Source organism: Microcaecilia unicolor, chromosome 6 (genome assembly GCF_901765095.1).
Source record: "Microcaecilia unicolor chromosome 6, aMicUni1.1, whole genome shotgun sequence".
NCBI classification, from domain to species: Eukaryota; Metazoa; Chordata; class Amphibia; order Gymnophiona; family Siphonopidae; genus Microcaecilia; species Microcaecilia unicolor.
Genome location: NC_044036.1, coordinates 274,479,837 through 274,624,015, shown reverse-complemented (window position 1 = coordinate 274,624,015; position 144,179 = coordinate 274,479,837). Strand labels below are relative to the sequence as shown.

The 144,179-nt window shown below is 43.1% G+C and overlaps 1 protein-coding gene and 1 long non-coding RNA gene across 2 annotated transcripts; both read right to left on the bottom strand.

Moving 5' to 3' along the window:
* Nucleotides 1-60,091: 60,091 nt before the first annotated feature.
* ZBTB43 (zinc finger and BTB domain containing 43) lies at nt 60,092-116,762 on the bottom strand. The gene is made up of 3 exons (XM_030207491.1): nt 116,677-116,762; nt 96,226-96,359; nt 60,092-61,898 (listed from the first exon to the last, which is right to left on the bottom strand). Exon 3 carries the CDS (start codon nt 61,874-61,876, stop codon nt 60,485-60,487), a length of 1,392 nt encoding a protein of 463 aa, XP_030063351.1. The 5' UTR covers nt 61,877-61,898; nt 96,226-96,359; nt 116,677-116,762; the 3' UTR covers nt 60,092-60,484.
* Nucleotides 116,763-118,559: 1,797 nt separating this feature from the next.
* LOC115472949 lies at nt 118,560-133,132 on the bottom strand. The gene is made up of 3 exons (XR_003942582.1): nt 133,122-133,132; nt 124,052-124,055; nt 118,560-118,653 (listed from the first exon to the last, which is right to left on the bottom strand). It is a non-coding gene; the product is annotated as an uncharacterized LOC115472949 (long non-coding RNA).
* Nucleotides 133,133-144,179: the final 11,047 nt, after the last annotated feature.

Here is a 144,179-nt window from a genome sequence, read left to right as displayed (position 1 = left end):
CCTCGGTCTTCCAGGCTCCTCCCATCACTGTGGATTGTACACTCTCCAATCCCTTTTTGTTTTGCATTCCTTTCCTAATAATGTCTAACATTCTATTTTCCTTCTTAGCTGCCGCTGCACACTGAACATATGGTTTCAGCGTATCATCAATGATGACACCTAAATCCTTTTCCTGGGCGGTAACTCCTAATGTGGAACCTTACTATCATGTAACTATAGTTTGGGTTCTTCTTTCCCACATGCATCACTTTGCACTTGCTCACATTAGTTTTGTTTAGTTTATTAGAGCTTGATATAATGGCCCTTCACAAAGCAATCAGAGTGGTGTACTTATAAACAATCATAAAATGCAAGGAACTCTATAAAATTTTTAAAGGATAGAACAGAATGAATATCAGCTAGAGTACAAGTGCTCCAGGGCAGGCACTGTGGCTGGATCAGGTGAGGGATGAGGAAAGGAAGGGGAAAGACTGAATAAACAGATAGGTTTTAAATATCATCTGTTATTTGGATGCTCAGTCTCGTAAGGTCCTCTTGCAATTCTTCACAAACTTCCTGTGTTTTAACTTTAAATAATGTGTCATCAACAAATTTAGTTACCTCACTAGGTATTACCCTCTCTAGGTCATTTATAAATAAGTTATCAATAGAAATAAAACATGGAAAATAAAATAAAATGATACCTTTTTTATTGGACATAGCTTAATACATTTCTTGACTAGCTTTCAAAGGTTGCCCTTCTTCGTCAGAATGGAAATAAGCAAATGTGGTAGCAGATAGTATACTATCTGCTACCAGGGCAACCTTCGAAAGCTAATCAAGAAATGTATTAAGTTATGTCCAATAAAAAAGGTATCATCTTATTTTCTTTTCCATGTTTTATTTTTATTGATAACCTTAAGAGTGGACTAACACGGCTATCACACCTCTCTATAAATAAGTTAAAAAGCAGCGGTCCCAGCACAGACCCCTATCTTCCCTTTCTCACTGAATACTGACCATTTAACTCTACTCTCTGTTTTAGCTAGTTTTTAATCCACAGTAGGACATTACCTCCTATCTCATGACTTTCTAATTTCCTCAGGAGTCTTTTGAAAATCCAGATATGAACTGGCTCATCTTTAACCATGATTATTTACCCCCTTCAAAGAAATGTAGATTGGTGAGGCAAGATTTCTCTTGACTAAATCCATGTTGGCATTGTCTCATTAATCCATGCTTATGTATATGTTCAGTAATTCTTTATAATGGTTTCTAACCGTTTGCCCAGCACTGACATCAGGCTCAGTGGTCTATAATTTCCCAGATCACCTCTGGAACACTTCTAAAAAATTAAATTTGTGTTACATTGGCCACCTTCAATCTTCCAGTACTATGTGTAATTTTAAAGATAAATTACATATTACTAATAGCCCTACGAGTTCAATTTTTTAAATTCTACTAGTACGCTGGGATGTATACCATCCTGTCCAGGTGATTTGCTACTCCTTACGCTGAAGACGTCTATGCTGAACAACCATTTTACAAACTAAAACATTGAAAATATAAAAAAAGGGGAAAACAAGGTACAAAGGCAGACATCCTTGTAGAACAGAGGAGTAGCCTAGTGATTAGTGCAGTGGACTATAAACCAAGAGACACGTTTCAAATCTCATTATAATTCTTTTCTTTGTAAATGTGATCCCTCCAGCACCTGAAATATACCTACTGTGCCTGACTATACATCACTTCATAGCCTTTGGGCTTACAGGTATTCTATATTCTTAGGTACAGTATTTTTCTGTTTCTGGAGACAGCACCAGAAAAAAATGAATAGAGTTACAGTGGGACTGTAGCACTCGGGTTTACAAATCCACTGCACTTATCACTAGGTTACTTCTCTGACCTGGTTGCTGCTTTCTTCAGAATGGCTTTAATACCTGCAGAGCCTATTTTTCATTTCTGGTTTCACTTTCGGGGGGGGGGGGGGGGGGGGGGGGAGAGAGATAGCAACCACTGGAGGCTGAAAGAGGTGTCATGCCTTAATCCCTCCAGTGGTCAGGTGCTCAATCAGAGCAGCTTTTTGTAACTTGGATGTGACTGAAACTGGTCTACATAAAAACATCCTTCTTTTTAGACATGGACATTTCTTCCCATTCAAAAATCAGGCCCTCTCTAGTCTCACCCAAAACAATCCCCTTGCTAGTTAGATGAACTGCAGTGAGAAATGTCCAAATTCAAACTTTACAGTCAGGATTTGGACATTTTTAGCAGACAGACTTTCTTTTAAAGGTATTTTAAGGTGTCCATCTGCTTTTAAAATAAGCACCTTAGTCTTGGTCTTCATTCCTCAATTTTTCAAATGGCCACTCCTAAATGGTGGAATACTCTACCTTTGTCTTTTGGAAAAAAAATGTCTTTAATTGTTTTCTAAACAACAAAAGCAAATCAATTTTTGAAGCTCCAATTTAGTGACACATTTAGTCTTTGAGACTGAATGCATAAATTGATTTTTAATGAGCCTTCATTTAGACAAGGACATTTTGTTATGTTTGTCTGTTGCTTTATGTTTATAATGATAGCTTTTAAAATATGTATCTTTACTTTCATAATGTGTATTTTTACTTTCATATCTGCCTAGAATCAAGGATTTTGCAGAATAAATTTTTAAAAATAAATAAAAATAAGAGCAGATTTGACTAACTGGACTGAAAGATAACCCTTCCTAGACAGTGGCATTTGATAATATGCTTCACTTTCATTTCCACATATTATGAACTGCAGTTTTGAATTTTGAGAATAATTACCAAAGATGACATACAGCTGATATAAGGGGCTAACCATGTTGCATCACTTCTTATTGTCATATCCTGATGAAATTTATCACTGTATTTTGCAGAGGTTCATGCATAGTAAAACTAACAAAACCAAGAAACTGTTTTTAAAGTAATGACATCTTAAGCGAAGCTTACATTATCCTGCATAATATTTTTGTGCATGGGGAAAATAATTGTCAAAGTTTTTAACACTGGGGTGTCAAACTGCAGTCCTAAAGGGCAGCAAAATGGTTCAAATTTTCAGGATCTCATTTCACTAATGAGGTGGTATATGTAAATCTCTCTGCTGCATATTCCTTAAGGCTAATTTTAAGGCCTTGAGGATTAAAATCCTATTCTCTCCTGGTCTGCCGTGTTTGGCAACATTCATGAGTGTAATCTTGCAGCATTTACTCTCAAGTTTTAAATAACATTGGAAGCCAGAAAGGGACTATCTAATGGAAAAGGATCTATAAAGCATCTCATACAAGCATTTTTCCACTTTCTGGCACACATTTTAAGCATATAATAATCTGCAGTATTTCTAAGATCAAGTATTAATATGACCATGAGTTTTGGGGAAAACCTGCAATCCAACATGTATCCATGAGGACTGTGAATAGGGGATGCTTGTGATTTTTTATTTATTTATTTTTTTTAAATTTAGTTCAAACCTTTTCAGTAGCAGCTCAAGGCAAGTTACATTTTGGTAATGTAGGTATTTTCCTGGCCCTGGACATCTTAAAATTATCAAGCAGCAGCAAAAAGTGGCCTGTGCTGGCATCGGCACATCGGATTGGCACCATGCTGAGACTACCTTTTACCACTGTGGGTATTTTTTTTAAGGATTCAGTAAATTACCATGTGCTAATTACATGGTAATTTACTGGCTAACTACTTCCACGACAAGGTGCAAAAGATCAACCTTGAGTTCATCACCAAGCCATCACCACCACCCCCCCTCTTCACCCATTAACCCTCTCCCTCAACCAACCAACCCAGGCCTCCTTCTCCTCCTTTCCTGAGATCACCAAGGATGAAACCTCCCGCCTTCTTTCCTCCTCGAAATGCACCACCTGCTCCTCTGATCCCATCCCCACCAACCTACTTAACACCATCGCTCATACTGTCAACCCCTCCATCTGTCGCATCCTTAACCTCTCTCTCTCCACTGCAACTGTCCCTGACACCTTCAAGCACGCCGTAGTCACACCTCTCCTCAAAAAACCATCACTTGACCCTACCTGCCCCTCCAACTATCGCCCCATCTCTCTCCTACCCTTCCTCTCCAAAATACTTGAGCGCACTGTTCACAGCCGCTGTCTTGATTTTCTCTCCTCTCATGCCATCCTCGACCCACTCCAGTCTGGTTTCCGCCCTCTCCACTCGACAGAAACAGCACTCTCTAAAGTCTGTAATGACCTGCTCCTGGCCAAATCCAAAGGCCACTACTCCATCCTCATCCTCCTCGATCTTTCTGCCGCTTTTGACACTGTCAATCACAATTTACTTCTCGCCACACTGGCCTCATTTGGGTTCCAGGGCTCTGTCCTCTCCTGGTTCTCCTCCTATCTCTCCCACCGCACATTCAGGGTACACTCTCATGGATCTTCCTCCACTCCCATCCCGCTATCTGTTGGAGTTCCCCAGGGATCTGTCCTAGGACCCCTTCTCTTCTCTATCTACACCTCTTCCCTAGGCTCACTGATCTCATCTCATGGCTTCCAGTATCATCTCTACGCTGATGACACCCAGCTCTATCTCTCCACACCAGACATCACCGCAGAGACCCAGGCCAAGGTATCGGCCTGCCTATCCGACATTGCTGCCTGGATGTCCAACCGCCACCTGAAGCTGAACATGTCCAAGACCGAGCTCCTCATCTTTCCACCTAAACCCACTTCTCCTCTTCCTCCACTCTCTATCTCAGTTGATAACACCCTCATCCTCCCCATCTCATCTGCCCGCAACCTCGGAGTCATCTTCGACTCCTCCCTCTCCTTCTCTGCACATATCCAGCAGACCGCCAAAACCTGTCGCTTCTTCCTTTTCAACATCAACAAAATTCGCCCTTTCCTCACTGAGCACACCACCCGAACTCTCGTCCACGCTCTCATTACCTCTCGCCTTGACTACTGCAACTTACTCCTCACTGGCCTCCCACTCAGCCATCTATCCCCCCTTCAATCCATTCAGAACTCTGCCGCACGTCTTATATTCCGCCAGAACCGATATACTCATATCACCCCTCTCCTCAAGTCACTTCACTGGCTTCCGATCAGATACCGCATACAATTCAAGCTTCTCCTCCTTACTTACAAATGCACTCAATCTGCTGCTCCTCACTACCTCTCTACCCTCATCTCCCCCTACGTTCCTGCCCGTAATCTCCGCTCACATGACAAATCCCTCCTCTCAGTACCCTTCTCCACCACTGCCAACTCCAGGCTCCGCTCATTTTGCCTTGCCTCACTCTATGCCTGAAACAACCTTCCCCAATCCCTACGCCAAGCCCCCTCCCTACCCATCTTCAAATCCTTGCTTAAAGCTCACCTCTTCAATGCTGCATTTGGAACCTAACCTTTCGAACATATAGGTTGCCCCAATCTGTCTGACCTATCAGATTAACTGTACATTTGTCTCTTAGATTGTAAGCTCGTCGAGCAGGGACTGTCCTTCCATGTTAAATTGTACAGCGCTGCGTAACCCTAGTAGCGCTTTATAAATGTTAAGTAGTAGTAGTAGTAATTAAAAGGGGAAAGGGAAATAGGACTTGATATACTGCCTTTCTGAGGTTTTTGCAACTACATTCAAAGCGGTTTACATATATTCAGCTACTTATTTTGTACCTGGGGCAATGGAGGGTTAAGTGACTTTCCCAGAATCACAAGGAGCTGGGGAATTGAACTCAGTTCCCCAGGATCAAAGTCCACTGCATTAACCACTAGGCTACTCCTCCACTCTCTACAAAGTATAATAAGAATTGCCACATGGCCATTTAGTGCTGGCGCCCTTACTGCCTCCTCAGTGGCATAGCTAGGTGGGGTGCCAGGGGAGTGGCCGGTTCCCCAAATGGAGTTCTGCCGGTGTCAGTGCCTATTTTTTTTTGTCCTGTTGCACTGAAAATGTGCATCGGCGGAAGTCTGCTCTCGCTCCCCCCACGCCGTCAACCTGCCTCATCCTGGCTCCGCTTCTGCGCCTCCTATTTAGGAGACAGTGAGGATGCTGGCAGTAATTGGGCAGATTACTGCTGGCCATGTCCACTTCCCGCCCACCGGTACTAGAAAATAAAAAATATTTTCTAGTGCCGGAAATGGTGCACAGCCGAGCCGGAACTACCGCCGGGCTCTTGAGCAAGCCCTACAGTAGGACCAATTTGCTGCATGTAAACCCAGCGATAGTTCTACCGCTGGGTGATTTAAGGTCCCCTAAGTTTGGACCTGAGGCAGTAGAAGTTATAAGAGGGATTTGAAACTGTGTCCCTTGTTTCTCTGCCTGCTACTGGAACCAGTTTCTCCACTGTACTACTACTACTTAACATTTCTAAAGCGCTACTAGGGTTACGCAGCGCTGTACAATTTAACATAAAAGGACAGGCCCTGCTCAAAGAGCTTACAATCTAAAGGACAAGTGAGTAGACGATACGATGGGGGCAGTCAATTTGGGGCAGTCCGGATATCCTGAAGGTAAGAGTTAGGTGCCGAAGGCAGCATTGAAGAGGTGGGCTTTAAGCAGAGACTTGAAGATGGGCAGGGAGGGGGCTTGACGTAGGGGCTCAGGAAGGTTGTTCCAGGCATAGGGTGAGGCGAGGCAGAATGGGCAGAGCCTGGAGTTGGCAGTGGTGGAGAAGGGTACTGAGAGGAGGGATTTGTCCTGTGAACGGAGGTTTCGGGTGGGAACATAAGGGGAGATGAGGGTAGAGAGGTAGTGAGGGGCAGCAGATTGAGTACATTTGTAGGTAAGAAGGAGGAGCTTGAACTGAATGCGGTATCAGATTGGAAGCCAGTGAAGTGACCTAGAAGAGGGGTGATATGAGTATATCGGTTCTGGTGGAATATAAGACGTGCAGCAGAGTTCTGAACAGATTGAAGGGGGGATAGATGGCTAAGTGGGAGTCCGGTGAGGAGTAAGTTGCAGTAGTCAAGTCGGGAGGTAATGAGAGCGTGGATGAGAGTTCGGGTGGTGTGTTCAGAGAGGAAAGGGCGAATTTTGCTGATGTTGAAGAGGAAGAAGCGACAGGTCTTGGCTATCTGCTGGATGTGTGCCGAGAAGGAGAGGGAGGAGTCGAAGATGACTCCGAGGTTGCGGGCAGATGAGACGGGGAGGATGAGGGTGTTATCCACTGAGATAGAAAGTGGAGGAGGAGGAGAAGTGGGTTTTGGTGGAAAGACGATGAGCTCAGTCTTGGACATGTTCAGTTTCAGGTGGCGGTTGGACATCCATGTAGCAATGTCGGTTAAGCAGGCCGATACCTTTGCCTGGTTCTCCGCGGTGATGTCTGGTGTGGAGAGATACAGCTGGGTGTCGTCCGCATAGAGATGATACTGGAAGCCATGAGATGAGGGAGCCCAGGGAAGAGGTGTAGATTGAGAAGGGGTCCAAGGACAGATCCCTGGGGAACACCAACAGATAGCGGGATGGGGGTGGAGGAGGATCCATGGGAGTGAACTCTGAAGGTGCGGTGGGAGAGATAGGAGGAGAACCAGGAGAGGACAGAGCCCTGGAACCCGAATGAGGACAGTGTGGCAAGGAGTAGATCATGATTGACAGTGTCAAAAGCGGCGGATAGATCGAGGAGGATGAGGATGGAGTAGTGGCCTCTGGATTTGGCAAGGAACAGGTCATTACAGACTTTAGAGAGTGCTGTTTCTGTCGAGTGTAGAGGGCGAAAACCGGATTGAAGTGGATCGAGGATGGCATGAGAGGAAAGAAAATCAAGGCAGCGGCTGTGAACGGCATGCTCAAGTATTTTGGAGAGGAAGGGTAGGAGGGAAATGGGGCGGTAGTTGGAGGGACAGGTAGGGTCAAGTGATGGTTTTTTGAGGAGAGGTGTGACTACGGCGTGCTTGAAGGTGTCAGGGACAGTTGCAGTGGAGAGAGAGAGATTGAGGATATGACAGATGGAGGGGGTGACAGTATGAGAGATGGTGTTAAGTAAGTTGGTGGGGATGGGATCAGAGGAACAGGTGGTACTTTTCGAGCAGGAAAGAAGGCGAGCGGTTTCCTCCTCGATGATGTCCGGAAAGGAGGAGAAAGAGGCCTGGGTTGGTTGGTCGAGGGTTGAAGGGTGAAAAGGAGGAGATGGTTTGGTAGGGAACTCAAGGTTGATCTTTTGCACCTTGTCATGGAAGTAATCGGCCAGTGATTGAGGGGAGAGTGAGGGGGGGGGTAGGAGCGGAGGGCACTTTGAGGAGGGTGTTAAGGGTGGCGAAGAGACGACGGGGGTTGGAGCTGAGAGAATTGGTCAGTTGGGTGTAATAGTCCTGTTTGGCAAGGAATAGGGAGGAGTGGAGGGAGGATAGCATGAATTTGTAGTGAAGGAAATCTGAATGGGTGCGAGATTTCCTACAGAGGCGTTCGGCAGATCGGGTGCAGGAATGAAGGTAGTGGATGCAAGGGGTCAGCCAAGGCTGGGGATTAGTACGCTTTGTGGGACGGGAGGTGGATGGAGCGAGGGTGTCCAGAGCAGAGGAGAGAGTGGCATTGTATGTGGAGACAGCCTTGTCGACAGACTCGGAGGACAAGATGGAGGGGAGGAGATTGGAGATACAAGAGGATAAGGTGGGAGGGTCAATAGCCTGGAGATTCCTGGAGGTAGTGGTTAGAGTTGGACGGGGCTGAGGTGGGGTGTGAAGAAGTGTGAAGGTGATCAGGTGATGATCCGAGATAGGAAGAGCTGAAGTGTGGAAATTGGAAGGGGAGCCGGAGGAGGAGAGGACGAGGTCAAGACAGTGGCCGTCTCGGTGAGTCGAGGCGGTGGAGCATAGCTGGAGGTTGAAGGAGGATGTTAGAGTGAGGAACTGAGACGCGTGAGGGTCGGATTGGTCATCAACATGTATGTTAAAGTCTCCGAGAATGAGTGACGGAGATGAGGGTTCAAGAAAAACGGAAAGCCAGGCACCGAAATCGGTGAGGAAGGAAGAGAGGGATTTATTAGGGGGCGGTAAATGACTGCCACTCTGAGTGGCAATGGGTAGAATAGCCAGATGGAGTGTGCTTCAAAGGATAAGAAGCAGTGAGACTGCGGTAGGAGGAGGGGTTGGAAACTACAGGAGGGCGAAAGTAGTAGCCCGACGCCTCCACCGCGGCCAACTGGGCGGGGAGTGTGGGAGAAGAGATACCCTCCATGGCAAAGGGCTGCGACTGAGGCCGAGTCGTCCGGGAAGAGCCAGGTTTCAGTTAGGCGAGCAGTTGAAGGGAACGAGAGATGAAGAGATCGTGGGTGAAGGGCAGTTTGTTGCAGACCGAGTGGGCATTCCAGAGGGCACAAGAGAAGGGGAGGGAAGAGGGGGGGAGGAGGGGGATAGAGACGAGATTGGAGACATCATGGAATCGTTTGCATGGATAGGAGGAGGACAGGTGAGGGGGGCCTGGATTAGGATTAATGTCTCCAGCGGATAGCAAGAGGAGGAGCAAGAGAGTGCGGAGGAGGGTGGGGGAGGGTGGGGGAGGTCGGGCGACGAAGACGACGAAGACGGGGTGCACTTAGGAGGCATGGTGATGGGTTAATGGCAGGAAGGAGGTGATGAAGGTCAAGAGCTAGGAGGGAGGAGGGGGACAAGAGAGATGGTGAGGTGGTGGGGGAAGGGGTGAGTAGGGTATTGCCGTAGCGGGCAGGATGGGAGGGGACCTGGGTGGGCAATGAGTTCCAGCGGTAGGCAGCGGTGGGGGGTGGGGGAAAAGATTAGGAAGGGACAGGGCAAGGAAGAGAATGTGGACAGGGGCCATAAGTAGAGATTGAGGTGTAACAGGTGTATGTGTAGTGACTGAGATGTGGAGCAGATAGAAGGAGCTGAAAAGCTGGAGGCTTGGAGTTGATGGACTGGAGAGCGGGTAAGCCAGTGGTTGACAAGCTGGCAGGCAAGTACGTCAATGGCTGAGAAGCTGGCAGGCAGGTTGGTGGGTTAGCAGGGGAGCAGGCAGGCAGGAGCAGGACTTGAGTCAGCAGGACAAGTTGGCAGGCAAGTAAGCCAATGGCTGACAAGCTAGCAAGCAGGCAGGCAGGTTGGTGGGTTAACAGGGAGGCAGGCAGGCAGGAGCAGGACTGGAGTCAGCTGGAGCAGACGGAATGAAGTAAACTGGAACGGATGGGCTGGAACATGAGCAGGCGACAGGACTGGAGCAGGCTGTTGCACTTTGGAGGTTGGTTTGATTGGCTAGCAGGCAAGCAGGCAGGCAGGCAGGAACAAGCTGGAGCAGACGCACTGATTAGGCGGATGAGACAGGCAGGATCAACGGGCTGGAGAAGCTGGTGAAGCTGGATCAGATGGGCAGGAGAAGCTGGATCAGGCGGGCTGGAGAAGCCGGATCGGAGCAGATGGACTGGAGCAAACAGGGAGAAGCTGGATCGGTGGACTGGAACATGCAGGGAGAAGCCGGATCAGCGGACTGGACTGGAGGAACAGGCTGGAATCGGCAGACAGGAACAAGCTGGAGAAGCTGGATCAGGAACAGGCTGGAGTCGGCTGACAGGAACAAGCTGGAAAAGCTGGATCAGGCGGGCTGGTACACGCTGGAGCAGATGGACTGGTGCAATCTGGAGCAGATGGACTTTGACAGACAGGGAGAAGCTGGATTGGTTGAGTGGAACATGCAGGGAGAAGCCGGATCAGCGGACTGGAACATGCAGGGAGAAGCCGGATCAGCAGACTGGACTGGAGGAACAGGCTGGAGTCGGCAGACAGGAACAAGCTGGAGAAGCTGGATCAGGAACAGGCTGGAGTTGGCTGACAGGAACAAGCTGGAGACACCCATTGTATGCTATCCTGTGCAGTTACTTCCCCTTTCAACTTGGAAAAAATGGGCCCATTCTTTGCTGATAAGTAATGCTTGTAGTAGTACAACTGGAACAGCAGAAAGAGGGAGCTTGCCAGGGTAAGAATGGCCAAAACCACATTCTGGTTCATTCGGAGCATGAGTCTCAGACTGGGACTTGCTGCTTGAGCACTCCACAGGTCAGCTTCTCATCTTAGTGTGCACCAGCCAAAAGTACAGAAGTTGACCTGGAGGAGGTGCTCTGTAAACAGAAGCAATTGTTGAGCAATTCTGCTTTCCCCTCAGTATCTCTGGAATCTGTTAATTTCACCTCTGGCCTTCTTCCTTTCACTGTACCTCTTTCTCCCTCTTCATCCCGCCTTGCCGGAAACAGGAAGTTGTCTGGTCGCTCATATTGGGGCCCTTTTACTAAGGCGCGTTGGTGCCTACACATGTCAAATTGGAACTACCACCCGGCTACCATGTGCCCCAGGCAGTAATTAAATTTTTGATGCACATCTAAAACATGTGGCAGAAAATATTTTCTATTGCGTGACTCTTACTCGGCGGAAATCGGCAGTTTACGCACACTGACAAATTACTGCCTGGTTAGCATGTGAGACCTTAGCGCTAACTCAATGGGTAGCAATAAGGTCTCAGGCAAAAAATGGACACGTGCTGGTTTTAATTTTGCTACACATCCATTTTTGGCCACAAAAAAGGCCATTTTTTTCCAGGTGCGCTGAAAAATGAACCTGCACGCGTACAAAACATGTGCCTATACTAGCACAGGCCATTTTTTGGCACGCCTTAGTAAAAAGGTCCCATTGTTTCTCTGTCAGTACCTTGAATTCTCTTTCCTTTCTAGGAAAGTCCCAGATAGAATCAGGCAATAGAAAGACAGCTGCCTGCTCCCATTTTATTACAAGGGAGAAAGCATTCACTTTGCAGAGTACCAGAGACTGCACAGGCATCCAGCTTTGGTTTGACTGCTTATATGACTCCATAAGTCATCCTTGGATTAATGGCAATAGAAATGAAATACTGAAGGGGGTGCTAGTGAGTGTGACTGAAGATGGCAACCTAATTCTGTTGCAATTTAATCCTCATGGCGATTTGTCTAATAAGCCCCTTAATTGACTCCTCTTCATCATGCCACTTAAACATCTTAAGTCTAAAGCTAAACAACTGGCATCAAAAAATCCTCACCAGGACTTGACTCCTCAGAATATGACCCAGAGGACATCTCTCTACAAAGTATAATGAGAGAGCTAATTTCCCACAGAGGCATGTTGCAAGATAATAACTACTCCCTCAACCAATTAAGAGAAGAAATCTCCAATTTGAAAACACAACTCTCACAGACTCTGACCCATAAGGAAACTCTGTCAGTAAAATGAGGCAAAGTTCCAGAAAATCTCCAGCCTATGTGCAAAGATGAAAGAAATCTCCATCTTGAAAAAAGATCTAGAAGATCTAAGGGGTCTTTATATTAAGGTGCGCCGAAAGTGGCCTGCGCTGGTATAGACGTGTATATTGGATGCGCGCAGGCTAATTTTTCAGCGCACCTGTAAAAAAGACCCTTTTTTGGCCAAAAATGGACGTGTGGCAAAATGAAAATTGGCATGCATCCATTTTGGGCCTAAGACCTTACTGCCACCCAATGACTTAGCGATAAAGTCTCACGCGTTAACCAGGCGTTAATTGTCAGCGAGTGTAGAATGCCAATTATTGTATGGTTAGTGCCGCAGGCCAAAAATTTTCCAGTGCGCCTACTGGACATGCGTACAAAATGAAATTACCACCCGGGCCATGTGGTAGTCGGTCGGTAGTTCCAAATTGGCACATGTTGGCACCTACGCGGCTTAGTAAAAGGGCCCCTTAATAATCAGGCCAGATGTAGTAATATTAGAGTCCTGGGGATCCATGAAGGCACTGAGGGCTCTGACTTGTTCAAATTTATGGGAAACTTCTTACCTAGGTTGCTGGATCTTAAATTTGAGCATCTGTTTGAGATCGAACATGCTCACTGGATTGCCTCAGGAAAGCCCGTGAGACAGCAACCACTGTGCCAAATTATCATCAAACATCTCTGCTATCAACAGGCATTGGCAATCCTGCAACAGGCAAAACTCAAATTGCCTTTACATCATGAAGACTCGAAGATTCTGATCTTTCCAGACTTGAGTAATCCACGGTTCAGCGGAGAAAACAACTTCTTGCTCATCATAACTGCCTGAAGTCTCTCGGTGCTCAATTTGGCCTCATGTACCCTGCTCACATGCGGGTTTACTGTGCACAATATGATCCACTCCTTCAAAGACCCCGAGGGGCTAAAACAGTTTCTGAACACTTTGGGCTCCTTTTACTAAACGGCACTAAGCCCAACGCGAGCTTACCACTTGCTCTAAAGGAAGTACTGCTGGGCTACTGCAGCAGCCCGGTGGTACATCCCACCCCTAGTACGCTGTCATTTCCGGCACTATAAAAATGTATTTATTTTTGTAGTGCAGGAGTGTACCTGGCGGTAATCGGGCAGTGCCGGGTGCTGCTCGGTTACTGCCGAGTTAACGTGGGAGCCCTTACCGCCACCTCAATGGGTGGCAGTAAGGGCTCCCTCCTGAAATGCCCATGCAGCAAGTGCTTTACTTGCCGCCCGGCCATTTCCTGTAGGAAAGCGAGACTTCCTTTTATCAGCTGCGGTAAAAGGGGGCCTTGGCGTGCATGTAAAACACACACAGACACCAGCGCTGGTCCCCTTTTTCCACAGCTTAGTATAAGGGGCCCTTTCTGACTTACCTGGCTGCAGCTCTACTGGGTTGGAGTGGAGGAGTAGCCTAGTGGTTATTGCAGTGGACTTTGATCCTGGGGAACTGAGTTCAATTCCCACTGCAGCTCCTTGTGACTCTGGGCAAGTCACTTAACCCTCCACTACCCCTGGTACAAAATAAGTACCTGAATATTGTGAGCACTCTGGAGGGCTGGTGCAAGGGAAAGGGGATAGTGGGTCTTTCAGCCGGCATCACCCCCGTTCATTCAGCCCAGCTAGGAGAACAGGGCGCCCTCTAGGGATCAAACTGCCAGGGAAAGCTGTAATGCAGGAGAAAAACTACACTTCCCAGAAGCCAGTGCAGGGTCAGCTGAACTCCCAGGAGGGGGAGGGTGGAGTGACTGATTGGGAGATGAGGTCTGATCCTGGAGATGGGGAACAGCTGGTGGAGCTTGGGGAGGAGGAGATGGAGTGGAATAAAGAGGTGGTAGAAGGAGAAGGTAAAGGGGAGTACATGGAGGTTGGAGGGTTTGCTCAAACTTCCTCAGGAAAGGTAAAGGCTTTGGTGGCGGGAGTGTGGCCCAAGCTGTGCATACTTGGAGAGGATAAAATAATCCAGTGGGGAAGCCACTGGTGGAAGAAGCTAACCCATAAACTATCTAAGGGTAGAAGATAGTGCTGATGAGGGGAGGCTACAATTGGGAGCAAGACAAAGGTTTACTGGGTGTGATATTCTGAGTTAAGATTGGACTGTGTTAATAAGCTGAATGTGGAAAAACTGAACTGACTCTTGCATTCTTGATGAAGAAACTGCTTGAAGATTAAAGCTGTATTAAAAGATGCTGAGAGAATAAAGACCTGTGGTTTTCAAGAACTATAAGACTGCTGGAGTTTGTGTGTCCCAGTCGTGAGCTGATCCTGGGCGTAGGTCAGCTGGGCAGCAGTTAAACTAGGCCAAGCAGTGCAGCAAGGCGGTGGTTGCAGCTCGTACCGGGGAAAAGCTAGCCAAGCTAAGCAGGGTCGACCCCAGCTCTCACCTGGAAGGGTGACCTGGTTACAATATATGTAAACCACTTTGAATGTAGTTGCAAAAACAAACCTCAGAAAGGCAGTATATCAAGTCCCATTTCCCTTTCCCCTTATACCCCTACAACTTGCTCAAGTCTTGTTTCAGGTTTGAAATTGCTGCTAACATTTTCACATGCTCATCTTTCATTAGCAAACAGTTCAGACAATTAATATAGTTAATTGATTATTCATATCAGTTATTGCAATCTGCTCTGAATTATTAACAGGTATGGTGCTTGCTTATCTCCTTTCAGCCTCTCTAGACCCAGGTTTATAGAGACACCAATGGCAGCACTTTCTTTTGTTGTTGCTACTGTTTCATTCATTGTTTTAATTTCTTGACTATTTATGCGCTCAGCTGTGGATTGTTCATATATGTACTCTTTGGAGATGAGAGGTATTATATGATTTTTCCTTTGTCAATATTTTCACTGTATGTCAATGAGACTTGTCTATAAATACTAAAGTGTTAAATGACCCAGTTAAAAGAAAGAAATTCTTACGCTACAGAACCAAATTGAAAGCAGACCTAATTTTTGTTCAGAAGATGCACTTATCAGAGACCGACTCCAAAAAAATTTGGACAAAAGTTATGTACTACTGGCATACTCAGCTGCAATAAATTATATGTATAAAAAATGGGGTAGCTATACTATGTCACAAATCCATCCAGCTTAAAATTAGTATGCAAGCTAATGACACTGAAGGTAGATGGATTTAAGTCGATACTACCCCTGACACAATACTAGGTGACTTTAATCAGGCAAGTCAAGCTATTTTATCTTTTAAAAAATTCAATGGAATTAGAAGATGCATGCAGACTCTTTCACCCTACTGAAAATATTTTCTTTCTTCTCCAACCCACATTTAAGTTACTCCAGAATTTTGATTATTTTTGTGTCCAAATCTCTACTTCCTTGTATTCACTGCAGAATTATATCTGATCACTCAGCTATTTCACTCACTCTCTCTGGTGTCTCTCCCCCACCCATAAGTATCCTCAAGATTTAACTCTGAATTACTTATTGATGAAAACTTTTCTTTCATTATTAAAATGGTCCACAGTGAACTATTTCAATGATAACCATATCTAAAACTACCCAGTAAGGGCCAGATTCTATATATGGTGACTAGAAAATCTGTGCAGAAAACATTTCCACCTAAATGTATTCTATAAGCAGTGTCTAGATTTAGGCATGGTATATAGATTACGCTTACTACATATCTTAGTGTCTAAAAGTACACACCTCCATTTACAGCAATAAAAACATGGTGTAAATCCTGTGTGTAGATTTAGATGCATGTAAATTTTGGAATGCCCCACAAAAAGCTCATTTCTCTGCCTAGAACCATGCCCTTTTTCACCTGCATGCATTAAAATGTAGGCACAGTGCATTACAGAATATGCTTAGGAAGTTGTGAAAGTAATTCTAATCATTGCCAAATAGTGCTCATTATTGCTTCTTAAGTGCTGTTAACAATGCTGATTGGCTTGTTAAGTCAATTAAGTTATGCGCATTGTTATAGAATATGCTTGGATTTCAGCGCGGAACGCTAGGCATGCTATATGGAATCCAGGGGTAAATATTTGGTGGGATACTTATAAAGCCACTATTCATGGAGTCATTATTAATTATTCAGTTGGCTTACAAAAGAAAAAAAAGGACCGATTACACAGGAAATTAAAAATTTGGAAAATGAATATTTAACTTCTCAAAATCATAACCTATACCAAAAACTCTTTCTGCTAAATATAGATTTAATAAGATCCTTAGTAAAAAGAAAAAAAAAGCTATTTCATCCATTTTGTGTTGCAAAAATCTACTTACTATGCAGAAAATAATAAAGCAGATCATATGTTATCTTAATTTTTTAAATCGAAACAAAATAGAACAAGAGAACTCTGGTATCTCCCACTATTCTGACCCTTATTGCTATGCAATTTTTTCAATACTACCAAAAACTCTGAGATTTTTCCTTCGGAAGCACAGTTTCAAGATTTCCTGTATGCGCTCCAGTACCAATCTGGTTCTGCTTCCCAGTCAACTGATTTAAATGCTATTATTACTTTATCAGAAATATTTGCTGCTATAAAAGAACTGCCCAAGAATAAAGCACCAGGTAATGATGGGTTAACAAATGAGTTTTATGCTGCATTATCAGATTTATTAGGCCCACACCTCTTCATGCTATATAATCATACGTTGTGACATAATGGTGATAATGGTACCTTCCTAGAATCTACTATTATTTTTATTCCTAAGCCCGGCAGGGACCCTACTAATGAATCAAAAAGGCTAATCTCCTTAATAAACATAGCTCTCCCATGGCTTTGTAAAAGGGCCACTAACGTATGGGTAGCACACGCCAAATCAGCACTACCACCAGGGTAGTGTGTGCATCCTGCGATAATTCAGAGTTTGGTATGCGCCAAATCTCATGATAGAAAATATTTTCCCATTTTCTACTGCAGGGATGTTCCCAGCAGTAATTGGCAGCACAGCCACACTGGCGCATGCTGCATGGTTACCGTGCGGGTAGCATGTGAGCCCTTACCGCTAAGTCAATGGCTGGAGGTAAGGGCTCAGGCCATAAATAGGCACCTGCTAATTTTAATTTTTGTGCACGCCCATTTCCCGGCCCTTTAAAAATGGCCCTTTTCCCAGCCATGGTAAAAAGGGGTCCAGCGTGCATCCAAAAGATGCACCCACAATACCACAGGCCACTTTTTACTGCGGCTTTGTAAAAGGACCCCATAGATAACAAAATCTATGCAAAAATACAGGCTAATAAAAAAAGTAATTTCCTCCCTAATTCACCATGATCAAAAAGGCTTCACACCAAGAAGATTACCCAGTGACAATTCAAGGCTTTGCTGGAACAAACTTGCCCATACTCAAAATACGGAATCACTCCTTATTACATTATCCCTCGCTGCAGAAAAGACATTTGACAGAATTGAGTGGCCTTATTTATTTAAAATACTCCATTGGTTTGGCTTTAGCTCTAAATGTATAAATATGGTTTGCCTACTATATAACTCAGCACAAGCTTTTATTTATGCAAACAATATCTCCACTTCTAAATCTAAACTAAAAAGAGGCATCAAACAGGGCTGTCCTTTATCCCCATTACTGTTTAACTTAGTGCCTGAACCCCTTGCTATCTCCATCTGTAATAATCAAAATATCTCTGGAGTTAAGACCCTCAATGAACACTTAAAAAATGACATTTTATTATATCTATCAGTAGACTCCATTCCATACCTCCTCTCATGCATTAACTTCTTTTCAGCTATATCAGGTTAAATTGGAGTGGAGTACTGGCCTAGTGGTTAGAGCACTGGTCTTACAATCCAGAGGTGGCTACTTCAAATCCCACTACTGCTCCTTGTGATCTTGGGCAAGTCACTTAACCTTCCATTCCCTCAGGTACAAACTTAGATTGTGAGCCCTCCTGTAACAGAGAAATATCCAGTGTACCTCAATGTAACTCACCTTGAGCTACTACTGAAAAAGGTGTGAGCAAAATCTAAATAAATAAATAGTTAATTGGTCAAAATCAGCTATCATGCCCATATCTAAATTTGTATCAACATATCCTTTTATCAATTTCAAAGCCCAGACTTTAATCCACAAGATAATACACGGAGAATCTCCGAACTATATGATAAATCTGGTCGACAGAATCTCCGAACTATATGATAAATCTGGTCAACCTTCCAGCAAGAAACATGTCTGTATCCTCACAAAAGTACCTCAACCTGCACTACCTCAGCTGTAAAGGTCTCAAATACAAAACTTATTATTTTATTTTTTATATTTTTGTTACATTTGTACCCCACACTTTCCCACTCATGGCAGGCTCAATGTGGCTTACATGGGGCAATGGAGGGCTAAGTGACTTGCCCAGAGTCACAAGGAGCTGCCTGTGCCTGAAGTGGGAATCAAACTCAGTTCCTCAGTTTCCCAGGACCAAAGTCCACCACCCTAACCACTAGGCCACTCCTCCACTCCAATGGAGCCAATTTCTCCTTCCTGGGCAGCCGTCTATGGAATGCTCTCCCTAGACCTATCCGAGCAATCCATAACCACCTATCATTCAGAAAAGCACTAAAAACCCATCTATTCAAACAAGCCTACCCAAAAGACCCAGATTAATCTCATGAACCCATCTACCTTACATATATTGAAGAGAAAACGACATTGACCCAGAATCTATCTCTCACCTTACCCTCCTCTCTCTATCACTTGTCTCTACCTACCTACCCATCCATTTACTACCCATCCATCCTTCTATTATGTTATACTTAATTTCCTACTTTACATAACAAAATTCTGTGTTACCTATTACTATGTAAGCCGCATTGAGCCTGCTTTTAGTGGGAAAGTGCGGGATACAAATATAATAAATAAATTTTATCTGGGAATCTCATAAACTGACATATCCTCTACAGTAACTCTCCAGAAGATACTTTAAAAATCAACACCACTACTATGAGTGACATTAAACTCCTGGTCGACACTCTTTCTGTCATGGTGGGGAAGAATTGAAGCTTTGAAAATGGTTCTAGCACCAAAACTAAATTACTTTTTCAGCATAATCCCAGACCTTTTCAGTTTTCTTCTATAAAAAAAACTTAAATCCTTAATTACTGCCTTTATTTGGAAATCAGCTAAACCACGTATATATTTTACAAATTTTTTAAAACTCCCTCGCAATATGGGTGGTGTCTACCTTCCTCATTTCAAAACAATACCATACAGCTTTTCAAATTTCACAAGCAAAACACTGGTATCACTCCACTCCTTCCACTGATGTTCCTAGATGGATGATTTTTGAAAAAGAAACATTTCTCCCCCTTCCATTACATCTCCTACCCACTATGAATAAGTACCTCCCACATTATCAAAAACGTATTGAAAACACTAAACCCTCAAATGGTCAGATTCCACTGATCTAACTTTGTGGTTTAACTCCTCTTTCCCTTGTGCTTCCTCCTCCAAAATAAGGAATATTTGGTTTTCAGCTGGTATTTGGAATCAGTCTCAATTATTTATACAATCTAACTTAATTTATTTTCAAGATTTGAAGTCTACATATAATATCCCCGATAACTACCTGGACTTTTGGACAACATTATCTAACTCTCTGATTCAATACTATTCTTCAGCAGATACAAGACTAAAGACATCATCATTTTTCACTTTTGTCAATTTCTTCTGCTTCTAAATCAGCCTCTAAAGTTTACAAATCACTGCAAACTCTCAAGCCTCATCATTGTTCTAACTTACCTTCTGATTGGGAAAAAGATTTAGAGATTTCATTAACCAAAAAGGAATGGGAGCTTTTCTAGATCAGGACAATCCACCCAACTTTATCAGCAGCCCTATTTCAATCTTCCTTTTTTTTTTTTTTTACTCCACAATGCTTACTGGACTCCAATGAAACTGGTTAAGTTCCCTCTCAAACCTTCAGACAAATGTTGGTCATGTCAAAAGGAACCAGGGTATCTCACATATATGCTATTTAATTGTTCCAAAATGTCTTCATATTGGTCTTCAATGTGGAACAAAATCTCTCTGATACTTTTCATTTAAGATTGTGCTATTGAAATCCTTTACTCCCCGTCACTCACTTTAGACCTGATAATGTTAAATTGTTTAATCTAATGCTTACACCTTGGCTAATCATATTATAGTTGCTAACTGGAAAAACATGAATGCTACTTATTATGAATGGTGGAGTTTTCTCTGCACCTTTCATAGATATGAAGAGGTGGCTGCATTGAAAAGGGGTTATCTACAGTCTTGTCATAAAACCCACTTCTCCTCTCCCTCCACTCTCTATCTCAGTTGATAACACCCTCATCATTCCAGTCTCATCTGCCCGCAACCTCGGAGTCATCTTTGACTCCTCCCTCTCCTTCTCTGCGCATATCCAGCAGATTGCCAAGACCTGTCGCTTCTTCCTCTATAACATTAGCAAAATTCGCACTTTCTTCTCTGAGCACACCACCCGAACCCTCATCCACTCTCTCATTACCTCTCGCCTTGACTACTGCAACCTACTCCTCACTGGCCTCCCACTTTGCCATCTATCCCCCCTTCAGTCCATTCAGAACTCTGCTGCACGTCTTATCTTCCGCCTGGACCGATATACTCATATCACCCCTCTCCTCAAGTCACTTCACTGGCTTCTGATCAAGTACCGAATACAATTCAACCTTCTCCTATTAACCTACAAATGCACTCGATCTGCAGCCCCTCCTTACCTCTCTACCCTCATCTCCCCTTACGTTCCTACCCGTAACCTCCGCTCTCAAGACAAATCCCTCCTCTCAGTACCCTTCTCCACCACCGCCAACTCCAGGCTTCGCCCTTTCTGCCTCGCCTCACCCCATGCCTGGAATAAACTCCCTGAACCCACACGCCAGGCCCCTTCCCATCTTCAAAGCCTTGCTCAAAGCCCACCTCTTCAATGTCGCCGTCAGCACCTAACCACCATACCTCTATTCAGGAAATCTAGACTGCCCCTACTTGACATTTCGCCCTTTAGATTGTAAGCTCTTTTGAGCAGGGACTGTCCTTTTTTGTTAAACTGTACAGCGCTGCGTAACCCTAGTAGCGCTCTAGAAATGTTAAGTAGTAGTAGTTGTCATAAAACATGGTCTGTATTAGACAAATTTTACTCCCCACTTTTATATACCTCCTCTTCCATATTACTTCCTTACACCCCTTCACACCTGTCTCTCCAGTTCACTTGTAGTTGAATCGTATCTAACATCTCATTCTATACTTGCTATTTCATCTGGCATTATTGATTATCTGCTATCCACAACATTAGTTTCGTATGTTTTTTTATTATGGTTATTTTTATAACTTTGCCATACGTTTTGTTAAATGTTTGATAAATAAAAATTTAAAAAGAAATGAAATACCAAAGGCCTGGAGAACATAGCTCATGCTGGTTTAGAGCAAAGTTCCATTAAGCTCAGCAATCTGTATTTGGTACAGGCCAATCCAGGTAACAGGTATCCAAGAAGATCCCAGAGTAGACCCATTCTTTGTTGCTCATGCGCAGAGATCAGTGGTGGGTTTCTCAAGCTTACCTGGCTCATAATGGTTTGTGAACTTCTTTTCACTCAGGTTTCTTAGCTAAATCACATTTAAACCAGTTGGGTTAACAGCATTGATTATGTCCTCAGGTACCACATTCCACATGGGACCTCAGAACAGCAACAAAACAAAAGATTCTCGCCCCCATTCCTGTTTGGCTCTTATCCTTTTGATTTTTCATTTACACAACCTCCTCTGATGTTCTCAGTCTTATTATAAATATAAAAATGCATACTTATAAGCATTAACATATAAGCTAGACAGTTGTAGATAAATCAAGATATTTTTATAGTTTTAGCATATAGATCAAAAATCCATAAACATAATGAATGCACATTTACTTTTTTTTTTTTTTTAATTTGGATGGACAACAGGTAGAAACAAACAATCTCTCAAAAGGTAGTGGAACATAATATGGAGTAATCTGAGACAGATCAAAACAAAAATTTAACTGAAAGCAGTCATAGTGGCTATGGGTTTGAATGTTGATTTTCTGAGGATTGGCCAAGTGACTGGTCTTCAAGTTGAAGTCAGTTCGCTTTCTTGTTTTGAAAGCAAACATTGACTCCCGATCTTGTGCAAGAAAGGTCAGTTATGAGACGTGTCCAAGATGGCGGCTCAGCTTTGAGTGTGTGCGCTCGAGCTCTCTGGACCTATACTTAAAATTTGTTTTCCTTTTTCAAAAATGCCTCATACAAAGAGGAAAGCTTTGGTAAAGAGCCATCCGTCATTGGTTCTTACCTCGTCGCCGGTTCAGACGACGCTGGATCGCTTCACAACAAAGCCCACATTTAATCCCGGCGAGAGTTCGCCTGCTGTGAGCGCCGACGAAGGAGCGACGGCTCACTTGGGCCCAGAGATCTTTTTATCCCCGCCGGATATTAATCAACCACCTTGTCCAGCTCGCAGTCGGCAGTGGATGTCGGATCTCGCCGCTTCGGAAGTCGAACGCGGCGGATTTGTAAGTGGCGGCTCCACTCCAAAGCGGACCGAGGAAACAACTGTGGAACAGAATGCTCCCCAGGTGGTTACACTGGAGTTGATTTGGACCGCTATCCAAGAACTGACTCAAACTGTAGCGAACACGGTAAAAGAGACTTCCATGCTTGTAAGTAAAGTTGATCTCTTAACAGAATCTATGGATAACTTTAAAGTAGATACTACTTCAAAAATAGATTTGATTCAAACAGAAATAACGACGCTGAAACAGACTAACAGTGCTTTGATTAAAGACAAGTTGATCACTTTGAGAAAGATTGAACAACTCGAAAATTTTAATAAGCGCTTGAACTTAAGGATATTAAGTTTTCCTGTTATAATAGGCTTGAGTCCGATGGAACTGTTTCGTAAATATTTGATTGAAAATCTACAATATTCTCCCTCTCATATTCCTCCAGTAAATAGAATTTTCTATCTTCCTTTGCCTAAAAATAAAGAGGGAGAATCGAAGCAGATAGACAATCAAACTAAACCACAAGAGAAAAACCAGGAAATACAAGATCTTTCGGCGTTTCTGGAACAGTCTTTTTCAGCAGTTTCAAATCGACAGACTTTATTGATATCATTAGTCTTTGAGCAAGACCTTAACGCAATTCTAAAAATGTACTTTAAAAACTCTATGAAACCTTTTTGTGGATCCAGGATCTGGATTTATCCAGACGTAACTAAAACCACTCAAGACAGGAGAAAGTTATTCTTAGCGTTGAGAGATGAGACAAGGGCAATTGGAGCCTCTTTTTTGTTATCCTATCCTTGTAAATGCATAGTGAAGTATCTTAATGTAAAATATGTCTTTTTTGAGTCGGATCAGTTAAAGTTTTTTCTGGAACAAAAGCGGGTCCTTAATGTATCCCCAGTGTAATAATTTAATAACGGATTAATCTTTATTATAGTGGATTAATGAGCCAGGCCATTTTCTTTAGTATTTCTTACTGTATAAGATTATGTTGTTTCTTTATTTTATTACTAGACACGTCTCCCATGCTCTTATTGTGGTCTAAGGAAGAATATGAAAATTTATTCAGTGTTTCTTTTTCCTATGTATTTTTTTTTTTGCTTTTCTGTGTTTCTAAATACAAGATGTAATGCTTGTTAATTATAAATAAATGATTTATAAATAAAAAAAAAAAAAAAAAAGAAAGGTCAGTTATGACAGCTGTGGCAATGCCAAGGTATGTTGTGATAAAATAAGTAATACATTCTCACTAGAAAACAAAACAGTCACGTCAGACTACAATGAAAAAATAAGAAAACTTTATCACTCACATGTGCAATTACAAAATTATTCAGCCTTTTGCACTCTGATAATGAATCTGAAACATGGCCCATTGCGCACTTGATGTACCAGATAAGAACATAAGCATTGCCATACTGGGTCAGACCAAAGGTCCATAAGCCCAGTATCCTGTTTCCAACAGTGGCCAATCCAGGTCACAACAACCTGGCAAGATTCCAAAGTAGCTGAAGGCGAGTTACACTAGGTATTTCCCTGTCCCTGGAGGGCTCACGATCTTATCTTGTACCTGAGGTAAGATTAAGGGACTTGCCTACAATCATAAAGAGCACAAGTGGAATTTGATTTCAGCACCCCTGGATGTCAAGCCCAGTGCTCTAACCACTAGGTTACTCCTCAACAAAATATAATTCTATTAACACTTCTTGCCTTCTCTTCCTTACGGATGGAACTTCAAATCATACCAAAAGATAAAGATTCAGGTTTGGGATGGTAGAAGCTGATGAGTTTTTATATTTGAAATTTTAAAACATTTAAAATAATTACATAAAGAAATTAGAAACACTGGGTACATTAAATACATAAAAAGAAGAAAAACATAATTACACTTTCCAAAAAGCCCACATCACAGGGAGAATGCAGATATACAACTAGAAAGAGTAAACAGAACAGAGATCCCTTTACCAGCCCAGAAATAAATGCTGGAAACTCATCTACCCCTAATTGCTCACTTAGCTAAAAGAGATTTGGCAAAATGTCAGGGTCAGGGAAGGAAAATGCCTTCCATTTATGACACAAAACATCTACAGGGGAACTTCAAGGAAACAATTGCCTCTGTAACCAGTGTATGTGCCATCAATACAAGAAACTCTTACCTGTGTGCTTAGGTTGCACATGCCACACTAAGAAATATCTTAATTTACTTATCACAGAACAGCAAATCTTTACTTTTAAAGTATGATTTCAATACCATTAATTTATGCTTCTCAGAAGAGAACACTACCAACAGGGTGGCCAGCCTCATTAGATCATCTTGGACATCCTCAAATAAGACAATCAAAACCAGCCCACCCCCTGAAGGATCTCACTATAGTCTCCCCCTTGATGGTCCCACCACCTCAAAAGGATCTGGATACATAAGAAAATAGTAACAGTAAATGATGGCAGATAAAGATCAATATGGTTCATCTTGTTTGTCCAGTAATGTGGCTAGGGCTGTACCCACCACTTTGTGCAGGTTACATCACTCTATGCCCTTGATCTATTCTGGGTCACATCAATGGATCCGGTGAGCAGAGCACCCTGCCTACAGCAGCAGCCAATCTAGATTAGTTAGCATTATCTGGCAGACCCGTTCCTCATTCCTAGACTAAAGGTAGCACACATCCGTGCCTGGCTAATAATTCTTAATGTACTAAACCTCCAGAAACCCATCAAAGCTCTTTTTTTTTTTTTTAAAACAGTGGCCTATACTTGAGGTCAACCGAATTTCAGTTTCGCTTATGGTGCCGATATCAGCCCAAATGTTTTAGCTGCAAAAGTTACTTTTCAGCCATGTTTGCGGTCTTGGCTGGAAATGACTTTGTGCTTTGTCCCTTTTGTCTCCCCCTCCTTCTCCCCTCCAAAAAGGAAGTTGTCCTTCCTCCTGGGTTTCCTCCTCCCCCCTGGGCCAATCTTATAATCCTGAGTGGTCTAGAGGTGTAGCTGGGACAGGAGCAATCCCCAGTTACTCCTGCCCATTCTGCCTCTGCTCTCAAAATGGTTGCCAGAACTGGGGGATCGCTCCTGCCCCGACTCCACTACTAGACCACCGGGGGGGGGGGGGGGGGGGGGGGGAGAGAGGCTATTATTGGAACTTTATTTTTGTTACTGCAATTGCAAGTAATGAAGTTATGATTTTGCACAATAGTTTATATGATAGAGTGCTCCAAATAGATGTTTTTCATACAAACTTTTAGCAGAAATTTGAGTCTATAAAATTGGGATGATAAACTCCTTAGCCTCTGTGGAGTTATGACATCAACTGTCACTCCAAGTGTGACACAAAATCACCATGGCCTTTAGTTTTATCTTTCATTAACGGCAGTCCATGTGAGTGGATTCTATTTTGCTTAGAGGTAAAATACATTCTTTCATTATTTAAATTATATTCTGGCTTGAATACTGTGGGTTTAGTAGAGGAGTGCAGACTGCAAGCTCTGACAACCCCCAGGGGCCCTCACTGATTCATATTCACACAAATTTTCAGTTTTGCTTTCAGCCAAAACCAGGTGATGATTCAAACAGTAAATGACAGCAGATAAAGACTCTCACAGTCCATCCAGTCTGCCCAACAAGGTGGCCACAGTCGCACTCACCACTCTGTGCAGGTCCCAGTCACCCATGCTTCAATGCTGGTTGTCAAGTCTCCACCTTGCCAACTACACACGCAGCCAAACATGATGGGGATAAAGCGAATGCTACATACCTGTAGAAGGTATTCTCTGAGGACAGCAGGCTGATTGTTCTCACTGATAGGGTGACGTCCTCGGCAGCCCCTCCAATCGGAATCTTCCTAGCAAAGTCCTTTGCTAGCTCTCGCGCGCCCACGCGCACCGCGCATGCGCGGCCGTCTTCCCGCCCGAAACCGGCTCGAGCCGGCCAGTCCAGTATGTAGCAAGACAATACACTTCAAGGGAAGACACAACTCCAAAGGGGAGGCGGGCGGGTTTGTGAGAACAATCAGCCTGCTGTCCTCGGAGAATACCTTCTACAGGTATGTAGCATTCGCTTTCTCCGAGGACAAGCAGGCTGCTTGTTCTCACTGATGGGGTATCCCTAGCCCCCAGGCTCACTCAAAACAACAACCATGGTCAATTGGGCCTCGCAACGGCGAGGACATAACTGAGATTGACCTAAAAAATTTACCAACTAACTGAGAGTGCAGCCTGGAACAGAACAAACAGGGCCCTCGGGGGGTGGAGTTGGATCCTAAAGCCCAAACAGGTTCTGAAGAACTGACTGCCCGAACCGACTGTCGCGTCGGGTATCCTGCTGCAGGCAGTAATGAGATGTGAATGTGTGGACAGATGACCACGTCGCAGCTTTGCAAATTTCTTCAATGGAGGCTGACTTCAAGTGGGCTACCGACGCAGCTATGGCTCTGACATTATGAGCCGTGACATGACCCTCAAGAGCCAGCCCCGCCTGGGCGTAAGTGAAGGAAATGCAATCTGCTAGCCAATTGGATATGGTGCGTTTCCCTACAGCCACTCCCCTCCTATTGGGGTCAAAAGAAACAAACAATTGGGCGGACTGTCTGTGGGGCTGTGTCCGCTCCAGGTAGAAGGCCAATGCTCTCTTGCAGTCCAATGTGTGCAGCTGACGTTCAGCAGGGCAGGAATGAGGACGGGGAAAGAATGTTGGCAAGACAATTGACTGGTTCAGATGGAACTCCGACACAACCTTTGGCAAGAACTTAGGGTGAGTGCGGAGGACTACTCTGTTATGATGAAATTTGGTGTAAGGGGCCTGGGCTACCAGGGCCTGAAGCTCACTGACTCTACGAGCTGAAGTAACTGCCACCAAGAAAATGACCTTCCAGGTCAAGTACCTCAGATGGCATGAATTCAGTGGCTCAAAAGGAGGTTTCATCAGCTGGGTGAGAACGACATTGAGATCCCATGACACTGTAGGAGGCTTGACGGGGGGCTTTGACAAAAGCAAACCTCTCATGAAGCGAACAACTAAAGGCTGTCCTGAGATCGGCTTACCTTCCACATGGTAATGGTATGCACTGATTGCGCTAAGGTGAACTCTTACAGAGTTGGTCTTGAGACCAGACTCAGACAAATGCAGAAGGTATTCAAGCAGGGTCTGTGTAGGACAAGAGCGAGGAGCTAGGGCCTTGCTGTCACACCAGACGGCAAACCTCCTCCACAGAAAGAAGTAACTCCTCTTAGTGGAATCTTTCCTGGAAGCAAGCAAGACGCGGGAGACACCCTCTGACAGACCCAAAGAGGCAAAGTCTACGCTCTCAACATCCAGGCCGTGAGAGCCAGGGACCGGAGGCTGGGATGCAGAAGAGCCCCTTCGTCCTGCGTGATGAGGGTCGGAAAACACTCCAATCTCCACGGTTCTTCGGAGGATAACTCCAGAAGAAGAGGGAACCAGATTTGACGCGGCCAAAAAGGAGCAATCAGAATCATGGTGCCTCGGTCTTGCTTGAGTTTCAACAAAGTCTTCCCCACCAGAGGAATGGGAGGATAAGCATACAGCAGGCCCTCCCCCCAATCCAGGAGGAAGGCATCCGATGCCAGTCTGCCGTGGGCCTGAAGCCTGGAACAGAACTGAGGGACTTTGTGGTTCACTCGAGATGCGAAGAGATCCACCAAGGGGGTGCCCCACGCTTGGAAGATCTGGCGCACCACTCTGGAGTTGAGCGACCACTCGTGAGGTTGCATAATCCTGCTCAGTCTGTCGGCCAGACTGTTGTTTACGCCTGCCAGATATGTGGCTTGGAGCACCATGCCGAGACGGCGATCCCAGAGCCACATGCTGACGGCTTCCTGACACAGGGGGCAGGATCCGGTGCCCCCCTGCTTGTTGACATAGTACATGGCAACCTGGTTGTCTGTCTGAATTTGGATAATTTGATGGGACAGCCGATCTCTGAAAGCCTTCAGAGCGTTCCAGATCGCTCGTAACTCCAGGAGGTTGATCTGTAGACCGCGTTCCTGGAGGGACCAGCTTCCTTGGGTGTGAAGCCCATCGACATGAGCTCCCCATCCCAGGAGAGACGCATCCGTTGTCAGCACTTTTTGTGGCTGAGGAATTTGGAAAGGACGTCCCAGAGTCAAATTGGACCAGATTGTCCACCAATAGAGGGATTCGAGAAAACTCGTGGACAGGTGGATCACGTCTTCTAGACCCCCAGCAGCCTGATACCACTGGGAGGCTAGGGTCCATTGAGCAGATCTCATGTGAAGACGGGCCATGGGAGTCACATGAACTGTGGAGGCCATGTGGCCCAGCAATCTCAACATCTGCCGAGCTGTGATCTGCTGGGACGCTCGCACCCGCGAGACGAGGGACAACAAGTTGTTGGCCCTCGCCTCTGGGAGATAGGCGCGAGCCGTCCGAGAATCCAGCAGAGCTCCTATGAATTCGAGTTTCTGCACTGGGAGAAGATGGGACTTTGGATAATTTATCACAAACCCCAGTAGCTCCAGGAGGCGAATAGTCATCTGCATGGACTGCAGGGCTCCTGCCTCGGATGTGTTCTTCACCAGCCAATCGTCGAGATATGGGAACACATGCACCCCCAGCCTGCGAAGTGCCGCTGCTACTACAGCTAGGCACTTTGTGAACACCCTGGGCGCAGAGGCGAGCCCAAAGGGTAGCACACAGTACTGGAAGTGGCGTGTGCCCAACTGAAATCGCAGATACTGTCTGTGAGCTGGCAGTATCGGGATGTGTGTGTAGGCATCCTTCAAGTCCAGAGAGCATAGCCAATCGTTTTGCTGAATCATGGGGAGAAGGGTGCCCAGGGAAAGCATCCTGAACTTTTCTTTTACGAGATATTTGTTCAGGGCCCTTAGGTCTAGGATGGGACGCATCCCCCCTGTTTTCTTTTCCACAAGGAAGTACCTGGAATAGAATCCCAGCCCTTCTTGCCCGGATGGCACGGGCTCGACCGCATTGGCGCTGAGAAGGGCGGAGAGTTCCTCTGCAAGTACCTGCTTGTGCTGGAAGCTGTAAGACTGAGCTCCCGGCGGACAATTTGGAGGCCAAATTGAGGGTGTATCCTTGCCGGACTATTTGCAGAACCCACTGATCGGAGGTTATGAGAGGCCACCTTTGGTGAAAAGCTTTCAACCTCCCTCCGACTGGCAGGTCGCCCGGCACTGACACTTGGATGTCGGCTATGCTCTGCTGGAGCCAGTCAAAAGCTCGCCCCTTGCTTTTGCTTGGGAGCCGCGGGGCCTTGCTGAGTCGCACGCTGCTGACGAGAGCGAGCGCACTGGGGCTCAGCCTGGGCCGCAGGCTGTCGGGAAGGAGGATTGTACCTACGCTTACCAGAAGTATAGGGAACAGTCTTCCTTCCCCCGAAAAATCGTCTACCTGTAGAGGTAGAAGCTGAAGGCTGCCGGCGGGAGAACTTGTCGAATGCGGTGTCCCGCTGGTGGAGAGACTCTACCACCTGTTCGACTTTCTCTCCAAAAATATTGTCCGCACGGCAAGGCGAGTCTGCAATCCGCTGCTGGAGTCTATTCTCCAGGTCGGCGGCACGCAGCCATGAGAGCCTGCGCATCACCACACCTTGAGCAGCGGCCCTGGACGCAACATCAAAAGTGTCATACACTCCTCTGGCCAGGAATTTTCTGCACGCCTTCAGCTGCCTGACCACCTCCTGAAAAGGCTTGGCTTGCTCGGGGGGAAGAGCATCAACCAAGCCCGCCAACTGCCGCACATTATTCCGCATGTGTATGCTCGTGTAGAGCTGGTAAGACTGAATCTTGGCCACGAGCATAGAGGAATGGTAGGCCTTCCTCCCAAAGGAGTCTAAGGTTCTAGAGTCTTTGCCCGGGGGCGCCGAAGCATGCTCCCTAGAACTCTTAGCCTTCTTTAGGGCCAGATCCACAACTCCAGAGTCGTGAGGCAACTGGGTGCGCATCAGCTCTGGGTCCCCATGGATCCGGTACTGGGACTCGATCTTCTTGGGGATGTGGGGATTACTTAGTGGCTTGGTCCAGTTCGCAAGCAATGTCTTTTTCAGGACATGGTGCAAGGGAACAGTGGACGCTTCCTTAGGTGGAGAAGGATAGTCCAGGAGCTCAAACATTTCAGCCCTGGGCTCGTCCTCCACAACCACCGGGAAGGGGATGGCCGTAGACATCTCCCGGACAAAGGAAGCAAAAGACAGACTCTCGGGAGGAGAAAGCTGTCTTTCAGGAGAGGGAGTGGGATCAGAAGGAAGACCCTCAGACTCCTCGTCAGAGAAATATCTGGGGTCTTCTTCTTCTTCCCACGAGGCCTCACCCTCGGTGTCAGACACAAGTTCACGGACCTGCGTCTGCAACCGCGCCCGGCTCGACTCTGTGGAGCCACGTCCACGATGGGGGCGTCGAGAGGTAGACTCCCTCGCCCGCATCGGCGAAGCTCCCTCCGCCGACGTAGTCGGGGAGCCCTCCTGGGAGGTGGCCGCAGTCGGCACCGCACGCGGTACCGACGTCGGGGACCTCACCCCGGGCGATGGGCCAGCCGGCGCCACGCTCGACGGTACCGGAGGCGCAAGCACCACCGGTACCGGAGGGGTAGGGCGCAACAGCTCTCCCAGAATCTCTGGGAGAACGGCCCGGAGGCTCTCGTTCAGAGCGGCTGCAGAGAAAGGCATGGAGGTCGATGCAGGCGTCGACGTCAGAACCTGTTCCGGGCGTGGAGGCTGTTCCGGGCTGTCCAGAGTGGAGCGCATCGACACCTCCTGAACAGAGGGTGAGCGGTCCTCTCGGTGCCGATGCCTGCTGGGTGCCGACTCCCTCAGCGACCCAGAGCTCTCGGTGCCGACACGGGGAGGGGACCGGGGTCGATGCTTCTTCGACTTCTTCCGAAGCATGTCACCGGAGCTCCCCGGCACCGACGAGAAGGACGTAGAATCCATCCGTCGCTTCCTCGGGGCCGAGACCGAAGAGGGTCGATCTCGGGGGGGCTGTACCGCAGGAGCCCTCAGGGTAGGAGGAGACCCACCCGAGGGCTCACCGCCACCAGCAGGGGAATGGACAGCCCTCACCTGCACTCCACTCGATGCACCACCGTCCGACGACATCAGGAGACGAGGTCCCGGTACCACCGACGTCGATGCAGCTATCCGATGTCTCGGCGCCGATGCAGAGGGCCGATGCCTCGATGCACTCGATGCACTGGCAGCCAAGGGTGAAGGTCTGGACGCTGATGACGTCGATGCACATGATGACCCCGGTGCCGATGCCGATGAAGAGCCCGAGAACAAAACGTTCCACTGGGCTAATCTCGCTACTTGAGTCTGCCTTTGTAACAGGGAACACAGACTACAGTTCTGGGGACGGTGCTCGGCCCCCAGACACTGAAGACACGAAGAGTGCCTATCAGTGAGCGAGATTACCCGGGCGCACTGGGTGCACTTCTTGAAGCCGCTGGAAGGCTTCGATGTCATGGGCGGAAAAATCACGCCGGCGAAGTCAAAATCCGAAATGACGAATTTGGAGCACCAAAACTTTAAGGGAGAAAAAATCTCGACCGAGGCCGAAAGAAGGCCTACCCCGACGACGAAAGAAAACTTACCGGGGCAAAAACTGGAAATACGGGAAGGGAAAACGAGACCCAAGGGGGTTTTCGGAGCACTTCCCGACAAATTCACAGAACTTTTCCGAAGAAAAACACGTCAATATAAAACGGACGCGCGAGGTCGACTCTCCGGGGCTCGACATGACAAAAAACACAGCCGTACCGAGTGCGGACGAAAGAAGACTGGCCGGCTCGAGCCGGTTTCGGGCGGGAAGACGGCCGCGCATGCGCGGTGCGCGCGGGCCCGCGAGAGCTAGCAAAGGACTTTGCTAGGAAGATTCCGATTGGAGGGGCTGCCGAGGACGTCACCCTATCAGTGAGAACAAGCAGCCTGCTTGTCCTCGGAGAACATGTAGTTACAACTAAGACTCCAATATTGCTGACAGTATTCACAATTACCAGTCAAGGTGTCTTCCCCTCCCCTCTGAACTGCACAGCACCCTCACTCACAGCATGAGACAATAAAATGACTTACAATACTCGAGTTGCCGAAACTTCACCTACCTTTTGCCATTTGCGGAACACAGAGCGTAGAGGCCTGCCTAGCATTGGCCTCAGTTTCCACATGCTGGATTTGGCTAATCTTCTTTCAGGCTTTTGCTATTTGCGCTACACAGACCATAGAAGTTTTTTCTGGCATTGGCCTCAGTTCCCACTATTCTGGCCCAAGAGCACACCTTAACAGCCATGTTGTGCTTCCATCCTCTTAGAGTTTCTGATGTAATTTCCACTTTGGTTTCAGCCAAAAGCTATTGCAGTGGCAGTTTTGGTTGGCCTCTGACCTATACTATTAATATTGAAAATATGCTCTAGCAACACATTCTCCAGCTTAATTGTTCATTGACTGAAAAAATATTTTCTTAAATTTGGTGTAAATATGCTACTTGTACCTCGCACAAGGGAAATGTGGTGAAACTATTTGAAAGGGTAAAAAATCATTTCCTATTGACCTGTTCCATACTACTCATGATTTTATAAACATCCATAATATCCCCTTTCCGATACCTGTTCTCAATACTAAAGCCATAACCCATGCAGCCTTTCTTTTCACACAGGACCTTTTCCAGCTGCATAATCATTTTTTGTTACCCTCATCTGTACCTTTTCTACATCTGTTTTAACATTAAGATGAGAAAACGAGAACTCCATGCAATAGTCAAGGGTTAAGAAGTCAGGTAAAAGAAGTGTAGTGTGTGGAAGAGGAGGGATTTGGTGTTGGGAAGCATGTGGGAACTAAAAAATGCATCTCTACCCAAAATTAATGAATCTCAACTGGGCAGACTACATGGATCATTTTGGGATTTTAACTACCATCGTTTATTATGTAGGCCATTCTTTCTGAACTCTCCTACATCATTGATACCCACATGTATCACAACAAAGAAAGTAGTCCCAGAATTAGGTAGAAACCACAGTAAACATCTTAAAACTACAAGCAGGTCAAGCAGTGCCTTCTTAACCTTGGCCTTGAAACCATAGAACTCTATGGAATCCTAGAACTAAAAGATTGTAAGGGGCCCCCTGTGGAGGCATTCTCTCTACATACATTCATTTTCATTTTATTGAATTTATAACCCACTTATCAAAATTTCATCTAAGCAGATAACTTAAAACTTACACAATAAAAAATATAATTCAAAAATGTCCATTAAAAGTTTATCTAGAAACATAAAAAAAAAATCTTACTATGCAATGCAGGTGGCAGTGCGTTCCATTGTATTGGGCTAGCCAAAGAAACTGCATGGGATTGTGCTGCAGGAATAGTCGATTAATCTTTCTGAATTAAGTGTAACAAACAGCTGTGTTCATACTGCCTGCATGAGGAATTTTTCTTCACACCCATTTATGGACTATACATAAGTCTTTTATAGTTCTATATGGGAAAGCCAACACAGTTCAGGCACATGTGGGGTCAGATGCTACCATTTTTCAAACTGGTGATGCGGAGGGCAGGAGCAAATGGGCATAGCTCCTGTCACTTGAAGATTCTTTTTTCAGGGGGGGGGAGGGGAAGGAAATAGGCTCGTACAATTGACTACCAGAGCTATATATATATAGCTCATCTCCTGTCTCCCTGATTTCATCCTCCCTGCCCCCATAAAACAAAATCCCTAGTAGTGTAGCAGCCCCTGACATTTACAAAAAAAAAAAAAAAAATATATATATATATATTTTTTTTTTTTTTGTAAATGTCAGGGGCTGCTAGACTACTAGGGATTTTGTTTTATGGGGGCAGGGAGGATGAAATCAGGGAGACAGGAGATGAGCTGCTAAACTACCAGAGCTATTGGTTTGAAGGTTGGAGTACAGCTCGACACCAGGGCTATTTTGTTTTGGGGAGGGTGAAGAGAAGTCAGGGGTGGGTGATTGGAGGATCAGGATCATCTTGGGGGGGGAGGGGGAAGAATCATGGGTTTTGGAGTGCTAATAGCTTTTCTGCCATAATGCAGAGGGCAAGCTAACCCTTCTACACCTCCTCAGAACAGACAATAAAATTTCTCACATTTGTACTTCTCTGCAACAGAACAGAAGGACAGCTAATAGCCAAGTTACCATTTATTTTAATATACTGTGCACCAAAGTCTACTGCATGAGCTAAATCACATGCTGAACCTGGTCCTGCACTGTTTGCCCGCTAACGTGTACACATTCCTTTTGTTAACCATGTGCTGCTGCCCACCATAGTTTTGTGCATCTGCCACCGTGTCCTCTCTCTCGTCCCCTTCCTCACCCTCACAAAATAAAGTACAAAAAAATAAAAGGTATAAAATCACAACTACGCACTCAAAGGTGTATACAGTATTACCACATCAGTGCTTCTTGGCTAAAGCCCTTAAGCTTGTCACTGCATTCATGATAAGTAGATATCTCCACAGCATACATGCCAAGAAGTCTCAATGCAGAATGGCCATTAAAGCAAATATTTGGTGTTGCCATGATATAAAAATGTGACCAGGAGAATTCTGCTTGAGGTTTACATAGCATCATGTGTCACCATCTAATTAAACATATTGGCGGTATTTTTATAACGTTATGTCCACATGCAGAGTATGTGAGCACATATGTGCATAAATGGTATCTAAAAAAATAGTAACCAGAACAAAAGTATGCTTTTTGGCGTGATGACACACACTTTTGTAGTAGATGTGTTCAGGGGCAGAGTTCACAAGCATGCACAAAGAGTATAAAACATACTAATTTATACAAGTATTAGAATAATCTATGCATGATTGCTGTTGTTTACACTAGTATTTTACAAAAGCGCCTGTGTCTTCATTAATTAGCACCTAAGCAGGTGCCTGAATGGCTTCTTAAAAGCATATGCTTTGTTAAAAATTACCCTTTTAGTGCCAAACAAATTCTCATATTTTTGTTTGAGCTTCTGTCTTCACTTGAAGAAGAAATATTACTTGCCTGTTTCCAAATAATATGTGCATTAAAAGAAATCAGGTCCTACCTGCTAATTTTCTTTCCATTAGCCCCACCAGACCAGTCCAGAATGCTTAGGTAGGATAAATTAAGTCTTACCTGCTAATTTTCTAGTCCCACCAGATCAGTCCAGGCTCCCTCCCTAATAAATCTGATATTACTCTTACATTATCTTGGACTGATTAGGTTAAATGGGCTTCTAGGCCAACGGGCTCTAGTTAAAATGGATGTAACCTTCCTCTCTGCATAAACACAAGGCTGCAAGAGAGAAAACATGTTACAGAATACTTAGGAACTCAAAGCTCCTCCTTATTTTTTCCTTTCTGGGGCTTGAGTTCTCTACCATTAATTCTTCAATTCACTACAAGAAGAGATAGTGTGATCCATTGCTTTGTCGTTGATGATCTTGTGATGTACAGTGCCCTTATGGGGTGAAATACACAGGACTCTTATTTTTTTGTTTCCATGTACTGGTCAACAGACAGAACCTACTGGTCTGCTGAGGATACTAAGCAAGAATTCTTATATAAGTTGTTTTCTCATTCTGTGTCTATGGGAAAAAACAAAGGAAATCAAGGGGCCCTTTAACAAAGGTGTGCTGAAAAACTGCCTGCGTTAGTGTAGACGCGTATTTTAGGTGCACAGAATCATTTTTCAGTGCACATGCATCCATTTTGAGTCCGAGACCTTAATGCCAGCCATTGACCTAGTGGTAAGGTCTTACGTGGTAAACAGGCAGTAATGGTCTATGTGTGTAAAATGCCGATTACCACCCGCTCGCCAGAAAATAAAACATGCATCAAAAATGAAATTACCGCAAGGGCCACATGGTAGCCAGGTGGTAACTCAAAACTGACACACATTAGGCATGCGTAGGCACCTACGTGGCTTAGTAAAAGGGCCCCCAAATGAGCTATCTAGTTCTTCAAACACAAAATTGCAGAGAAAGATACAGGTAATTTGGTCCAAAAGGAAAAAACAAACAAAGAACAAGCCTTCCAGAAGCTGAGAAAACATTTATTAAAACATTTGTTATACAAAAGAGCACGGATCTCTTCTATAAGAAGAAACTGTTAAGGGTAGCATTAATTTACACAAAACTATGCAATTCCAACCTCAACACTCCAAAACGGAAAAACAAAATTCAATTTTTGCAACACAGTCATAATATTAACAAAATATTGATAGAGTGTGCACTACTGCCTAACATTTTACAATAAAAATGTTTATAGCTTAAGAAAGAAACCACTAGGCTAGCATAAATTAAGATATTTCTGGAAGAAACAGAGGAACTCACAGAGAGAAAAGAATGCTGCTAGAGCACATTTTGATGCAAGCTTTAAGCAAAGCAGTCAGTCTATATTATCAGGCAGTATATAAGATTTTCAAGGATCTTCCCTTTGATTTCTGATTCCTTGTTGTATAAAAACAGTGTGGTTGAATAAATTGAAATAGAGATTAAGAAATTAAAATGGAAGTCGACATCTTTAAAATGGACTAACAATACATTTCTTGACTAGCTTTTGGGAGCTTAACAGTCTTTTCCTCTAGTTCAGAATAGAATGAAAAAAAGACATTACCAGAAAATATAAATATTTGGATTTTGCTCACAGGTGAGTCACACTAGGTATTTCCCTGTCCCTGGAGGGCTCACAATCTAATCTTGTAACTGAGGCAATGGAGGATTAAGGTACTTGCCTTCAATCAGAAGGAACACCAGTGGGATTTGATTCCAGCACTCCTGGATGTCAAGCCCAGTGCTCAAACCACTAGGCTACTCCTCCACATGGTCACTTCAGATACATTGCTGGCAGAATGTGGCATGCAGCAGCCATAGGCACCAACATTTCAAAATAACTGGTGGTGCCAAATACAATACAAATTACCCATCCCTGTGCCCAAATGAAGGGTAAAGGGTCATGGATCGATATACTGCTTTTTCCTATGGTACAACCAAAGAAGTTTACATTTATTATATAGAGGTAATTTCTTATAACTGGGGGGCTCAGCACACACAGCTGGATCCTGTGATACCAGTATAGGCTCTGACTGCTTAAGATTTCACAAGCTAAAAAAAGCTGGCCTCAGCTAGCATGTGGAAGACCGAACTCCATGAAACTCTGAACACTACAGCGAGTGGAGCTGGTGGTTCAAGAAAAACCCCTACAAATGTATACAAGAATCTGGGAAAGAAGTAGGGGAGGACCAATTAAATTCCAATGGCCTAGAGGTAAACATACATAATGCAGTATTTATTAACAGACCAAAAAGCAATGATGATAATGTTTTTGAAAACCAATAAAATATAAAATTACTGCCAGACTGTGTTTCGGCAATAAACCCTTGCTGCAGGAATCACAAGATCTAGCCTAATACTGTGCGAGTTGTGTATACACAAATATTGTCAATAAATCAGCATGTGTTGAAGTGGTTGCAAACTGGTTCTGCCTTTTTGCTCAACACATGCCAACTCATTGACTATATTTTGCCTTTACACAAATCAGGCACAACACTGACTAGATTTTGCGACTCCTGAGGCAGGCGTTTATCACCAAAACACAGATCTGTGTCGAGGCTGGCAATGTTTTCACGTATATTGCAAACTTTTTTCTGTATGTAATTGAATCCGGCAATCTGTTTTTATATTTTATTGGTTTTAGAAAAATTTTACCATCACTGTTTTTTGGTCTGCTAATAAATACTATTGTATGTATGTTTATTCTCCTCTGTTTTGTTAAAATGTAATTGGTCCTCCCCTACCTGATTCAAGAGACTGAGCCAGTATAGGACCAGTATCTTACAAAGGATAGCAGTACAACTGTATATTTATTGTGGATATCCTGAAAATCTGAATGGCTAGGTACATCCCAAGGAGCGGGTTGAGAACAATTGCACCAGGGATATGCTTTGTTTAAAACATTTTCCATGCCATTTTTAACCTATAAACAGGAAAAAGAAATACATTTTGTTTTTTTTCCCCCTGTGTCAAATAGTGTGCCCCATTGCTCAAAGAGGATGTACTGTTGGTAACATCACCCTCAAAACAGGAAAAAAAAAATACCATAAACTACACAGAAAAATAAAAACAAAAATATTTGGCCTGCATACTGCTATTAAGTACACTTTTTTTTTGGGATACACTTATTCCCCATCAAGCACTGCTCAGTTCTTTGAGAAGTGAGGCAAGTTTACTTTTCATGTTTTATTATTGGTGCATTTGTAGTGTTGTAGCATTTATATAGCACTGTTTTTCAGTCTCAAAAAGAAAATTTCAACTGCTTTAAAATCTTAGGGCCCCATTTATTAAGGTGCGCTAGTGTTTTTAGTGCACGCTAATGCTAGAGATACTCATATATTCCTATGGGTGTCTCTAGCATTAACAAATGCCAAAATCCCTAGTGCACCTATAGCGTGGCTTACTAAACAGGGCCCCCTTGGCCCATTTCCTTAGTGAAAGCGAATCCGTATTGGAGGTTTTCATAATGCTTAGCAAATATCTTTCATTTTCCAGGCATTATGAGGCCCTTTTACCAAGCTGCGGGAATAAGGGCCCTGGCTCTGGGGGACCATTTTTCCCATGCACCAGAGCCCTCTTTACTGCAGAAGGTAAAAAAGCTCCCAGCACACATGGCCATGGAGTAAGAGAACTCTTACCGCATGGCTATGCAATGGGGAGCCCTCCACTGAGGTGGCGATAAGGGCTCCAGCGCTATCCAGGCAGTACACGGTGATACCTGATTATCGCTGGGTTACCGCTGCGCAAGCCATTTCTGGGGGGGAGGTCTTTTCCCCCCGGAAATGGAGCATGCACAGGGCGTGACTACCGCCGGCGGCCGCGTAGGGCCGGCGGCAGACCTGAAAGAACGAGTAGTAAGCCCGCGTTGGGCTTAACGCCGCTCTGTAAAAGGGCCCCTATGTTTTTAAGAGTCCAACCGTTAGACAGGAGTCTGAGACTTGCTCTTTCTACGGGTGAATCATTGAAAAAAAAAAAAAAAAAAAGGTACACTTCAGCACAGACTGGTTCACAGAAGATTTTACTATCCCAAATGCAGACCCAATCTGAACTTGATTAGAAAGTTCTTTTTCTGCCATGCTTTTCTAAAAATAAAGCTACCATTAGAAACCAAACCACTGATCTGGAAGGGCAACTTAAATAAAACTAGAACAAATGAATTTTAAATGCACACAAAAAGGGAGCGCAAAATAAGTGGCCCTTAAAATAACGAATCTTTGCCATATTCTAAAAGGGCAAACTTCCAATAATCATGAACCCTTACCCAGCAAGACATAAGACTTATCTATCTTTTTCATACTTTCCTAAACCAAATAATTTGAGGTCATATTTTAAAAGCTGCTAATACATTAATTACCTTAGCATAATGGAGCTAGACTATACACAGTGACACCATATGGATGTATGAAGGATCACAGGAAACTCTAGGGCAGGGATGGGCAACCACATTCTAAGGGCCACAATCCAGACAGGTTTTGAAGATTTCCACAATGAATATGCATGAGATTGATTTGCATGTACTGCTTCCATTTTATCTAAATAGATCTCATTCAAATTCTCTTGAAAACTTGACTGGACTGTGGTTGTCCACTCCTGCTCTAGGGAGAAGCAATAGTCATAGAGAGGCTGATTCTCAAAATACATAAACCACTTTGATATTTTGTCACATCTTTGAACAAACCATTTTATTTGCATACCTGCCAAAGTTATGTGTCAAAAACAGAAAATGTTTTACGGTGTGCCAAGTCATGGAAAAAAGCTGTATGTTCAGTGATAAAACTCAGCAACTGAACATATGACTTTTCCTTAAATGCCCATTTAAAGTTATACATAGATTTCCCAAGCTGGCACTTACACAAATTGTGCTGCTAAAAATATGTATACCTTTAACGAATTAACTTTTATATTTACAGTTAAAAACAGCAGCCACTGAATACTGCCCTAGGAGTATTTACTATCAAGGCACCCCTTTAAAATACAGCAAAATAAGCATTATGTTTCACTGTTATTTGACCGCACATAATAAATATATCTAAGTGGTTGCTTTTTCAATGGTTCCTGCCTCTTTAAAAAAAAAAAAGTTGCACCAGAAATCTTTAAAATATCATCACAACTGTAAAAAGGGCAAAACCGCATGAGAAAGCAAAAGTTCCTTATCTGTAATAGGTGGTCCCCATGGACATCAGGATAATGCAGACACGCTTGGTTTGTTCTACTCTGCAGGCTGCATGTTCGGACATGCTCTCTCTGTAGCCTATTAGTTAAGTACTTGAAACAATCAGGTGTATGCTTCTTGCCTTGCTGATGTTAGTGAGAATCTCAGTTCTGTTAACAGCTTATATCTATATCTTAAGAAGGAAGAATGATCGTGAAAATAACAGAGAGGAGTAAACACCTTTGAGAATCAAAGAACTTTAAACTGTTAATATTGGATGCAACAGTATGCACAAATGCAAGAAAATTTAACAGTTTTTATTTTTTTTTTGAGTGGATAGAGGGCAGGAAGGTGTGTGTGCATTATCCTCATGCCCACAGAGAACACCTGTTTCAAGTAAGCAACATCACTTTCTCTGTGTCCACAGGATAAGGCACACACACTTGGTGATTCCTGAGTTTAGAAATGTCAAGTAGTAGTAGTAGTTGAGGGCTGCAAAGAAATCTCAATTTCTTCTATGAATTGTTGCAAACCGGAGTCCAAGATAAAAAGGTTTTAGGGAGGTTTAGAAAAATAAAGTTTGTAAAACCTCTTGTCCAAATTTGGCATCGATTTTAGATGCACAGTCATCACAATAATGGGGGGGGGGGGGGGGTGATGGAGAAGGGATTTGATATATTGTCTCTCTGGTTACAAAGTGGTTTACATATCATACACATGTACTTATTTTGCACCTGATTAGTAAAAGCATGAAGTGTGGACTATATAGCTGCTTTACAAAATGTCCACGTAGGGAAAAAGCCTCTAATGTGAGCTATAGAGGTTGATGTTGATCATAAAAATTGAGCACCAACATTAACAGGAGGGTCACGATGAATTTGCTATCAATGAAGAAAATGTAGAATTAAGAGGCTGCTTAACCCAAGGATAGAGGATGAAAAGAAGTAAAAAGTTGAGATGACTCTATGATTCTTTGTATATTCCAAGTAAAAAAAGGAGTACTCTTCTGCAATCAAGTGTGCTGGTTTGGAATGAGGCTTTGGAAAAAAAAAAAATACAGGAAGAGAAATGTCTTGATTCAGATAATAAGATACCACCTTAGGTAAAAATTTTGGATGAGTTTGAACAATTACTTTTGTGGGGGGGAAAAAAACGTGTTTAAGATGGACAATGTTTCAGAGCTTGAAGCTCACCGATACAACGTGCTGAGGTGATGGTAACCAGAAAAATGGTTTCCCAGGTGAGGTACTGTAAAGTTGCAGAGGAAAGAGGCTCAAATGGGAGTCAAAGTAATTGAGACAGGACAAGGTTAAGGTCCCAAGGGGGGTTGAAGTTGTATTAGGCTTTTAAGGGTGGGATGAGAATGATATTCAAAAATCTACATATGAAAAAAAGGATACTGCTGCTAGATGAACTTGTATGGAGGACTGTCTTAAGTCCAGAGTTAGAGAGATGTAAGAGATAGTGTAGAAGCATTTCAAGTGAACAATTAGTAGGTTCTATGTTGTTTGAGGCACACCAAAGAGAAAAACTCTTCAAGTATATGACTTTTGCATAGCAGGTTTATTCGCTGTTTTGATGACAGCTTGAAATAAGTCTGGGAGCATTTGGGTATGAGGCCTCTGAGCTTCCATGCTGTCAGGGGTACGTTTTGAGGTTTGGATGCAGAAGATGACCATTCTGTTGGGAGATGAGAGACAGGTGTCATCCCAGAAGGATTGGGTTGTTGATAGAAAGGTGCAAGTTCCAAAAGTTATAAAGGCCGAGGCTGCCAGTTTGGCGCTATAAGAATGAGATTTGATGCATCTTCAAAATCATTTTCTGTATGACCTTGCTATAAGAGGAGTAGGCATAAAGGCATAGAATAGTTCCTTACTCCACGACAGAGGAAAGGAGTCTGTGGAAAGACTGTTTCATGCCAGAATTCTGGAACAGAATAGGCAACATTTCTTGTTGTGAGGTGTAACAAAGATCTACGGCTGGTACTCCCCATTTTTGGAATATTTTTCTGAATAGTTGATGGAGACAGGGACTATTTGTGGGGTTGTAGGCTTCTACCGAGTTTGTTTGTCACGGAATTGTGAATTCCAGGGATGCAAGTGGAATGCAAGAAAATCCTGAGTTGGGTCATTTTGACCCATATTCAATATGCCTCTCAGCTTAAAGGTGCCCCCTTTTTTGATCAAATTGTGACTTGGTTGTCTGTATGGATGAGTAGTGATTTGCCCAGGAGAAGATGCTGAAAGGCAAAAATGGTATGATAAACTGCTCGAAGCTCAAGAATGTTGATGTATAGAGATCTTTCTGTGTGGGACCATAGTCTTTGAGTCTGTTAATGATGGAGATGTGCTTCCCAATCATTGGTGGAGGCATCTGTTGAGTCGGATGATGGAAATGGGCACCTGTTAAATTGGGTTCAGCCACCAACTGAGGCCCTTTCTGATCTGTTGAGTGATGACAAACTTGTGATTGAAAGATTGAGTGTACTGATCCCAGTGCAATCTTAAAGCCCACTGAACTGGTCACATGTGAAGCCTTGCAGTAGGAATGACCACTATTGTGGCTGGCATGTGGCCCAGGAGTTTAAGTAGAAATCTTGCTAACCTGTTCTCCTTGACAGGACTTGTGAAATGAAGGACTGTATTATTGTTTAGTCTTTCCCTAGGAAAACATTCTTGATCTTGAATAGTGTCTAGAACAGCTCCAATAATTGAATTGGATTTAAAAGTTGCATTTTCAAAGCTTATGAGTAGAGAGGTGTGGTAGCCGTGTTAGTCCACTTTTAAAGGTAATCAACAGAAATAAAACAAAATAAAACATGGAAACAAAAATAAGATGATACCTTTTTATTGGACATAACTTAATACATTTCTTGATTAGTTTTCGAAGGTTGCCCATCTTCGTCAGATCGGAAATAAGCAAGTGTTGGTAGATGACAGTATATATAAGTGAGACATCAAAGCATTTCAGTGACAGTCTAACAGGATGGGGATGGGTAGGTGAGAGGAGGGTGACAAACAGAGCAATACAACTTTATGGTTTATAATGGGCTAGAAAACCCAGACCTTTGTTAAGTCCTATTTCGTGGGTGTCAAAATATTTAATCACAAAGCTTATGATGAATCTTAGAAATTGCAGTGTAGTTATTGTGAGTTGCAGAGAGTGTAACAATACTTGCTTTGATTGCACAGAGATGAGTCGATTGTCTAAATAGAGAAAAACAAAAATATTTCACTGTGTGAGATAAGCTGCTACAACTGCTAGGCATTTTGTGAACACTCTGGGTGCTGAGGAAAGACTGAAGAGTAGGTGAAGTGTAGATACTTTCAATGCTGTGGATGGATTGTAATGTGTGCAAAAGCATCTCTGAGATTCAGGGTCACTAACCAGCTATTGTGTTTGAGAAGTGGCAAGATTGTTTGCAGGTATAACATCTTGAATTTTTCTCTTTTGACAAATTTTATTAAACATCTGAGGTAACATAGTAAATGATGGCAGAAAAAGACCTGCACGGTCCATCCAGTCTGCCCAACAAGATAAACTCATATGTGCTACTTTTTGTGTATACCTTACCTTGATTTGTACCTGTCCTTTTCAGGGCACAGACCGTGTAAGTCTGCCCAGCACTGTCCCCGCCTCCCACCACCGGCTCTGGCACAGACCATACAACTCTGCCCAGCACTATCCCCGTCTCCCGCCATCGGCTCCGCCACCCAATCTCGGCCAAGCTCCCCAGGATCCACTCCTTCTGAACAGGATTCAGAAGGAATGGATCCCAAGGAGCCCAACAGGTAGAACTGTTTTCAACAGTGGCCAATCCAAGCCACAAGTACCTGGCAAGATCTTGTTTGTGGGTACTGGCTGGATGGCTTGTGTTTGGAGGAGAGATTGTACACTCTCCCTAGGAGAGTAGCCCGATGATCGTGAAGGTAAGTCAATATTGAAGGGTGCTGTGGGGTGAATGGACAAAGTTTATTCTGTAACCATGGGTGACAATCTTGATGACCTTTGTGTCTGTGGTAACTGCCTTTCACACTTTCAAAAAGTGTTGGATGTGTCTCCACAGTGGCAAATTGTCAAAAGCTTGGGTTTAATTTAGATGAAGCATTGGAGGATGAAGATTGAGACTTCCACTCTCATGGTTTTTGCTGTTGAAACATTTTGTTGATTTGCAGAATGAGGTTCAGTGACATGAATACAGTTGGTACCTCCTTCGGTAGCTATGTTGTGGATAATATTGAGGTTGATAAGATTTTCTGATTGAGAAATAATGAAAACTCTTGTACGAGTTTGAAGAATCCCCTGAAAAGATTTGAGAGTTCTCTTAATGTAGATGTTATCTTTCACCTGAGATACTGTCTCATTTACCTTGCTGCCAAATAAGTTCTCTCTTTGACAAGAAGCATCTGCTAAATGATCATGAAAGTCATCTCCAAGACCTGAGATATGAAGACATGAAATCATTCTGGCAACTATGGACACCCTGGAAGTGGTGCCATAGATGTTGTAAGTATTTTTTTTATGAGAAGAAAAGTGGTACCTTCAAAGATCTGAAGAGTATTGGTCAGCAGTTCTGGAATATTTGGAGTAAGAGCAGTATCTTGTACAGATAGAAATGTTGATAATGAAGGATTTGCAATTGATGTCCTGCAATTCTGGATGGTAGTATGGCTCCTGAATAAAAACTTTCTACTCACTGTGTCTAGAATTTTTGGGTCTTTGCCTGGAGGATAAACAGCATGAGATTTTGAAGCTTTTGACTTAAACTGCAGTTACCATATAACTCTTTGGTTCTAGAAGCAGTCTTAATAGAACCAAAGAGTTATGTGGTAACTGCAGTTTATCACATTCTGGAGCAAATCAGACTTTGTATTTGATGTCCAGACGTTTGGATGTAGATTGAATGGAATACGGATTTTGCCATATTTTAGATTGTACTCATAGCCTCAAAGTCCTTTCTATTTCTATTCATAGATGTAGTCTTTGCTCTTAATGCTAGTTCTTTTTAAAAAATGTATGTATAAATTTAGAGTAAGTAGCATGTTCTAGCATTGTGTCCTGTGGATTCTCTAGAGGAAGGTATTCTTGTTCCTTTTCTGAAGAAAATGGCTGCAAATGAGTTGGTATGTGAATATTTTTTTTTGGGGGGAGGGGGGATTGAGAGAGTAATATCTTTGCAAGAAGGTACCAGAGGAGGGGTTTGTGTCACAGGAAAAAGTTACAGACTTCAGAAACAAGGACAATCTTGATACTTTAAGGAAGATTTATTGATAAAAGACTCGACACAGCACTGTGTTTCGGCCTATGGCCTGCTTCAGGAGTCTAAAAAGTAAATATATATAAAAATAACTAAACAGTATAAACAATATTATATTAAGATACAGATAAAAATGTGAGGTAAAAGAATCATCTATATTTCGAAAGGATGATAATGGAAATGAAAAATGTATAAGTATAGGCAAACATAATATATAAAAATATGAAGCAAATACAAGTAGTACACATGTAGAAAAAAGTATACATATGAATAAGAGTTTATGTGAACTAACCTGCTGACGACAACTTGGTGAAAAATCTCTCCAATGAAGTGTCTTTTCAATGTAAAAAATACAAAGGAAAGGTCTACAAAAGATACACCATAAATTTTTAGAAATACATATACGTGTACAATATGCAATTTATATAAAATGCTAATAAAAACATAATGGGGAAAACTGAGCAATAGCTGCCATATTGTAAGATCAACTAGTTAAGAACTATGTATATAAATATGTGTGTATAGACTAGCCACAATGCTATTATGCAAAACTAAACTCTAAAGTGTGAGTAAAATGTAAGAAGGGAAAATGAATAACTCAATAGGTTGTTAATATGCTAAAAGTATCAAACCCGGCTAATGCCGATAAAAATGGTGACTGTACTATAGAGAGTTTAAAAAAATATAAAGTGCTAAAACTGAGGTCACAAACACAAGATATAAAATATATGCACTGGAGTGTGGCATGATAAAAATGCAGTGCTATGAATAATTGAAGATACCCATCATACTCTGTGCATATGCAAAACATATAGCTACACGTTTAAAAAATGCAATTCTTGAACAGAATGCAGAAAAAGTACAGGGAGTTATATAAGTCTGTCAAGTCGACCTTATGTCATTATAGACAGACCGATGATATTTAGTAATATACACAATTGTAAAAAAAACAGGAGTATGGACCTTAAGAAGGGGACCCGGCAATGAAACTAGTATAACAGTATGAAACATTATATGGGCATTGCGAATGTTAAAAAAAACCCTATTTGTTGATAAGAATGGCATATCACCTAAAAATAATCCTTAGAAAATTCAGACGGCCCTGAGTAGGGTGAAAACTTCTATATAGTCTTACCTTGAAAAAGACCATGGATGAATTATATTATATGCCTCTAATCACGTGGCATATAAATCAGGTAAGAATAAGCTACGATTGGGATATCATCTTTTAAAAGCACAAAATGGCACCAAAACCATCAAAAATGATGTATGGGAAGACAATGATGTCATTTCCTTAAAATAACCTATCATGTAATAAAAGCTAAAACAAAAGTAAAAAAAAAAAAAAAGGCTACATAATGTGTTGAGTAACTTCTTACGGCTTTGGAGACAGATCGGGTTTGATTTTCACATTTTGCTTATTCTTGAATATGTTCTTTTCATTTCAATTTCATATCCGGTTTTAATTTTCTCTAATACTTGCAGATGAAAAAAGAACCTTAAAAGTTGTAACATACAGTATTGTGACCCACAATTGTGCAAATCAATGGACCAGCAGCTATGCATATATTACTGTTCAAAGAAAACTTAAAGATATATGAACACTAATCATATACTCTCTCTGCCACAATAATCTTACGAGTGAACTGGCACAATGGATAAGTACCACTAATACATGTGGCTGTGTGTAAAAAGGTTGAGAATTAAGTATCAGCAAAAAGGGAAGGAAAATGACATGTACGTGTGTCAAGTTGATGATGACATGCTAACAAAGGTTAGAACACAGATTGGATGTAACAAAAAATGCATAAACCTTTGTACAGACTATTAGTGTTATGCGGTCTTAATTAACATTTCCAAAGAGTGCACATGAAAAAGGCAGTCATGCTGTTTGAAAAAAGGCAATACAGAGAATGAAAGGAGTTACCAATATGAAGATGAAATGCTTGCAACAATGTAGTAGGTTGGGGGTAAACAAGGTTAGTAAAGTTGACAAGGAGACCAAACTGTTTGATGTCTACACCACAACATAGTGTGCTCCAAAAACTCTACGCTAGCATTTTAAAGGGCTCCAGATGCAAAACTGTGTAGACCTATGATAGTATATAGTGATACATAGAATTTAAAAAATCGGGAGTATGGACCTTAAAAAATGACCCGAAAACGATACTGGTATAAAAATTATATGGGCATTGCAAATGTTAAAATAAACTGATTTGAGATAAAGAGCATTTGTTAAAAAGAATGATAATATCACCTAAAACTAATTCTTAAAAAAACTCAGACTGCCCCGAGAACGGTGAAAAGACTATCTTACCTTGAAAAAGACCATGGGCAAATTGTATAAGATCTACACATCCTCTAATCACGTGGCATACAAACCAAGTAAGAATAAACTACCGTCGGGGTATTGTCTTTTAAAAGTATAAAATGGCACTAAAATCGACAAAAATGACATATGAGACAAAGATGTCATTTCCTTAAAATACCCTGTCAACATGATAAAAACTAAAACAAAAGTAAGGAAAAAAAAGCTATATAATGTGTTGGGTAACTTTTGCTTTGGAGATATATAAAATTGAAACCGGATCTAAAATTGAAATAAAAAGAGCATATTCAAAAATATGCAAAACGTGAAAAGCAAACCCAATCTGGTACTTGAGGTTAAAAAAGAACCTTGAAAGTTGCAACATACTGTATCATGACCCACAGTTACAAAAATCAACGGACCAACAGCTGTGCATATATTTAAGAAAAAAATGCTGCTTCAATGCACTAAAAAAAACTAAAAGGTTTGTGAACGGCAATCATAAGCTCTCTCTGCCACAATAAACTTGTGAGTGAACTAATAAAATGTATAAGAACCACTAATATATGCGGCTGGGTGTAAAAAGGTTGAGCATCAAAGATCAATAATAAAGAGGGAAGAAATTCCATATGTATGTATCAAGTTGAGGATAACATAAAATGCGTGACCTTTTGTGTCTTGAAATTCAGCCAAAAAAGGAAATGAAAATGAAACAAAGAGAACAGTATTTGGACTCTTATTTCTAAGTTTCACTTTTGGTTTTTCATATATAAATGATTTTGCTTTAAGATACTGTTGCACAATAAGCAAAAATATCTCTCTCTAATAAAGATGTGTGATGAATTATAACATGTGCCCTGGCAATTGTGTTGTTGAAGAACTGGAAAAAAAAAGATCTGTTGTACCCATATACATGCCAAATTTTGGAAAAATGATAAATTAGAAATGTATATTGATACATAAATTCTGTACTCAAGGTGTTGAAAATGACATGAATCATGACAAAATTGCTGGTGCATCTTAGATATCTGATCTATATATTGTTTTTTCAGAAAAGGACAAAAATCTATTTCACTATTTAACCTTGAGGGAGTAAGAGTGTTTAAAATCAAAGATAGATCTTTGTTCCTCCCGAAGGAGGATACTATCCAGATTCCCTCTTCTACAATGCTGATTAAAGGTTTTCAAATACAAGGAATTTTAAATCTGTAGTGGTATGTTGTGCTTCATACCAATGACTGACCAAGTGTGATTTTTCTATTTTCCTGTTGATGCAACTCCAATGCTCTATAATCTGTGTTTTTATGGTTCTTGTTGTTTTGCTAATTTAGAGAAGTGCGCAAGGACATTGAATTATGTAAATGACAGAGGAGGTATTGCAGTCTGAAGTCTGTTGCAAAAAATATCTTTTTTTGTGCCTTCGGATGAATGAAAATAAATGTTTCTAGGAAAAGACTACAGACACTATATTGGCCACATTTACGATATTCTAACATGGGGAAAGGAGGTGGTGTGGCAGCTTCAGGCAGTGTAGATGAACTAAATATTCTTTCAGGTTCTTGTCTCTAGAATAAGCAATGACTAATTTCTTGTTATTGAAACATTCCAAACCTTCTAAAATATGCTAGTGTCGCCAAATAGAATGTTGTAAGTACATACTATATCTGGTGTATCTCTAATAGTGGTCTGTTGAAGTAATATGCTTCTGTCTCTTCCAAGGCCTTGGTGTATCCTGCTTGAACATGCTTTGGTGGGTATCCTCTTGTAAGGAATCTTTCAATCATGATCACTTGATCATTGAAATTGGAACATATACGGCAAAGACGAATTGCTTTTCAGACTCAGATTGTGGTAGCTTGAATAATGCAAAAATACATTCCTGCCTATAGGTTTCCTGTATACAGTGGTTACAAAAAAGTAGTAATTCTTGGTAATGATCAGATCCAAAAAATGAACTTTTACTGCCCTGTATTTGATCTGGAACTTAAAATTAGATTCCCTTGTGTTGAGCCACTCATCAAATAAGAGTATCAGAATCTTCCGGTCATAAAATGAAAATATCATCAATGTATCATCAATAAATCTCAATATAGTCAGAAAATGGGTTGGATTGCAGATGTTCTTGCTCAACATTTCCAAGATATAGATTCACCAGGTCTGGAGCCATTGTTGCCCCCATGGCTGTGCCCTTTATCTGCTGATAGTATTTTCAAATAATTTTTTGTTAGTGCCAGCGAAGCAGATGGTTTGGAATGTGTCTGTGAGTAGTCCTTTCTTGTACTGTTTTTTCAACTATGGAACAAAAGGTCTTAGGGAATGGATCTATTCTGGAACCACTATCTATCTCGATTTTTTTTTTTTCCTGAGACGATAGGCCTACCTGGTGGTTTTTCAAGAGATTTGTGTATTTTGGGCAATACATAGAGAGTAGGAATTACCAGATGTGAAAATTCTCTCTCTTTGTTAGTTTGGAAACCCATCTTTATTTAAAATTGAACATTTGTCTAAAAAAACTATTGATTGTCCAAAAACATAGTTGCAGCTTACACAGGTGGCTGAGAGTGTTTTGAGAAGAATGCTTTACAGGTGACTGTAAAGACAGCTGCTAAGTATTTACTGAAACTGTAAAAGAAGGGCAGCCACATCCTGCATTGAGGTGAAGAGGCTAAATTCACAGTGGGAGAAGGTTACAGCATGAGCTGAGGACAGGTCTCTTGAGTGTGCTTAACCTTAGCCAGCTTTTTTAACTTTTAGGTGGTGGTTCAGATGACAGAACTGCCTATGCAGTAGGGGGGAGACAGGGTTGACCAATGAGACAGCTTTGTACTGTTACTTACAACAGAATGTTTGAATGAAGTTCTTGCATGGTCACGGGATATTTTTTCTATTAGTGAGAAAAAGTGTGTTTAGGTGTTTTATTATTCTGCTGTTTCTGAGAAGTGTCATATTTTTATTTACGTGCTCTGGTTTTTGAGACCCATTAGGATGAACCAATGGTTTCACCTTAGTAAGTGAATCTTGAGGGGGGTGGTACATTGGGTGCCATGACCCACTGGTACTGGCAAGGCGCCCGCAGGGTCAGGAGTGCTCGTCATGCTATCATAAGTTGAGCCTGCTAGTGTCTGTGAGAGGCTCTTTAGGTTGGCACTATATTGACTGTCCATGTTTTTCCTTTTCTCTCTTTCTTTTAAAAGCTGAAGTGGGACTTGAACCAGCAACCTCTAGCCCTTTGCTCTGGCTCTCTGTTGGTCCACATATTTATCTATATGTCTTTCATCTCTCTGAGAGCAAGCAACCTCTGTAACGGTTCCAGAATAGAGTGGAAAAGAAAGAACTGAGACTCTCATCGTCAGCAAGGCAGGAAGCATGTCCAGGCACCTGACTGGTTATTTAGCTAATAAGCTAGGGAGCGTATGTCCAAACACAGGAGCTTGTGGAGTTGAACCAACCAAATGGGTCTGCATTATCCTGTTGATATGGAAATTACAGAACACTGGTTGCCTGGAAAATCTTTTGAAAACAGAATATGGAACAGTTAGATGGCAGAATTGGATGTAAAAGTATGGGGGTTTGACAAAGATGTATGGTGTATAGAGAAAAAGAGACAACAAAATTCATCCTAATTTTCATCCACACACAATATAGAAACAACTGTTTCAGGTAATTATTTTAATGCTTTGCAATAAATATGTGGGTTGTATAATATGTTACATAAAATGAGTAAGCTCTCAGAAACAGTACTATGGATCAAGTGCATTGTTGGGGAGGGGGAAGACATGATATCTCATCTTACAAAACTAATAATATTAATCAGGGAACAAAACAGCAAAATATCAGGACAAACATAACACAAAGATTCAAAGTTCAACAAACAATGTTCGGGTTTTAAACTTTACTTCAAAAGCACATCATGAAGATTTGAGAAAAAAATAGCACTTGGGTAAAAATAGAAAACAAGCCACTTCCATACAATGAAAACTAGTAACATTTCTTACATAATTATCTTTAAGAGGGTCAAGGGCAGCGGGAAAGTGGAAGCATTTTCTCACATGTAACTAGTCTCCTTCCAAAGCATTAAGTTCACAAAAAGGAATAATTAACTGGGACCAAATAATTATTAAGCATCATGTAAACACCCACAGGAAAACCTTGGTTACAGCAACAAAATAACATTTTCTTAAAACTATTATTAAATTTAACAGAATTATTGATGTAGAAACAGATTAAGAGACAATACAAAATTCCAAATTAAAAAAAAAAAAAATAAACACATACACGGAGAGCTATAAATACAAAGTGCCTTTTCAGACTTGTCAGGGTTTAGCTTTGTGTGAACACATCCCTGGTCCCTGATTTGGAAGGCAAGGTAGTGTCTCAGACAACCAGTGAGCCTGAACTAAACAAATAAAAGATATTTTGATGCACATGTTCTTGTCATTAGAGAAACACTGGATCCTATTTTAACACACTTTTTTTTTCCTCCCTAGCCGTTATCCCAGGTAGGTACACAGTTTGCCACCAAATAAAGGGGCCCTAAAATGAATGGTTAATGTGTGGTAATGGGCTACTGCACAAATGCATTAAGGGGTTGTGCAATAGTTTGCCCGTTACTGTGTGTTAAACCACACGTTATTGCATTTTCTGATCTTTTCGTTAAGGGTATGTGGCATGGGCAGAAAGGGGGTATGAAAGCGTTAGCCAGCTAGGGCGTTATACTTTGCATCAAGGAGGTTTTATGAAAGGAGACAGCATGAAAATGTTGAAGCTGTCTCCCCTGCACAGAAAAATTTGAAGCTGTCTCCCTTGCACAGTCGACGTATTGCGACACCCCAAACATTTGCAGATGATATTGAAAACAATATCAAACTTGTGAGGTTTATGACTGCCTGTATGTTGTTGATTTTTTTTTAAATTTGAAAGCATCCCATATGCCCCCACAACTCGGCCCTGAGGCTCAGGCAGAGCCAGGACCCCAAAGCTGTACCCTACAAAAAAAAAAAAAAAAAAAAAAAAATCAAGCCTCCCGTGGCACCAAAACCAAGTCTACCACTCTGGAGCACTTATGTCCCAGGACCACCCAGAACTCCCCTCCTCCCCGGAGGTACATGAGAAGCTTTCAAATGAACTCCCCCCCCCCCCCCCACACACACACATAGCCAGTCATAAATCTCACGTTAGCTACTGTTTTCAATAGTGTCTGTGAAAAATAGAGGGAACGCCCCAAAAGGTGCTGCATTAAATCTGGGTTTAGAATATGATGAAATCCTGCATTGCAACCCATTAAGCCCAGAGTTCAGTGCACTTAGTAAAAGTGGAGGAGTGGCCTAGTGGTTAGAGTGGTGGACTTTGGTCCTGGGGAACTGGGTTCGATTCCCACTGCAGGTACAGGCAGCTCCTTGTGACTCTGGGCAAGTCACTTAACTCTCCATTGCCCCAGGTACAAATAAGTACCAAAGCCACAGTGAGCCTGCAATGAGTGGGAAAGTGCGGGGTACAAATAAAAAAAAAAAAAGGGTCTCAAAGTTTTAAGAAGACCAGATCTAATTGTTTCCAATGTTTTTTTGGATATATAAAATTGTTTGCTCAGAAATTCGCATGAGTTTGAAAGGATAAAATTTAATGCTAGATTTACTGCACTGGGGACTTTATTAGCGCATGTTATCTGCAGCAGACCCACTGAAATAAAATGGGGCCTTTGGCAAATAACTTACACAAATCTTTAGTAAAAGAACCCTGTTATTTATTATGGGCCCCACTTTATGTTTTGGATCCCTATTCTTAAACTGGCACTCATCTTTCTGCAGCTGCAACCCTAATTTGCATGGCCCCAGAAAGCGCACAATTCCGGGGTGGTGCAAGACAATGACTTTCTATGGAGAGCCTATTCAGATCATGACCCCAGTTGCAGGTTTCATAATTCACAGTTTGTTAAACTCTTGATTTATATGCTACAGAAATCTTTTTTTTTTTTTTAAAGGTTTCAAGCTGTCATTTGATTTGCCAGAAGAAAGACTCTCAAGTGGCTGCTGGTATATCTAAAAGCATATGGTGTGATAAGCACTCTGTCCCCCTCCATAATGCCCTCTCTCCTTCCTGCCCTCCCCCCCCCCCCTTCACTTCATCTCACCTCCATCATTCTCCTTTTTTTTTTTTTTGCACCTCAGGTCATTTTTTTGAACCTTTCACACACACATGCAAAAGCTTTCTTGAAAGCTATTCACACCTAAAAGAATGCATGGTGCAAGCAGGCATGTATTTGTAGAACAGGCATGCTAAGGGAAGGAGTCTTGGTAGAGTCTTGATTTATATATGTATTTTATAAAGTATGCACATATTTTACATGCTAACATTTAAAATGTCAGCACCTACAAGCTAGACCCGTTCTACATGGTGTGTGCTAGTATTCTTAAATTAAAAGTTGTTATATGCAAACTTTAATAGAGTGAATTATAAAAAAAAAAAAAAAAAAAGTATATGTATCCTCTCAATGTTCTTTTGGTGTTGTGATTGCATCCCCCAACCACGTACCAATCCCAGTAAAATCTGTGTTTTATTTTAAAGGATGTTTTCCTCTGGTTCAAGTTTTAATGCTATTGGGTTTTGTTTCTTTTCTTTTTGGAGTCTTGTGCTAAAATAGGGAAATACAAGCTCTATAATGTAATTTAACACCGATTTTTAAGGTGTACAACTGAAATGCAGGCTAGAAGAAGTGGAGTAAATTTATATTTACTTCCACTGTTTCCCTGCTGACATAAAACCATGTTATGCGAAGTGATCTCTATACCAAGATGTTAACTAGATTATACTGCATGTTACAATGAATTTATATGCCCATGTACTAAATACTATGATATTCTACTAGGCTGAATAGGTGAACATATGAAATACATACCAATATTTCACACTCTATGGTATCACAAGAAATATCACCGGTTCAAGGTGAGGTTTTATTCCAGCCTGTGTTATTTCCTTGATACTCAAACACTTGTTAACCATTTGTTAAGAATATAGACTTACACAAATAAGAAAATATTTAGGAAAAAGACCAAAATAAACATTTGAAATTTTTAAGTTCACTCTTTCCTTGAAATTGTACATGAAATATAGCACAGTAACAAATTATTATATGTTAAAAATTCCATATTTGCCGAGTACCATCCATATCTGGAGAGAAGAAAATGTTCAAAATATGTGTTAACAGTCTTCCAAAAACTGCAAAATAGCTGCATTATTCAACTAGAGACATTTCCATTGTATAAGTATGATCACATACACATCATAGTGTATAGCTGAACATGTAAACACATACCCGTCTCAAAGATTTCAGAAGCATAAAGGTTCCTTTGCCCTCAGATGCTTAAGTCAACTGCAACAATACTGTGCTGAATAATATTCTACATAGATGGTTGGATCATAATTTCCTGATCACGTTTTGCCATACTTATTACTCTTCAGTGGCGTCAGATTGTTCATCTCAGGATTGCCCTTCCCTGTCCATGACATCACACCAGTGGATGTAGGTATAGGAATGTATTCTCATGGCGCATTTACAAAAGTACCAGCAAGACAACTCAGAAAGAGGCATGATCTGGAAGTCCAGCAGCAGACACATTTTTGAATCCAGACCTCTTGTGTCCATTAAAATATATTTTAATGGTTCAAGGATGCCTTATGTGTAGGTTCGTGTGTCTTCAGGGTCTTCTTTGCCAAAAACACAGTGTGTATATGAACCAATACCTTCAAAATTACCCACATGCTTCTGTGCTGACCTTTAATCCAGATCTACATAGTATACAGGTTAAAATTCACTTTTTTTATTATGCATTCTGTAAATGGATTAGGAAACGCAAATTGTTTCTTCCTTGAGTTTGTATTATCATTACAGATTAGGAAACGCAAATTGTTTCTTTCTTGAGTTTGTATTATCAAATAACAACCATATCATTGTCCAGCATATCACCTCTTGATACTATTATCCTGAGTTTTGTTTCCAGTACAATACCTTATTGTTTGACATTTATGTTAGTGCCAACAATAGCTGAACCAGTTTTTATTGTCTTCGCATAGCCTGTGTTTAATATTAAGCTATTTCATGTATACATTTCACACAAACAGCTTCCACCTGGCGTCTCTAAGGTTAACCACACACCCAACATAGGAGAAATCCCTTAATACAATTAGTACTCAAAACATTAGAATTCCAAAACATTTGAAACTGTGAGAGTGGGCATCTAAATCAACAATCCCTCTGTATATTTAAATAGCAAAGTGCAATTGTAGCAGATGAATGGATTCGGGAAGTCCTACTGAATAATTCAAACTACAGACAGATTTAGTATGTGCACTGTCAAAATGTAAATCTGTAAATCCCGGTTTTAGTTACTTCCAGAGATAACCACTGCAAAACCTGAGATGAGGGCTGGTTTATATAATTCTTAAACCACAGATCATTTATTGAGAACATAAAATAAGATTTATGTGGCTTCTATTTAATTAGGAGCCCTTTTATTAAGCTGCATTAAGCGGCTAGCACAGACCTGCACTAATGGATACTATATGGTAAAACCAGCCAGCACAGTAAAAAAAACAAAACAAAACAAAAAACCTGCACTAGTTGTTTAAATGCAGGTAGGTGAAGGAACCAGGTATAACAGATGCAGAGCGGAGACATGGACAGCTGGTGTAGGATTTGCTGTCATGCACTATCATGACTGCTCAGAATGGTTGCACTTAATGCCACCACAGGAGGTGCTAAGTACAGTAGTTTGGCCACTGTCAACCTGTTAAAAAACATGTGACAATGCAAGCGGCAATTCCTACTCCTAATTCCCCCCCCCCCCCCACGGTGACACAATCCATACCCCTACTTTAATCCCTCTCCCCTTTGAACAGATCAAATGTTCCTGAGAAGGGCTAGCACTTTCCTTCCACCACCCCCACCCCCTCAGTAGTTAGTGTAATGGGATGGGAGCAGTTCTCTGGTTTTCAGAATGGTACCTCTATCAGTAAGACTTGCGGTACGACTGCTAGGGGGCACCCTCCGATATTAGGTACTGCAAGACTCTTAGAAATCATCAGTGCCATTCTGAATCGCAGGACTGGAGAGAAACTACTTTCATACCATTCCAATAAACTACCCAGGTGAGTCCCGGGGAGTGAGGGGAAGGTCTGGCCTTGCTTGGGGGTATTTGGTCTGTTGTTGGGGGGGGGGGGGGGGGGGGGAGAAGACAAGAGATTGGAGAAAAGCACAACTGAGACCTCAGCTGTTTTTTTTTTGACAGGTTGGGCAACTGCGTTATATGTACTGGTAGGTAGTGTAAGCACATCCACACGTAACGCCGCACCAGTGAATCAAATAGCTGCCCCATGAACTAAATGCAGGGGAGAAGATGGGCAGAGCCCTGATTTTACAGTACAGGTTTTGAGCCCCTTCGCTTTCTTTTAAGATAGAGAACATTCTAAACACTACAGGGAGTAATTTTGAAAAAGGTCACCAAAATTCAGGCGTTAAGATGTGCATGAAAACCATGAATTCTATATTGGCAATTCCCAGCATAATTGCCATTACAGAACATTAGCATAAGTGGGCATTTACATGCCAATATTTAGATGCAGCCTCTTATGCCATGTCAATGATGGGCAGTTGTGCGCGTAAGTGCTGGGCACACCCCTGGCCCGCCCATGTCTATACCCTCCTTGAAGTTATATGCTATAAGTTTTATGCACTAAGGGGCCATTTTACCAAGTGGCAGTAGGGCTACTGGACGGGCAGCAAGAGGTAAAACAGCACTACTTCCGGGCGTGCCCAGGCACCCAGCAGTAGTTCTAGTTTGCCATGCACCGTTTCCCACACTAGAAAAACTTTTATTTTCTAGTCCGGGGGGGGGGGGGGGGGGGGGGGGGGGGGGGGAGGGGGGGATAGGCATTCCGGTGGTAATATGGCAGAGCAGGCACACTGCCGCATGAGCCCTTACCGCCTGCTAAATAGGTGGTGGCAAGGGCTCAGGCAGCAAATGCCGCATGCTAATTTTGATATTAGCGCACAGCCATTAATGACTCCAATACAAAAAAAAATTGTCTTTTTCCTGTCACAGTAAAAAGTGGCCTTGGCGTGCAGCAATTCCACCCAACACTACTGCGGGCCCCTAAGTTTCAAGAATTGCAATTAAGTGTAGTTACACATGTAACTGAAAATTAGTGCCAATTAACTTCAATTAGACAATTAGCTAATAGCCAATTAACCTATTTTATAGCCTGTGTGAGCAATTTTACACACTATGCGTGAAAATGTGCATGCAAGAATAAGGGGGGTAAGGGTCCAATTCAATCAATAAGTGTGTCCTCATCTAGGAACCCTACATCAGATAATGCATTTATTTGCCTAAAGTAGGATTTTTAGACTGGCAAATCATTTGCGTGGGCAATAACCAACAAAATACTCAGGTCTAACTCAGGCTCTTGATGCTTTAATGCTTTATGCATTGTCCAGTATTGCTAGGTATTTCTGAATAGTGTTTCTTGCTATGCTGAGTCAGTGATTTTAGAACTACAATTTGTAGACAACAGCTAAAATATAGCATCTCTTCTACATGTGCAAACATAAAAAGTATGAATAAAATAAAAATAATTTAAAAAAGTACAGCCAACAATAATAAAAATCATTTAAAGAAAATAACACTTCCACTTTGTCCTGCCATGGTAGTTCTTCTGCCAAGTGAACTCTATTCAAGGTTTAATTTATTTGCTATACCACTTATAAAAGTAAAAGTCTAAAAGGTTTACAATGATAAATAAAATCACCACATACTTTTAGAACAGAGGTGGATAAACTTTGGCCTGAGGGTTACATGAGAGCCCTGAATGGGTGGGGGATTGGGGAGGGAAGTGGAATCTTAAGACCTGCAAGTTGGGGCTAGAATGCCCAACATGTCAGTTTATTAATGCTTATTATACCACATTAACATGCATGAATGCAAGTTAAAAAAAAAAAAAGTGTCAGTAAGCTGTAGTTTGTCCACCCCTGCTCTACAAAAAAGAACCCACAAAGCTAAGGATGGCATTTTAAAACCAAATTGGAACAGTGTGCTGACATTTTTTTAAAAAAATGACTAGTCTATTTGTATAAAGATTTCATAATAAGAACAAATTCTAAGATCCATGTTCTATTTTTCTAATTTCACAACTGTGTGTGCATGATTCTTGCAACCAAAATGCTGAGTGGGTAAGATATGGAGATCTAGAGCAGGCCCTCAAAGCCATTGCAACGGTCTCCTCTCCACAAGCTGACATATCAGAGGTGCCTTTAATCAAAAATTCTGTTTACACCCTTATTATATACATCTTAAACATTCTATCTAGGACTTCTTGCAAGTAGAGTTTTTATAAGTACATTAGTACAGAACTCCCCCCCCCCCCCCCCCCCCCCCCCAGATTCTTTGCAAAATGTAATGTCTTTCCATGGGATCCAACATGAGAATTTCCCAAAGATGATGTGCATGAGTTTCTAAGACACAGCGTTATAGTAGATAATGGCAGAAAGATTAACAGGCAATCCTGTCTGCACAGTTACAGCATACCCACTGATTGTAACACCTCTGCCCTTAACCAGACCGGTTTCCCCCCCCCCCCCCCCCCCCCCCCCCCACCCCCAGGTCTTCTGCTATCTTGGGCAGATGTCCCCATTTATGAAGGTTTGATCTTCAGATTCCCATAATGGTCTCATCATCTGTGACTCTTATATTGAACCAATATAAAAATAAAGTATCACACCTTGCAAAGAAATCTGGTTGTAGATTTAGAAAAATTCAACTATCCCCAGAGCAAGCTTCACATACTAGATTGTCAATATGAGAAAAGCACAATCTAAGCAAGGAGCCAGACTTTAAAGCTGCTACAAATTCTCTGCACAGAAAATAGTTCCATATTTTCATTAACCCACCTTACAAGTAGCAAGTACCGAGCAGTAACGCACACAGTCATTTTTCTCTTTTTACTTATTGCTTATTTTGGCCATTCTGCTAAAAAAAAATCCACCACCACTCTTTTTAGCCACTTTCTCTTTTGTTAGCTGTCAGTAATTGTCTGATCCATCTTTGATGCCTGATAGGCCTTTGTACAAGAAGTTACGTGCCTATGAAAACTGTCCCGCCACATAAATCTTTTCCCGCAGATATTACATTCATAGGGTTTTATACCAGTGTGAATTTTCATGTGACCCACTAGGTGATGTTTCATTTTAAATTTCTTACCACAGACACCGCAACCGTACGGCCGCAGACCGAGGTGCATGCTCATATGTCTATCTCTTTGACTCTTGTGCGTAAAACTTTTACCACACTGACAAGGATACAGTTTGTAAACAATAGAAGAGAATCCAGAATGGGAGGGGTCCTCTTGAATACTGGTGGTCATATCAGTACCATCTCCACATCCTGCTGTTGTGCTCTGATCAGCATGATTTTCATCTGCTCTTTCACTGGAGAACTGTTCCAGTGAAGCACCATAGAAATCCATTTGCTCATCGTAACTATTTCCAGTAGCATGTGCCTCTAATTCTTCTACTTTTTTGTTGGTCATAGCAAAGTCATGACCAATGCCCGATGACTGGCTTGTGGGATCCACCTGGTTGATATTCAAAGAGTCTGAAACTTGATGTTCCTCATAAGCAGGATGCGCATCCCCACCTTGACAATCCAGGTCAAATCTTTCAGGTTTAACATGGATCCAACGTTTATGGGACATGATGCTAGGCTTACTGTAGACAGGCCGAATGTAATGATACTCAGCACTGTCACTTACTCCTTCTTCCCCATCCTGACTTGTCATTTCGGTGCTAAGTCGGTCATGCTCTGTCGAAGAGTTACTTGGAAGATATTCATGTTCCGTTAGCTGAGATGAAAGTTCATCATCTTTTGGGCTTTCCTCATCATTTTCTCCATCCCTTAATTCCTCTGTCTTCTGAAACGCTGGTTGTGCCCCAGAGCCAAACTCAAAACTTTCAATGAGGCCATTGTAGTTGCTGCTGCTAGGGGACTGGTGATCACTGCTGTGGTTTGACTTGTGGCACAAAACTGTTGGGTTACCTTCCAAAAGCTCAGTGCATTTGTCTACCACATTCCACATCTGAAGGAAGCTGGCTGCTGTTAAGTAACTGACAATTTCAGGTGCTGGCATCACCAGCCGTCCAGTGTATGCAGACAAGAGGATGTTCTCAAAAACGCGAGGATTCATTACATCAGGTAGAACGACTCGTCTGCTATTTTTCAGAAGTACCTGATCACAAAAATATGGTGAACTAGCTGCAAGGACAGCTTTGTGAGCTCTGAATAGGTGACCCTGAACTATGATAGAAATGTCACATAACTGTCCCAGCTGGCGTTGCCGATTTAACTTCTGCAAAATGATGCTGGAAAAATCAGGAAAATCCACTCGAAAAGAGCTTGTTCCAGACTCCATTACAAATCTAGTGAAGTCCTCCCTGAAAAAGAACAACAATCACTAATTTCTAATTGTTCATCAGTAACAACATCTGCATTCAACTTAATTAAAATTCATTTCACCTCGTCTTTTAGAAGTAATATTTTTCTAACAGCATGCAAGAGATTGTATTGAACTGAATATATATTCAGAATCCCGTGGAGAATTTTTTTTTTAATAGAGACATGGAGGGGCCTAATCGAACAGGGCGCCCAAGTTTTCCTGAGGGTGCCCCCAGGACAGCCCCGTGAAGGGGTGGGGAAACCACTATTATCCAAACAAGATGGGCGTCCATCTTTCTTTTCTATAATACGGTCGGGGACGCCCAAATCTCAACATTTAGGTCGGCCTTAGAGATGGTCATTTGGTCATGGTAGGAGCCAGCATTCGTAGTGTACTGGTCCCCCTCATATGCCAGGACACCAACCGAGCACCCTAGGGGGCACTGCAGTGGATGTCACAAATTGCTCCCAGGTGCATAGCTCCCTTACCTTCGGTGCTGAGCCCCCCAAAACCCACTCCCCACAACTGTACACCACTACCATAGCCCTAAGGGGTGAAGGGGGACACCTAGATGTGGGTACAGTGGGTTTCGGGTGGGTTTTGAAGGGCTCACATTTACCACCACAAGTGTAACAGGTAGGGGGGGATGGGCCTAGGTCCGCCTGCCTGAAGTGCACTGCACCCACTAAAACTGCTCCAGGGACCTGCATACTGCTGTCATGGAGCTGGGTATGACATTTGAGACCGGCATAGAGGCTGGCAAACATTTTTTTTAGGGTGGGAGGGGGGTTGGTGACCACTGGGGGAGTAATGGGAGGTTATCCTCAATTCCCTCCGGTGGTCATCTGGTCAGTTTAGACACCATTTTGAGGCTTGGTCATGAAAAAAAATGGACCAAGTAAAGTCGACCAAATGCACGTCAGGGACGCCCTTCTTTTATCCATTATCGTCCGAGGACGCCCATCTCTTAAGCACGCCCCAGTCCCGCCTTCGCTACGCCTCCGACACGCCCCCGTAAACTTTGGTTGTCCCCGCGACGGACTGCAGTTGAGGGCGCCCAAAATTGGCTTTCAATTATGCCGATTTGGGTGACCCTGAGAGAAGGACGCCCATCTCCCGATTTGTGTCGGAAGATGGGCGCCCTTCTCTTTTGAAAATGCCCCTGATAGTATCAAGGATGCTTCAGTAAAACAAAACATGACGTAATTTGAAGCAGAAGGGTTTATAAGTACAAAATAAGACTGTACATTTTCATAAAATGGCCAGATCACTAAGTTTAATAAATACAGAAGCATACACATAACTAAAGGAATTCATCTAGCAACTTTATTTTCATGTTATGAAGTTCTAAAATTGGTTTAGCTAGCCACTCTAAATTTAGAGCAATAAGTGAGTGCAGTGCAGAGACACACTCTGCAGCTAGATCAGTCACTGCACTATCATCTAATTCCTTGCACAACTACTAGCTCAAAAAAAATGTTTTTCTTTTAATTTTAAGAGATACATTTCTGTCTTTCTGTGCAATCAAGGTAATGGTATCAATGCTCTGCGTAATGGATTATAGTGGATCCTGAATGGGCTCTGTATTTTGAGTCAGATCCATCACGTCTCACTCTAGTATTGCTCAACTTTCTGATGCAGTGCTTCAAATGTTTGCATTAGTATTATGCTAACGTTGTATTATATCTCTGAAATTTGAATGTTAAATGTGATACTGTTTCACGCTAGTTCTATTATTAGGTTTCAATTTACTGTTTTCAAGTTTATCTCAGTTATTATATTTATTTATACTTTGTTATTTTTCATGAGGGGGAACTTGGGTATATTGCTTCTAGTATAAGACCTAAAACAATTTACAACCTACCATAATTCAAAATATTATATAAACCAATGACCTCACTGCCTCCAAATTCATCCCCCTCTCTTCCCCACCTCTTCACTTAACATCCATTTCACCTCCATCCAACCCACCATCACTGTCCTCCTTTATCACTGACCTTAATGCCGCCCCCCCCCCCCCCCGGTATATAAGTCATGTGCCACTCTTGTAAGTACGTCAGTGCTAACCTATTTTGGTATATCAGTGTTCTTTCCAGGACCTTTTATAAGCATGCCACCTGGCTAGCTTAACAGAAAATTATAATATTGCACAGTACTCCCCTGCCCCCATCCAGCTACTCCTTCATGTCATCCTGATGGAATTATTATTTTTTTTGGGGGGGGAGGGAGGGGGCACTTTATATATTTAGTAACTTGCTTTGAACATTCCAAGGGGGTGGGATTCAAAATTTTAAATTAATCAAACCAACACCTTGGGTAATGATATACTAGATACTTACAAATCAACATAATGCTATGTCTCCATCATCTATTTTTTTTTTGGGGGGGGGAGGGGGGGTTGTCCTTGGAATCCACGTCAGATTTCTCTACAAGTGATAATTGATAATCCTTTAGGACTTCTGAATCAAGCTCCTATATTATTTTTGCAAGTGATTCTACAGTAAAAGCAGTTACTACAGGGGTGGACCGACAGTGATCAGAGCCCCCATGCAGAATACGTCATTGGGTCCCTGCTGCTGCCCCCACCTTTGTTTCCAAACCCCCCTCCCCTGCAAAGTGCAATCCCCTAAGCCTACCTTGAAGGGTTCTGGTGGTCACCTCTTTTGGGGGAAAGAAAGAACTCCACTCTTTCCAGCCCGCTGCTCCTTCTTAATGGCTGCCGAGACTGCCACAGGAAGTCTAGGCAGCCATTTTGAAGATGCAGTGGCAGTACTGGACTGAGCAGCACAGTGGGAAGGAAAGAGTGGGGTTCTTTGCTGGCCCTGACAATACCAGGGCTTTTCAAAGTGGGTCCAAGGAGGGCCCACTGAGGCTTGGAGAGTTGCAGTGTGCGGGGGGTGGGGGAGAGAGGCACTGGGCCCTCAGGCACTGCCCGGTGCCAGTATGGTCAGTCCATCCCTGAGTTAGTAGATAGGAGCAAATGATTACATACCTAATTTATGTGGACTAAACTCTGTGAATGTTCAGAATCAACATGACTAAGCATAAAAATAGACTTTTTAGTGTGACTTAAACTCTGATAGTAGTCCACTGTTGTCAAGCAAAACATACATTTAGACAATTTAAATTTATTTTAGAGCCAATTGTGGTTTCCTAGTGTGGTGGTGACATTTATGCTGCAACAAATATGGATTTACAAGCTTGGATCAAGTATATGTATTTTATATCACACTGAGCCTGCAAAAAGGTGGGATAATGTGGGGTACAAATGCAATAAATAATAATTATATTGTATGCTATGATTGAGGGCACTGGTGCTGTGTAACTCAGTAGGAAAATAGAGAACTTTTCAAAAGCTGAATTTAGCAAGCAAAATGTTTGTTAATGATTAAACCAACAATTCAGCAATATTATTAATTGATAAAGAATGCGACCGACGGAGCTGCTTGCTCGTTTGTGCCTGGGGGAGAGGAAAGGTAACAACTGGTGCTTTTTTTTTTGCCCAATCATAAAAGCGGCTGCCTCTCCCAAAGGCTAAACGCCTTTCCTCCGAAATGGTTAGCCCTTACCTGCACCAAAGGGAGATTGGGAGGAAGTCGGGAGGGACCCGGAACCCCCAAGTTTAGCACCCCAGAGGCTGGAGAGGCAAAAGAATTGCTCTCTTCCTAGCCTCTATACTGGATTCCCCAGGCACAGAAGGGTAAATTTTTTTTTTTTTTTTTTCAGTAACAGAAAGAAAAAGAGAGAGACTAATGGGCTCACCTGCTACCGCCTGCTGGAGACTGAGAAACTCCTGACTCTAGAGAGCCAATAAGAGCCCTGGCCATGTGACCCTAGACTCAGTATTTTCTCAGTCTCCACCTGCTGGAAGGAGTGCACAGCCCATCAGTCCAACCCTGGGCTGGTTCAGAGGGATGCTAAGGAAGCGACTGTTGGGCTGACTGCCATCATCTACTATGTTACTATGACACTTTTTCGAAACACATGGATGTCCCAAAAGGCCAAAATATATGTCCATATGCTTGAAATGTCCAAATCTCGATTTTGCAAAGCAATGATTTGGATGTCTGGCACTGCAGTACGTTCAAATAACGAGACGGAGTGTTGTGGGTGCATTTTGGGCAGAATTAGGGAGGGCCCAAAATCAGGACATCTAACAGTGATTACCAAAGGGAAGGAAGCGTCCAAGTCTATAAAGAAGGATATCCTTAATTAGACCTGTTTCAATTATATCTAGGGTCCAAAAAGATGCTCTGACTGAGCAGCCGGCAAGTGGAGGGATTAAGGCATGACTCCTCCTTAATCCCCCAGCGGTTGCTGTCCCCTCCCTCTCACCTGAAAGTGAAACTGAAAAGGAATACCAGGTTCTGGGACAGCTTCAGGTATTATGGGCATTCTGAACAAAGCAGCATTCAGATCTAAAGAGTGGTTAGTGCAGTGGACTGTAAACCAAGGGATCCAGATTCAAATCCAACTTCAACTTTTCTTTTTTTAAATTGTGTGCCTTCCAGGCACAGAAAAATACCTACTGTAACTAAATATATAAGCAACCTGCAAGCTTGAAGGTCATTAAAGTGGTGCACGTTCAGGTACAGCATATACTTTCTGTTCCTGGAGGACTCACTGAGTTAAAGTGAGATTTGAGCCTGCATTAACCACTAGGCTACTCCTTCTCTGCATAGATGTCTGTGTGGCTATTTGCTAATAATGCTGCCACACAGATGTTCATGTCCTTTGCTTTCCCCTGTTCGTAATTTGGACATTTCAGTTTATAATATGGCTGTTCATGCTGGACAACCATGTCCATCTCATGTATTTTTGAACAGGAAATCTTGACATGTCTTGTTCGAAAATACACGCAAGATGGACGTCTGTTTGGGATACTGTGACTTGGACATTCTTTCGAAAATACCCCTCCAAGCAAAAAAGACTATGAAACTGTTGGGCGGTTAATAGAGATTATTGGATCTTTGTGATTGGAGTGATGTTAGTTAAGAGAGGTACTGCAAATACATCCTAAGGCTTTGCTGAAGTAACCCAGTATAAAATGATTTACAGTAATATAGAATTTGTCAAAACCAATGCTTGCATCAGCACAGCCAGATTTTCATGTGACAGAAAAGGCAATGACTTGGGGCTGTGAAGCTGAACTCCATGCTCTATCAGGCCTGCTTCATGACCTAGAAACCCTGGGAGCAAGGGCATTAGGCTCTACCAAGTTGTATGGCCATAGCTTGCAAAGCTGGGAGCTAAGCCAGTGACCAGCCCACATGACCTACCATCTGCTGGAGGTAGAGAAAATACTGGAGTTTTCTACAGAGCACAAGTCCTTATATCGATGATGTCACTGTGGAAAAGTCAGTTTTCTACCTCCATTTGCTGGTAGGAGTGGTAAACAACCCAATAGTTCAGGATGGTACAGCTGTATGCTAAGGAAGGGTGTGTTACGAGCCCAGACAGTACTTGCAGTTAGTGCACAGTCACATTATTGTGCACAGTCATTGCAGATAATGGGGGTACACTTATGTTGGTGATAAGTGCACCTGCGCATCTGCATGCAGTCAGGGCAGCCCACTGCTTAACAAAAACAAAAAATCTCAAAACAGACATTCCCCCCCCCCCCCCCCAAGAACCCTCTGATCAGTGTTTTCACCCACATGCTCCTTATTTGGCAGCTTGACTGACAGTACCACAACACTACAACTAAGAGTCAGTCACAACTGTCATTTTGAACCCAGAATAGCAATGGGGCAGAAGCATCCAGGAGGTCACTCCTGCCCCCCCCCCCACTAACCCACCTGAAACACACCCAGTAAATGCCAGGAAGGAGGATAGGGATTTTTATTGTTACAAGTGCATCCGTGCTATCTGCCAATACATTTACTGTGCAGTAAAATGTCTTCCCTATAAAATAACTGCAGGGCAGATGCTGGGTACATCTCCAACCATTATAACACAAGCATTACACATTAGGTTTTGCTTCTGATGCACATTAAGTGCAAAACTTCACCACACTTTAGTAAACAAGGGTAAATTAGGCCTTACCTGCTAATTTGTTTTCCTTTAGTCCCTCCGGACCGGCCCAGAATGTGACTGATGAGTTGTGCACACCTTCCAGCAGGTGGAGACCGAGAAAAAAAACTGTGTCTCTAGCGAGCCAATAAGAGCCCTTGCCAGCTAGAGAAAGATCCAGTAATAAACAAAGCAGAAGTAAAGCCCCAGAAGAAAAAAAACCCCAAAACATGATCTGTGCATCCAAAAACCTGAGCAGCCACCGGCACATTGCCAACATAGGGCGAGTGCCTACAAACATATTATGCTCCTGCATAACAGGAGACTTAGATAAGCAGAAAATACTTTTTTTTTTTTAATACAGAAATAAACTACAAACTAGCAACACAGCTCCAAACAAAGAAATCTCTCTTAACCTCTGAAAATACAGATATCTGAAGGGAGGTATCTGGGCCGGTCCGGAGGGCCTAAAGGAAAGCAAATTAGCAGGTAAGGCCTAATTTACCCTTCCTCAGCGTCCCTCTGGACCGGCCCAGAATGTGATTGATGGGAAGTAACAAAGCAATGAAATTATGGGAGGGACCCTAGTAACCCCGCCGTCAAGACGTGCACCCCGAAAGCCACCTGCCGATGACTGAGAACGTCCAAACGATAGTGCTTAGCAAAAGAATGCAAAGACGACCGAGTCGCCACCCTACAAATGTCTTCCGGAGGCACCAGACAACGCTCTGCCCAAGAGGCTGCCTGACCTCGTGTAGAGTGAGCCTTAACATGCTCTGGAACAGGTTTCCCAGAAAGAAGGTAAGCTGAGGCAATCATTTCCTTTAGCCACCTAGAAATAGTGGAATTAAGAGGCCATGAACCCTTTGCACGAACCTCCGACCAGAATAAAGAAATGATCAGATCACCGAATATCAGTAGACTTGACATAGTTTCAACACCCGTTTGACATCCAAACACTTCAAATGCCGCTGTTCCTCTGAGCCGGAAAAAGAACCTAACACAGGCAATGCCACCGGCTGAGACACATGAAAACGAGTCACCACCTTGGGAAGAAAAGGAGGGACTGGCTGCAAGACTACTCGATCGGAACTGAACTCCAAAAACAGAGATCTGCACGACAGCGCCTGCAACTTCGAAACTCGCCTAGCCGAAGCAATGGCCATCAAAAATACAGTCTTCAGAGTCAAATCCTTCAAAGTACAGGACGACAAAGGCTCGAAGGGAGGCTTAGTAAGAACCGACAACACTAAATTCGGATCCCAACGAGGAAAAGAACATTGAGACGGGGGATGAAGAAGATTAACGCCCCTCAAAAAACGCACCACATCCGGATGACTAGCCAGAGATCTCCCTTGGACACGACCACGAAAACACGTCAACGCCGCAATCTGCACTTTAAGAGAAGCCAAAGCAAGACCTTTGTCATAACCCCGCTGCAAAAAATCCAAAATTTGCGGAACGGAGGTAAGAAAAGGAGTCTCCTCACACCACGCCTCAAAAATCCTCCAGGTGTGCACATAATTCAGAGAGGTAGATCAGCGACGAGAGCGAAGCATATTAGCAATTACCTTAGCGGAATAACCTTTCTTAGTCAGCTTAGCCCTTTCAAGAGCAAGGCCGTAAGACAGAATCAATCCGGATCCGGATGAACGACCGGACCCTGCGTCAACAGATCTTGCGTGACCGGAAGCCTGAAGGGAACATCTATCAGAAGACGCCGAAGGTCCGCATACCACGGTCTGCGAGGCCAATTCGGCGCCACTAAGATCAGACACCCCCTGTGAGACTCGACCTTCTGAACAAGAAGCCCTATCAGAGGCCAAGGAGGAAAAGCATACAGCAGGCCGGTTGGCCAAGATTGAAGAACAGCATCCACTACCTGTGCTTTGGTATCCTTGCGACGACTGAAGAACAGAGGACGTTTTGCATTACCGGCGGAGGCAAACAGATCCATCCTGGGACACCCCCAACGATCGACCAGCTGCCGAAACGCCACTTCGCTTAGCGAACACTCCCTGGGATCGAGCAAGTGACGACTGAGAAAATCTGCTTGAACTTTTAGAACCCCTGCCACGTGAGCTGCTGAAAGAGCTACCAGATGGACCTCCGCCCACTGAAGCAGCAGCGACGCTTCTCGCTCCAACGGCAGGCTCCTCGTCCCTCCTTGCCGATTGATATAAGCTATCGCGGTGGCATTGTCCAACATCACTCGGACTGCTCCGCCGCTAAGAAGATGAAGAAAACTCTGGAGCGCCAGATGAATTGCTTTGGTCTCTAACAGGTTGATTGAAAGTAATGTCTCCTGATGAGACCAGAGACCCTGAGCAAACTGTCCCCGACAGTGAGCTCCCCAGCCTTGGAGATTGGCATCCGTCATCACCACAGTCCAACTGGGCTGATCTACAGGCATACCCTTGGTCAGATTGGTCTCTCGAAGCCACCACTGTAGACTGGTCTTCACTAGGAGCGAAAGTGGCAATCTTTGCTGAAGAGAATCACTCTGGGACGACCATCTCAACAGAAGTGACCTCTGAAGAGGCATCATGTGAGCCCTGGCACCGCCTCTATCGTTGCCGTCATAGATCCCAGAACCTGTAGATAGTCCCTTGCCGACGGTCTTGAATTCTGCAAGAACTGACGAATCTGAGACTGTAACTGGAGGATCCGGGCCGGCAAAAGAAACACGCGACCCTGCCTTGTTTCGAACCGGACCCCCAGATACTCTATCGACTGAGAAGGCTGAAGACGGCTCTTCTGCATATTGACAACCCAACCTAGGGACTGCAAGAATTCTACTACCCGAGCTGTCACCTGAACACTCTCGTGGTAAGACTTTGCCCGGATCAACCAATCGTCTAAGTAAGGATGGAGTAAAACACCTTCCGTTCTGAGAGCTGCAGCTACAACTACCATGACTTTGGTAAACGTACGAGGAGCAGTCGCAAGTCCGAAGGGCAGAGCCCGAAACTGAAAATGGTGACCCAGCACTGCAACACAAAGGAAACGTTGATGTGCAGGACAAATAGGAATGTGAAGATAGGCTTCTGTAAGATCGAGAGAAGTCAGAAACTGCCCGGCCCGTACCACAACAATGACGGACCGCAGAGTCTCCATACGAAAGGAAGGCACTTTGAGGGCTCGATTGACCACCTTGAGATCTAAAATCAGTCAGTAGGAACCCTCTTTCTTGGGTACCAGAAAGTAAATGGAGTAACGGCCTTGACGCTGTTCCCCCAAAGGGACCAGACAAATTGCTCGAAGGTCAAGAAAGGTTGCGGAGAGTATCTCTGATGGCTCTGGCCTTGACACAAGAGCGGCAAGGGGATTCTAGGAAAGCGTCTGACAAAGGATGAGCAAATTCTAAAGCGTACCGGTCTCGAATAACCTCTAGTACCCATTGGTCCGAAGTAATCTGGGCCCACCTCTCCTGAAATTGTGCCAACCGAGCACCTACCTGAACTAGAGGCTGGGCCCACAAACCTTCATTGTTGAGGGCGGGACGAGGAGGAAAGAGAACTCCATGCCTCTCGACCTCCTCTACAATCTCCCCAAAAGGACTGAGTCCTTTGGAAAAATCTGGAGTGCTGCCCTGGAAAAACTCTGCCCGGTCGATAACGACGAAAATCACGGCCTCTACCACAATCTGAGAAACTGCCACAGCCAGCACCTCTGGGATGATCCTCCGGCAACCTAGGAACCCTAGCCTCACCCAGGCTATGCACCAACTTATCCAATTCCTCACCAAACAGAAAAGAACCCTTAAAGGGAAATTTACTGAGCTTGGACTTAAGACGCCGCATCCGCCGACCAACCACACAGCCAAAGAGTACGACGAGCCGCAACCGAGAGAGCCATCGACTTAGAAGAAGCTCGAAGCAAATCAAAGAGCATCCATCAGAAAGGCTGACCCCATTTCCAGCTTTGCCACTTCATGGTCAATAGCTGAAAGATCATCCGAAGAATGGTCCAAAACTCTTTCTGACCAGCGGAAACAAGCTCTCGCTACTACAGATCCACAAATTGAAACCTGCACTGCAAGATCAGAAACATCAAAGGAATTCTTCAGCAAGGATTCAATACGGCGATCCCGGGTATCTCGCAGAGCCGTACCACCATCCACAGGCACAGTATTTCACTTGGTAAACGCGGAAACTAACGCATCCACTAACGGGGGGCGCAGAAGATCTTTATCTGAGTCAGGAACCAGATAAAGCCTAACCATAGACTGAGCAAGCCGAAAAGCAGAATCAGGAACCTCCCACTGCGCCTGAATAGTATCTCTAATATCCTGATGCATGGGAAAAGACCTTCCTGCTCTGCGAATACCCTTGACCAAAAATCCACCTTTCTAGGCTCGGCCACCTGGCCATCTTGGTCTTCAAAACGCAGAGTAGAAGAAACCTGAGAAATAAGCTCCTGAAGGTCATCTTTATGAAAAATCCTTACCACCGAAGGATCCTCCCCCGCAGGAAGAGATTCTTCTCCATCTACTGCCTGATCAAGGTCCTCAGAAAATTGCTCTTCAGGGGGACCATGCCTCCTCCTCTATGGATGGCATGTCCTGATCTGTGCCAAAAGAAACCTCCTGCTCTGCCTCCACAGATTGCCTGACCCGTTTTACAGCCACAGAAGAACCCTCCAGAGATCTCTTTCCTGGAGGGTCCACAGGAACAGCTTTGTACAGCAGAAAGGCTTGGTACATCTGTACCACGAACTCAGGAGAGAATCCTCCTTCACCAGGAGACAAAACGGGAGTTTGAACAGTAGGCAGAGCAGGCAGAGAGACCTGGGGTGCAGCACTAAGCGAGACATCTAAAATGGTGGCGTTTCCCGCCAAAACCAGCACCAGGAGTGAAGGAGACGCGACTGTCACAAAAATGTCCTAATCGGAGCCCCCCCTCCCCCCCGACAATTTTCCAGCTCCTGCACCCTGCTCCTCTAAAACCTCTGCAGCGGTGCAGAATTTACATATCCCGCTCGCCCTGAGGCCCCGACGCTGACATATGGAGCACCGCTGCAGAGGTTTTAGAGGAGCAGGGTGCAGGACCTGGAAAATCGTCGTCGGGGGGGGGGGGGGGGGGCTCCGATTCGGGCATTTTTGTGATGGTCGCGTCTCCTTCACTCCCGGTGCTGGTTTTGGCGGGAAACGCCGCCATTTTAGATGTCTCGCTTAGTGCTGCACCCCAGGTCTCTCTGCCTGCTCTGCCTACTGTTCAAACTCCCGTTTCTCCGACATCGCTATCAGCTGATTTCAAAGAAAGAAGCAAAGGCGCCTTTAAACAGAAACAATGGAGGAGCTGCCCTGCTTGCTTAAATCCAACGAAATAGCAGCCCTGCTGCAAACGGCGAACCTAATGGCCCGTTTTTTTTTTTTAAAGCAGCTGCCTCTCCCTGCCTCCAAAGCTCTTCCCATGAAGAGCTTGAGAAAATTTTCTTTTGTTTAGGTTTTTTTTAAAAACTATTGAATGCTTACTAAAGCACCAAGAATATCAGGGAGGCTATGAGGGGAGGGACTCGGCCACCCGAGTGTAACACCCCCGAGGCACTAAGAGACCCCCATGGGCCTCTGCCTCTGTGAAGCAGGGTTTTTTTTTTTAAGATGCACAGAATAAATACCAAAACCTTTTACATTAAAGAGAAAAAATACAGAATATAGAAAAGAATGAGACTGAAGGGCTCCCACCTGTTGGAGACTGAGATTACTGGATCTTTCTCTAGCTGGCAAGGGCTGTTATTGTCTCGCTAGAGTCACAGTTTTTTTCTCAGTCGCCACCTGCTGGAAGGCGTGCACAACCCATCAGTCACATTCTGGGCCGGTCCGGAGGGACGCCAAGGAAGCCCCTCAATTCCTATACAGTCTCGGTGTACTTAAGACAGTACAAAAACAGATCATATGAGTACCAAGGGGATTTTCTCATTTTGCATCTGGCCCTCAGCGAATAAAGGTCCTACAAAGTATGCTGGGTGAAGGATTTAACCAGACCTCTGTATTCACAGCTCTCAGCCTGCATGTTAGTAATGCCTACCCTGTGGCACTCGGTTCAACATCTGAGAAATAGATTTTCCTTCAAGTGTCAAGTACCCATATCATTATTAAGCCAGGCAATGTAAACCCATCTCCACTTTACTAACCCCCCTTTTCTCCAAGGCATAAACCAACACCTTTGTGATATTCCCACAACAAACAAAAAACCCTAAGGCTAGCCTCTAGTCTACTGGTTTGCAGTTGTCTGTTTAGAGAACTCTATTTTATTGTGAAATTCTGTGAAATCTCCAAACATCTCTGCAACTCTCTCCCACCACTTTCACAGTGCTCTGGCTGAAACACACTGCTTCTGACTCATTTTTCTGGTGGATCATCTTACACACATTAAAGTCACTTTGATTTTAAATCAACCCTCTTCATAAAATCACATTTGAAAATGACTACTGGCTTACAAAAAGGTTTCTTCTGCTGTTTTTTTTTCACAATAATTAACACAAGCACTTTAATATATGCAACATTTTTCTGCATCTTACATGACCTTGTGCCAAGAAGCAGATGCTTCAGCTCCTGAGCTGTGACACAATATGACTGCATTACATTTAAATAGCTTTGAAAAAATTAGCACATTTTTTTAAAGGGGTGGGGGACACACATCAGATCTGTACATCTAGCAAGCTTATTAAGCTGGGAGTTCTGACAAACTCCGTCACCTATAGTGATCACTTGACTGTTCTAAATTCAATTAAATAAGTGGAAACATCATAAAACTATGCAACCATCAAAGAAGAAAGTGTCAAATTAAATAGTTGCTTTTATCAAGTACCCCTCATCTAGCTGTCTGCTTCTGCTGGTGTTGTCCTGACAACAAGATAAAAACACAAATCTAAAGTAAATCTATCTTCCATTGTCCTTGCATAAACCATAGCCTGCAATCTGAATACAAAATCAGGTAAAAATGGTAGGCTGGGTTCCCAGCTATGCAGTGAAGCCTATATTTATAAATTTATTCTGCACTATACTGGATATCAATATAAAAACTTATGCTGCTTAGACAGCAAGTATTTCCACTCGCTCAATATCACAACTTGTCATATACAATAAAATAGTATGTACTGAAATAATTACACTTGAAAGGATATAAGAAAGGATTATGGATTATCTTGTTTTCCATTCACTGGATTCATATACCTTTCTGTCATTTTGTTGTGTATCCTATTACACAGCCATGTTGCATTATGATGTTGTTCTATAATTAGATTGAAATGAGAACGGTGTTCCAGTGAATCCAACCTTCTAACAATTGTTTTGCAGTAATATCTATAAGACTACATAGAGGTACATGGAACAAACCGATTGACATCTGTAGCCAATGCAGCTGCACAGTCAGTTCCTTTCCAACCTCAGATACAGCTATTGGGACAAGTTCAAAGAGAATGTTTGCTCTAAGCAATCCCTCCCAGCTTTCAAAAAGACTTTAAAGATCCACTTTTCTACCATGGCCTTGGATGGGGTCTGTTGAGTTCAGAGGACTAGGATGTGTTAACCTGTGAGTGACTGGCATGTTTTTATACTTGACATGAGAGATGGTCTCTTTCCTATAAATTCTCTGGAATTCCTTTCCTACATTAACTTAAAATTGGAGTACTTGTAAACTGCCTAGACCAGCCTATCGGAATAAGCGATTCAAGCAGTTCTTAATAAAACAAACAATTCACATTTCATATGTGAGCGAGTCGGCTTTGTGATCAAATACCTGCTAAATTTAAAAGCACCTTTTTAAAAACCTGATATAAAAGAGAAATAGTTGACTAGAGCCTCCCCCCCCCTCCAAAACGGAAACAGTAAAAATCAATACAACAGCAATGTCTGTTAAGGATTAGTTTAATTTACTAATATAAGGAAAGAATTGAGACAACTGAGAATACCACTGAAAGCTGGTATTTAAAAGTTTCTGTATGCCATCTCTCTCTTTTAATAAAGACCTCTGGTTAAATTAAAAAAAAATCTGTGAAAAATATTTCAACAAACATATGAAATCATAATGTGGCTTGTCAACATTACAATGATAAAATAAAATACATTACTAACTAAAATCAAAATGGCTCATGCTGTTACATCTATTACCAACATCTGGTTTGGTTAGTTTACAAAATTTTCTAGACTGATCTTCGAGGCAAACCACATCAAAGCAGTTTATAAACTAATCTTAAAGGCTGCAGTTCTCATACCAGTGTGAGAACATTAACCCACATACATTCAGGGCCGTGCTGACACGGTAAGCGAGGTAAGCAACGCAGGGGGGCGTCGACCTCTAGAGGGCGCCACTCACTTGCAAAATCTTTTACCTGAAGTTGTGATTCTCCTCTCTCCCCTGCCCTTCCCGCATCAGGAAGTGAAGGTAGCCCAGCAGTGCTGAGACAGACACGCTGCTCTGCTAAAGCTGCTTCAAAGAGTACAACCAGCAGCTATTTATGGCTTTGGTGTGTGAACAACTTTCATTCAGGGTGAGCTGGAACAACATTCAAATTAAAGAGAACAGGTTTGGAGGCAGGTGTGCAAGTGAGACTGGGGAGAAATAAAAAATAAATAGTGTAATTGTTATCTGTAAGTGGTTCAAAGTTTTTGTTTTTTGAGCATGTACACTGAGAGGAGGGCATGACTGCAATGATGTGTACATAATTATCATAGCTACAGCTAAAATCTATTTAATTGGCTGAGGTTCAAAGAGGAAGTTTAGCTGACGTATAGTGTAGAATAGCTGGTAAGTAAAAATCTGATTGCTTTTTTGTGTGTTTGTTTTTATATAAAACATTCTGCTTGGATAGGGAGAGTTTGTGATATTTGAAAATACATTTTGCTTTAATGAAATTGCTAAACTTTAGAGTCAGAGACTTATCAATGAGGGATACATACAGTGGAAAGGAAGCCCTAGAAACAGAGTTAAGAGGACAGATACCAGCAACAGAATCAGATACTGGGCCAGCATGATCAGAAAAAGAAAGTCACCAGCCAACAAAGGTAGAAAAAAAATCATTTTATTTTCATTTCAGTGTTTGGAATATGTCCACTTTGAGAATTTACATCTGCTATCTTATTTTGCAATGTATAGCAGTCTCCAAGAGACTGGGCTCCCAGTGAGCCAGAGAGGTCAGACTGTGTAAATGAGATGAAGAGACCCCCCCCCCCCCCCTCCACTGTAACAAAGACAGGAACATGCATAATCAAAGCTTAAGTCTCTGCAGTTACAAGGGCTGGCCATTCCTAATTATGCTAATAGTTTTTAATAGGCTAAGTCCCACTGAAAAGCCTCTTTATAAAGGCAGTGCTTTCTCTGGAGAGCAGTGTTAAGAAACAGCAGGAATTGTGTTTATTTTTTTAAACTGCTTTCCTGTGTAAGCTAATTTACAGTTTTCTAGTATATGCTTGACATTGAAGGGTGTGGTAGACCCTTTTGTCAGGTCTGGCTGGGCCTGTAGTTTTCAGTCTAAAGGAAAGACAGGTAGCAATGGAAAAACGTCTAATGAAGAAGCGAGACGGTTGGGGGGGGGGCACCAACTGATAGTCTGCAGGGGGGCACCAGAGACCCTTGGCACGGCCCTGCATACATTGTATCAGTTTTCAAAGGGAAAGCTACCTACCTACCTATATTCCACTGAACTGCACAGACACATAAATATTCAAAATTGCTCCATTTTTTCCTGTAGAGACCATTTCTCTTTCAAATATAGTTGTGAAAACACAACGGTGAGCGTGTGGGCGGGCGATCGGCGCCGTGGGTCTGGTCTCCCGTCCCCTCCCCTTCCTTACCATGTTCCCTGGTGGTCTAGTGACGTCTTCGGGGCAGGAAAGAGCCCTCTCTTTCCTGCCCGGAGCGCTGCCTCCCCTGTCCATCATCCTACTCGGTCTGGCTGGGGATTCAAAATGGCCGCCGAGAGTTGAACTCTCGCGAGGCCGCTTCAACTCTCGGTGGCCATTTTGAATCCCCAGCCAGACCGAGGAGGATGCAGCAGGCAAGGGCAGGCAGCGCTCCGGGCAGGAAAGAGGGGGCTCTTTCCTGCCCCGAAGAGAAGACGCTACTAGACCACCAGGGCTAGATAGTGAGGGGGGGGGGGGCGGGGAATAGGGGCGGAACGAGGACCCGAAGGGGGCGTGGTGGGGTGGGGCATGAGGCATGGCGGGGTAGGGGGCGTGACATGTGTCCTCTTTTTCAGAGGACACAAAATGGTAACCCTAGTCTTGTGAGCCGGTTGTTGTTCAGAGCGAACCGGCTCTCCTCCCTCCTTTCCTCTTGCCTGCCCACTGCCGGCGCTGACCCTCCCCCGCTGCTAGATCGCTCTTTAAAAATGGCCGCAGAGACTTCTGCTGAAGTCTTGGAGGCCGCCCTTGTAAGTCTCGGCGGCCATTTTGAACAGCGATGCAGTAGCGCCGCGGGAGAGTCGGTGCCGGCAGCAGGCAGGAAAGACTGTGGATCTTTCCTGCCTGCCCCGAAGAATCTACTCAACAACCGACAATCGCTGGGTATGGGTGGCTGGAGGGGGGGGGCTGGAGGGGGTGCAGGGGAGAGAGGACAATCGCTGGCATGGGTGGCTGGAGGGGGGGCAGGGGAGAGAAGAAAATCGCTGGGTATCAGTGGCTGGAGGGGGGGAGGGGGAGAGGAGGGTTGCTGGACATGGGTGGATGGAGGAGAGGGAAGGGAGAGAAGAAATGCTGGACATGGAGGGAAGGGAGGGAAGAGTGAGAAAGGAGATGAGATGAGGGAAAAGGAAGAGAGGAGAAAAACTGCACATGGATGAAGAAAATAGGCAGAAGCTGGATCCACTGGACAGTCATGTCTGCGGAGGACCCAGCTTTTACTTACGGATGTAGGGCAAGAAATGAAAAAGAAAGGCGGAAAGTAAGCCCAGGAAACTGAGTTAAGAAGACAGATAGCAGAAGAATCGGATACCAGGCCACATGATCAGAAAAACAAAGTCACCAGACAACAAAGGTAGAAAAGATCATTGTATTTTCATTAGAGTGTTTGGAATATGTCCACTTTGAGAATCAGGTGCTCAACATTAAAAGTTTATATTTATTTACTTATTTATGGCATTTTATCCCACATTAAACAGGAATTAGATTGGCACCTGGGATCATTTAATTTTTTTTTGCCTGAGGTAATGCCATTGCCCCCCCAAGCTCTGTCCCCGGCTATAGCCAGCTCTGCAAATTTTTTTTTGGGGGGGGCGCAGAGGTGGACCGAGGAGAGAGCCTGTTGTTAAACATTTACCAGTACACCACTGGCTGTAGCATTCCCTATCCCAGAGAATGTCTCTACTAAATACAGATCAAGTGTGCGTGTTGTGTCACTATGCTTGTTCTTTAACCAGCAGGAAGGGTGGGTAGTTTTCAGACAACTGATTTGTGAAGGTAAATAACTATTACCTATGTAAATGGATTACAAGGTGTATTATTTATCACCGTCTATAATTTTTCAAAAATAAACTATTCTAAGTCATAAAAGTTGACAACTGCAACATGATACCACCTCTAATCATGAAGTGCAATGAAAAAACCCTAATACCGAGTATCAAATGAAGTCACTAGGGGTTTTGAATTAGTGTGCTGAACGGAGCACGACAGTGGTACCTTTCTGCCTTGCAGTACACAGTTTATTGAGAAAACGTAAAAATGACCCAAAAATATAAAAGAGATGAGCTAGTTATAAATATCACTCTGTTTATCCATGACACAGGAGAGAAAATAAACCAAGGTGCAATATGTTTAAAGATGAGGATAAGAAACCAGTAAGGACTGAACAGAACTGATAATACAATTAAAAGTCCAACACTAGAAAGAAGGAATAAGAGAGTGAGAGGCAACTCAGATGAAGTGTTTTTGATCCTTTGGTTTCTTTATACACTACACCACCTAAACAATCTAACATCTCAAGTTTTTCAATTGGGAAAAAATAAGGAAAAGAAGGTCCAAATCGGAAACATCATTCCAGAGACGACAAATACTAGCCGAAGGGGAGACAGGAGACGAGGCCCACAAAACCATCAAGACAGGAACATGGCCAGGTTTTGGAGGTTAATGAGAGACCCAAACAAAAACATAAATCAGACGCCTACATTAGAAAAGGTTTTTAATCTTTCAAATAGAACTCAATAAAAATGAAATCGCTGTTCCACAAAAAGGCACATCTTTTGCGCTGACCACAAAATATAATACCTTTAACACAAGTGTAGATCTTTTCAAATTGACTAGAAAACTGAAAATCATTGATTACTTTTCTAATAAAACAGCATGTAACACTGATATAAAACTACAAAACTATTCATAATGCTAATTTTACTTACCAAAGTATCCAACTCTGGAACTTATTACCCCAGTATATCAGACATTCAGTTGATTATATGTAATTTAGAAGTTTACTTAAAGCCCACTTCTTTAGATCTGGGTTCAGCTAATGTGAAAAGAAATTTTTTAAAAATAGCTGTATTCTTGTATTAATATTAATGGTCTTGTAATGCTTCTTATTAATTTGTTATGTAAGCCGCATTGAACCTGAGCTTTCTTGGGGGAAAAGCAGGGTAGAAAAGTAATATAGAGTCAGTCAGTCCATAATAAAGAAGGACAGTGCCTGGAACCCACCAGAAATAGTGAACCAAAACACAGAGACTTTTGAAAGTTTGGTTAAGAAATTGAGTCACTAGAACAGAATAAGAGACCTTTCCACAACCTCCTAAAGGAAGAAAAGAAGGCAATTAACTCACTTAAAAATGACCCAGATATAGTTATTAAACAAGTTAACAAAGGTGGTGCAGTTGTTGTGATGAACAAGAGTGATTATGCGAGAGAAATGCTTACACAAAGTATAGGATACAAGTTTCTACAAAGTTGTGTCAGGAGATCCTGCCAAAAAAGCAAACAGGATACTAGGAATTATTAGGAAAGAAATACAAAATAAGACCAAGAATACTGTAATGCCTCTGTATTGCTCCAAGGTGTGATTTCACCATGAGTATTGCATTCAGTTCACCATATCTCAAGAAAAGAGTTAGTGGAACTAGAAAAGGTTCAAAGAAGAATGACCAAATGATAAAGGGGATGGAACTCCTCTCATATAAAGAGCCAGGGCTCTTCAGCTTGGAAAAACGATAGTTGAGGGGAGATATGATTGAGGTCTACAAATTTCTGAGTGGTGTAGAACGAGTAGAAGTGAATCGATTTTTTACTCTTTCCAAAAGTACAAAGACTAATGGACATTCAATGAAGTTATATGAAAATACAAATAGGAGGAAATATTTTTTCACTCAACAAATAGTTAAGCTCTGGAACTTGTTACCAAAGGATGTGGTAACAGCGGTTAGCGTGACCTGGGTTTAAAAAGATATATAAAACACCAAGAATATTGAATGTTTTATTACTCAATGAATGAGTATTGAAGAAACAAGTTCCAGGTTTTACAGTATGTACTAAAGCCTGGAAGCTTACTGTTGTGCCTGTATTTACATTTTGTCTTACTTATTCAATAAAGATTCTTGTTTAAATTTAAAAAAAAATGATTTGGACAAGTTTCTGGAGGAAAACTCCATAGTCTGTGATTGAGACAGACACGGGGAAGCCACTGCTTGCCCTGGGATTGGTAGTATGGAATTTTGCTACTATTTGGGTTTCTGCCAGGTACTTGTGACCTGGATTGGCCACAGGATACTGGCCTAGATGGACCATTGGTCTGACCCACTATGGCTATTTTTATGTTCTTATGACATTATAAAAATGCTGAAGAAACACTGGCATGTGGTACAAGCAATACCTGAATTTGGCGATAAAGAACTGCCGGTGACTTTTAAAAGCTAAAGGAATCTGAAGGACATTTCAGCACCATCAACACTACCTTTCTATTACTGTCTACTTAGTTCTTCTTTGTCATCCTCGATCTCATTGTAATACCAACTGTATCTTCTTCCCTGGAGTGGCGTTGCCATAACAGGTCTTTGTAAGCCACATTGAGCCTGCAAATAGGTGGGAAAATGTGGGATACAAGTGCAATAAATAAATACCTATGCCCTCTAAGAATAGGAGGGATGTGGTTTTGGGACATTACCCTGTCACAACTGTTCTAATCCACCTACAACTAAGCAGAGTTCATAAAAACATACATAATAAAAATCAGTAGACAAACCATCCTTTGCAAAACAATGTAAATATGATGAATTACATTTTATTGCTATCCACAAGATACAGATACAGTGGAGAGAGGGAGATGTTTGCTTTCACAAAAGGAGAAAAGTTCATTTTTAGGTATAATACTGTGCCACCCAATGGTCTCAAAATGGAACCAGATCTCTCTCTATTCTTTTTTTTTTTTAAATATTGTTTATTGGCACAACCTCATACGATACAAGATAGCGTGACCACAAAATTGAGAAACATTCCACAAAGAAATAATTAGCTAACAAAGAAGAATATCAAATCTGCACAAACAAATACTAAACATGTGATTTTCATTTTTCTCCCCCCTCCCCCCTTTGCTTACATACAAACCCTCCAACCATTACTCCCCCCACCCTCTCCCCCCTCCCCTCCCTAACAATTCAAAATCCTGCTTTTTGCTGTGGAAGTGAATCCCAGAACGGTGACCAAATCTTGCAAAAATGGTCTCCCCTTGTGGAGGCTAGGTCACGGACCCTCTGTTTCTCCACCGAGCAGCATTGCATCATGGCACTACGCCAATGAGATATGCAGGGGGCCTCACGGGTGATCCATTGCTGCAAAATTGTTCTTTTTCCCAATAACACAGCTCTCCTTAAAAAAGCTTTCAGTCCCTCCGGTAGAGGTCCCTGCACTGAAAAGACATCAAACAGTTGGCCCGGGGTAGGCCTCCACCGCACCCTCCACATGCCTGACACCTGTCTGCCCATTACCAACCAAAATGAGCGCACCACTGGACATGACCAAAACATGTGGCCCAGGGAAGCACCCGGACCCGTACATTTAGGACAATCATCTGTCTCTCGCAGAGTTGCTCTATAGGCTCTATGGGGCGAGACATGAAGGCGCAGCAAGAATTTATAATTCAACTCTCTCCATGCTGCGTTATCAGTCACTCTCTGGGACGATTTCAAACAGACCTCCATTTGTTGCGGTTCCAAGCACCAGCGAAGCTCTTGGGTCCATCGAGCGCATATGAGAGTAGTATCCAATGGTGTTAAAGAGTCCCGCAAGCAGCCATGGTAGTATTTCAAAGGGGTTCTCTGCTGCGCCTCCAGCACCAACAAATCGTCCTGCAACTCCCACACACCTCTAGTCAGGGAACCAGTCGGCAAGGATTGGACATAGTGTCTTAGCTGTAAATATCCAAATGTATCACCCCCCCTCCAGACCGAATTCCTCACACAAGGACTGAAACGGTTTCATAGACCCCTGCTCTGTTACTACCTGGAATAGGAAATGAATCCCCCGCGCTGACCATTTTTTAAACAGGGCCGAGGACCCTCCCTCTGGAAATGCCAGGTTGCCCCGCATTGGCAGCAGGGGCGACACCAATCTGTCCCACTTAAAGGTTTTACTTATCCAGTGCCATGTTTTCCCCAAAGGATTCAAGATAAATTTATAGGGACCCAGAGGGGGTAACTGGTCTGTTGGCGCCTGTAGCCAGTATGCAAAATGTAGCGGTTCTGTCAGTGCCGTCTCAATTTCAGTGCATGAAAAGTGTTCAGTGGCTCGGAACCAGTCCGACAGATGGCGCAAACAACTGGCTATCGAAAATAATTTCAGGTCCAAGAGACCCAGTCCCCCTTTCCCTCTCGGCCTCATCAATGTCTTAATCCCAATACGTGCTCTCTTTCCCTGCCATAGAAACCCATTCAGCTGTTTTTGAAGCCATGTGTCCTCTTTGTGACCCAAAGTAAGTGGGAGCATTTGTAAAATGTACGTCCACTTAGGGAACAAGATCATGTTATATAAAGCTATACGTCCTTGTAGTGAAAGAGGTAACCCCCTCCACTCCCGCAGTATTGTCGCTAAATTATCCTTCAATGGGCCGAGATTTATCTCAGACAACCGGGAAAGATCAGATGGGATTAGCACACCTAAATATCGGACCAGCCCCTCCGCCCATTGGAACGGGAAGTCCCCTACCCATTCCTCCCTCACCACAGATTGAACCGGGAGAGCTACTGATTTATGTAAATTTAGGGAAAGGCCAGAAAAAAACCCAAACTCCTCTATAACCTCTATTAGGTGGGGGACCGAGATGGTAGGCTGAGTAAGGGTCAAGAAAAGGTCATCTGCAAAGGCAAGTACCCTTATTTCTTTCCCACAACGTTACTCCTTTTATGTTAGAATCTTTTAGTATGGTGCGCAAGAGGGGTTCTAAGTACAATAAAAACAATAGTGGAGACAGGGGACACCCCTGTCTGGTACCCCATGCCACTTTAAAAGCGTCCGAGCGGAGTCCATTGACCAATACCCGTGCCATGGTGCCCCGGTAGAGCGTCTCTATGGCAGCCAAAAGCCTCCCTCCCACCCCAATGTATTCTAGGGTTTGGAACAAGTAATCCCAGTTGACTTTATCGAAAGCCTTGGCTGCGTCAAGACTCACTAATAGTAGCAGATCCCCTGTAGCCTGCCCATAAGCCGTTGCTAACAATACTTTCCGCATATGGGTGACTGCATGCCGGCCCCGTACAAAGCCCACTTGGTGTTCCCCTATTAGAGATGGGATGTGGATTGCCAACCTGTCCGCCAATATCCTAGCCAAGATTTTTATATCCACGTTGAGGAGAGATATAGGTCTATATGACTCCATCTGGTCTATTGGCTTGCCAGGTTTGGGAATCAAAGTAATAAGTGCTTCATTTTCTCCCTTAGAGAAAAAACCCGTCATAATAAGCTACTAAAGGGCCACAGAGCAGGGGTGCCAAGATTTTATAGTATTCATTAGAGAAGCCATCTACCCCTGGGGCAGACCCCAGCTTTAGTTTCTTGATGACTTTTTGCACCTCTATCCCCTGGAGTGGTTTAGACAGGGCCTGTTGGGCCTCTACCCTCAACTTGGGCATCCCTACATCGTCTAGATAATCCCTCAACAAGGGCCCATGTTCACAGTTTCCTGTGGCATACATATCCTTGAAAAAAACTCGGAACCCATCTAGAATAGCTTGTGGGGTGGAAACTTGTGATCCCCGCTGGTTGGTGATCGTGGGGATAAACTGGCGCGGGGAGTTTGACCGTGCTACCCTCGCCAAGAGTCTACCCGATTTGTTTCCGAAGCACTGGAACTTAAGGCGGCCTGCCGATAGATGTTTCTGCGCTTGTTCATGGAGAAGAGAATTAAGCGCCACTAGGGAAGCGTCCATCCTGTCTTTGTGTGTCCTGGAAGGATCAGCAATGAATTTTTTCTTTGCTAATTTATACTCCCCTTCCAAGCGCAGCATCCCTGCAGCCATTCTCTTGGCCCTAGCACTTAGGAAAGCAATCACCTCCCCTCTTATGACAGCCTTAGAGGCCTCCCAGAATGTGATTGAGGAATCACATGAGTCAGCGTTAGTGTCAACGTAAAATTGCCACTTTGTCTGTAAGTGTTCTATGAACTGTTTGTCTTGGTATAAAAATGACGGAAATCTCCATGGTCGTACCCCAGGTACACCCGCGGCCAGATCCAATACCAACCAGATCATTGCGTGGTCAGAGACAGCTACTGGGCCTATCTCAGCCTTCCGGACCTTGAAGAACCAAAACTGGGAAATCAATATATAGTCGATTCTCGACCAGGTTTGGTGGACTTTGGATTGGTGAGTGTAATCTGTAGTGGTGGGGTTGTGCACCCGCCAAGGGTTTACCAAGTGGAGTTGGTGGCAAAGTGCTGTTATGCCCTTCCCTCTCCCCAGTCCCCGGAAAGCCCTAGGGGAAGATCTGTCCAGGGCAGGGTTAAGTACTTGGTTGAAATCCCCCGCCCAGATCCAGGGAGCGTCCGCATATTGAAGGCCTAGGGCAGTAAGTGTTTGAAAGAAACTTGGGTTGTATTCATTGGGGCCATACACCGTACACAAATAGTATTGCTGGCCCTGGTGGTTCATCTGCACTAACACTATACGGCCTTCAGCATCCTTGTGGATTAATTTGAACTGACATGGAATACCTTTTTTAATTAAAATGGCCACCCCACTTTTCTTGCCCCCTGAAGAGGAATAAAAACACTCCCCTACCCACTGTTGCTTTAATTTTTTGTGTTCAGTGTCCGTAAGTTTGGTCTCTTGGAGACATGCGATGGTGGGACCCCTGCGCCTCAACTGTGTCAATATTTTGTAGCGTTTCAACGGGGATGTAATTCTAGAGACATTCCAAGAGAATATTTTTATCTGTGTGCAATCAGCCAGTCACCAGAATTCCATTAATTAAGATAACAGATTTACTACTCTGATCATCCCCAGGGGCCAGCCCCTCCCCCCAAGGGATCCAACTTCCATGCAGAGCAGGGGTTCTCCTTACACCCATATGGTTCACCAATAATATCCCCCCTCTCGTACCTTTACACACTCCCACAGCACTACTGCGCACCTTTATGACCCTCTCCCCCTCTCTCCCCTCCCTCCGCTTTAACTTAATCCCCTTCCCTCTCCCTCCTCCCACCCTTATTCTTTCCATCCCTCTCCGCCCCCCTCCCCTCCTTCCCCCCTTCCCTTTGAACTCACACATAAACTACCCATTAGAATGGGTCTCAGGGGTTTTCCTTGTCTCCCTGCCCCCGACTCCTAATGCAATATAAACAGTATACCAACCCTGCAACTCATTGTTCTAGTCCTGATCAGTATAGTCCATTGCTTTAATTGTATGCAGTTCAGCCATTGCCTGCAGCGTCCTGGTCCTTCAGCTCCAGTTGCTGCACATACTTCTGTGCCTCCTCAGGAGTTCCAAGAGCTCTCCAATGACCATTGTCTTTGACTTTTAACACTGCAGGGTAAGCCAACATAAACTGGGCGCTCATTTCATGCAGTCTTTTGCAGTATGGGGTAAACAGCTTCCTCTTCTCTTGCAAAGCTGCAGAATAGTCTTGAAAGATAAGGATTTGGTTACCATCAAATTTGGTTTCATTCCGTTTCATCCGGAATCCCCTTAGAATCTCCTCTTTATGTACATAATTATGTACCTTCAGGTTTACTGTTCTCGGGTTGCGTCGGCCATCTTGCTGCTTTGCCCACGCGGTGAGCCCTCTCCAGACACAGGGGCCCCGTGTGATCAGATAAAGCAAATTCTTTAGCCAGCCACTTTTCAAGCACTGAAGGCAGCACAGAAGCTCCCACCGATTCCGGTAGGCCCACGATTCTTAAATTGGCTCGACGAGACCTGTTCTCAAGTTCGTCCAATTTCTCTGTTAGGGACTCCATTTTGGTACCAATCGCTTTAAGCTGCTGTGTGTTGGGGGTTAGAGTCTCCTCCACTGCTGACACCCGCTGTTCAAGCTCTCCCATCCTCTTCGTTGTATCCGTGATGAGCGCCTCCATCGTCGCAAGACGTTCTAATACTTTATCCCATTTGGGCTCAATCACTGCTCCAACTACCTCCGCCAGCTGCCGCAGCTGCTCCGCCGAGAACGCTGTAGAGTCTTTAGGCGGCGGGCTTGCCTCGGCGCCTCCCGCCGTTTTCGGCTTCCGCTTTTCCTTCCTGGAACTGTTGGGCGCCATTGTCTGGTTCGGGGAGTTCAAGAATTTTTCCATATGATCCCCCCTCGCGATTCCAACGTTGCGGCATTATTTTCTTGTAGTTTGCAGGGATTTTTAAATGAAAGATCGATTCGGGGCCTGGGAGAACGTGGAACCACGTCTGCCTTGCCTTAAAGCATCACGTGACCCCCATCTCTCTCTATTCTTATAATTTTGTAAATAATAGGGACAGAGATATCTTTATCCAAGATGGCGGCCATGCATATTACTAATTTGCATATTTATCAATATTTGCTCTTATACTGCAATATTTATTCTATGTTCATGTTTTATGGTTTAGTTATGATTTAGATTAACCTTAAACAACTCTGATCTTATTTATGTATATTATATGATTTATTTATATTTTGGTTTTAAGAATGTTATAAATTATGGATTATATATTTATATGTATGACCATCTCTTAATCTCTTTAAACATCAATTTATAATTGTATTTATTTACTGTAGCAAATCTTAAAAGATATCAAACTTTGCTGCACATTATTAACCATTTTTTTGAGCAGCCTGCATGTTTTCCCAGCACTCACCCGTTCTGATGATGTCAGTGTCATTGGCATGCATACAAAATGGCTGCCTGGAACACTTAACTTGTAGTTATTTTTAGTGTTTTTCACCATTTTTATAGCGTTTAAAAAAAAAATAATAATTCCAAGTGGGAAGATGTTGCTCTATTGAAAAGAGTGATTTTAGTTTTGAATTTTTCCACAAATCAATCCTTTTAAATTAATAGTGTTTTGAAAACTGCAATTTTTTTAATCACTTTTTGTGCTCTATGCCATCAGTTTTATTAATTCTAAGCATACCCATTGTAAGAATTAAAGGTTTTATTGCTTTTAAAAGAACATTTTGTAAATTTCATTGTGGAGATCTGCTGACATCCAGTATAATGCACATAACAAAGATGTTGAGAGTAACTGCACTTTTTAGTTATCTAGTTGTTCCTTTTTCTAAATTGCACTGACATCTTGCTCATTTACACACATTTTTTTGTTTTAGGCTTTGACTGTAGCACTATCTATTAGGGGAAAGAGCTTTCAGAGTCCCCAGTAGGCAGGTGTCCCTTTAGCTGATTTATTACACACAGTATCAAAGAATGCATGATTACACACATTCATTTTGGCTTGCTTTTAGTTTCATGATACTGTACTGGACATACTGGTGCATATTTTCAAAGCGCAGAGATTTACAAAGTTACATAGGGGTCCTTTTACTAAGCCGCATAAGCGTCTACGTGCACCAATCTGGAGTTACTGCCCAGCTACCACATTGCTCTTGCGGTAACTTCATTTTTGGCACGCGTTCGATACACATGTCCGGGAAATAGTTATTTTCTGGTGCGCGTCCAGTACGCACGCAGGTCATTACCGCCCAGTTAACATGCAAGACCTTAACGCTAAGTCAATGGATGGCGGTAAGGTCTCAGACCCAAAATGGACACGCGCCAATTTTTATTTTGCCGCACATCCACTTTCAGCAAAATTTTATTTTTAAAAGGTATTTTTTGCAGGCGCGCTGAAAAATGGATCTGCACATGCCCAAAACACGCGCCTACACTACCGTAGGCCATTTTTCAGCGCACCTTAGTAAAAGGACCCCATAGTAACCTATAACATAAAATTTATAAGTCTATGTACTTTGCAAATGAGCCTCTTTATACACGTGTTAGTATTTAGTTCTAATATTTGAATCTTGTTTTATAATTTATTCAATTATTTTTTTTGTTACATTTGTACCCCGCACTTTCCCACTCATGGCAGGCTCAATGCGGCTTACATGGGACAATGGAGGGTTAAGTGACTTGCCCAGAGTCACAAGGAGCTGCCTGTGCCTGAAGTGGAAATCGAACTCAGTTCCCCAGGATTGATTGATAGAGGATTGTATGTGTATGTGTATATTAGGTTTGTCAGAGAGAACTGCAAATATGTATGATTTTAATTTATGTGTCCTGATTGACAGTTCAGCCCCTGACACAGCCTTTTTGAAGTTGAAACGTGGCTAATCTGGCTCTGCTTGGTTTGTGGATTGAGCCCATGCAGATCGCTACCTCTTTGTGATCGTATTAAGAAAAATATATGCAACTCAGATTTCCCAGGGTCCACCTCAGGAATAATTTCAAAATAAATGGGGACCCAGAAAGGTGATTTAATTTATTAACATTTTCCCAACTAATCTTCTGGCCACACTGGATGAGCCTTTTGGTCTTTAATTTGCTGTCTACTGTTACCAAGAAAGAGCTATTGCTTCAGATTATTGTTTGTGTAAACACTCCCACTTGTGTGTGTGTGTATTTAGTTCAATTTTTGTTCACTAGATCATAATAAACACATCCAACAAGTAACAGCAGTAAAATTATTACATAAAATAAAGGAAAAAAGATTCAAACACATAAGAAAAATAAAATCAAATGCCATCCTATGGCAGGGTTCCCAAATCTGTTAGAGGATCCCCAGCCAGTCAGGTTTAATATGTATGAGACAAATTTGTGTATAATGGAGGTCAGTGGTTAGTGCAGTGGACTGTAAACCAGGGGGACCCAGGTTCAAATCCCACTTCAACTCTTTGGAAGAAAGGTGGGAGAGGGGAGATATGATGGAGAAATTAAGTCTCACATGATAGTTTTCTTTCCATTAATCCTTCCCACTATTCCAGAACCTGAGGGATAGTTGTGCCCATCCACCAGCAAGTGGAGACAGAGAACTTAAAACTGAGCCGAAACACCTCTCTCGCGGCATCCAGTTCAACTGCTCAGTAGAAAAGCAGTAAGAAGAAACTCAGAATAAACAGGATAACCTTAAACAACCCACTAACACTAACCAGACGAGCAAACTTGTTCTACTACTACTACTACTATTTAGCATTTCTATAGCGCTACAAGGCGTACGCAGCGCTGCACAAACATAGAAGAAAGACAGTCCCTGCTCAAAGAGCTTACAATCTAATAGACAAAAAAAAAAAAAAGTAAGCAAATCAAATCAATTAATGTGAACGGGAAGGAAGAGAGGAGGGTAGGTGGAGGCGAGTGGTTACAAGTGGTTACGAGTCAAAAGCAATGTTAAAGAGGTGGGCTTTCAGTCTAGATTTAAAGGTGGCCAAGGATGGGGCAAGACGTAGGGGCTCAGGAAGTTTATTCCAGGCGTAGGGTGCAGCGAGACAGAAGGCGCGAAGTCTGGAGTTGGCAGTAGTGGAGAAGGGAACAGATAAGAAGGATTTATCCATGGAGCGCAGTGCACGGGAAAGGGTGTAGGGAAGGACGAGTGTGGAGAGATACTGGGGAGCAGCAGAGTGAGTACATTTATAGGTTAGTAGAAGAAGTTTGAACAGGATGCGAAAACGGATAGGGAGCCAGTGAAGGGTCTTGAGCAGAGGGGTAGTATGAGTAAAGCGACCCTGGCGGAAGATGAGACGGGCAGCAGAGTTTTGAACCGACTGGAGAGGGGAGAGGTGACTAAGTGGGAGGCCAGCAAGAAGCAGATTGCAGTAGTCTAAACGAGAGGTGACAAGGGTGTGGATGAGGGTTTTGGTAGAGTGCTCGGAAAGAAAGGGGCGGATTTTACGGATGTTGTAAAGAAAGAAACGACAGGTCTTGGCAATCTGCTGGATATGAGCAGAGAAGGAGAGAGAAGAGTCAAAGATGACCCCAAGGTTTCGAGCTGAGGAGACAGGGAGAATGAGAGAGCCATCAACAGAAATAGAAAACGGGGGGAGCGGGGAGGTGGGTTTGGGGGGGGGAAATGAGAAGCTCGGTTTTGGTCATATTTAATTTCAGGTGGAGTTGAGACATCCAGACAGCAATGTCAGACAAGCACGCTGAAACTTTGGTTTGGATGCAAGGTGAGATATCAGGGGTAGAAAGGTAGATTTGGGAGTCATCAGCATAGAGATGGTAGGAAAAGCCATGGGATGAGATTAATGAACCAAGGGAAGAAGTGTAGATAGAAAAGAGGAGGGGACCAAGAACAGAACCCTGAGGTACGCCGACAGGCAGAGGGATAGAAGTAGAAGAGTATCCATCAGAGTGAACACTAAAGGTGCGGAGGGAGAGGTAGGAAGAGAACCAGGAAAGGAAAGAGCCCTGGAATCCAAGTGAGGACAGGGTATCGAGAAGTATGCTGTGATCGACAGTGTCAAAAGCAGCGGAAAGATCAAGAAGAATGAGGATGGAATATTGACCTCTGGATTTAGCCAGTAATAGGTCATTGGAGACTTTAGTAAGCGCAGTTTCGGTTGAGCAGAGAGGGCGAAAACCAGATTGTAGTGGGTCAAGAATAGCATGTGAGGAGAGAAAATCAAGACAGCGGCGGTGAACAGCACGCTCAAGTAATTTGGAGAGAAAAGGAAGGCGGGAGATAGGTCGGTAATTAGAGGGACAAGTAGGGTCGAGTGAAGGCTTCTTAAGGAGAGGTGTGACCACAGCATGTTTAAAGGCAGCAGGGACAGTCGCAGTGGAAAGTGAGAGGTTGAGAATGTGACAGAGAAAAGGAATAAGAGCAGGAGAGATGGCATTAAGAAGGTGGGTGGGAATGGGATCAGAGGAACAGGTGGTACATTTTGAGGAAGAAAGGAGAAGTGTAGTTTCCTCAATAGTAACTTCAGGAAAGGAGGAAAGGAAATGAGGGGAAGGAGAGAGAGGGGAACGTTGTACAGAGATGAGAGGTCCATACATGAGATATGTAGGAAGCACCATGCAAGGTGAAAGCCCTTATTTGGCCCATTACTTTGCACTGAAGAAACATCTCAGAAACCTTGGGGGGAAGGGGGTGGGCTCTGGAATAGTGGGAAGGACAAATGGAAAGAAAATGATCAAGACCGACCTAATTTCTCTTTCTACTACATGGCTTCTCACTATTCCAGAACCTGTGGGACATTCAAAAGCAATCCCTATATTGGGTGGGATCCTGGTAGCGCTGCCCTAAAGAACAAAGACCCAAAACTGGCTTCTGAGAATGCCACAACATTCACCCTCTGTAGTGCTTGGCAAAGGTATGCAGCGTCAACCATGTTGCCGCCTTGCAAATATCCACCAGAGACAGTAAGGTAGTCTCTGCCCAGGATGTCACTATACGCCTCAAAGAATAAACCCACAAGGCCTGAGGAGCCTGCTTCCCCACATGCAAATATGCTGACATGATAGTCTCCTACAGCCATCTAGCAATTGTGGGCTTGGAATCTGTCTGTCCGATTTGCAAAACGTATTCCAGATATCTAATGGGGACTCTACACACATAGAGAAGACATACTGTGGGCCATAACACGTAACATGTCACACAGCATCTGCCAAGTAAGCCAATCCCGCTCTGCTGGGCGTTATGGTACTTGTCTTGTTTTGCAGACTGCTGATACCATTTCAGGCATGCTCGTGCTACGAAAGGAGCTACACATTTGTTGCTTGAAGGCCCAAAGACGTCACTTCAAAGGCTTGTTTCAGCAAGCCTTCTAGCTTCTTATCCTATGTATCAGTTAGGGCAGTTCCCCCTTCAAACAGCAAGGGGGTCTTCTTAGTCACCACCTTGGGAAGCTGCAATGTCTCTTTCTCCTCAGGAATCAATGGGTAGAGATGAGCCATGGCTCCTCCCACTCTCAGCCCCATAGCCCGTGAGACCCATTCTGCTGCAATCATGTCTTGAACATCTGGATGCATCGGGAAGGCCTCAGAAGGATCGCCAAGCACACTCATGATCGACGAAGATGGTACTCCAGATGAAGAAGCAGAAGGCTCCTCAATGGAAAGCACTGCCAATGCCTCAGAAATAAGAGTACTACTACTGAGCTCCTCTTTATGAGACAACCTCAGTACTTTAGAGTTATCCCCTTCCTCAGGAGGGAGCTCTCCCTCCACTAACAGCTCCTTCAGTGATGGTTCCTCTTAACAGACTGAGGCCACATCAAATAAGGAGAGAGAAGCAGAGAGAGACCTCCAGGATAAGGTAGATGAGGCTAAACAAGATCTCTTAGGAACCGGAGGAGCAGCAGGGCAAGAAACTGAAGCACCTTGCAGCGACTGTCACTGCTTCAGTAAATAGGCCTGGTATAAGAGCAATATAAACTCTGGAAAAAACAAAGATGCTGATGCAGTTGAATGCTTTGTCAGGCTCTGAGGTTGTAAAATGATGGCTGTGCTCTGCGCATGATCAGACAGAGGCTGTTCCTTAACTGCTAGTCAGCCCCGATAAAATGGCACTTGTTCCTGCACTCTCCTGCATCAAACTGTGTAACAGCCTTGCCAGAGAGCCCGAAGTCCCTGGCATGTTTGGATTCTGCGCCAAATCCAAAGACATGCTACTGCTGACCATTTCCTCCACATCCCAAAGGATTCCTGGCTTACACGAACTGAAACGCTGGCAGGTCCCCACAGCGGGAAAACCACTTAACCACCTCTGAGGGAGACGCCATTCACCCGACTGGCACAAGCAAAGAACGAAGTCCTAAGCGGCGAGTCAGGATTCCTCCCCTGTACTAAGTAGAAGTTGATGCCTTCCAAGTGGTTCTGATCAAACTTTAGTTGGACACCACTGCTGGATGTTCCCCCAGCTCACAGTCTCCACAACTGTTAACGCAGATGAGAAAGGCTCAGGAATGATACTCTGTCCCACGCTCTCCCAGCAAACCACTTTCCTTTTTTTTTTTAAATATTGTTTTGCTGGATAAAGGAGAGCTCCAGTGGAAAAAGGGGAGAGGTGAAGGGTGGGAAGAAGTAAAATTTGTGGGGCACCAGAGAGAGGGATCTGAAGACTTCCAGATATGATTCTGCAGACTCAGGCCACCCACAAAGCTCAACTGGGGACCAGCTGACCAACTGGACCAGGAGTAAATCACTCAGAACCAGAGGCTGAAAAAAAAAGTGTGTCCATCCACCTGCTGGAGATAGAAAATACTAAGAAGCTGAACTGGATGTCAAGAGATGTGGCTCAGCTCAGTTCCCTATCTCTACCTGCTGGTTGGACACAACTATCCCACAGGTTCTGGACAGGTTCTGCACAGGAGATAAGTCCCTTTCAACTGAATGGAAGCAAAGTGAAAGGGAACAGACTCAGAAGTAACCTGAGGAAATACTTCTATTTCTTCCTATGATCTCTCATGCATATGCATTAAGTATATCCTGAAAACTTAACTAGTTGGGGATCCTCCAGAACCACTGCTCTAGGAGATATAAAAGCTTCTAATTAAACAAATCAGTACTATAGTAATTATCAAAATAATGGACTGTTTATAGCTATAAACATAGGGCTCTTTGTAGTAGACACTATTGCTATGATAAAAATAGACTATCATAGCGATGTCAAAGACAAAGAAAAGTCACTGTTTCAAAACTTGACCCGCTATGTAACTTCTTTAGCATGTGGGAAAGGCTCCTAGTAGAGGATATCCAAATGTATTCTTTCTGCAACTTAGCTCACATCAAAGAGACAAAAAGCTAAAGTGTAACACATAAGAAGGGGTATACAAGCCTACAACACAAAAAGCAATCAGAAAAAAGTGTTTAGATGATCATAAATTGTTAATACAAAAATATTTAATCACATCCACTTATAAAATACATATAGCATATAAATTGTTAAAACCATTCAATATGGGGAGTTGTCAAAGAATATAAACAATGCTGACAGATTAAATTACTGTCCACTGTTAATACTTGATGATTTTAATCATGGCAGACTAAGTGCCTGACATGTTCTAGTATGTCGCATTGAGCTAGAGGAAAGGTCATCCACGACTGAGATTTAAACCATGTGTATCCGATTTGGGTGGGTTCTTTCTACCCTTTCTGTTAGACAGTATACTGTACTGACATCATTGTTTCACTTACATAAGAATAGTCATACTGGGTCAGGCCAACGATCCATCTAACCCAGTATCCTGTTTCCAACAGTGGCCAATCCAGGTCACAAGTATCTGGCAGAAATTCAATTAGTAGCAACATTCAACGCTACCAATCCCAGAGAAAGCAGTGACTTCCCCTATGTCTATCTCAATAGCAGATTATGACACTTGTCCAAACCTTTTTTAAAACCCAGATATGCTAACTGCTGTTAGCACATCCTCCGGCAATGAGTTCCACAGCTTAACTATTCGTTGAGTGAAAAAAAATGTTTTCTCCTATTTGTTTTAAAAGTATTTCCATGTAGCTTCATTTGTACTTTTTGAAAGAGTAAAAATAAATAAATAAAATTGATTCATGTCTACTCATTCCACACCACTCAGGATTTTGTAGACCTCAATCATATCTCCTCCTAAGCAGTCTTTTTTCAAGCTGAAGAGCCCAAATGCAGTCTTTGTGAAACTCCTGAAGAAGGCATCTGTCAGCACTGTTTATGCTCTTTGGCAACCCACCGCATTGTATGGTTTTAGGAATTCACATGTTTATATATTTACCATATTAGTGGATATGATTATTTTTGTTAGCAATTTGTTATAGTCATCTGAACATCTCTTCCTGGATTGCTTTTTATGTTGCAGAAAATGCTAAAGTGTGTGAAACTGCTGTATTGACTTCATCATACTGCTTCTGTTCTTGAGAACATCTAGAAACATATCTTGTCCCAAAACACACATTATTGAAAGAACAAATCCTCGGTTGTTCTGAGCTCAGTTGATACACATACAACCTCTTACCAGGTGTAAAGCCAGACCCTTTGGATAAAGCATCTTCTAGCATGTTCAACAGAAGAGACACTGACAAGTATGGAATGGGCAGATGAATCACGTTCTCAGCTTCAACTTCATTATTAAGTAGCACCTCTGTAATTCTAAAATCAAATCAGAAGAGAATTTGAATCAAGCTCATTGTGCAATGCATGGTATGCGTGGATTCTAGAGAATATATAATTCTGAATATTTCAGCAAAGCTGTACTTAAAATCTTAGTTCAGTCTTTAAAGAAAACATCCAATGTGTCAAAGTATAAACGCTGGTTCAGGAAATATTGGAGCTCAGTAAATTTAAAGAATACAAGAACCTATCATTCATTCTGGTACATAAAAGAAACTCAAATTATTACTACTATGATTGCTCCTGCTAAATACTGGAAATGTTCCACACCTTTGAGATGAAAGGAGTCGCATCCGAAATTATACATACATCAACAAGGCTTTTTGTCAATGCATTTGACTTATGAGTAAATTTTTTTTAAATTTGCACTTCAGTTTTCAACAAAGATATAAATCTTTGACAAGAAATCCAGATTATTAAACAAGCAACTCAAATATTATACATTCAATGAATGAAAAAAAAAATTAACTTTAAACCCAGTCCACATTAGGTCAGGAGATCCAAGAGTAACTAATCCATGAAAAGATGGATATTTTAAAGAAATAGGTAAAGAAGCAATTATTAAGAATCTTCTCTTCAATCAAATAGACCTGAAATCAAACAGTAACTCTAAACATTCAAATAATGAAAGGTCAAATAGAGATTACTCCTTTTTCCTCAAGAAAAAAATCTCAAAATATAACATTTATAAGGAAATCTAAGCTGGAAAGCATCTTTTAATCCTATTACAGAAAGACGCAACTCCAAAAACTTCTTCTGTCTAGATTGCATCTAATTAGGGGTCCTTTTACTAAGGCGCACTGAAAAATGGCTTGCGGTAGTGTAGGCGCATGTTTTGGGCATGCGCCGATCCATTTTTTAGTGTGGCGCCTGTAAACAAACAAACAAAAAAAAAGGCCTTTTTTTTGCTGAAAATGGACATGCAGCAAAATCAAAATTGCCGTGCGTCCATGTTGAGTCTGAGACCTTACCACCAGCCATTGACCTAGCAGTAAAGAATCCAGGTGGTAATGACCTGCTTGTGTTCATTACGCGCGCCCAAAAATAAAAAAATTTTTTCGGACGCACGCCAAAAATGAAATTAGCGCAAGAGTCATGTGGTAGTCGGGCGGGTTAGTAAAAGGGCCCCCACGAGACATCAGGAAATACCTGCACTTTTTCCACCCATAAATAAAGTATCAGGGGTCTTAAAATATAGTCTCAGAATTGAGTCTCTATCCTGATGGAAAACAAAAAACAACAAAAGTGTAGCCCTGGTAGTCACTGTTCTTTCTGAATCTGATAACGTCAATATATCTGAGATATTTAAATCCACAGGAGGTTCAGAAGATCTTTTTTTCAGTAGAGGTCACATAGCAGCCTCTGGAAACTTCAATATTGTTTGTAAGAAAGTATAAAATAATTCTCTTGCTGAAGTTATCCGAGTCTGGGGAAAACTAAACAATTGCAAATTAAGTGCCCTTTGCATGTTTTCCAAGTTCTCTATTTTCCTTAATAAGATGGACTTATCTTGTAGCAGCAAAGTTTGTGAGGATTTTAAATCAATAATAGCTTTGTCCATCAAATCAGTTTTAATAGTGCAGGAATTAAACTTAGACTCCAACTCTAGCAATTTAGTTGAAGAGGCTACTAAAAGAGGAATAAATGAGAAGCAAGCAGTGTAAACTCAGCCTCCAAGAATGTATCCAGAGTGACTGTCAGGGGCTTCACGAACAGCTTCAGAGGAGGCACAGACACCGACGAGGCAGACAGAACCTCTGTTGCTGATGGTAATGCTCCGGATCCCATCTCCTCCGTAATAGTCGGATTCCCAACCTTTAACTCCCCCGAAGGTCATGAAGATGGTCTCACAAACGCCGCAGTTGTCATAATTCCACCCGGTCAGCCTCTCAGCATTCTCCACTACGCCGAATCTTCCAGCGTCCTCCATTACCAGCGGGGAACAAACCTAGTCTACATGTCAGGGAATCGGTGGCGTTCCAGGTCCTCACGGGCTTGAGAGTTTGCTGTCCAAGCTGGGGCTCTTTCCCACGCCAGAAGCAGAAATGCTCTGCGTGGGAGAGAAGACTGCAAAAGATGTAATGGCGGTCTGTCACATTCTGCCCTCTCAGTTTCTCCCTGTGCATAGGCATATCGATGAAGAGCCAAAAACCATAACCAACCTGGGAGCTCCCGATGGTGATCTTACTCCGTTTATTTATTTAAAAGAACTGGGCAACCATGTTTAACTTTTCTTGCTTAGAATTTGATTTTTTTTTTAATTGACTTAACCTTATGTTTCTCTGGGAGCAATTTCTCCAACCAGTCAGAACATTTACAGATTTTAAACAATCACTACTATTTATTTGTATCACTCTCCAGTAACTTCTCTTTAATTTGAGCACTGTTCAAGCTCACCCTCAATTAAGAGTTCTTCCCACACAAGGGACATATATAGCACTGGCAGTATACTCACAAACAATTCAGAACAGCCAGAGTCTGTTCACTTTACTTGCATGAAGCTAGAAAAAGCAAGAGTGCTATGGTACTGATGAGAATGAATTAAAAATCTCTTCCTTGATGGGACAAGAGACCTAGAAGATTGTGTGTACTCCACCTATTATTTAATCTAAATCCCTTAATTCTCACCAAAATATGTATGCAATAATATCAGATAGGAGAAAAGATTGGCTTCGTAACCCCTTTAAGGGCATATAAAAAGCCTCACATGAGCTCCACCATCATCGGTCTAAAAACTAGACCGATGATGGTGGAGCTAATGTGAGGCTTTTCATAAGCTTGCTCTACAGCGCTATTAAATGTAAATATTTTTGATACTGTTAGTTCTATTTGGTAGGTTTCAGTTTGCTATTTCCATATTTACCTTATTGATTGTATTTATATTTGTTTATTTTACTATCATGCTGTTAACAAAATTGTAAGTTTTATGTTAAAAACTGTACCTGCTGTATACTGCCTTGGGTGAATCTCTTCATAAAGGTGGTTAATAAATCCCAATAAATAAGTTATCAGCAATTTTTGGGAGGGGTACTTGTGTCTCCCTTTGGGAATAAAAGCATTCTTTCGTTATTAGCCATTGTGGTGTCAAATCTGGCTCCCTGATCAACTGGTTTTTGAAGTTTGCCGTGTCTTAGTGAAGGGATGTTCATGTTTGACCAAAATGTTGCTCACGCCATCTAGGCCAGGGCTCTTCCAGTTCCAGCTCTTTTATCTTTAGTTCAGGTTATATTATAGCTATAATGTTTGTCTGGTTCCAAATTCTCTAAGTCATTCTGCTTCTTGGCTGTACTCTACAGGGTCCTCATATAATTTTCTCCAGAATGCTTCTGTTTTAGCTTTGGTTGATGGTGTTTTCACTGTACCGATTTATTTTCCTCCAGTTCTCTGTAGAACTGTGTTGGGTTTTCTATAAATAATTTAATCTCTCTCTTTTCTGTTTTTCTCATATCTCTGCAACTTTTGTGTTTCAGCTGTTATTTTCAATTTATTAACTGAGCATATAAATAAGATTATCTTTCATTAATGTAGCATGAATCAATTTGATGTTTTGGATCTTCCGAATCCTAAACACAAAAGAATTCTACAGAAAGAGAATGAAACCAAACAAACTTAGCAGTGCTTAGATGGCAATTCCAGTAATTGGGAAGCAAAGCCAGTACCGAGCAGACTTCTATGGTCTGTACCGTGATCGTGGCTGGACATTTTTGGATGAGATGGAGTGGGGCTTCAATAACAACTTCAGTAGTTGGCCAAGTGCCAGGCAGATTTCTACAGCCTGTGCCCTGAAAATGGCAAGGACAAATCAAGATATATATTTGACAACGTTCTATTTTAGGTATACACTGAGTTGTAATCTGTATGTCATACACTTCCTTAAACAACCGTTATACTTTGATACATGAATCTTTATTGAAAATTCAACTCAATTATTATCATTGTCATCCATATATTTTAAAACTTTACAACACACCATCAGACACACCTCACTCTTACCTTCAGCCACACAAAACAAACCACAATTATTAACTTCAAATACAATCCACACTTTCCTACCCAAAGATAGTATTACTAATTATACGTATTAAGGAACAGCTCATTTTCCAAAATAATGATAGTCTATTTTCAATTTATACTCCACATAAATCCATTGTTTATCTCTTATATAAGGGTAATGTTCTCGCTTCTTAATCAAATTATCTTCATAACATGATCTTTATACTCCACACCTTAACCTGAAGTTTTTTTTGAAGAGTCTTTTCAATAATGCAGGTCCAAACTTACTCCTCTCAAGACAACTTGCAATTTGTAATCCACATGGATCTGTTGTGAGTTAAAAAGTCCGTTCCTTTTCATCAAGTTTTCAGAGATGTGGGCACCATCTTCATATACATGGCCCAAAAAACGTCATACGTTCTTGTCACTTCAATAAGTAATAACTGGCTTCATTATGGTTTCCTCTGTTATGGCGATATCTCAACCTCTACACCATGACCCTATATGCACGTTTCGCTCTGAGCATCTTCAGGGGTTGTATACTCTAAATGAACAACAATACAACATAAACTATCTGTTCCTTTTTCTCATATCAATAAGTTTTATATACAAAACTAATCAAACTTACCAGCTACCCAAAGGTTGTTGAGCACTCGAAAACCAGCTGCTCGTGAAGACGCAAAAAGGTGGATGCCCATGAATGCATATTATTTATACCAGGAACCGGGAAGATATATATTTGGACAAATTCCTGGAGAAAAGTCCATAGTATGTTATTGAGATGGACACGGGGGAAGTCACTTCTTGCCCTGGGATTGGTAGCATGGAATGTTGCTACTAATTAGGTTTCTGCCAGGTATTTGTGACCCAAATTGGCCACAGAAGCAGGATAATGAGCTAGATGGACCATTGATCTGAATCAATATGGCTATTCTTATGTTCTTATCTTTGATGATCTTGATCTTTTTAAATAAACATCAAGGACACCCCTGCTCACATTTTATTTTTTTTCTTTAATACGATTTTTCCAAGAAAGAGGAGTTGTCTTTTTTTCCTCTGGCCATGTGTCCTTGGCTGGCCGCAAAGTACTGTATTTGGTTAAATTTAGTAATAGCTACAGGTTACGGCCTTATTCATCTTCATTATTATATTCTTAACATCTAGAGTAAAGTTCAACTTGGGTAACCTTTCTGCCTCCTGGAACTCAGCATATTTATCCATGTCTAAATAGGCCAGCAGCTCAACTGCTAATTCCTATACCTCTTTCTCCTGCATTTCTTCTTCTTTCTCCATTGATTTCTGTTCCTGACCTTCATTTATCATGCTCTCTTTCATTTCTGGAATGCCTGTCTCTATCGTCACCTCATTTATTACAGATACCTTCCCTGTTCCATCATCCAAGAGCTGTGGCACTGCTCCTTCTGCACTCCTCATTGAATCCACTCTGTCTTGTTTCCCTTTCTGCAGTATCGCTTAGCTGTTTTAGTAATAGCAATACATTATCTCCTTTTTGTCTTCAAGAGTCCACGTAACAGTTTTAGTCCTCATCTTTTTCATTAGTTCTTATGGCTTATTTCCTTCTGCAGTGAGTGCAAGAACAAGCTCATCGTGGCCTATGACTGCATCAGTGATGTCATCCTGAAGTTTTCCGCTGTTACCACCAACATTAGCCCTAGTGCTTAAACCAGAGGTGGGCACCTTCTTATCCTGAGTGACGTGTGACCAATATGTAGCTCTTTCTTTTTCCTTCCTACCATATTTTGACAGTAGTGCCTCCTGACCTCAGTAGTGTACTGAGATTTGGTATAGATGTTATACAACAGGGTCAACATGTGAAGGAATCCATCAACACTTGGGAAGAAAAAGCATTCCCTTCCCTTCAAAGATTCACATCAGTTTTCCTGGAAAGCGGAGGAAGCAGATGCTCAACAACTGCCCCCCACCCCAGTCCCTTTCTCTCTCTCTCTCAAACTCCCATCCCCAGTTTGGCATGTCTCTCACCTCGCCTCCTGCCCCATGCTGTGCTACAATGCCCCCCAAACTTCTGTATTTTTTTTTGTCTTGTCAGTCTGCCACCATGTAAATTCAGTTAATTGTTTCCTGAGATTGTAAACCACTATTTTATTTAGGTATTACACATTTTTGATATACCTCGCTTTAATTCAATATTAAACAGCAACATAGTACACACAAATGGCATGAAAAAAATGGACATTAGCTAGGCCACTACAGTTAGAGTCTAACAGAAATCTTAAATACTCACAGAACAGACATTGCACCCAAAGTAAGTCAGCAGTAATGATTACAGTTACGGCTTTTATATTCAGCTATTTGCCAATGAAGGTTCAAAGTTAATTACAAATGGAAGAAACTAGCTCATTAATCTATGATAATTACAAATGCATATATCTATCATTCACTTAAAATATTCTTAAATTGTAAGTATGAAATCTACCATACCAATATCATCAAGTAAAATGATAAAATGGCCCACTCCTAAGAACAGATATTCCAAAGTATATTATAATAGTTTATAGAGCTAATTATTAATATCACTTGGAATATTCATAAAATATATTTTAAATTCCACCATACAGTGTCATCGAAGAAAATATTGAAAATGTCACTAACTTACCCTTCCGTTTACAAAGGCATGTTTGTGGCTGCCGATGCACCAATGCCTTACCAAATATAACCCAGCTCTCAATATACTTCAATCTACCTCACCTACATTTATATAAGAGGATCTAAATCCACTTGTATAGGATCCTTCAGACTTCCTGTCACCATCAAACAGGCTAATAACGTGAGCCAGGCACTTTCATGATGGGCAGGTATTCCTCACTTGATCCATCTCAAATTTTAATTATTTAATTATTTAAGTATTTTCTCTTTAAATTCTGTGCAACCTGGAGGTTTAAATCGAGAAATCGAATGGATGTCAGTCATTTAACATAAGGGGAGGAGTTAGAGATTGGAGCTTTGTGATTGGTGCCAGTAAATCAATGACGTTTGAAGCGGGAAAAATCTTGATTTAAACAGCTAGAACGCCGTGGCCATCTTTGAAACAAGATGGAGAAAACAGTAAACTGTTTCCAGACCTGTTTGAGGTAATTTCTTGTATAAATTTAGGATTGAGGATTGCTGAAATGATAAAGATTAATACATGTCTTTTTTCAATCTCAGGAGATTTACCTTGATACAGCACTAGGTGCGAAACATGAATTCATGTCGGTGTATTCTCCGGGATGAATATTCAATGTAATCGTTTTTGAAATGAAATGAAAGAAGAAAGATAAAGCGAATATTCAGCATTGAGTTAAGTGCTCTTTTTGATTTAATTTGTTTCAATTTTGCACTGATTTTATGAAATATAAGAGAAAATAATTAAAATTTGAGATGGATCAAGTGAGGAATACCTGCCCATCATGAAAGTGCCTGGCTCACGTTATTAGCCTGTATGATGGTGACAGGAAGTCTGAAGGATCCTATACAAGTGGATTTAGATCCTCTTATATAAATGTAGGTGAAGTAGATTGAAGTATATTGAGAGCTGGGTTATATTTGGTGAATTATAGTGAAGACCCCCTCCATCAAGTTTGGATTAATAAGGATACCATAGTGAGATGCACCAATGCCGACACAGCCCAACCAATTTGAATGGGTTGTGTCGGTATTGCTGTCCAGCTTTGTAATGAGCGGGGGGGGGGGGGGGGGGGGATTTAGAAGAAGCACATATTTACGAAATAAATGTGTTTTAATTGCTTTTGTAAATACCTTGTAATTAGCTAAAAACCTGATTTCTTTAGGCAAACTGGATCCATTTTTTTTGCAGCTTGGTAGGGAAATAAAGCTGAAAATTTCCGTGAATTAATACCCTTGGGTTGAGGAAACGATATACAAATTAGATCAAGGCAAGCATGGGAAAATTAGGTTCTTACCTTGGTAATTTTCTTTCCTTTAGTCATAGCAGATGAAGCCATTACGTATGGGTTATGTCCATCAACCAGCAGGGGAGATAGAGAGCACTCAAACTTTCACAGTGCCCTCTTGGCCAGCTAGCTCCACAGCCACTTCAGTATTTGAAGCTTCCAAAGCAGTATGGCAAACCGCAATGGGAATCACAAGAGCTTTCCTCACAGCAAACGATGGCCCATCACAAGGGCATGAACTCATAAAGGAGGGAATGCACATCCTCCTGGAGGGAATAAACTCATCCTCCTTATTGTATAAGTGGAGGGGAACACACGCGCCTCCTGGAGGGAATCACACATCCTCCCAACACACTGGAGGGAATGAACTCATCCTCCTATTTATAGAACTGGAGGGGAACACACGCGCCTCCTGGAGAGAATCAACACATCCTCCAAAAAAACATGCTGGAGGGAATGAACACAGCCTCCTAAATTTAAACTGAACATGAATCCTGCAGATTGTTTTCCAACTTTCTCCCAAGGAAGGAACTTCAGGAAATTAGAACAGAACCTGAAAAACAGATTCACAGCATACAGACAATCATCCAGGGAGGGCTCATGGCTTCATCTGCTATGACTAAAGGAAAGAAAATTACCAAGGTAAGAACCTAATTTTCCCTTCCTTGTCATCAAGCAGATGAAGCCATTACGTATGGGATGTAACAAAGCAATCCCTAGATAGGGTGGGAACAAGCCACACCACGCGCTAGCACTTGTGCACCAAAACGCGCATCCCTCCTGGCAGCCACATCCAGCCTGTAATGTCGGGCAAAGGAGAGCTTAGAAGCCCATGTTGCTGCACTGCATATCTCTTGAAGAGAGAGTGCTCCAGTTTCAGCCCAAGAGGAAGAAATCGCTCTAGTAGAATGTGCCTTAAAGGCTACAGGCGGAACCCTGCCGGCCAGCAGATAAGCTGAAAAGATAGTTTCTTTGAGCCAGCGGGCAATAGTGGCTTTAGACGCTGGAGACCCTCTGCGAGAACCGGATAGCAAAACAAACAAATGATCAGAAGTCCTGAAAGAGTTAGTAACTCGCAGATACTGCAGCAGAGTCCTGCGCACATCCAAAAGGTGCAGCTGCCCAAAAGATTCTGGAAACTCTTCCTCTGAAAAGGAGGGCAAGAAAATAGGCTGGTTTAAGTGAAAGGCTGAAACCACCTTAGGCATAAAGGAAGGCACGGTCTGAACCGTGACTCCGGACTCTGAAAACTGCAGAAATGGGTCTCTACAGGACAGCGCCTAGAGCTCTGACACCCGTCTCGCCGAGGTAATGGCCACCAGAAAAACGGCCTTCAGTGTCAAGTCTTTCTCCGATGCTCGCCGAAGCGGCTCAAAAGGAGATGCCTGCAGGGTTTTCAAAACTAGCCCCAGGTTCCAAGCTGGACAGGGTGCTCGCACTGGAGGTCGGAGCCGAAGCACCCCTCTAAGAAACCGTGCCACATCTGGGTGAGCAGCCAAAGACACGCCTTCCACCTTACCACGAAGGGAGGCCAATGCTGCCACCTGCACCCGCAGGGAATTATAGGCCAAGCCTTTTTGTACACCTTCCTGCAAAAAGTCCAGAATCGTCGAGACAGGAGCCCGCATTGGAACAATGGCTCTGGAATCACACCAAGACTCAAACAGGCACCAAATCCTGGCATAAGCCACGGAAGTGGACCGCTTGCGGGCTTGCAGGAGAGTGGAAATAACTTTATTGGAATAACCTTTATCCCTCAATTGCGCCCTGTCAATAGCCATGCCGTAAGACCAAAGCGGCCGGCGTCCTCCATGGCTACCGGTCCCTGAGTCAACAGGTTCGGTACCAGAGGTAACGGCAGAGGAGCCTCCAGGAGCATCTGTCGGAGGTCTGCATACCAAGGTCTCCTTGGCCAATCCGGGGCGATGAGGACCACTTCTCCTTGGTGCAGCCGAATCCGCAAGAGCAGGCGCCCTATCAAGGGCCATGGGGGAAACACATAAAGTAGACCCGGAGGCCAGGGTTGAGCCAAGGCATCCAACCCCGCCGAGCGAGGATCTCTCCGTCTGCTGAAGAAGCACGGGACTTTGGAATTGGCACTTGTCGCCATTAGATCCATCACGGGCTTGCCCCATTTGGCACAGATCTGCAGGAATACTTCGTCTGCCAGATTCCATTCTGCTGGATCGATCTGATGCCTGCTCAGATAATCGGCCTGCACATTGCTCTGACCTGCAATATGAGCTGCCGACAGACACTGAAGATGCAGCTCGGCCCAGTGGCAAATCAGTTCGGCCTGCGCGGCTAGTGCTCTGCACCTTGTTCCGCCTTGTCGATTTATGTAGGCCACCGTTGTCGTGTTGTCCGACATCACTCTGACAGCCAATCCTTCCAGGGTCACTTGAAAGGCCAGAAGCGCCTGAAACACCGCTTTCAACTCTAGGCGGTTGATGGACCACTCCGACTCCTCGGGTGTCCATAGACCCTGGGCATGCTTCCCCTTGCAGTGTGAGCCCCAGCCCTTCGGGCTGGCATCTGTTACCACTAGGCACCAAACGGGGAGCGTCAGCGGCATTCCTCGCCGCAGCATGCTGTCCGAGAGCCACCACTCCATGCTGAGACGGGCCGCAGGGAGCCAAGTAAGTCTGCATTGGTAATCCTGAGAAATAGGAGACCATCTCCGGAGTAGGGAATACTGTAGAGGTCTCAGGTGCGCTCTCGCCCAGGGTACCACTTCCATCGTGGCTGTCATCGATCCCAGCAGCTGGACAATGTCTCAAGCTCGCGGGCGGGGCATCCTCAGGAGCAGACGGACCTGATTCTGAAGCTTGCACCGCCACTGCTACTGCCATTTGTTTAGCCGAAGCTCTGACAAGGTCATAAAGGGCATCAGCCAGAAAGGACAAGGCCACCTCCATCCGCGGAGCCACATCCAAGAAGGGCTCCGCTCCATCTCCGGGCTCAGCCACTGCCTGTTGCAGCCAAGCTAGGCAGGCTCTCACAGCATAACAGCTGCATGCAGACGCCCGAACAGTGAGACCTGCAATTTCAAAGGACCGTTTCAACGCTGTTTCCAGCCTACGGTCTTGAACATCCTTCAGGGCAACACCTCCTTCAATAGGGAGGGTAGTTCTCTTTGTCACCACAGTGACTAGGGCATCCACTGTAGGCATTTGAAAACGAGCCATATGTCCCTCACGCAGAGGGTATAACTGCCCCATAGCCCTGGAAACTCTCAAAGGTCCCTCGGGGTCAGCCCACTGAGCCGAAACAAGCTCTAGGATGGAGTCATGCAAAGGGAAGGCCCGAGCAGCTTTCTTGGTACTAGCCATCCTGGGATTACCCAAGGAGGCCATGCCACTGTCAGGATCTTCAATCGAGAGGGCCTGCAGGGTATCTGAAATAAGCGCTCGCAGCTCATCATGGTGGAAAATCCTCACCGCGGAGGGATCATCCAGATCCTGTGGTAAATCCGCACCTGACTCTGGTTCCTCAGACCAAGAACGTCTGTCAGAGTTCTCCGAAACCTCACACCCTGACCACGGGGGGGGGGGGGGGGGGGGGGGGGAAGGTGCACCACAATCTGAAGGGGAATTAACCTGCGCTTATCTTTAGGCCAAGCATCCGGGAAAAAAAGCCTCACTGGGCAGTCCCAGGCCAGAATCCATCGGGGGGGCAATCAGAGGAGCCTCAGGCGACCCTTGAGGAAGGGCTCTTTTCATCATGTATGCTTTATGCAGCAAAAGCACAAAATCCGGGGAGAAAATCTCACCCTGGGCACCCAAATCCTGTCCGGTGCTAGCCACTCCTGAAATAACCTCATCTCGAGGTGCCCCACCCGGCTCAGGTCTCTCCGTGTCCACGGGGGCCGCGCCATGCGGTGTAAGCAAAATGGCGCCCGCTGCCAGCTCAGAGCGGGAAGAAACATCGCTCGCCATGCTCGGGCCGGCTCCTACGCCAATACAGCACGATTTACCGAGCCCTGCTGCTGATTTGCGCTTGCCACAAGTGGAACAGCGCTTTACATTGTCCGCAGCCATCGCCGAAAAACGGCGGTAAAATCCAAAATGGCGGTTTTGCGCCAAAATCGCCCCGATCGCGGGCCCACCCCGGAGTTGGAAAACACTCTTACCTCAAAGGATCTAGTGTACAACTACGATCCTGCTGAAAATCAGGTCAAAAACCTCTGTTCCAGCGTCTCTGCGTTTAAAAACGTGACGCAACTTTTTTTTTTTTTTTAAGCTGTGAGGAAAGCAGAGGTATTGAAGACTCCGGAGGCTCAGATGAGTGGGAAAGGCAGGGAAAGGGCGAACCTATATGCCTGCATCCACTGTTGGTGGGTAAGGACAGGGAAAGCAAGGCAATATGTCCACATCCACAGAGGTATGGGTAAGGCAGGGAAAGGGCTAACCTATGTGCCTTTAAAGTGAAGCTGCTATAGCCTCCAACACCCCGGTTAACAACTGGCAAGCCAGGAACCACCTCCCGGCAGATTTTTCTGGAGCTCGAACAAGCTGCAGCCACCCTGCTAAGGGAGATAGAGAATACTGAAGAGGCAGTGGAGCTAGCTGGCCAAGAGGGCACTGTGAAAGTTTGAGTGCTCTCTATCTCCCCTGCTGGTTGATGGACATAACCCATACGTAATGGCTTCATCTGCTTGATGACAAGGAAAAAGAGTTTATCCTTGGTCTACAAATAAGCTGTAACATATACTTAGGGGTTACATAAGTACATAAGTATTGCCATACTGGGAAAGACCAAAGGTCCATCAAGCCCAGCATCCTGTTTCCAACAGTGGCCAATCCAGATTACAAATACCTGGCAAGATCGTACAAAATTTTAAATATCCATGAATACAACTTATAAAGTATTCTTGTCTCCAACAGAAGCCATTGTAGTAGTACAGAAAATGGGGTTATCCTGTCAGACATTTACAAACCAAAGGTTAGTTGAACTGCTATATTTTGAACTGTTTACAATTTTTTCTGTAAAGTTTTAGAAATGCCCAAATAGACAATATTCCAGTAGTCCAAATTAGTATTAGCAATTAAACTACTAAAGTTGGCTGTGTATATTAGCACCAGCATCTTTCAACTAATAAAGGGCCCCTTCTACAAAGATGCACTAGCGTTTTTAAGCACATGCTAAAAATTAGTGTGCGCTAAACACCAAGATGCACATGGGAATATAATGGGCGTCTTAAAGCTAATTTTTAGCGCGTGCCTTTGTAAAAGAATGCCAAAATGACTTCTCATTACTAAACTGCCACAAACATTTATGAAGCTACACCTCACTATGGGAACTGCAAAGACTTTTTAGAATAAAAAGAAAACTAGTTGTCTCTTCTCTGGTTGTCCATATTTTATAAGGCACAACTGATATAACTGGAAAAAAAAATTAGGGACACACACATACACATAGCTTGTTAAACAAATCAAATATTGTACATTAGATGACCTTATGAGACTGTGAGACTGGGCATCCAAATGGCAGATGACATTTAATGTGAGCAAATGCAAGGTGACACATGTGGGAAAGAGAAACTCAAAATATAGCCACTTGAAGCAAGGCTCCACATTAAGGGCCCTGTTTACTAAGCTGTGCTCTAGGTGTGCTAAAACTTAGCGCACACTAATGCAAGACACACCCATATATCCCTATGGGTGTCTCTAGCGTTAACGCTAAAATGTTAGCGCACCTACAGCATGGCTTAGTAAACAGGACCCTAGAAGTCACCACCCAGGAAAAGGATCTAGGTGTCATCATTGATGATACATTGAAACTCTCTGTCCAGTGTGCAGAGGTGGCTAAGAAAGGAAGATAATGTTAGGAATTAATAAGAAAGGAAAAGGAGAGCAAGATGGCCGACGAGAGCAGACGTGTCTGAAAGCGCTCCGCACTTACCAGATCGTTCGGCGGTGTTGCAGATTCCGACCCCTGAGTGATTATGGGGAAACGGAAAGGAAAAACCAGTGTGCCGGCCTCCTTGGCCCCTGGGAATGTTCCTGCTACTCGGCAGACGGTTCTGGAGCAGTTCGGGCTTCAGCCACTGGCCACGCGGTTACCAGCTTTGGATTGTTCCGCTATTTCATCGGCGGGACACAGCGTAGAGGCGATCTCTTTGAGCCCACCGGCGACCACAGCGCCTCCACAACCCGGAAATAGTATGCAGTTGGCGAGGGGTGTTGAGGGAACGCCCGAAGTGGAAAGAATCCCCCAACCCCAAGGAGGCCACGCCACAGCGTTCTCCCCAGCGGTGAGTGAAACGGAACAACAGAGGGGTATGGGTACATCCACCCCCACTCCAATGGGCTCTATTCCGGTGATGTTGGATGTGAGAAGACCGACTGTGGTAACTTTAGAGAATCTATGGGATGTTATTCAGGGAATGAATTCTCTACTCTCAAAGGTAACCAATTCCTTTATTGAAGATTTGTTTAAATTGAAACAGTCTCAAAAACAACTGACTGAGAAAACTCAGAGTCAGAGTCTTTAAGGACTGAACTTTCTAATCTTCAGAATTTTGCTGGGGTTGTCGTTAAGGATAGAGAAATTCTGGAAAGAAGGCTAGAGTTCCTCGATAATCAGGGGAGAAAGAATAATTTACGATTTATTAACTTTCCTAAATCACCATTGATCCCAGCTTTGGATATGCTTCGTAAATATTTCAAAGAAATTTTAGGAGTTCCTCGATAATCAGGGGAGAAAGAATAATTTACGATTTATTAACTTTCCTAAATCACCATTGATCCCAGCTTTGAATATGCTTCGTAAATATTTCAAAGAAATTTTAGGAGTTCCTCGATAATCAGGGGAGAAAGAATAATTTACGATTTATTAACTTTCCTAAATCACCATTGATCCCAGCTTTGGATATGCTTCGTAAATATTTCAAAGAAATTTTAGGAGTTCCAATAGAGGGGTTTCCCCCTATTGTACGAACCCTGTATATAACTGGGAGAAAATTAAACCCTCTGAGTCCTCAACAACAACCTGAGATGAATTTAACAGAATTTCTGGAAAATTCTATGGACTTAGTGTCGGAAAGGACTACCCTTATAGTTTCCTTTGCACTTGAAATGGATAAGATGAATATTTTCAAACTGTATTTTAAGCATTTGAATGATAATTTTCTTGGGGGTACCGTCAGGATTTATCCTGATTTGAACAAGGACACTCAGGCCCGTCGGCGAGAATTCTTGAGTTTAAAGCCAAGAGTTCTTGCAATAGGGGGAGTCTTCAAGTTAATTTTTCCTTGTCGTTGTATTTTGTTTTTGAATACTGTGAAATATATATTTACGGAACCCAAAAAAATGAAAGATTTCTTAATTGCCAAAGAAAGTAGTCAAGGACTTTCCCAGAACTCCCAATAGAGTGAAAATACGCTGATGTACTCCGGCTGCTGATATCCGCATGTCCCTGCTTAATATTTGTTCTTTTTTTCCTTTTTGTAGTATATTATACCTTGTATCTTCTTGCTCATATATAGTGGTCTAAATAATGGGTTATTTTTCCTATGTTAGAATTGTGATTTAATTTTGTTTCCATATCTTACATTTATGTAATAGATGTATCTAAATTTTAAATGCAAATAAAAAAAAAAAAAAAGAAAGAAAGGAAAAGAAAACAAAACTGTGAATGTTATAATGCCTTAGTATTCAAAGTGCAGTTGCACAATGGATTGATACAGTGTTAACATTTGGTCAATGCATCTCAACAAAGATATATACCAGTATTAGAAAAGGTACAGCGAAGGGCATCGAAAACGATAAAGGGGATAGGACAACTTCTCTATGAGGAAAGGCTGAAACAGCTAGGGCTCTTTAGCTTGGAGAAGAAACAGCTGAGGTACGTTATGATAGAGGTCTATAAAATACTGAGTGGAATGGAATGGGTAGAGATAAACAGCTTGTTTACTCTTTCCAAAAATACTAGAACCAGGGAACACGTAATGAAGCTGTAAGTAGTAAATTTAAACAAACCGGAGAAAATATTTCTTCATTCAATGGGTATAAAACCCTGGAATTCGTTGCCAGAGAATGTGGTAAAAGCCGTTAGTTTAGCAAAGTTAAAAAAAGGTTTGGATAATTTCCCGACAGAAAAGTCCACTGCTTATGTCAAGGATAAGAAGCATAAAATCTGTTTTACTGTTCTGGGATCTTGCTAGGTACTTGTGACCTGGATTGGTCTCTGTTGGAAACAGGATACCAATCTTGACTGACCTTCAGGCTGCCCCTGTTTGGCAACGCTTATGTTCTAACACAGTAAACGATGGACAGATTGGACAATACCAGGCATTATGTGCCCAACAAGGTGGCTAGAGTTGTACTCAGGGCTGTGGAGTCAGTACACCAAACCTTTGAGACTCTGACTATTCTTCTACTGTCTGACCCCCCCTCCCCACTACTAAGTATCGTAAATTAAGAGAAATTTGATTTATTACAGAAACATAGGAAATTTCTGTGTGTAAATAATTAGGACTAATAGACCACAAAATATATTTATTTGAAGTCTAAACAAAGAACCTGAACAAAACAAAAAAGCTGTTAAATGAAAAATATGCAATACATGGTTGTAAGTTTTTATTTTGAAGCAGAAATTGGCAACGGTACATTTTTACTGACTTTACCTATACAGCTCCTAGTTGTATCTGCACCCCTCTATGTTCTGTTTAAAGTATGAAGACCATTTAAGTTTTGCTTTGATTCCAACTTAATTTATCTGCTTTTTAGTCATGGATCAAAAGTTGCAAAACCTATAACTACAGTCCTCACCTAAGAAAGTAAAAGCAAAAACATAGATTTTTAAAGGACAGTTTATCTTTGTTAATGGAGAAAAGAAAGAAGGAAGGAAGGAAAAAAAAAAAGAAAGGGTGACTAAAATGATAAAGGGAATAGAATGACCCCTTCCCCCTACCCCATGTAGAAAGATAAAGAGTTTAGGGCTCTGGCTTACAGAAGAGATGACTTAGGAGAGATATGACAGTGGTTTATAGAGTAGAAAAGGCAGAGTGAACTGCTTATTTCCTCTTTCCAAAAATACAAGTACGGGGGGGGGGGGGGGGGGGTAGGCACAAAATGAAGTTGCTAAGTAATATATTTAGAATAAACTGGAGAAAGCACTCAACATATAATTCAGTGGTGTAGCCACAGGTGGGTTTGGGTGGGCCTGGGAACAGCCATTCTGGGCTCAGGCCCACCCAGCAGCGGTGTACACTTGACAGTCAGCATGGGGGAAGCAAACTTGGCTCGGCTCCCAAGATCCTGCATCTCCCTTTTTTCCTTCCTTAACAAGCTTCTCTCTTCAAAGGGTTGGTGGGCAACAATTCCTACACGCTGCCTTCGGTTGACCTGGAAGCCTTCCTTCTGCCCAGGCAGAAATAGGAGGTCAGGGAGGGGGATGATACAGTAGAAGGAAGGCTTCTAGATCAGACACAGGCAGTGTGTAGAAATCGCTGCCCCCGCCAGCAATCCTTTGGAGATAGAGAGAGACTTGTTAAGGGGGGGGGGGGGGGGGGAGAGATCCAGACTAGGGAGCTGCTTGGGAGAAAGGAAGGGAGATATGCTAAATGGGGGAGGGGAGAAATGTTAGACATGGCACAGGACAGAGGGAAAAATGATGCATGGAGGATGGGGGGGGGGAAGAGAGAGAGAGATGGTGACATGGGATGGAGAACAGCAAAGGAGAGATGCACAGGAGGGGGAAGGGAGCACGAAATATTGCATCCAGGAACAGAGGGAGAAATGTTGGACCACAGGGGAAGAGAGGTAGGTGGGAAGAGAAAAAGGGAAAAATGATGCATGGCGGATGGGGAAAGGAAGAGAGTCATGTTGAACCCAGGGTGCAAGGGACTGAGTGTGGGGGGGGGGGGGGGGAAGAGAGAGAGAGATGGTGACATGGGATGGAGAACAGCAAAGGAGAGATGCACAGGAGGGGGCAGGGAGAGCGAAATATTGCATCCAGGGACAGAGGGAGAAATGTTGGACCACAGGGGAAGAGAGGTAGGTGGGAAGAGAAAAAGGGAAAAATGATGCATGGAGGATGGGGAAAGGAAGAGAGTCATGTGGAACCCAGGGTGCAAGGGACTGAGTGGGGGGGGGGGGGGAAGAGAGAGATATGGTGACATGGGATGGAGAACAGCAAAGGAGAGGTGCACAGGAGGGGGAAGGGAGAGCGAAATATTGCATCCAGGGACAGAGGGAGAAATGCTGGACCACAGGGGAAGAGGGGTACGTGGGAAGAGAAAAAGGACAGGAAGATGCTGAGAGTGGAAGGAACAGGGAGATATCAGGTTAGAGAGAATGAGGGAGCAGATGCTGAACTAGAAGGGTGGAGGGAAGAAGATGCTGGGAGTGGTGGAACCATGTGGGAGAGGCCAGGGTGTGTGGGGAGGAGGATTGAGAGGAGGATAATGATTACAGGGGGTAGAAATATGGTAATGGGGAGTAGATTAAAGGTGAAACAGAAAGCTAGTGGGTGAGAGGAGATACAAATTTGATAGGTAGCTTAAAAGTTAAAAGGAGAATGGTGAGAAAGAGGATGAAATTTGAGTGACCAGAGGGGCAGAAAAGAAAATGGGAGGAAAGAGCTAAAAAGGAAAGATCAATATGTCAGAAGAAGGTGTAATGAGGGAATGGAACAAGACAGAAGATAAGAGATAAGAGAAAAGACAAATGGACAGCAGCTGCCTGGAGAATTTTAGCAGAAGACAAACAGGAAAGCAGAAAAGACAAACTGGAGCCAACAAGATGGAAAAATAAAATACTTGACAACAAAGGTAGAAAAAAAAGCATTTTTACTTTAGTAACAAAATATATTAGCTTTGGGAAATGTACATAGCAGATGTCTTTGTACTGTGTTCACTAGAAAAGTAAATGCTACTATTTGGGTTTATGACAGGTACTCGTGACCTGGATTGGCCACTGTTGGAAGCAGGATACTGGGCTAGATGGACCATTAGTCTGACACTTTATTAGACTAAGGAGAATAGAAAATATTCTTCAAATTACCAGCATGTTGAGCACCAAAATTGATTCAATGATCAAATAAGTAGAAGACATGTCACCGTTTGTATTTAACCATCTCCAATAAATTCCCTAGTCTTAAATACTTTTATTTCCTCCCTTCCCCATACAGTTGCCAATTCCCCTCTCAGGGTATAAAAGTGACTTTAATAATAGTGCAGCAAAGAAAAAGGAACTCTCATAAAACATTTGAAGTTAGCTTGTGACCGATTCTCAGAATTCCACTAAACCACTACATCAACAACAAGAATCACTGAGCTTTTGTTGTGAATTAATGCCCCCTTAACACGCTTCTAATCAGCAAATGGAAAGGCTTCATTTTTTCCAATTTGTATTTCTCTGGTGTAGATACTTCCTAGGATTAAAATCACCACTGATGCAATACATGATTAAGGTAAATTATACAGGTACAAAAACTACAGGCATGGGAGTTCCCTACTGTGAAGCCTATGTAGTGAGTGAAACATTGATCTATGTACGAATGGGGTGTGGCCACAGGAATCACAGAGGTTCAATGGTGCAAGGAATAGTGAATGTAGGGGCACTAGTTCTTCTTCTCAGTGTTTTTTCTAGCAAAAAAAGGTGCCGGTACTCAAATGCTAGGCCACCCTTCAAGGGTGGGGTGATCACTGAGGGACCCACCCCATAATAGCCAGGCGTCCTGCAACAGTCACAGAATCTATGACAAGGCAGCACTGGTGTGTAGAGCCTGAGCGCTTTCATTAAAACTTGAGGTCCATGGGTCAATAATGGAAAAGGTGCCGGTACTCAGTTCCCCAAAGTACCCACTCAAAAAAAGCCCTGCTTCTTCTACACATGCAAGGCTGATGAAAGAAAGAGGGGGGAAAAAGACGCAAGCACCTCTCCAAGCAGGAACTGAATGTCAAATGATTAATAATAATACTATCTTCCATCAATCTCCGACGTCGGCATGTTTCCTGCATGAATTACCTCCCTAATTATAGTGACTAAATATTGAAAACCGTTTTGAGAAGCACGGGAATGCCGGGGGAGGGGAGATGGAGCATTAGATAGGTGACTTTTTAAAATAAAGATTCTAGTCATTGCAGTTTTTAGTATAGAACTGTATTTAAACACCATAATAAAATGACTGTGCGTGTATATATAGACAATATACACATACAGAAATACCAAATCACACGCTTTTGGCTGCCTTCTCCTACTCACATGCCGAGCAGCCTTCTTCATGCCCGACCGGGGACCCCTCCCCCATGGTCTAGCATCTCTCTGTGTCGCTTCCACATTTCCCCATTCAGCCCCCTCCTCCCCAGCCGCGGTCCTGTATGTCTCCCTTGCTCTCAAACTCCCCATCCTCCCACATCTTACCTTTAAACTTGTCTTTGACATCGCCAGCAGCCGCAATTCGTTTAGGTTACCTGCCACAGGCCCCTGGACCGGAGCTTGCCTTCCCCCAGCTCCCGCCCCCTCCGACACGACTTCCTGTTTCCGGCGGGACGGGGCAGGGAAAGAATGAAGGTGCGTCACAGAGGGAGTGGGCGGTGCGTCGGAGGGGAAACAGCTAACCGGTATGAATGGCTGTTACTGATCTCAGACTTGAAGGAAGGAGGAGAAAGAGGTAGAGAAGAGAGTCAAACCTAGGATGGAGGTCGTACTACTGCCGCTTTGCCTCAAACAGCACTTACAGATGTTGATACATCGGTCTTGCTTCGACTTTGTTGTTGTTCCCCCCCCCCCCCCCTTTGTTAGGATTGTTTGTCAGCTGCCTGGAGAAAGGGCGCAGGACTCGTCCTCGGAAATACCCAATGAAAGAGCTCCGAGAGCTGGGCCTGGTTTTTACCTTGTTCCCCTAAGTTTGCGAGGCCTCACATACGTCTAGTAAGTGGTATTACGAGCCTGCGAAGCGATTCCTGGATTCCTGCATTTGACTCGCGCATTTAAGGACTTGGACGTGCACTTTATGTTTTAAAAATAGGCCCTATAGTTTAATTTTACTGTTGTGATTTTTCTCTCTTATTTTGATTTTCATAAAGTATTTTCTTTGTAAGCGATACGTGCTTACATGTGAAAATGGCTATTTGATGATGAAGCGTACGTACGTTCCCCATTGCTTCTCCCATCTTTCACTCTATCTCTTCTCTGTGTGTTCTATACAAGGAGGGTAGATTGAGAACAGGAGACGGTACGAGGCTATCTATCCCATTTCTTATGTGTGGTCCATCTGTAAAAAGTCAAAAGCTGTTCCAGTTAGGCAGTGCCTTTAAAAGGTGGAGCACAAAAGATTTTTTTTTTTTGCTTATTTGATAGATGTGTAATTTAGTTGAAAGGTTCCCATATGTAGATATAAATGGTATGAAGTAAAATCGGAATATTACTAAAACAGCTTCATAAATTATTGTAGCTGATGGAAACAGCACTAATAAAAGCTGTATTTTGAGCTCATTTTTCTACAGTTCTATACAATGCAGTAATACACATTTCAGTGAGGATAGCCTGTTTACTGATGGGTTCATCCTAACTGTTGTTGTAATCTGCCTTGGGAAGCCTGGTGTTATAAGTAAAATTAAACTCTCCTTTCATTGGGGTACATGGAATCACATCTTCACCTCATCTCTCTTGTATAATTGGATTATTCTCTTTTGAGCATCTTTCAGGAACAAGTGGTTTTTATAGGTCAAAATAATAAAAATAAATCTTTTCTTTCATGCAGATCTCATATTTAAACAAAACTAAATGGGCTATAAACCGCTAATGCAGTCCATAGGTTTTCTTATATTTTGTCCTTATAATGACTTATATTATGCAAAAACTGGAAAGATAGTGAGACAATAGTAGAATTGAATAACATCCAAAACTTATTAACATTATAATTGTGTTCACATTTGGGATAATAACTGAGAAAATGCAGTTGAAAAATGACTTAAAGAAGAAATAAATATGTAATCACAGAACTGGACATGATGACAAGTTTGGACTGGACTTCTGGATGAAGGTTGCTCTGCTCTCATTATTGAATATCTCTCTTTTAAATATTAGTAATAAACAATATTAAGTGCATTTTTATAATATACCACTGCATTCCACAAACCACCATGTCATAAATAAGTAAATAAATAAATAGAAACTCTGTAGGTTGAGCACCTGATTTTTATAACATGATTTCTGTTTTAGTGGCCCATTACCAGGATAAAAAAAAATCCCTGCACGAATATAACACATGCTAGGGTGTCCCTATAACCAGCCCCTCCAAATGACACACTGATTATGATTTATAACAAATTACTTCTCTACCTATGAAAAGTTATTCCGTTATACTTCCTCTGTATAAATCTGTATACTGCACAACTGGTGTGTTTGAGTGACATTAAATCAAAATGCTACCAACAATAAAGAATGACAGTGTGGGTGCAGCAGCTCAATGGTGTGTTTGCTTTGGTTTGAGTGTACGCAGAATGACAGCTGCGCGGGGAAGGGGAAACAGACTAACCTAAGTGGCTTCAACATTTTGATGTCATGTGATCTCCTGTCTCAATCAAACCTCCTTGGTTCTATAACTGTACTAGTTTATATTGGAGTTCCTTTTATTCTTTCACTGAATTTCTTTTTAGATTGTACACCTGCTCTGCCCTGCCTTGTCAGAGAGGTTTAGTAAGTGTCAAACTATAAAATTGTACAGCTGTATCTTTATATGTAAACACGTGTACTAAAAGGAGAATGTGTACTTTTAACAGGTCTGTGTTTGAGTGGCTTTTGTGTCTATCAGTGTATTTTGTTTTATAACATTGGCATTTGCCTGCAGTACTGTAGTTGCACATAATTGCACCTTTCTTGAATCAATGTAACTTTGTGTGCTTTGCTGGGGATTATTGAAGGAGCCTCTTCTACAAAGGCAATGAAACACATAACTTATGTATAAAATAGAGGTGTAGGTTGATTTTTGTTTGTTTTTCCTCCTGTCTGCCATTGGCAATACTTGTTAGACCAGTAAAATTATCTGAATACGTAAAGGATGTTCTTCCTTCTTGAGAAAAGAGGAACTTCATGAATCTATTAACAGCTGCCCTAGGCTAGTAGGTGATGGGTCATGGTGAACTAGCCAAAGTCCCTGAAATGGAACAGTTGAGTGTTTATTGTTTCATAAGACTAGATGAAATGTCTCTGAGCTTTAACTAACTGAACACAGAGATGAATTTTAAAAAACTTGCAATTTTTGTTTTGTACAAGAATATTCCTTATTTTCCTACTGGACCAATCCACACCAATGGGGGTGTGATTCTTCTGACCAGTAGATGCAGGTAGAGAACCTGAACTTTTCTAGTGACATCATTGGTATAAGGGCTGGTGGTGCCTGCTGAAATTGTTCAGTATTGCTTTGCCCAAGCAGTATAAGATCCTCTGAAGAACATCATAATTAATATTCATAAGACTTCAAGCAAGGACCAAGCAGAGCCAAAACCATACACAATCCCTAATATCACAATCTTCCAAGACAGGTCGTGGCTGGTCTATTAGGACTAAGGAAAGGAAATTGATAGGCGTGAATAAATTTTACCCTTCCTTGATCATTTAACACCAAAGGAATATACAAGAGCAGTTCCTTAATGGTAGAGGGACACAAGGCCCCCGATGACCCTGCCAAATGTCACATGTTTGATTAAGACATCTGTCTTGTAATGCTTTATGGAGGAATGCAGTAATGCCCAGGTCGCCACTTGGCAGATATAATTTGGTGGAATGGCCCAAGCCTCTTGTTGGGATGCTGCCTGGGCCTAGGCAGGTTGCAGCAGCACCACCAGAACAAACTTGTACCTCAGTTTGTAGGCTGCCTGAATGGCCAGATTAATCCATCACATTTTGGAAGTCATGGGTGCCACCTCCCCTTTGCACGGCCCCTGGAACAGGACAAAGAGCTTGCCAGACTTGTGAAAATAATTAGTCACCTTCAAATAGCCTGTCACCTATTGTATGCCCAGCAGCTGGACCTTGTGGGAGGAGTCACCATTGCTTTGCTCAGAAGCTGGTAGAACCACCGCCTGATTGGGTTGAAAAGGATGGAATAGTCCTGATTGAAACTAGGTTCTTTGAGACAGATCAAATAAGTTTCCTTTCTTTGAGATCTACTAAAGTTCTAACAGGTATAAATACATTTTATCATTCATTTTAGTCTTGGGGGTCTTTTACTAAGCCACGGTAGCGTTTTTAGCTCGCAGTAGAAATCAACTGGTGTTAAATATCGGTACACCAAATAGGAATATAATGGGCATCTTGGCATTTACCACCAGCTGATTTCTACCGCGGCTTAGTAAAAGACGCCCTTAGTTTGTACCAAGGGTTTGGTGACTATAGCTTTTTTTTTTTTTTGTCACTTTGTGACAATGGTCAGACATTAAGTCTGTCTGGTAGATTTGCTGTGTATTAGTAACAGCAAATTTAAGGAGTTCTTTGCAGGCAGTGAAATACACTTTTTATTGGCTAGTGTAAGAATTTCCCAAGAATGTTACTGTATAAGAGCTTTCCAGGCAGTTTGGTTGCTTTTCTAGGTGCCAATTTTTCATCGACCATAAAAAGCAGCAGAATTCAGATAATTAAGGCCACACATGAATCACAGTTCGTGGTGCAATCAACGTTGTTAGTCGCGATTAAAAAAAAAAGCACAACTGATACAATTAATTGCACCTTCCCCCTTTCCTCTAGTTGGCAGCATGATCCAATATCTCTTCCTCCCCTCTTGCCTGTGGTTCATCATCTTGCCTTCTTTCCTGGATGTACCTTAAAACAGGTCGCTTAGGGGGCAGCTGCAGAGCCATGATACATGCATACTGTTTGCAACGTGCTCTGGAGCTTCCTTTCTGACCCATTCTACCTCTGTGGAAACGAAGTTGTATCAAGAGGAGGCAGAACGGGTCAAAATGGAAGCTCTGGAACGCAGACAGTATTCATGCATCGTTGCTCTGCTGCTGCCCCCTAAAAGACCTGTTTTAAGGTATGGCTGAGAGAAAGGGAGGTGGTTGTAAGAGAGAGCAAGATACTAAACCATGGGGGAGGGAAGATAAGGGGGGGGGGGGTGAAGGAGGAGAGAGGAGTGATTTTGGACCTGTAGATGGGAGGGAGAGATGCTAGACAATGAGAAGAGAGAAGGAGATGTCTGACCTGAGGGGGGGCAGAGGAGAGGGTAGGGAGAGAAGAGAGGAAGCAATGTTGGACCCATAGTGGAAGGGAGGAAGAGAAAAATGCCAAACAGGAGAGAGAGGAAAAGACATTGGCCCCCTGGGGGGGGAGGGCAGACAGAGCAAAGGAGATACTGACCCTTTAATCATGTAATTAATGGTGATTAAAACTTTTAGGGGCCCTTTTACAAAGGCGCATAAGTGCCTACGCGCATGCAGTGCACGTTCAATCGGCATTACTGCCCGGCTAGCATGTGGGAGCACAAGACATGGTCACAGTATCTCAAAAAAGATATAGCAGAATTAGAAAAGGTTCAAAGCAGAGCGACCAAAATGATAAAGGCTACAGAGGTTAGGACTCTTCAGCTTGAAAAAGATGGCTGAGGGGGGATATGATTGAGGTCTGTAAAATCCTATGTAGAACAGGCAGTGGCGTAGCTAGGGTAGTTGACACCCGGGGCCGGTCATTTTTTAACCCCCCCCCCCCCAAATCCAGTACTAGGCATACCGAGAATACAAAACACTCAGGACCTATATATAGAGCAATTATACCATACCATAAGCAGTAATTTGTACGAGTCACACAAGGAAAAGGAAAGCATCTTAAACACTACAGTGAACACTAGAACATCAATTCACCTATTGTAAAACGAAAACAGACAGATTAGTACAGATCATCGATCCTGCACAGTCAATGCCAACCGAAAGCCATGTCTTTTTCACAAACACAGATACACCCTAATCCACTATAGAATAATAATAAACTTTCTATTTAGACAAAAATTAAACTGAACCCCCAATGCCAGACTCTGCATACAATGCAACACCACAGAAACAGAAAATGTCCCCTAGTACTGTGCAAAATATAAAGACAGCAGATGTAAATTTGAAAAAACTTAACAAATACCAATCACCACTTTACAAATTAACAAATAGAAATAAAACAAATACAGAAAATAAAATACCATTTTATTGGACTAATACCTTTAGCTTCCAGAGGCCAAAATCTCCTTCCTCAGGTCAATACAGTATAGTGCTGTTACAGTATCCTATCCTGACCTGAGGAAGGGGGTTTTGTTCTCTGAAAGTTAAGTCAAAATGTATTAAAATTAGTCCAATAAAAAGATTACCTTATTTACATGTTAAAGCAAAAAAAATAAAAATATGTATTTTATTTACTGTTTGTTGTCTCTGGTTTCTGCTTTCCTCATCTTCTTTTCACAGTCTTCCTTCCATCCAGCATCTGTCTTCGCTCTCTCTCTCTCTGCCATCCAGTGTCTGCCCTCTCTATTGTCCCTTCCATCCAATGTCTGCCCTCTCTCTCTGCACCTTCCATCCACTGTCTGCCCTCTCTCTCCCTTCCATCCACATCTGCCCTCTATTTCTGCCCCTTCCATCCACCATCTGCCCCAGTCTGCCATCTCTCTCTCCTCCTTCCATCAACATCTGCCCTCTCTCCCCCTTCCATCCACATCTGCCCTCTATCTCTGCCCCTTCCATCCACCATTTGCCCCAGTCTGCTCTCTTTCTCTCTCCCCCTTTCACCCACCATCTGCCCTTTCTCTCTGCCCCTTCAATCCGTCTGCCCTCCCTCTCCCATCCATCCAGGGTCTCCCATCCATCCAGGGTCTGCCCTCCCTCACACTCCCCCCTTCCATTCAGGGTCTGTCCCCTCTCTGCCCCCCTTTTCAGCCCCCAGTTCCAGCCCCCTTATTCCACCTGCCCCTAGTTCCAGCCCACATCTCCCACCTGCCCCCCTTTTCAGCCCCACTATCCCACCAGTCTCCAGCCCTTTTCTTCCATTAGTCCCAAGCTTCAGCCCCCAGCCACTTCTCCCTGTCCCCTTTTCAGCCCCCAGTTCCAGCCCCCTTCATCCACCACATGCCTTGCACCCCCCTTTTCTGCCCCAGACCCATTCTCCCACCTGCCCCAGGCATGGACCCATTTTCCCTCCTGCCCCTTGTCAGACCCCAGTTCCAGCTTCAGACCCCTTCTCCCATCTGAGCACTCCCCTCTGAGCACCCCCACCCCTTCCCAATTCCCTTCTTCCCTACAAGAACCCATCTGGGCTCCCCCACCCTCCCCAATCCCCTTCTCCCCTCTGAGCTCCCCCACCCCTTATCCCCTCTGAGCTCCCCCTCTCCCATCTGACCCCCCCCCCGACCCGGTCCCGTCCCCCCTCGTGGAGAGCCGACAGAGCCCTCGTCTCCTGCCATCACCCTTCGTTTTTTTTTAATCCATTGCAGCGACGCAGGCAGCGCTTCGCGTCTGCCCTGCGTGTGCTGTGAAGAGAGAAAATCACCTCGCTGGCGTCGGGCCTTCCCTCATTGTGTCCCGCCCTCTTCTGAGGTAACTTCCTATTTCCTCGAGGGCGGGACACAATGAGGGAAGGCCCGACGCCAGCGAGGTGATTTTCTCTCTTCACAGCACACGCAGGGCAGACGCGAAGCGCTGCCTGCATCGCTGCAATGGATTTAAAAAAACGAAGGGTGAAGACAGGAGACGAGGGCTGTCCGGAGCACCCCCCACCCGCTGACACCCGGCGCGGACCGCCCCCACCGCCCTGCCCTTCCTACGCCACTGAGAACAGGTAAAAGTGAATCGATTTTTCACTTTCAAAAAATACAAAGACTAGGGGACATGCGATGAAATTACATGAAAATACTTTTAAAACAGGAGAAAATATTTTTTTCACTCAAAGAATAGTTAAGCTCAAGAACTTGCTGGCAGAGGGTGTGGTAATGGTGGTTAGCGTATCTGGGCTTTAAAAAAAGTTTGGATAAGTTCCTGGAGGAAAAGTCCATAGTCTGTAATTGAGATGGACATGGGGGAAGCCACTGCTTGCCCTGGGATTGGTAGCATAGAATATTGTTACTAATTGGTTTCTGCCAGGTACTTGTGACTGGATTGGCCACAGGATACTGGGCTAAATGGACCATTGGTCTGACCCAGTATGGCTATTCTTATGTTCTTATTATCAAAATATATTAAAAATATAACATAAGTGCTTTCCACTCTTTATATAAAAAAGCTATAATGGCCAGCTTAAATTCAGAAGCCAAACATTTAGAAGGAAGCTGAATTTGGCATTTAATATGCAGTTAACTAGAAATTCAGCAATGTTTATGTTAAGATGTATTTCTAATGTATTTTTGCAGTCTGAAAATATTCATTTATCCTTTTTGTTTCTAGGATACCTTTCAGAACATTGGAAGTGATGGGCTAGGACAGAGATCTCTGGAATTTTACCAGCAAAAAATTGTGTTGGTCTTTCTCAGATGAATGCATTGTTTTTTGTTTTTTTTTGGGTGGGGGAAGAGAATTGGAAATTCATAAAACTACAAGAGCCAAAAAAGAAAAGGGATGGTGTGCTCCGTAGTACATGCATTCTCAGAATGCGTTTCTTACTCCCTCCTGTGCTCTGCATTCTCCTCCTTTATTTTCAGGGAAGGTTGAACCTTCCAGTTTATTTATAGCTGCCAACAAAATGCAAATCTACAATCTGCAGTCTCTCTGTTCCCAGGGTCTAATCTAAATAACGGGAATGTCAGCAGAAAAAATAATTGATTAAAACCCCTGTAGTTTGCCACTGTAATGTAATATTACTTGGCTAAACTATCACAAATAATAGATTTCAGAAATTTCTTAAAATCATTATTTTGCCCTGTTTAGCATTAAGAAAATCACAGTGGTTTGAGTAACAGCAGATTGCCATTGTGCAGCACATGCCAAACAAGATAGAGACATAAGAGCATGTTTATTAAAGTGCGCTAGTAAATAGGCTTAATGTGCGGTAAAGTCCCATGTTAGCATGCATTAAGCCTATTTCTAGCACTAGGAAATAAATAAATACTAAAAATTGCTCTTTCAAGTCTTGTGCTAATGTTTGCATTAGTGCAGGTAACCTGAAAAAAGAAATTGATGGGGGAGCACTTACCACCTCCTTTTTAGGAGATGCTAACTACTTAGCGCACGGTAATCAGAATGTGCTAACTGGATAGCGTGTCCATGCCCATTCTCTACCCCTGACGTGCCCCCAGGGCTGCCAAGAGACCAAGCTGGGCCCAGGGCAAACAATCTTGAGCGCTGCTCCCCGCCCCCCACTTCTGGCAGTAACTACTCACTTGGTCTGTCTCCTGCCAAGTTATTGTATTGACTCTGCTCTGCTGGCCACTGACTGGTCCTCCTTCCTGCCGCATCCCCTCTCATCTGTGCTGAGATAGGAAGTACTTCACATAGCAGGCAGAACGTGGCCAGCAGAGCAGTGTTAACATGATAATGTGATAACCTGGCACACAAGAGCAGCAGACCAATCCAGCCTTCTGTCTGTGCCTGCCATCAGAAGCCTGAAGAAAGCGACTTTTCTATTGCTGACACTGGGCCCTTGGGAATCTTATACTCTCTACCCCCCTCTAACAAACAGGTTACTTACCACAACATGCTTTAAGGCATTAAGGCTTAATGCTCTTTAGTAAACATTCCCCATAGAGGACAGAAGATGAATATTTCTACAGCACTGTCAGCATATGCAGCTCTGTATAAGATAAGGGCATGCAGGCCAAACATTTTGTTTCGTTGAGTTCCCTATGTAATTTACAGAATTTTTTTTATACATTTGGGGTGGTTGTTTTTTTTTTTCTTGGGCAGGGGATCAAATAATACACATCTAGGGGGGAAGGTAACCCATCTTAGGTCCTACAAGTCCATATCGATATTTTACTTCTAACTCGTGCTGTTTTAGCTCAGGTCCCAATTTATGCAATGAGAACTAGTTACTGATAGCCTGGGTTACTGTTAACCCCAGTTATTAACAACTAGAAGGGGCATTTTAATATAACGTCTAAGTCAGACTTTGGATGTTATGCACTAAATGTCCAAAATCCGAATAGGAACTATGGCCATTTTTTAAAATACTATTTGTAACAATTTTTTGTGCTCTGTGTGTTTATTTTTTCAGGCCATTTTTTAAATACAAACCCTGTACAAGTGAAAAATGTAGAAAATCAAGCCATTGGGATGTAGGAGGGGCCAGCGTTTTTACCAGACTGGATCCCTAGACATCCCAGGAAAGCAGTGGGGCACCCTAGGGAGCACTGCTGTGGACTTCGTATAAATGCTCCCAGGTGCATATCTCACCATTGCACACTTATCTTGTCTGCTGAGCCCTCCAAAACCTACTACCCCCAAGTACACCACTACAATAGCCCTTATGGGTGAAAGGGGCACCTATATGTGGGTATAGTGGGTTTCTGGTGAGTTTTGGAGGGCTTACAGTTTCCATCACAAGTGTAACAGGTAGGAGAATGTATACACCTGGGTCCACCTGTCTACAGTGCACTGCACCTACCACTACACTACTCCAGAGACCTGAATGCTGCTCTAATATATCTGCTATAACTTCTGAGTTTGTCATAGAGGCTGGGGAGTACTACTTTTATTCACAGTTTTGGGGGGGGGGGGGGGGGTGAGAGGGGGTTATTGACCACTGGGGAAGTAAGGAAGGGTTATACCTGATTCCCTCCAGTGGTCATCTGGCCATTTAGGGCACCTTTTTGTGCCTTATTTGTTATGGCGGAGGTTTGAGTCGGGAGAAGCATTGTTGCTTAAAGCTGCTTAAAAGCTAAGTTACACTATATTAATTATCTTGAAGATTAAATATATCTAAGAAGAATACTAGTGAAGGAGAAATATTTGAAAAAGGGAAAAAAATTGAAAAATTTGGAGAAAAGCGGGTTGATCAATGACGAGTAGAACAGCACCATTGCTATATTTGAAATATGGTTTTTTGGATGGTATATGCTGTTGAAAATTCTGAAGATCCCCATTTACTCAATAATATGGATCTATAAATGAATATTATGAATCACTGTGAGAATAATGACTATGTGTAAAAATGATCTGATATATAGTGTTTGGGATAATATGAAAGTTGTTATTTGTTATAAAAACATGTCTAGACCAACAAAATTGAAGTTTTCGCCATACACATTTTTGTTTTGTTCCATTTTGGCTGTAAAAGATCCAAATGTTAGGCACACTCTAAGCCCGTCTACGCGATGCCCCCAACACACCTCCTTGTAATTTGGACGCATTGCAGACAAAATGCAGAGATAAACGTCTTCTTCTCAAAACATCCAAACTGGTATTTTCAAAGCATTTTTAGCAATCTGTCCAAATGGTGCTCTACAACACTTTTTAGATGTTTTACTCTTTAAAAAATGAGTCCGTAGGTCTCAGTGCACAAAATGGGACCTGTGCTACAATAGCAAAAGTTAGTGGTAAAATAACATGTCTTTAACAGTAGACCATGTTGATAGCTTCCCCACACACAAAGTCTAGAGTGTGCCGTATTGCCCAACAAACACCCTATTGATCAATAGTGTGCATTATTGATGAAACAGGATAAAACCTGGAATCTTTTTCTTGCTGTTTTTAAAAATTTGAAACAACATGGTAAATGTGCTATGTATTTTCATTTGAAATAACAAGATACTTTGGATGTCAGTGTTCCAAGAGCTTATCATTTAAATTTCAGTGCAGGGAGGTTAAATGATGGTGAAGCCGTGGAGGTTACATGAGTAGTGGATAGGGCTCTAGCAGGGTATCCAATTGTGGGACTTTTGCATTGCCTGCCCTAAGTTTTCGTTCAACTGTCCAAACATAGATACAGTGCAATCTGCTTAAGTGCAAGGGTCTGAGACCAAAGAAATGCATGCAGTTAACCAGAGTGTGCACTTAACCGTTGTGACCCAAAGAAGCTTGACATCTGATAAACATATGTACAGTACTGTTTATTATTATACGTACAGTATACCGTCTCAGTTAACTGACATTAGGCTTTACTTGAAGTAATCAGTTATAGTCCTCTGTACACTCTTGAGTCTGTGAGTTCCATAGACTACGTCTGCCAGACGGTAAATGTCATAGCACTGACATCCAGTGGCCTCCAGATAGGCCCGCACAGTGTTGAGACTCTCCAGCGCTCTTGTAAAAGTGACAGGAGGAATTTTTGAATTTCGTCAGCATGTGCCTCGCTGCTCATTTCTTCATCTGTTCCATCATCAGCCATTGTTGCCTGCGTGTAGGCGCATATCTCAACATCAGTGCTGACTTCAGCTGTTTGTAGTTTGTAATCAACAGCATTGTAGCGATGGAATGGCTGGGATGTCAATAACCTCTTCATCTGATGCGTTTGCAACAGCTACATCTGTTTCGCCCCTCTCCACATCCTTAACAAAGCTCTCCCGCTTGTAGCAGTTCACAATGGTTGCCTGTGTAACATGATTCCAGGCTTCTTTCTGCATATGTAGGGAATCCAACAGTGATAGATTATGAGCCAACTCAACAGCACGTTTATCCTTGCCAGTCTGGTCATCCATAACGCTCATCAGATGACGTAGCACAAGAGCCCGATAATGTTGTTTGAAATTGGCTATTATGCCCTAATCCAGAGGTTGGATCAGAGAGGTAGTGTTTGGTGGCAGGAAGACCACCTTGACGTTAAACAGCCTGACATCATCCCTGTGTGCAGCACAATTATCACAAAGCAAAATCTGACGCTTTTGTGCCCGCATTCTAGTGTCTAACTTCTTTAGCCACTGCTTCCAAATTTCCCCAGTCATCCATGAATTTGCATTAGCCTCGTATGACACAGGAAGTTGCTTAACTTTCTTGAAGCAATGGGGCTGTTTGCTCTTTCCAATGACGATGGGTTCCAATTTCTCACTCCCATCCACATTGCAGCAAAGGAGGATTGTCAGTCGGTCCTTCGATGTTTTATCTCCAGTAGTTTCGGCATGTTTGAATGCAAGTGTTCCATCAGGAATCGCTCGCCAGTAGAGACCATTTTCACCAGCATTGAAAATGTCACGAGGTGCGAATTCATTCAAGATGGTAAGAAGAACTGAAACAACCCAATTTTCACCATCAAAGTCATCAGCGTCTTGTTTCTCACTATGCTGTTTCTTGAATTTTATGCTGTTCCTCTCCTTCCATCTTTCCAACCATCCAACAGTGGCTTTGAATTCAGTTAGTCCAAGACTTTCAGCTAGCTGATTAGCTTTCTCCATAAGCAGTGGACCACTGACAGGAAACTGTCTGCTCCTGACTCGAGAAAATCACCGAAGAAGAGCATCTTCTACCTCCTCAGCTTTTCTCGCCAGTTTTCGTTTCCATTGTGGATTTGTATTGTTTTGCCAGTCTTCCAGAAGCTGGTCTTTCTGCTTCAAGACACGTGAAATTTTGACTGGGATTGACACTATATTCTTTAGCAATAGATGCTTGACTTTGTTTTCTAATTTTTTAAGAACTTCTATTCATTCAGTCAGTGTTAAAGTCTTACAGTTCTGCTGCGACGACGACCCCGGTGTACGCTCTAACAACATTCTTTCGCTTATTTTGCCTGTGGCAGTTAAAGAGGCAGTAAATTTGAAATATCGTTGGTTGTCATACGCCAATCGGCTTCCATATTCCATGCGCGCGCTTATGCGGAGTCTTTCCTGCAGAGGAGCGGTCTTGAACCATGCATATAAGCGAATCTTGCACTTATCAGTGGTGCGCTAAACCGATGTTTGTCCCCATAGAAATGGATGGTGCCAAAAACAGGACCGAAGTACGGCATGCAGTTAAACAGAGTATGCGCTTATCCGACATGCACTTAAATGGAGTGCACTGTACATAGATGGAAATTTTCATACTGCCCGTGAAGCTACAGCGCCCATGGGTATGTAACGCCCCCTTGTTGGCATCCTTGGGTCCAGGGCCAACCTGGCAGGAGTCCCCCTCAAGCATGTACCATCGGTCCCTTGAAAGAGTGGCACCTGGCGCCTCCACCTGAGGAAGAATGTGTAAGCATGTGGGATTTCCCTCCCTTTTCCTCAGGAAAAATCCAAAAACACTACTATGAGCAGACATGGCTGAGATTCTAAATAATTTGTTCAAACAATATAGTTATTAAAGCATTTAAAAAGTGAAAACATAAAATTCATGAAACTTGTTTGGTATTGAGAATAATAAAATCTGTTTACTAGTATAATGTATAAGCCTCTGCTTTAACCAGGTAGTTGCACACACTTTCCAATCCAGTTCATATATCAGAAAACGTAATTATGTGGAATATCCAAGATGTTGATAAACATTTCTGAAGTCAGCCCATACACAACTTGAAACAGTAAACAGGCAGCTTTGAATGACACTCACTTTTGTATAAGGAGCCCAGTGTAAATGATTCAAGTAAGGCGTGTTCCTGTCAAATTTCCTAAGTCTGAAAATCAGTCGAGCGGATGTGTTCTGGATGAGTTGGAGTATGGACATCAGTTTAGCTGAAAGACATAGATACAGTGCATTGCCGTAATTGGTGTGCGAGAGAAAGAGCATTTGAACAGCAAAACGAATGATGTTTGATCGTAATAGGATATGATCAGCCTCAATTGCTTGAGTTTTTTAGAATGTTTTTTTGCCATAGTTGATTGACTTGTGGTTCAAAAGACAGGGAGGAACCAGTACACTGGATTTTGTCTCCACAGGTAGAGATAACCTGGAGGGTAAGACCAACGTGTTTGGAACAGACTTATTAGGAATGTGGAACCATAATAGTTTGGTTTTGATCATGTTCAACTTTAACATGTTCTCGATGACCCAGCTTTGAATGTGATCCATGCAGTTTGATACCCTAGAGATAGGTTCTGGCAGGTAGCACAGACTGGTATTAGCATAAAGATATTGTCTGCATAGGATAATAAAAGTTCATCCTTTGCCAGCAGACTGCATGTCTGTTGGCCCACCCAGGCCCACCCAATCTGCTGTCTGCATGCCTGCTGGCCTACCCATGCCCATGTGCTGACTGCTTGCCTGCTCCTGCTGAATCTGCATGCCTGCTGTGCTGTCCCACCCAATCTGCTGTCTGAAAAGCACTAAGCCATGTGCTGCTGGTTAAGGGTATGGATTGTATGTACAGGTTTTAAGGTTCCTGGAAACGAGAGTGCCAAATTCAAAGAGTTTTATGTCCATGTGATATTCTGAAAATTGTTCTTGATGTGTCTGTTCACTTTCAATAAGAAAAAAAAGCTAGAACTAATATTATTTGTCATGAGATTCCTGAACTGAATAAGAACTACAATTTTTGGGAGAGGGCTAAATAGAAACTAAAATTATCATTGTTGCCAAAAACTACAATAAAATAAGAAACAAAAAGAATTAAAATTATTTTCTGGGCTAAAATATCACTACAGGTAAGCCACTTAACCTTCCATTGTCCCAGGTACAAAATAAGTACCTGTATGTAATATATAAACTGCCTTGATTGTAACTACACAACGGTGGTATATCAAATCCCATCCCTTACTTCCCAGGAGCTGGGCACTTCCTATCTCTTATACTGCTACTGGTCGCAGGTAACCGATGTGTTACCAGATTCATTCTTCTGAATGTCCAAAAGCCTGATTGAGTCCTGTAGAAGGTAATCATTGACTGGCTCCATGTACTTATATAAACTTGGAACTCACAACACTGTCTTTTCCTTTGAAAGGTTTCTTTTGGGAATCCTATCTCTGAGAGCCTTTGTTTCTACTGACTTGGTGTCTGACTTCTGCTTGTTTTCCTGACTATAAATCTGTTCCACCTGCTCCAACTTCTGCCTGTTTTGGACGCTGTTTCTGCCTGCCATTTGGATTTGGTTCTATGTGAAGCAATAACAATAATATGAGGAATTTATGTAGGGGTCCTTTTACAAAGCTGTGGTAAGCACTAATGCATGCTTACCACAGTTAAAAATGCCTTACTGCGGGGTGTGCTCAGGCGTATTATGGTTATTTTGGGATTGGCGCATGCTACCTATGCGCTAAAAAATAGAACTTATTTTTTAGTGCTGGGGGCAGAGAGTGGGTGTGCTCTGAGCTAATCGGTTAGTGCAGCTACATTGCTGCATTCTAACTGATTGGTGTGTGGTTAGCAAGGGCTCACGTGCTAATGGAAAAATTAGTGCATGGTCATTAATAGTGAAAACTAAAAAAATCATCCTTTTTACCACAGTTTGGTGAATATTGGGGTCCTTTTACACAGGTGCGCTAAAAAATGACCTGCACCTGTAAACACTTGTATTGGACACGCGCAGGTCCATTTTTCAGCGCGCCTGCAAAAGAGGCCTGTTTTGGCTGAAAATGGATGTGCGGCAAAATAAAAATCAGCGCGCATCCATTTTGAACCTGAGACCTTACCACCACGCATTGACTTAGTGGTAAGGTCTCATGTGTTAACCGGGCAGTAATTATCAGCACACATACACTGCCAATTACCACCCGGTTAGCACCAGGTGGTAGAAAATAGAAATTAGTAACACATACATAGTAACATAGTAGATGATGGCAGAAAAAGACCTTCACGGTCCATCCAGTCTGCCCAACAAGATAAACTCATATGTGCTAGTTTTTGTGTATATTTTACCTTGATTTGTACCTGTCTTTTTCAGGGCACAGACCGTATAAGTCTGCCCAGCACTATCCCCGCCGCCCACCCACCAGCCCCGGCACAGACCATATAAGTCTGCCCAGCACTAGCCCCGCCTCCCAACCACCGGCTCTGCCACCCATTCTAGGCTAAGCTCCTGAGGATCCCTTCCTTCTGAACAGGATTCCTTTATGTTTGTCCCACGCATGTTTGAATTCCGTTACCGTTTTCATCTCCACCACCTCCCGCGGGAGGGCATTCCAAGCATCCACCACCCTCTCCGTGAAAAAATACTTCCTAACATTTTTCTTGAGTCTGCCCCCCTTCAATCTCATTTCATGCCAGTGGCGTAGCCAGACTGCCAATTTTGGATGGGCCTGAACCTAAAGTGGGTGGGCACAAAATTTTCTCTCTACCCCCCTTCCCCAGCAAAATTTAGTCACACTAATCAGATGCATTTGTTACACAGGGGTAAAGTGCTGCTTTTCAGTGCATCAGGTTTCAGAAAATAATAATAGCCTAACACCCTTTTAATGAGCTTTCAGAGGCCAAAACCTCCTGCCTCAGGTCAGTATAATGCTGTTATGGTATCCTCTCCTGACCTAAGGAAGGAAGTATTGGTCTCTGAAACTTTATTAACATATTACTTTATCCTAAATTAAAAATAAAATTATTTTCTTTACCTTTGTTGTATGGCCATTTACTTTTTCTCATTGTGTTGCTCCCAGTGTCTAGATTCTGCTTTCCTTCGTCTTTCTCTTGCCAGGGTTTCCTGTCCATTCATCACCTATGGCTTTTCATCTTTTCCTCACCCTTGTTCTCCACATGCCCCTTCCTCTTATTCTCCAGCCTTTCCCTACTCTGTCCTCTCCCTCTTTCCATCCAGCAGCTCTCCTCTTTCTATCCCCATCCTTCCAGTGTCTCCCCTCTTTCTTTTGCATCCAGCGTCTCCTTTTTCTCCCTACCCTTCCATCCAGTGTCTTCCCTCTTTCTCTCCTCATCCTTCCACCCATCTACTCGCTCTCCCGATCCTTCCATCTAGTGTCTCTATCTCCCCTCTCCTTATATCCAGTGCCTATCTCTCTACCCTTTTCTGTTCAGTCTCCCCTCTCTCTCCACATCCTTCCAGTCTCTCCCCTTTCTGCATCCTTTCATCCATCTCTCCTCTTTCTCTCCCTATCCTCCCATGTCCAGCAGCTCTCTCCCCTCCAGTCCCTTCTTCCTCTCCCTCCCATGTCCAGCAGCTCTCTCCCATCCAATCCCCTCTTCCTCTCCATCCCATATCCAGCAGCTCTCTCCCTTCTCTTTAGTCCCTTCTTCCTCCCTTGTCAAGCAGCTCTCCAGCCCTTCCTCCTCTCCTTCCCATGTCCAAGCAGCTCTCTCCCTTCCCTCCAGTCCCTTCTTCCTTCCTCTCCCTCCCATGTCCCAGCAGCTCTCTCCCTTCCCTCCAGTCCCTTCTTCCTTCCTCTCCCTCCCAGGTCCCAGCAGCTCTCTCCCTTCCCTCCAGTCCCTTCTTCCTTCCTCTCCCTCCCACGTCCCAGCAGCTCTCTCCCTTCCCTCCAGTCCCTTCTTCCTTCCTCTCCCTCCCATGTCCCAGCAGCTCTCTCCCTTCCCTCCAGTCCCTTTTTCCTTCCTCTCCCTCCCATGTCCAGCAGCTCTCTCCCTTCCCTCCAGTCCCTTCTTCCTCTCTCCTCTCTCCCTTCCATGTCCCAGCAGCTCAGCCATTTTCCCTCCAGGCCCGCCCATCCACAACCTTCACGCGCTGTCGCTTCCCTTTTGTCCCGCGGAGGCAGCGTTCAGCGTTTCCTTCCTGCCCTGTCTTCTCCCCAGGCTCCGCTGCATTGTCCCTGCAAGTGGAATCCTTTTCCTTTTCGGCCGTCGCGCTGCGCTGCCATACACACAGGCAGCTTCGCTCCTCCCCCGCCGCATCCATTCTGGCCCTCTATGATGCACTTCCTGTTTAGGGCTGGATGAATGCGGTGGGGGAGGCGCAAAGCTGCCTGTGTGTATGGCAGCTCAGCGCGACGGCCGAAAAGGAAAAGGATTCCACTTGCAGGGACGATGCAGCGGAGCCTGGGGAGAAGACAGGGCAGGAAGGAAACGCTGAACGCTGCCTCCGCGGGACAAAAGGGAAGCGACAGCGCACGAAGGTTGTGGATGGGCGGGCCTGGAGGGAAAATGGGTGGGCCCGGGCCCGTCCAGGCCCACCCGTGGCTACGCCCCTGTTTCATGCCCTCTCGTTCTACTGCCTTCCCATCTCCGGAAAAGGTTCGTTTGCGGATTAATACCTTTCAAATATTTGAACGTCTGTATCATATCACCCCTGTTGCTCCTTTCCTCCAGGGTATACATGTTCAGGTCAGCAAGTCTCTCCTCATACGTCTTGTAACGCAAATCCCATACCATCCTCGTAGCTTTTCTTTGCACCGCTTCAATTCTTTTTACATCCTTAGCAAGATACGGCCTCCAAAACTGAACACAATACTCCAGGTGGGGCCTCACCAATGACTTGTACAGGGGCATCAACACCTCTTTTCTTCTGATGGTCACACCTCTCTCTATACAGCCTAGCAACCTTCTAGCTACAGCCACCGCCTTGTCGCACTGTTTCATCGCCTTCAGATCCTCAGATACTATCACCCCAAGATCCCTCTCCTCGTCCGTACCTAGCAGACTCTCACCGCCTAACACATACGCCTCTCGTGGATTTCTACTCCCTAAGTGCATCACTTTGCATTTCTTCGCATTGAATTTTAATTGCCAAACCTTAGACCATTCTTCTAGCTTCTTCAGATCCTTTTTCATGTTTTCCACTCCCTCCGGGGTGTCCACTGTGTTACAAATCTTAGTATCATCCGCAAATAGGCAAACTTTATCTTCTAACCCTTCGGCAATGTCACTCACAAATATATTGAACAGAATCGGCCCCAGCACTGATCCCTGAGGCACTCCACTACTCACCTTTCCCTCCTCTGAGCGAACTCCATTCACCACCACCCTCTGGCACCTGTACGTCAACCAGTTCCTAATCCAGTTCACCACTCCGGGTCCTATCTTTAGCCCATCCAGTTTATTTAAGAGCCTCCTGTGGGGAACTGTGTCAAAAGCCTTGCTGAAATCTAAGTAGATTACGTCTATAGCACGTCCATGGTTCAATTCTCTGGTCACTCAATCAAAGAATTCAATGAGATTCATTTGCCACGATTTCCCTTTGGTAAAACCATGTTGTCTCGGATCTTGCAACTCATTTTCTTCCAGGAAATTCACTATCCTTTCCTTCAGCATGGCTTCCATTACTTTTCCAATAATTGAAGTGAGGCTTACCGGCCTGTAGTTTCCAGCTTCTTCCCTATCACCACTTTTGTGAAGAGGGACCACCTCTACCGTTCTCCAATCCCTCGGAACCTCTGCTGTTTCTAAGGATTTATTAAACAAATCTTTAAGAGGACCCGCCAGAACCTCTCTGAGCTCCCTCAATATCCTGGGGTGGATCCCATCCGGCCCATGGGTTTGTCCACCTTTAGTTTTTCAAGTTGTTCATACACACTCTCTTCCGTAAATGGTGCTATATCCACTCCATTCTCAAATGAACTTTTGCCAGTCCATCGCGGTCCTTCTACAGGATTTTCTTCAGTAAAAACAGAACAAAAGTATCTATTTAGCAAATTTGCCTTTTCTTCATCATTATCTACATAGCGGTTCGCAGTATCTTTTAGTCTCACAATTCCCTTTTTAGTCATTCTCCTTTCACTAATATACCTGAAGAAATTTTTGTCACCCCTCCTTACATTTCTAGCCATTTGTTCTTCGGCTTGTGCTTTCGCCAGATGTATCTCTCTCTTGGCTTCTTTCAGTTTCCTCCGGTATTCCTCCCCGTGTTCCTGTTCTTGAGTTTTTGTGTATTTCTGGAACGCCAACTCTTTAGCCTTTATTTTCTCAGCCACTTGCTTGGAGAACCATATCGGTTTCCTTTTTCTCTTGATTTTATTTACTTTCCTTACATAAAGGTTTGTGGCCCTATTTATAGCTTCTTTCAGCCTGGACCACTGTCCTTCCTCTTCTCGTACGTCCTCCCAACCCATCAGCTTCTTCCTTAGGTATTCCCCCATTTTACTAAAGTCAGCACGCTTGAAATCCAGGACTTTGAGTTTTGAGTGGCCGCCCTCCTCTTCAGCCGTCATATCAAACCAAACCGTTTGATGGTCACTGCCACCCAGGTGGGCACCCACTCAGACATTTGATACGCTATCCCCATTTGTGAGCACCAGGTGGTAGAAAATAGAAATTATTTTCTGCCATGTGTTTTGGACACATGTAGAAATTAGAATTACCACCCGGGGCACGCAGTAGCCGCGTGGTAGTTCTGATTGACATGCATTGTACATGCATAGGCGCCTAAGCATCTTAGTTAAAAGGCCCCATTGTGTGTCATATTGGTTAGTGGCAGGAAAATGACCTCAGGAGCAGGGTTTTTGTCTTCAGTTATTTGCTTTGGTGATAGAATTCTCATAGATTTCCGAGGATGAAAACAAGATGTAAAATAAAAAAAACTCCAAATAAAACGTAGCTTTCAAATTTCAGATATAAATCCTTACGTCTTCTATATACCTCAGTATCCCTTGTCGACACATTTTCTTACTTGTGGAAACATTTTTATAAAGAAATGTTTATTACATGAAAGTATTGGAAGTATGGATACTCTCAAGGGCAATTAATTTACTTAAGGGTTATTAAAAAATTGCTAACACTGTTATTGCACATTATTGAAAGTAATGTTATAATAGGGCACTATAGATAGGCATCTACTTTTCTTCGCACAGCTTGATTGTTTGTTAACCCTTGGAAGTGATTGCAGAATGTTCTGCCCTTTTTGCTCAACACATGCCGATTCTTTGACAAAATTGGCCTATGTACAAGTCAGACACAGTATTGGCTAGATCGTGTGACTCCTGAGGCAGGTGTTTATTGCCAAAACACAGATATGTGTCGAGTCTGGCAACATTTTCATATGTATGGCAAACTTTTTTCTGTATATTAATTGAATCAAGCAATCCATTTTTGTATTTTTTTTGTTTTAGAAATATTTTTTATCACCTTTGTAATTTGTTGGAATTTAATTGGTCCTCCCGTACCCCTTTCCTTGAGCCTACTTTTTTTGTCACATGCGCTAGTATTTTATACAGATAATGCTGCTTGAATGTAGGTGCAATTATTTATACCTGTTCAGGAACTGGTATAAACGAAGGTGTGTACTTAATGCATGCCCATGTATCAATTATGATATTTTATAATCTAAGCGCATGCGTGATAATTTTGCTTGTGTTCTGCCCAAACTCTGCCCCGATCCATACCCACCAGCAAAGTATGCACTGTCATGTCATGGCACATACTTTTACACCATTTGGTATAAAATTATCTTCTATATGGTGGAAGATGGACATTTCATCATATGGCAGTTCATCATTGACACTTTATCACTTAACAGCACAAAACTCATCTTGAGTGAACAAATATGAGCCAATATTTTCTCATGCATGATTCATTTTACACTGATTTCAGAGAGGTGATGAAGTGTTGTTGAGGAACTGTTGCAAAACCATGTCAGTGGGCTGACATTTTATCACATGGTAGTTCACCACGCAACACAAGGCTCATTTTCAAAGCACATAGACTTACAGAATTACATAGGTTACCATGTAAGTCTATGTGCTTTGAAAATGAGCTTCTTTATCATCATGTCAGTTCACCACTCTGACACACATCATCATGCAAAGCTTATCATGAGAAAATATGTGCCACTCATCTGGCATCAGAAAAAAAATGTGTTGTTTCAGAGCAGTTTTCATTTTTTATATTAACTGACTGTGAAAACAGCACATTGATAGTTTTCCCTATGCAGTTTATCCAATAAAATAACCTGAACTTGAATGAAAAGCAATTATGAAACAATGAGATTCATTTGGCAGTCTATTTATATCAATCCTAGTAATGGTACCAGAATATGATATATCAGAAGCATTTGATATATTAGCAGACAGCATGGCCCGTCATGAGAAGGTGGCATTTGTTAGGGGTTGACGACCAGAACGGTGGGTTGTATATGGTCTCTCTATTTTTCCCCATCTTGACATGGAAGCATTACCAATCTGCAACTGATTGGATTGCTCACATTATAAATGACATAGAGGCATGGCAGTTTAGGCTACAGGCACTTTTCCAATGCCATCTGACACCATGGACCTTCATGAAAGGGGTGGAGAAGGACATTCTGTTTCAGAAAACTCACTTCCTGCAAGGCATTGCCAGTGTTCACCCAAAGAAATACTGAGATCTACAACAGAGTTATGAATGCTGTAATACCCGAATGTTCTCTTGCTATTGTTTTATCGCCCCATCAATTCCCCATTGTTACATTCCATTGTTCTAATCTCCAGATGACATCTTGACTTTGACTTTGTCTTCCCATAACGCTTCACAATGTAACCCATAATCATACTGCAACAAATTGTATCTCCATCATTCACAATGTATTGTAAGCCACACTGAGCCCACAAATAGGTGGGAAAATGTGGGATACAAATGCAATAAATAATAAAAAAAATAAATAGATGATACAAGTGACATTCTAGTTTCTTTAACAGTATTGCATTCTTGTCACATGGTTAAGCCTTTTTCTTAACTTATGAAAAATTGATTATATTGTTGTTGAGCACTGTTATTGCAGTTTAGAAAATTGTATGAAAGACTATTTTCTTCTGACTAAAACTAGTTGTTGAGCACTATTAGTCTGGAAGATAATGATGTGCTATTTTCCACTATTAATGTTGAATAAAATTTTATCAGTGTCATACATATTTTCTCCTGCAAGATAAATTTTGTGCGGTTTTCGGAGTGGTGATGAACTGTCACCAAACCCTATGTGCTACAGGGCCCATTTTACCTCTGTGACCCCTGTAGCAGATGATGTACAATATTGACATTAGCATATGCTAACCTTCAGTAAATTAATCTTAGCGGAGTTTAAAAAAGGTTTGGACGGCTTCCTAAAAGAAAAGTCCATAGACCATTATTAAATGGACTTAGGGAAAATCCACTATTTCTGGGATAAGCAGTATAAAATGTTTTGTACTTTTTTGGGATCTTGCCAGGTATTTGTGACCTGGCTGGATTGGCCACTGTTGGAAACAAATATTGCCATACTGGGAAAGACCAAAGGTCCATCAAGCCCAGCATCCTATGTACTTATGTAATCTCCAAATGAGGCCCTGAGTATACTCTTCCTCGAAGAGTGCCACTCACTTTCAGTACAGCATTTAAGTATTAAGCCATGATATTGAAAAATTGGTGTAACAAAATCTTGGAAAAGAATGGGATGAAAGGTTATGCCCTAGAGTCTGTTTTGTACTGAAAAGACAGAGAGGGAAAATGATGACACTTCGATTAATACACCAACTGGAATTATAAAGGACTTGGCTTCCTCCAGTTGTTGATTGGAGAAGAGATTAAGATATTTTCTTCTTGCTGTTAGGCTTAAATTAGGCTTTATCTGCCAGACAGTGGGTGGTCTCCCAGGCACTGCCCAATTTAGAGTTGTGAATGGCATAAATCATCTCTATTTTATATTTCTTCATCTTTCATGAGACATATTTTGGTTGTGAAAGCCAAAACCTTAAAAAAAAATCTTGTTCTGTCTTGCTTTATGTGATGCACCTTGATTGTGGATTTTTGAAATGTCTGAAAACAGGTTTAAAATAAAAACAAAAGATGAGAAAAGTGTATTCCCTTTGGTGCACAACATTTCCAAAGGTATGGTTTACACTGTGTGTGAGAGAGGGAGGTTGGGAGGGTGGGCGTCTGTCTGTATTTAAGATATGCACTAGGAAAGGGTATTTGTGTACATGCTCAATTTCCAGTCCTCCCTTCAGCCAGTATTTTCTCCTGTACTTGATTTCCGCTCCCTTCCTGGGGGTTAACAAGGCTGCAGGATGCAGGAAGGGTCCCAGCACTGAAGTTGAGTCACATGGTAGGCATCTGCTCACACAGCATAGCAAAATGTATGGTAAGGAGGCTTTTAAGTAATCTGCAGCATTGTAAAGCTCAATGTTGATGTTGCTGCGACAGCATAATGCTAAACAAATATTGTCATGTCTAAGGCAGCATATGGGATCCATCTCAGCCTGACTGAGCAGTAGCTGTTCGCAAGGGGCCCATGCCACCCCTGACAACCCGACCCTAACCTCTGACCCACAATATGAAATGATTCAAAAGTAGCTCACCTGATTCCCCCCAACAAGATAGCTGACTCCCTTGACAATCCGTTATAGTCTTGTGGCCCCTGATCTCCTCACCCCAGTCTGATCCCAACATTTTAAAAAATAGTATCCGTGCTAGGTTAGTGTACCCCTTTCCCGAGCTCCACCTCACCAGACCGGCCCCACACACCTCAAGACTGGTGAGGCAGGAGCAATGCCCACTCGCTCCTGCCTCCTGCAACGCTATGATCCAAAGAGGAGGCACCTGACCCCAATGACAAGAAAGGTGACAGTTTGCAGTGAATTGTGGATTAGTACTGTGATTTTAACACAACAATAATTTGCATGCTCTTTAAATTTTTTGCATGAACCTTGGGTTAGAAGCTGTATGGTCAGTGGCTCTAACATGCGGCTTTCTACATCAACCCCTCAGTGAATCATCCTCTTCAGTACTCTCCACAACAACTGCCTCAGTCCCCCTTTCAGCCCACTCAGGCTCAGTGAACTCCCTCCCTTCAAACTCCAACCACCCCTCAGCAGTTTCCTCCTTATCCTGTGGCAGAATGAGTGAGTGTTCAGATCATGCCAATTTCCATCCATTTTATTTTTCAAATTTTTGCACTGAATGGTATTTTATGAAGGGCGCTCCAGGATGGGTACTATTTATAAAACAAGATCCACGTTCAACTTTAGGGGGCGAGGATTTATACCAACTGAAACTAGATGTAAATCCCAGTGCGTAAGTTAGGCACAAGTCCCTGGTATTCAGTAATACTGCATGCCCCTGACCCACCCATGCCCCTCCCTAGCCACACCCTCTTTTGAATTGCGTACTATAAGATTTGGGCATGAATCTTTATAGAATAGCACCTAGCAAGATGCACATGCAAATCTAAATTGTTGCCAATTAGCGCCAATAATTGATCATTAGCACCCAATTATCAGTGCTAATGAGCTTATTTGCTAATTTAGTTGCACACACATCTCAGAATAGCACGTAATTTTGTGCATGTAAATTTGCATACCATTTATAGAATTGCCCTTATAGAGGGTAATTATGTACAGGTTGCTTAAAGTTATGCACCTAAAGTATGTGTGCTAAGCATAAATTCTATAACAGCAATTAAACTTCTAATTTCCATTATAGAATACTAGTGTAAGTCTGCATTTATGGGCTTTAATTTAGATGCATTTACTTACGCCGCAACAAAGGCTGGTGTAAATTCTTGTGTGTAACTGACAGTATTCTACAATCTTAGCACATAAGTGCTGGGCATGCCTCTGACACATCCATGCCCCTCCCACACCCCCCCCCCCCCCCCCAACAGCTACTCACTAAGGATTTATGTGCTGAGGTCATAGAATTATGACTAAGTGCATTATAAGGTGAATTCTATATATGGCACCAAAACAAATCAGTGGCAAAGAAAGCACTATTCTATAATCCATGCTTAAAGTTAGGTGTGCCCGGGAATCATGCCTAACTTTAGGTGTAGCCATTTGTACTAACAAAACGTTGTGCAAATGTACATGCCTAAATTAGGCGTGCATCCCTCCTTTTTCTATAAAAATATACATAAATGCTAGGAGTGCCCCCATTCTTCCCCCCCTTTTTTAACACCTAAATTCCAATTAAATCAAATTAGTGTCAATAATTACTTGTTAAAAACCAATTAGTGACACTAATTAGCTCATTTAATTAAATTGTGTGCACAAATTGGGCACACTCCCAAATTTACATGCACAATTTTTGGTGACTTACAGAATTAGGGGGCATTACTGTGATTCTATATATATTGCGCCAATATTCCCATGCAAAAATCGAAGCATATTCCATAACAATGCACATAAGCTAATTGGTTAACAAGCTAATGTTAACAATTTACATGCAGAACCTGTCTAAGTGATCTTTTTACCAGGCTGTAGGAAAAAGGGCCCTGTGGTAGCGGTGGCGGCTCTTTTTACTGCTGCAGGTAAAAAGCTCTAAAAATAAAATGGCCACGTAGTAGGAAAACTCTTACCGTGTGGCCATGCATTAGGGAGCTCTTACCACCACCCACTGTAACAGGGCAGCACATGTCAATGTTCCATTACCACTAGGTTACCACTGTGTTAACCATTTCCAGGGTTTTTCCTCTGGAAATGGCACATGCTCAACCCAGAACTACTGCCAGCGGCCACGTTGGGCTGGCGGTAGTCCATGAATAGCGAGGGCTTACCGCCATTCTGTAAAAGGGCCCCTAAGTGTATTCTGTAACGTGGTGCATGTAAATTCAAAGTCACTTAGTTTAAAAGTGGGCATGGCCATGGGCGTGAAATGTGTGGGTCATAGGCATTTCTAAAATCTATGCGCATTGTTATAAAATACATCTGATCTGTGCATAATTTAGGCATAAGGATTTACACCAAGTAACTGCCCACAACTAAATTTAGTCACTTGGAGCAATGCTCAGCGTATTCTATATACTGCATAGACATTTATGCTTATTCTATAAAGTACACCTAAATTAAGGTGTACTTTATAGATTTCGCTTAGGTGAATTTCATTTTGGCACCAATTTTTTAGGCTCGATATATAGAATCTAGTCCTATATGTGTAACTCCAAATTAACCACAATTAACTCAAATTAGGGTCCAAGTCCACTAACTACCAATAATCAGCTATAATCGATCAAATAAGTTATATGTATAACCAGCACTGTTATATAACCTGCATGTGTAAGTTGACGTGCTAAGCACAACAATGCAAGTGCAAAATTATGGAATGAGGGGGAATAACATTCCTCTTGCATGTGTAAAATTTCATTCACAGAACAATTATGGGTGGGAACTGTAAAACGACATGGTCAGGCACATAAGATGCATACAGGCTTTTATTAAAAAAAACAAAAATTACTAGACAAGAGGTGAATGGAGTTGTCACCTGCCAGAAAGTAGGAACAAGAGCATTTGAATCAGTTGTAAATCCTTTGTGGAACAGCAGATGGTGCTGGAAGCTAACTAAAGCTCT

Excerpts from the sequence above, each read along its gene's own strand:
- ZBTB43 (XM_030207491.1), bottom strand. The coding sequence starts at position 61,876 with ATGGAGTCTGGAACAAGCTCTTTTCGAGTGGATTTTCCTGATTTTTCC.